This window comes from Medicago sativa, chromosome 3 (genome assembly GCF_051527215.1).
Source record: "Medicago sativa cultivar Bolivia chromosome 3, Bolivia_mono, whole genome shotgun sequence".
NCBI classification, from domain to species: domain Eukaryota; kingdom Viridiplantae; phylum Streptophyta; class Magnoliopsida; order Fabales; family Fabaceae; genus Medicago; species Medicago sativa.
Window position 1 is genome coordinate 60069005 of NC_140751.1, and position 114884 is coordinate 60183888.

The 114884-nt window shown below is 33.3% G+C and overlaps 10 protein-coding genes and 2 pseudogenes across 16 annotated transcripts; 5 read left to right on the forward strand and 7 right to left on the reverse strand.

The window, feature by feature from the left end:
* Positions 1–11077: 11077 nt before the first annotated feature.
* Positions 11078–15646, forward strand: LOC146938758 (uncharacterized). The gene is made up of 5 exons (XM_085752667.1): positions 11078–11268; positions 13377–13440; positions 14227–14429; positions 15021–15090; positions 15216–15646. The coding sequence occupies exons 2-5, from the start codon at positions 13395–13397 to the stop codon at positions 15419–15421; spliced, it is 525 nt and encodes a 174-aa protein (XP_085608793.1). The 5' UTR covers positions 11078–11268; positions 13377–13394; the 3' UTR covers positions 15422–15646.
* Positions 15647–17126: 1480 nt separating this feature from the next.
* Positions 17127–25035, reverse strand: LOC146938759 (WW domain-containing protein). Of its 4 annotated transcripts, XM_085752666.1 has the most exons (12): positions 24853–25035; positions 22683–22775; positions 22398–22537; positions 22037–22146; positions 20885–21609; positions 19708–20768; positions 19368–19583; positions 18785–18864; positions 18541–18633; positions 18390–18463; positions 18167–18302; positions 17127–17528 (listed from the first exon to the last, which is right to left on the reverse strand). In XM_085752666.1, the coding sequence occupies exons 5-12, from the start codon at positions 21532–21534 to the stop codon at positions 17445–17447; spliced, it is 2394 nt and encodes a 797-aa protein (XP_085608792.1). In that variant the 5' UTR covers positions 21535–21609; positions 22037–22146; positions 22398–22537; positions 22683–22775; positions 24853–25035; the 3' UTR covers positions 17127–17444. The 4 variants fall into 4 exon arrangements, with proteins under 4 accessions (XP_085608792.1, XP_085608789.1, XP_085608790.1 ...); XM_085752663.1 differs by lacking the exon at positions 22398–22537; XM_085752664.1 differs by having other exon boundaries at positions 22398–22775.
* Positions 25036–31497: 6462 nt separating this feature from the next.
* Positions 31498–35549, forward strand: LOC146938760 (calcineurin B-like protein 3). 2 transcript variants are annotated; one of them, XM_085752669.1, is made up of 10 exons: positions 31498–31596; positions 32373–32411; positions 32495–32813; positions 32977–33059; positions 33296–33355; positions 34108–34216; positions 34556–34608; positions 34694–34774; positions 34886–34998; positions 35313–35549. In XM_085752669.1, exons 3-10 carry the CDS (start codon positions 32789–32791, stop codon positions 35368–35370), a joined length of 582 nt encoding a protein of 193 aa, XP_085608795.1. In that variant the 5' UTR covers positions 31498–31596; positions 32373–32411; positions 32495–32788; the 3' UTR covers positions 35371–35549. The 2 variants fall into 2 exon arrangements, with proteins under 2 accessions (XP_085608795.1, XP_085608794.1); XM_085752668.1 differs by having other exon boundaries at positions 32495–32649.
* An 8013-nt stretch (positions 35550–43562) lies between these two features.
* Positions 43563–46187, reverse strand: LOC146938761 (heat shock protein 90-3 pseudogene; annotated as a pseudogene).
* A 12698-nt stretch (positions 46188–58885) lies between these two features.
* LOC146938762 (heat shock protein 90-2-like) lies at positions 58886–61131 on the reverse strand. Its single transcript, XM_085752679.1, has 3 exons — positions 60912–61131; positions 59972–60113; positions 58886–59867 (listed from the first exon to the last, which is right to left on the reverse strand). The coding sequence occupies exons 2-3, from the start codon at positions 59982–59984 to the stop codon at positions 59023–59025; spliced, it is 858 nt and encodes a 285-aa protein (XP_085608805.1). The 5' UTR covers positions 59985–60113; positions 60912–61131; the 3' UTR covers positions 58886–59022.
* A 1675-nt stretch (positions 61132–62806) lies between these two features.
* On the forward strand, positions 62807–65465 carry LOC146938763 (FKBP-like peptidyl-prolyl cis-trans isomerase family protein). 3 transcript variants are annotated; one of them, XM_085752671.1, is made up of 8 exons: positions 62807–62987; positions 63116–63286; positions 63385–63419; positions 63945–64026; positions 64171–64231; positions 64382–64427; positions 64635–64705; positions 64931–65465. In XM_085752671.1, exons 1-8 carry the CDS (start codon positions 62926–62928, stop codon positions 65033–65035), a joined length of 633 nt encoding a protein of 210 aa, XP_085608797.1. In that variant the 5' UTR covers positions 62807–62925; the 3' UTR covers positions 65036–65465. The 3 variants fall into 3 exon arrangements, with proteins under 3 accessions (XP_085608797.1, XP_085608796.1, XP_085608798.1); XM_085752670.1 differs by having other exon boundaries at positions 62817–62987; positions 63933–64026; XM_085752672.1 differs by having other exon boundaries at positions 62828–62987; positions 63137–63286; positions 63933–64026.
* On the reverse strand, positions 65414–67588 carry LOC146938764 (F-box protein At4g22280-like). Its single transcript, XM_085752673.1, has 3 exons — positions 66605–67588; positions 66327–66493; positions 65414–65866 (listed from the first exon to the last, which is right to left on the reverse strand). Exons 1-3 carry the CDS (start codon positions 67580–67582, stop codon positions 65842–65844), a joined length of 1170 nt encoding a protein of 389 aa, XP_085608799.1. The 5' UTR covers positions 67583–67588; the 3' UTR covers positions 65414–65841.
* Positions 67589–72603: 5015 nt separating this feature from the next.
* On the reverse strand, positions 72604–74003 carry LOC146938765 (G2/mitotic-specific cyclin S13-7 pseudogene; annotated as a pseudogene).
* Positions 72604–74749, reverse strand: LOC146938766 (uncharacterized). The gene is made up of 2 exons (XM_085757869.1): positions 73992–74749; positions 72604–72914 (listed from the first exon to the last, which is right to left on the reverse strand). The coding sequence occupies exon 1, from the start codon at positions 74747–74749 to the stop codon at positions 74129–74131; it is 621 nt and encodes a 206-aa protein (XP_085613995.1). The 3' UTR covers positions 72604–72914; positions 73992–74128.
* Positions 74750–78468: 3719 nt separating this feature from the next.
* Positions 78469–81217, reverse strand: LOC146938767 (protein FAR1-RELATED SEQUENCE 5-like). Its single transcript, XM_085749681.1, has 2 exons — positions 81011–81217; positions 78469–80883 (listed from the first exon to the last, which is right to left on the reverse strand). The coding sequence occupies exons 1-2, from the start codon at positions 81215–81217 to the stop codon at positions 78469–78471; spliced, it is 2622 nt and encodes an 873-aa protein (XP_085605807.1).
* A 6341-nt stretch (positions 81218–87558) lies between these two features.
* LOC146938768 (Got1/Sft2-like vescicle transport protein family) lies at positions 87559–93074 on the forward strand. Its single transcript, XM_085752680.1, has 4 exons — positions 87559–87937; positions 91914–92181; positions 92341–92445; positions 92775–93074. The coding sequence occupies exons 1-4, from the start codon at positions 87756–87758 to the stop codon at positions 92883–92885; spliced, it is 666 nt and encodes a 221-aa protein (XP_085608806.1). The 5' UTR covers positions 87559–87755; the 3' UTR covers positions 92886–93074.
* Positions 93075–104161: 11087 nt separating this feature from the next.
* LOC146938769 (glutathione S-transferase T3-like) lies at positions 104162–105378 on the forward strand. Its single transcript, XM_085757870.1, has one exon. The coding sequence runs from the start codon at positions 104178–104180 to the stop codon at positions 105189–105191; it is 1014 nt and encodes a 337-aa protein (XP_085613996.1). The 5' UTR covers positions 104162–104177; the 3' UTR covers positions 105192–105378.
* Positions 105379–114884: the final 9506 nt, after the last annotated feature.

The following is a 114884-nucleotide window of genomic DNA, read 5'->3' on the forward strand; positions in this document are numbered from 1 at the left end:
TATGATGACTAGGATACGAGACATGATAGGAAAATTATATCAACTTTACAATCACATGACAACAACTTTACAATTGCGTCAAGGCTTAGAACAAAGAACCACTAACAAAAAGAATACCACAATGCAGATCACAAGGATATCACAGCCTCATATGCATTTAATATTTCTATCTTATCTTTGGCTAAATTGCTTCCTCCGATCGAGTATGGACAAAAGGTGTTTTACTAGTTCATAGTTCATATATAATACGAACATGAAGTGATGAAAACTTGAATACATAAGATTCATATATAATATGAACATGAAGTGATGAAAACTTGAATACGTAAGAGAATGCATAAGAGAATAACTCCGAAATGATGACAAAAACTTATATGCTCCATGATCACCTTAGTGCAAGAAGAAAACAATAATTGCTGGAATTTAATAGAAAGTTACCAAATATAACCTTTTCAAAATATAGCATAAACAAAAACCATATCGGAAACCACTATCAATGAATATATATAGGAAATTAAAGATAATCCATCTGATGATCTTATGACAATTAACCAAACATGAATTGCTATTAACATTCATGAATTATTTTCTGATGATGTAAGTTGAAGATATACTAGATGTCCCTCTTTTTGACTCGGTTCAAGAGGAAAAATGAATTTGGCATGAGGACCGTGATGGGTGTTACTTATTAGCGCAGCTTAGATTTCTTCATTCACAAGCAATCACAGTTTTAGGGTTAGAGTTTCTATGGAGAAGATGAAGTTGGTTATGGTGGTTAGAGTTTGTTATGGATTGATGAGAGAGAGAGAGAGAGAGAGAGAGAGAGAGAGAGAGAGAGTACTGAAAGTTTGTTATTCACTTCTTATTGAAGAGGAGTTACAAGCAAGTATATATACACAATGACTTAGAGATCAAGTCTCTTGTAAATACCTAACAAGCTTATCCAAACAAAACAAAACTAAAGTATTAAGCACTTGCTAATTATGATTATGGATTAAAACAAATAAAACTAATATTACTCAGTTAGTGACTATAATGCGACACTGAGAACCTTGGATAATAATAACAGACTTCATAAGCCGGGCCATTGGGACAGTTTGTGGAGAGTCCTTTGATGTGGTGTGTATGAGATAGAGAGCAGCACGTCCGGTGCCCCACCCATAACTAAATTTGAAGCAAAAGTATTTGGAAAAAAGGCATTAAATTTAACTATGTGGTGATCAGGGCCAGACCTTGGGGAGTGCAAGAAGCGCTATCGAACCGAACCTCTAAAAACTATAGGCCTCAAAAAAATTATAATACCCATCCAATCACAACAATTATTTCTTTTTCGCATAAACCATTCGTTTTCCCCTTTCCTAGCTACGACGTAGGAGTGACATTCCAAACGACACCATTAGGTAAATTTCACCTCTCTTTCACTAAATTTTATTTTGTTTTGTTTCATGTTTAAAAGTTCTTCTGATTCTGATTTTTTAATGAAGCTTAGCTACACAAAAAGAATTACGTTTTGATTTTACTAGGGCCTACTTTAAAAATAGAACCGAGCCTTCTATTTCAGAGGAACGGCCCTGGTGGTGATAAGTATGAAGGAGCAGATTGTGTTCACCGGCATGCAACAAAAACCTTAACAACTGTAAACCAGATAGATAGTTTGTATTTGAATCGAGATTGATATATAGAATAGGTTCCAACTTTGAGATAACATTGTCTGTGTTGTCATCGTCATTGTGAAGATTTTCAGGTTGCGGCGATGCAATAACACTGATAAACTAGACTTCATGCTTGCGATAACAGGACGGCACGAAAAAAAAACCCTACGATATTCTTTTACACTAACAATGAAGTAATTGTATGCATAAAAAAATTAATTATTGTTATGAACACTACTCATCAACTAAAAACAATTGTCTTTTAACATTTTTTCTCTTTCAACTTAATTGTCACTTTAGAATTTCAAACAAAATTTACTATTTTTTTTTACTATTATACTCTTATTTATTGAATTTCATCGAACATAATTACTCCACTAACTTGATTTTAGTAAATGATATTAATTCTACAACTGAAATCAACACAATTAATTAGGGTGTTCAAAACCGAACCAACCCAATCAAAGAACCCAAACTGAACTAGTCTAAACTCAAACCGCAAAAAATCGTTTTTGATTTGGATGTATCAGATCATTTCCTTACTCAACTGCATGTTTTGGTTTTGTTTACAATTTTTATTTTACCAATCAAACCAAACCGCAACATATGAAAACTTCAATCAAACATATGTCACATAGATCAATACTCATAGAAACTCAATGGAAACTTATAAAAAAAAAACATATATTTTTTCTTTTGTTAAGTTTCTTCTTTACTTTTTATTTCGAAAATGTATTTATGAACGACTTGAACTTTTAAAGAATGATGAAATCTTGTCTTTTGCATTTTTTTTTACAGAATAGGGTTATTTTTTATCCGCGTTTTTAATTTGGACTATGTTGTTTTCAACATTGTTTGATGAAAATGAAAATGAAAATGTAATTTGGATGAAATTTAAAACATTGTTGAAAACATTGCTGAAAATATGTTATGTTTTACCTTTTTAACATGATTTTAATGTTGGAAACAAAAAAAAATATTGTCTTGAAAAAAAACCACACTAACCGATCCAATCCAAACCACATTGGTTTGGTTCGAATTTTATTTTCAAAGTCAACTGAACCAAACCAACTGCATGCTTTTCTATCTTGCAGTTCATATGACTTTTAGCCTCAAAATCAAACAAAACTACACCGCAAACACTCCTACAATTAATCATAATCATTTTCTTAAAAATTGTGCACAAATATTAAACTACTATTATTATTTTGAGACGGAGTGAGTGTTAATATGATATGGATGTCCACTTACCCTAGGTTTTTTATATGCCTTAACTCCTATGAATAAATGGCTTTATTCATTGTTTTTTTTTTTTTGGAAAGGGCTTTATTGATTGTTATTAGCATCTAGTCTTATGACTCTTCATGCATTCATTCTTATTGGTATCTAGTCATACAACTCTTCATGCACTTGTAACTTACAACATTTGTTTCCTATAAATAAGATATATGTTGCAATGTAAAGACACATTTGTGAAGTAATATGTACTTGCGGTGAGTACAATATATAAAACTAGGTTTAGTCTGTTTAGATCATCCTTTGAGAATGATCTCAAGGTGTGTATTATAGCCCTCTTGGACTTATGTTTTTCTAACTTGGGTCCTAAGTCAAAAAGCTCACATGCTAGATGCTTCTAGATGCTTTGGCCAAATATTTAGCTCCAAGATATATGAAAGGCGTTTTGATGCTAAAGGGCAAGGGTGCATCTTAGAAAAGGGTCAATAAGCCTTTTCTACTCCTCTTCACTCTCCCATTAATTTTAAACTAACTCGCCCACTTTATTCTTTTAGGTTATACCCCTTCTCTTTCTCCTATTGGATCGAAACTTAATTTTTATTTTAATTTGATTATCTTTACTTCTTTCTTTTCTCCTACTAAATGAGAACTTATTTTCTGCTAAATTCCACTCTTTTATTTCCTTATATGTTGGAACGAGGTCTTCTGCTCAAATTTATTCTTCTATGTGGGTCCATTTTATCTTTATTCTAATATGACGCTATTAATCCATTATTTATGTTTTTACTAAGCAGTTAGTTCAGTTTGCAGAGTAAATGGTATATGAAAGTTGATCCCAAAAAAGGAGATGTGGATCACTTGGACCACTTACTTACCAAGGCTTTCCTCGCCATAATCCTTTCCATGCGACCTTTTAATAATACGACACTCTACTTCTGCCACGGGGTACCTAGAGTAGTTAAAGGATGTTTAAATAATTTTGCAAGTGACAATATATATTTATTCTACAACCTAAATAAATATAACTACAACCGTACCGCTCTCCTCCTTCTATTAAATTGGTACTACCTCTTTAATTATCTTGCGTTCTACTCGTCTTTCTTTTTCCATTAAATTGTAACTAACTCGCCCGCTTCATGTTTTTCTACACACTCGCCCAACATATTATGTACACATGTTGTTGCTGAAATTATATAGGCTATTAAGAAATAATAGGAACTCAATTAAACAGATCAAGTTGGAACTATTTTGTATGTTGATTATCCACATATTATGTATATATGCACCAAAAAATAGTTGCAAAATAAATAATATTGATTAAATTTTAGAACCAAATTTTTTTCCACAAAATATGAAGACTTAAGTTTTTACTAAATACGTTTGAAATGCCTTAGATGTACAATAGTTCTACACATAAAGATCCGAATGGTGGAACTTGGTCGTTAATTATCTCTCTTATGAATGAAGTGTTGTGTTACATAGAATTCTGGTGTCACTTGTTGTGATATATATTGATGTCGTTAATACACTGTCTGACGTCTGTCTCAATCCTGCAATTATTTTCCAACTACCATGGAACGAGCCTTGTAGAAAGGAGGAAGGGTGACGGATTTGAGAACCAACGGGTAGCATAGGCAACAGAGAGATCAGAAACTAGTTGAAGAACCATGCGTTCGTCGGAAACAGGTGCACCATCAGATAGAGACTTAATATGTTGGCACTATGATGAGGCATCTGGGAATTGCTCGATGGTGACATGAGAAAATTCTTGCTCTAGACAGAGAGCACGGGAATTCTTGTTGTAAAAAATGATGTTGAAGAGACGTTCCCAGAAAATTTGTGTGGTAGAGTCACGCTCAATGATGGTGTGGAGAAGGTCAGTGGATATAGTTCCATAAATCCACTGCAGAACTATATGGCATCAAGACATTTCCATAGAGCTAGGTCAGTTTCTTTGAGAGAGGAAGAGGGAGGGAGGGAGGGAGGGAGCGAGAGAGAGGGGGGGGGGGGGGGGGGGGGGGGGGGGGGAAGAGCTAGGGTTGGTAGTGGGAGTGGGGATGATATGGTCAAGAACCTCATAGACGTCCAATTCATATGTTATTTAAAATCCAACCATCGTTAAATGAAACAAACAAAATAGTTTGTGAGTTACACACAAATAGTACTAAGAATAATTTTAATTAATCTAAAATTATAATGACTCATGTGAAAGGATATGAATGTTCATTTAAAATGATGTAAATGTTCATTTGAAAAAATGCAAATATTTATATTGAAGGATGTACATATTTATGAAGGGGTGCAAGTGAATGTTTAATATATATATATATATATATATATATATATATATATATATATATATATATGTGTGTGTGTGTGTGTGTAATTTGATGGAAGTTACTATAAGAGGGGTTGAATGTAATATCCACGATTCACAAGTGTCTAGAGTATAAGTTCTTATTTGTTGTTTAAGTTTTGTTTCCTCTTTCTAAAATGTGGCTGATATGTACTTAAAATCTACTCCCTCCGTCTCTAAATAATAGTCGTTTAAGGTTGATGCACGATTATTAAGGAAATGATTAATTGTGTTGATTTTGATGGTAAAATTAGTATCATTTACTAAAACACCCTTATTAATTGTAGTTAATGGAGTAGTTAAGTTGGATGAAGTTCAATAAATAAGGGTATTATAATGGAAAAAAATAATAAATGTTGCATTGGTATTCTAAAGTGACAATTATTTTGAGAAAAAGAAAAATGGGTAAAGAGACAATTATTGTGAGACGGAGGGAGTAATTCAGTTTTAAAAACTCTGGTTGTTGCACATGATGTGTGAGAAAAATATTTGACGTACGTTGTCATATGGATGTACCCACCTTGAGAGAGAAAGAGATATAGATGATGAGAGATGTGATAGAGAGAGAATAATGTGTTGAATAGGTGTTGGACAATACAAGGTGTTCAAATATCATTGTTGATTGTGTTTTTTAGAGATTGTTGATTGTGTTATGCAAGTGATTGGACTCAAGTGGTTAATGAACTATACCAAAAAACAAATTGTTAGAGAAAATCCGAATTCGATTCCAAGATGGAACAATTCTTGGACATGCTTTAGTAACCTTTCATCCAAACTTTGAATTACAAGGATCTCTTTCCTTCGGTAACCGAAAGGGCTAACACCAAAAAATTCATTCTATTTTATTTTTTTGTTTTGAAGATTTTTTTCTCACAGTTATTACCACAAAAAATTCAACGACCACAATCAAATTAATGTCCCTACAAAATGGTATATACTACTTAGTAACAAGGTTGAGAGACCATAGAATAGTTATATAAAAAGGTTCCAACAAAAATGATTGAGTGGCACTCCAATAATGGACCTTGTCTTTCTTTCATCCTCAATTGGCGTTTGAAAGAAGGTTAAAATTTGTGGTCACAAACAAATTCTTGAAATAGCAAAACAAAGTTTGTTACACACCCAGGATTGTAGCTGACTAAGCCTTAGTAGTTTTTTCCAACAAAATCTTCATTATTTCTTTCTTTGTGGGTAGGTTAAAACATCTAAACCTTCCATCTCTCTCCCCCTTTCTATCCAAAATCATCATTTGGTAATTCATTTCTGAAGAACAACTTCTTCTTCTCGCTTTCTGCATGCCTTCTCACACACCTAGGTAATGTATATAATATGCAATTCTTCTAAGAAATAATTTGATTATGGTTTATTATAATTAATTCTTATTTTTCAATAATGGATGTGTATTTGATTTCTTGTTTGACAAACAAATTATACATAGAATAGACACAATAACAATCAATGCCTTTTTTCATGTTGTGTGAGGTCATGTCTAAATATGAATCATGTTTAATGACAAACTATATAAATTCAAATCTTTATACCAATGTGGTATTGAAAGAGTTGATAACATGATTCTCTTCCTGAAAAAGAATTTGAATTCAATTCATATGGTCGCTTACTTGGAAGGTAGTCCAATCTGTATAAAAAACGGATTTCTTGCGGCGGAGTTTAGGATTAATCTCATAGCAGATTCAAAGAGTCTTAGTTATGGAGATATTGTGGGACGCATTTGGAGGTCAAAGAACCTAATATAATACAAATCCTTATTGATTATTTTCATTTGGTATAGAATTTATTTTGTTTTCTTCTAATTTTGGTTGTGTTCCTTATGATCGACCCTTGATACATGGAAAAAATCACCTAAAATATCGGAACAACCATGATAAAAAAAGTCAAAACGAGAGAGGTTAAGGAAAAAAAAAAGTATTAGCAACTCTTTGATTTATTGGTTTTTGTTACAAGGAGGTAACTCTTTCTTTCCTGACCTGCCAATCCTATTTCTTTAAGGCATATAATAATTTTATAACTTTCTCTATAGAGTATTCAACTTGAACATTCAAATTTTGTAATTTTCTTTCTTATTTACATAAAATTTTGAGGCATATGTAATTTTTGTCATTAGTAACTCTTTGAAGATAATTGTGTCTTTTTTTCATAACAATACAGGCAGGGTCTTATTAAGAGAATCTTTGAGAGGACGAGGATGGAGCCAAATGTGGAGCAAAAACCACCAAAGATGAATGTAAACATTCCAGAGTTAGATATGATGAATGCTTTCAAGAAACACTCCCACATGCTTGTGTCACCAACATCTCTAGCGTCACCAACGTCTCAAAAGTCAAACCCAAAGAAATCTTCCAGTGGAAGGTGGAATTGTCTATGCTCACCCACCACACATGCTGGCTCCTTTAGGTGCCGACACCATAGGTCCGGTGGAATGATCCGTGGTGGATCCGTTGGCTCAAACCTCGCCCAATTGGGGAATAAAGCAGGTGCCATTAGCGACTCGCTCCATGCTCAGTAGCTTGCATTGCAAGTAATGTTGTTGCACATATAAATATACTCATAATATAATATAAATACATGAGCCAATTTGTTTAAGAGTTTCTTCTTATGTCCTTTGTCTTTTCAAGAATGTGAAAATTTTACTTTTCTGTTGAACAAATTCATTAAATTCATTAATTTGTTTGTGTGTGGATCATTGGAAAAAAATAATATCATAATTGAGTTCTTCAGAATTGGGAGGCTTTCTTTGTCTAGCTTTATTCTATATATTATATGTTATGTTATAGCAACAAGTGTAAAAATTGTAAACTCGTGCATTTTACCCATTTTGTATTTAAGAATATATATCTATAGTGGAGGCCTAGAAAACTTGTGCAATAGAGGGGGTTGCATCTTTCAATTTGATTCTACGAAGGATGTGCAAAGTTTTATATTCAAGAAATATTATATAAGTTGAAAACTTGTGATCCTTCTACAAATAGATACTAGAATGTTGATCCTCTCCGTTTTCATTAGTTAGCCTTGGGAATTTTCACTGCAAGATAAGACTTAAGAGCGAATGTTTAAAAAAAAAAAAATCGTTAATATTTATTTCGTAAATGACATTTAATCTAAAATATATATCGTAAAATGCCATATAATTTAAAACAAACCTTATATCGTAAAATGACATAAAGAGTATGTAAGAGTGGCACCTTATATAGATTTGGATATTGCCAATCATGAAATGCACCCAATAATATCTCGTTTTTTTTTTAATCGGCTAATATTTTTCACGACGAGATGGACAAAAACTATACCACTCGCGGATAAAAACAGAAAGAAAGAAAATTACAAAAAGTGTCGCATATAGACGGAACACCAATGACCACCTCCCCAATGCAAAAACACCACACTAAAACCCCATAGTTGGTAATCCTGATGTTAATATATGCATCGCAGGAAAGTGGAAATCAACAACACAATACAGTCCTAAAGCACTGCCTATACCATTAATCCTTTCTATTCCATTCATGCATACCAAAGCCTCAAAACTACCCACCTAAAACAAGGCAGCTGTGATCTACACACCAAAAATTGATTTTGTCAAAATCAAATTGGGCAATAAGAACAACTTCATCTTTAACATCGGCAACCGAAACAATCTCTCCATATAACACGTCCTTGCATCACGTGATTTTCTTTACATAAGTATAGATAAACTCAATCTATATACACAAGATTTTGATTTTGTAGATTGTACGCGAAGCGTATGCATACATAAACTCAGGTTTAAGGAGTTTATGTACATACGTGTTAATTTTTAAAAACACATGCAACTTGAGTTTACGTACATTCATAGGTTTCAAAAGAAAAAAGGAAACATAGAAAATCGCTCAAAAAATTACATATGTTTTTTATTTCTCTATTACACTCATATAATATGAATATTATCAAGATCGGATGCGAAATCAAGTGGGAGATGACTAGTTAAATGATTGTTTAGTTATTTATATAAAGAAAAATATTTTTAAAGATATTGAAAATGAGAAAATCATTCAAAATTTCCATAATATAAAAAATCGCAGAGAACAATTTTATATATGGTGCCCCGCTATTGAAAAATCCTGAATCCGTCACTGGTCAAAAGGCGGTCACAATCATGGTACCTGGTGATCGTAGTGGTGATCAATGGTGATTGGTGGATGACTAGCTGCAATAGTTATCGACTTACAGTAGTAGTCAATATAGTGGTGGACCGCAGTCGAAGTGGTGGTAAAGAGTATGAATATACGAGCAAAATGTGACATTTCCACCAAATGCAAACCCTTTTGGTTTTACTCCAAATTCAAACTTAGGATTTGTTTGTTTCAAGTTATATTTGTAGATTCCTGAGAATAAAATCATAAAAATACATATGCCTATGTTTGTTACAAGTTTACTAAATTTTATTCCCGGATATAAATTGTTCCTGGGAATAGAAAAGTTTTCCAAAGGGTGGGAATAAAGTTCCCATGAAGATGAGAATTAAATTATGTGTAATTACCTATTATAATCTCTATTTTTAAGGTTCCTTGGAATCTTATAATGTTAACCAAACATTTTTTTTCCTAAATACCTTGGAATAAATTTCCCATCTTTATATTCCAAATAATGTTATTCCTATAAATAAATTTGGTAAACTTGAAACAAACACACCCTTAGTTATTTACCCAAAAAGAAATGCAAACATGGTTTATTCTATTTTATATTTTGGTAAGAGGATATAAGGTTAATGCATACCCTTTTGTTTTTACTGTAAATTCAAACTTAGTTATGTACCCAAAAAGAAATGCAAACATGGTTTATTCTATTTTATATTTTGGTACGAGGTTATAAAGTTAATTTAGCACATGTTTGGATTGATAATGGGATTGTCAGAATCACGGTAGATCATTGTAATTTAAACAAATGTTTGTTAAAGATAAATATTAGTGTGTTAATTGTTACACTATTATTTTTTCTTTTTCTATGATTTGAATTATGGGTCTTTAACTCTTTAACTCATTTATCCTTTAGTTGAACCAAAGAAGTGGTAAAGTTATTTTACACATGTATTCAACGAATGACAAAAAAAAAATTAAATAGAAATTTTACCAACTTTATCTCATTTAAATTGCATACATTCAATTATATGACAACACATCATTGAATGGATTTATTAAATAACTTTTTATACTATATATATAAAAAAAAATACATGGTTTTTGATGATTTTTACTTCTAACTATATCCTTAAACAAATTTGCATATAAGAATCTATACTATATATAAAGGAAATACATGATTTTTTTTTTTATGGCTTTTTCTCTTCCAATTATAATCCTTAAACAAACTTGTTTATAAGAATGTTATATTATTGTTGGTGTCTTTCAAAAAGATAAAAATTTATATTATACTTACTATATTGTTGGTGTCAATAAAAATTATAAGTATACTTTTATACAATATGAAATTGTAAAATATTAATGTTTATAATCTTAATCAAAATTAAAATAATTCCAATCAAAATTTCATAAAATTACTTCCCATAATTTATATGCATTAAAGATTAAAAAATTACGGTGTCATCTTAATTTTGTTAATATATCATCAATTCAATTATGGATTAATGAGTGAGGTGGAAAGTTAAGAAGTGATGTAATGACTCAAACATTATAACATTTGTCAAAAGAAAAAATCATTTGTACTTCAAAAACAAAAAATGCTAAAAATTAAAAAGTAAATAAATGATGATTATCTACAATATATAAAATAATAAAAAAAAAATAGTAATATTAAATAGGAGATATGGTGCCAATTTGCAAGGTCTCTGAAATTTTTGGGCCAAACTGCTTCTGAAGCTATCCATCATCTTCCTCTTCCAAACCATTGTTAGGGTTTCAAATTTCTCACTCGGACCTTCCAAATTCATCCATAATTCGACCCAATTTCGCAACCATATCATAGTTTTCGGCTCATACAACTCGCCGTATCGTAATCCATCAACGATTCCGCGTGGTACGCTACATATTTTATCCATTTCTTTAATATCAGTATATAAAAATTCAATATTTATGGTTTTTTTTTTTGCATACCCTTTGTTGTTGTGTTGTTCAATTTCAATCATTGAAGTTTTATGATGGATGTTATGTATGTTGAAAGTTTGGATTTTTTGTAGTTTGTAGAAATGGGTTGGTGGGTTTGCATAAGATTTTCATATGGGAAGAGATTTATGATGTGACCAAACGAATGTGATTAGAATTAGATTTTGTAATATTTTGCTAGAGAGTTTAGAAGATTGGAGTTTAATTTTTTAATGCACTTTTGGTAGAAGAAGTTTACATTTTTATTGAAGGATTTTGTTGGGCAAATCATGATGAATCAAATTTAATAAATGATTTGGTTGTCAAACTCGCGAGCAGACTCGTGCAGAATTTGTAAGTTTCTATGTTTTCTATCTTAAAAATTAAGCCATTTTCCATAACTAAACTTGGTCATACATGTGAGTTTTTAGGTTAAGTGATCTAGTCTAGTTGATAGGAAAAATCAACTACAAACTTGCTTTAAACGCCTACGTAAAAGGTTAGGGCATGACTCAAACTTGCCAAAAACAACACCTTGCCGGCTCTATTGGTATTTCTGGCTGCTGTTGAAACCAAAACTCGGCTTTTAATTAGTCTGTGCATAATTACCTTCTAGATAAGATACTTTGCTTAGCTGAATAAGATTCTGAATTCAAATTATTATTTTTTTTTTACATTTTACCATTCACATTTCTATTATATGTTATTTCATTTTTCACCCCATTCACAAATCTTTTAGTTTTCTTTCTGGGCATCAATTTATTTATGATTTTAACGTCATTTAGTAAACATGACTATTGTGGTTTGCTTAATTATGTACGTGGAATGTTGAATATTTATTGTGTTGATGGCAATTATGATATTATCATATTCTGGTTGGAATGTTGGATACCGTCTACAGTTTTTCTTAATATAATTTTAGATTAGGTTAACTCTTATATGCTTATCAGTGTTGTCAAATAGCGGCGCTATAGTATAGAGAATCTTGATGAATCCACTATGAAAACCACAACGCTATCCGAGTTTTTCTAGTAGGACAATAGCAGCCGCTATTCCAATTTCTGCTAGCAGATGTAACGGCAATAGCGGGAAAAGAATAGAATTTTAGGGTTTTTTGAAATAATAAACCTGAAGAGTTTCGTATGCTAGCAGCAATAGCGGAAAAAAGAGAATTTAGGGTTTTTTTTTTTTTTTTATAAATAATAAAACTGAAGAGTCTGCATGTGTGCCAAACATGACCTATTTTAAAATAGAAAAACTGAAGAGTCGATGAGTATTACTCCTATATTCACCGTAATATGTAATCCTTTCAATATGTTTGATATGCTCTGCCTCTATTCTCCGTGCTTTTTTTTAATATATAATTGACTTATTTCAACCGCTATGCGGCTTCTTCTATTTAGCCGCAACATTACCTGCTATTTCACATAGTGGATTTTCGGTGTTCCACCGTTTTACGCAGTCCGCTAGTGATAACACGTACGTGTTTAGTCTAATGAAGCTCCATGGGGGAAGTATTGGAGAATGTTTTCTTTAAATGAATGAAACTGAATTGTGAAAAATATATTACAATTGAATATATTTGCAATCTAATTGTCTCCTTGTTTTGTCGACTGGATTTATTGGTAAACATTTCGGTTATGATTACTGTATAAATTGGGAATCCCCTGTGCGCAAGTAATTAGTAATCTGTGTTGGTCGGTGGAGAGCTTCTTATCACCCCTAAATTTTACTTTCAATGCAAGAAACTATATATGTTTTATTCGCGTATCCAGTCTTAACTTTTAGTTTGTTGGCTTCTAGTTTTTCTTTCTTTTTACATCTTCTTTATTGGAAGTCTGTTGTAGAAATAGGTATGACAATCATCAATCGGGTTGGGGGTCGTCTTTTTCTTAGCATTCACTGTTATACATCTTTACCCACCTTTTAGAATTTGTTATCAATTGCTTCCTAGTTCCAACATACTAGATATTTTATCTTTTATCTTTTTCGGAAATACTTTTATAGTTTTATGTTTTAACTTAAATTCATTTTTAATGCCAGTTTTCCGCCTGCACACCAATGTTGGCTACTAGTGCAGTTGTATCTTTGCCCAAATTACCACCAGGTAAATGATAATTTCTGACTTCTATTATATTTCAGTGTAAATTGAGACATAATATTTAGGCATAAGAAATATGAGTTCGGAAAAATTATATTTCCCCGTCACTTTTATTTTCCATCTGCTACGAGATACGTGCACGTAGAATTCCTTGAAAAAATCGTTATAGATAAATATGTCCGCTGTATCCTGTTTTACACATAGATATCCCTTTTATGCTTTATATAGGCATGTAATGTGCGAGCATGCCAATAAAAGTGTTCAGTTATGATGATATTACCAGAAGTACAGATTGGGCAATCTTGACTGTTGATTTACCTTCCTGCCAGTGAATTTGATGTGTGTTCTATTGATTGCTATCTTATCCAAGGATTAATGCATGTGTTTGGAATCCCGCGCTTTTAATTGACACATTCACTTGTGTGTAAAACTTTGAATATAGTATGTCACTTCAAGTTGACTGGATACTATTTGAGGTGAATGAGGTGAAGGTTTAAGCTGTTCCATTGTGCACATTTGTGTTAAATTCACGCACAATTTAAGGAAACTGCTTCCATATGCATCTTTGTGTTTTTGTGTTTTTCCTAGTTGTATGGGTTATAAAAATGGATATCTCATTTCCTTGATTCCATTCCATCCCTTCCTGCTAAAGGCAGTATTGATCCAAAATCCTTGTCCTGCTATACCATCTGACACATTTGGTTTTCTATTTGTCACAGAAGTCATTGAAAGCATTATTTGCTTATTCAGTTTTTTAACTATAGTATATTGATCATATTTTTGTGTGCACAGTGAGAAGAGGTGGCCACTGTGTGGAAGAGAATGGTGTTTCTACAGTTAAATTTCCAAGAGGACTACGGACTGTTAATACAGTTAAATTTCCAAGAGGACTACGGACTGTTAATAATTCAAGATCAGTCAGTTGTACACAGTTTCCACATGGTAGAGGAACTCGTTCTACTCAGGCAGCAACTATAATATGTGCTGCAGCTTTGGTAATGTTTTTTACTCTTATTTCAATTTATCAAATTTTTGTAGTCTAGTTTCTTCCTTTACTCTAGATTGCAATTTTTTCCAATTCTTATAGTCTATGAGTTTCTGAACTTCGAATATATTCTTCATATAGATTTTGTTTCATTCCGACCTGTGAAGAATTATGTTGTCTAACCATAAAATTTTGGAAAACAGCTTCATTACTCATTAGAGGTGGTCATTTATGTCATTTTTGGAACATTGGAATGAATAACTTGAAATTTCACATATGGTTTATGGATTCTGACCTTTGGCATACTTCCAGGCTATAAATTTCATACATTAATATGAATCAATGATTCATGTTACTTGATTTGATGTCCTTGTTTTTTGGTATCTTTTGTGAAACATCCTAAGCTTAAAAGTCCTCTTCTTATGGTCCCTTATATGCTTGGGTAGAATACTAGAAAAACATTAAACATTCAGGAGTTTTGATATTGGTTACTCTTGTACATTGTCTTGAAATATTTTATTTGAACATACACTTGTTATAATATAAAGAACACGATACATTTCTCGATTCTTCTTTTACTAAGATCCTCTGATATATGCAGAATGCAAGATGTAGTGCAGAGCAAACTCAAACTGTTTTACGAGAGTCTCCAACAATTACCCATCTTCCAGGTAATTGTTGACTGAATGATATTTTTATCTGTTAAAACATGTTTGTCTCCCTTCATTTCATGTATTACTAATGAATCCATCCAAGGATGCTCTAATGGCTTGCCATGGTTGAATTCAACTTTCAGGTAAGGAGAAGTCCCCACAAATTGATGATGGTGGAAGTGGATTTCCGCCTCGTGATGATGATGATGGCGGGGGAGGAGGTGGAGGTGGAGGCAACTGGTCTGGTGGATTTTTCTTTTTTGGATTTCTTGCTTTTCTTGGCTTCTTAAAAGACAAAGAAAGTGAAGACGAAGGTTACGGTTACAGGGATAACCGGAGAAGGCGGTGATAGGCAAGAACAAATGTATGCTTTGTTAGAAGATTTTGCTGTTGTATTCTTTAATTTCCTTATCATAGTACTGTAGAATATATTGGTCTGACAGGGTATTGTTCTATAAGATGAAGTATCACTGAACTTTCTGTTACTGTTAATCTGTTACCAACTAAACTCTCAAAATTTCTCCGTGGAAGGAAAAAGCTTATATATCGTAACGAGTACCAAATATTGTCATTATTGGTAAGATTTGGTAGTGGAATTGTGGTGATATTTGTGGTGCATCAAATTTTAAGTAGTTTTGAAGTAGTGTGCCGATCTATTTTTCAGTTTGAACATAGGAATTTAATTATGTTATCCAATGAATTCAACAATTAAAACATTGTCCCATGCTCATGAACCACATCCTTCACACATTTCTGAATTTGCAGTTCTCCTATTTAACGTTTTAGCTCCTCCATTTGACAAATCAGAGATGTACTTTTAACTTTTACAGTCACCACAAAATTATATTTATCCAATGAATTCAACTTTTAACTTTTACGTTTTAGCTCCTCCATTCGACAAATTCACCATTTTAATATAGTATTTGACCGTAGACATGTTATAGGATTGTGTTTCACCACTTTGATACTCATGTCTTTTTATACATCTCATTTATTTCTTGTCCTGAGTATTCCATGACAATTTTGTATGCTGATTTTGTTGAATACTCTCCACACCTAAACACCTTCCACTTTTCCAACTGGCCAATGTCTTGCACATATCCTAACAGCGCCAAGAATTATAGCATATGTATGCTCTCATCCACTTCTTTTTACCAAATTACATCCCCAACACTTGCATTCTATCTTGTTACATTTATAAAACAGCTCCCTTGAATTGCAGTCAAATAGTCCTTGTGTTCCTGCAACATCTTCTCCAAACTTTTATCAGCTCCATAACAATGTCATTTGACAATTCATAATTCTTTCACCTCTCTTATTCCTCTCTCTCTCTCTCTCTCTCTCTCTCTCTCTCTCTCTCTCTCTCTCTCTCTCTCTCTCTCTCTCTCTCTCTCTCTCTCTCTCTCTCTCTCTCTCTCTCTCTCTCTCTCTCTTAAACTCACTCTCTTTATTAAAAAAATAAAAATATAATCAAGAAAGAGAGATTAAGACAGAAATAGAGTTAGGAGAGGAAAAGAGAAAAAAGTGTAAGAGAGGATCCAATTTGCTTTTTCAGTCATGGTTGTGTCCATGTATGTTTCATTCTTCCGCAAAAAAAAAAAAAAAAAAATTAGAGTCTTTATTGTTAAATGTCTAATTTTTTTAGAACTTCAAAATTTTAACATTTATTTTTGGTAAGACACCGGTAAAAATGACTAATCTATTCGATTTAAATTGCCACATCGTTGAACTTAGATAAAATAACTAATTTATTTAGTTCAACTGGTCACGTTGATCTTAGATAAGGCTCCGTTTGTTACTGGGTATATAAAAAAAAAAAAACATAAGTTTGATATTCAATAATCTTGGAATTTGATTTTTACTGTACTCCGTATATTATTTCCGAGCAACAAAATCTATTCTAGACATATCATATGCTGATTACAGGCATAATGAGCATGTATTTGATTCTACGTCTTCATGTTTTTATTCATTGTTTTGCAAGCGTGCCACAAGTGCCAAACCTTCAACACTTGCTAGTTGATTTCTAGGGAACTAAATACAGTTTTATTCACTTAGCATTAAAAATGACTTCATATTACCTTCATTTCTTTTGGTTTGCAGCAAAGAACTGCTCCAGAATAACAATGTTCATCCCGGTGCTTCTAAAAAAATGCACAGTAACTAACGAAAAATGCAAGAACAAATAATGCACTGTGGATATCTAATAAACCCTAACTATTTGAAACCAGATAGTATACTCCGAGTAAGAGAAGCAAATATTCTAAGCAGTAAAACCCATGTTATCCATTCCAAACATATATATTGCCTATCTCATTGGTCGGGTGCATGTCTTCTACGATGTGATAGTGTTATATATTTCAGTGCTCATCTCATCTCGTTGGCCGGGTCCATGTCGTCTCTGATGTGACAACATTACCATAATAAACCTTCTTTGAGGCTTCATCCCAATAAGCCTGAAAAGCAAGTAAAAATTGATAAGAAAAACATTCATCATCCAATATCATTATCCCCTAATGTCACAGATCACAACACGTAAAATTGAACATTAATACTCTTGAATTGCACCTAGCCACATATCTACCTTCTTGCATAAAATACAGTAACAACATCAAAAGAGAGTTTCAAGACTGGGTGGTGACAGCTATGTAGATAACAGGATGCACATATCTTAATAGTGTGTATTGGTAAAAAATTCCCACAAGGGGTATATTTATCTTTCTATCATAAAAATAGTAAAGTAGCACTCTTCCAATTCATCCGCCGGCTTGTATCCTATAACTAACCTCTATTTGTTTGATTTTACTAATATTAATTAATAAAAGGAACTCTTAATGTGCAAATGCAAAATTGTAAAATGATGGCCAGAGGAACACTCAATAAAAAAGGAGGTAAAACCAAGTTACCTCCGTTAAAACAGAAAACATAAATGAATGTGTGCGCGTGTGTGTTCATAAATCCTTTAACCCGACTTCCTCACCTTCAAAAAGCTTGCTAAAAAGTGACGACGGAACTTGAAATACTTCACAATCTAATAAAGTACAGGAGATTCCCTATTCAAATAAAGCAATACAAAAGGACCAATGAAACACACCTGCCAATTAGTTGGGAGACCCTTGGCAAGTTCAACAATATCTGGCTTCTGTTGGTTACTACTCTCACTTGCAACTTCGGCTTTGCTAACAGTTTCCTTTGCTGCTTTTGCCCTCTTGCGCCTGACCTTCTCCCGCCTGCATAAAACAAGAAATATATCATTGTTTGTCTTTAAGTTTAGTGTATCAGTGGGTGTTAAGTTAACAGTCTCTGGAGTCTCATACCAATCACCACCCAAAGGTTGAAAATTAGCATTGTCTTTGGCCTCTCCACTTGCAATTTGCTTCGCACGCCACTCCTACAATGGAATAAACGTCAGAAACAAAACTTTGGGTGTTCGCAAAATTTTACAACGGGGTAAGTCCTCATGCAAACCTCTATTTCCCTTTGGCGCTTTCTTTCTAAGGCATCATACTCGCTCTCAGGTTCTTCCTCTTCTTCAAGCAATTCCTCTTTAGCTGCCTTCCACTAGTAATAATAAACAAAAAATAATGTTCAGAAGTCAAACATTAGAAACTAAAAGAATTTTACACCAAACAAGAGCACAATCCAGGATATGAAATTTTTAAAAAAAAAACTATAAAATCTGAAGAAAAATCACTGTAAAAAGGAAGCCTACCTTGTCCACCAGACTTGAAACCTTCTTATTAGACTTCAATGAGGATCCAACTGCAACTGCCCGTTTTCTACTACGGACAACTGAGGAAAAAGGTGATGGAAGTAAGTACCCGTGCATTGTAGCATAGTTTATATAGATTTATGATGTGAAGCGAATTTAAAATTTATGGAAGAAGAAATAAATACAAGCAGATAAAAAGCATGCAGATGCTCAAGATATAACAAAGTCTAACTACAATTCACAGATACCGCAAGAAATTCGTTATCGTATGGAGTAGACTGATTCAATAATTACATACACGAATTGACAAGTAAAACCACTAATGTTGCTGGACTCATTCATCCATCACAACAATCTAGGATTAATTTTAACTTACCTTCATTATCAGTATTATTATTTATTCTTTTTTTTTTGGTGGTGGCCGAGGTTCGAACTCCGGACCTTGCATATTTTATGCATTGTCCATACCAACTGAGCTAAGCTCACAAGGACTATGTTATAAACCCCTAGATATCCAATACGACTGATAGATCGCGCTTCCAATAATCTAGCCACTAATATCAAACCAGCCCAAAATATTTACCTTTAGCTTGTGCTTTAGCAGCTAATGATGAGGTGGTCTTGTCTGCATTAACTTCAGTGGTAGCTGGTGCCAATGAAACACTTGCATCAACTGAAACAGTTGCAGGATCGTGGATGGCAGCTGAGATGGACGGAATATCACTAGAGACCCTATCAGCCCCACTAACACCACCAGAATCACTAATATTGATATCCGGTGTGGGTTTCAAACCAGCTCCTGTAAAATACAACAAGACAATGATTACAAATGCAACACGACACGATATCTATGACAATATTCAAAGTAATAAAGAAATGAAACATCATTAACTACTAATATTCTGTTATCAATACTAACGTACCATCTTGAGCCTCATAATAAGTAACGGGATCAGTCGGATTGATCATAACTTGAGGACTTTCACTATATATGTTAGGAACTGCACTATAGTAAAGCTGTGCAGGTTGCATAGCAATTTGTCCATATATGTTGCTAGTTGGGACTTCAGCAGCTGTTTGACCATAATACTCGGAGCTAGCGCCAAGATAAGATGGATTATATTGAGCATAAGAAAGTGATTGGCCTGTTTCTGTGTAAGATGGGATAACATGATAGCAAGTTGCAAGTGGATCACCGGGTGGAAGAGGGGGCATTTGATCATCGTCAGGCGGTGGTGGTGGAGGCATATGCTCATTATCTGGGGGTGGTGGAGGGATCCATTCATCATCAGGAGGAGGCGGCGCAACAAATGCATCCTCAGGCAACAAAGAATGGTATTCAATTTGTGGATTTGACTGAAATGGTTGGTCTGTTTGCACATAATCATTTGCAACTGATGCATCCAAGACAGTATTTTCTGAGGAATTCATATCTTCAACTTCCATGTCAACATCCATATCAACATCTTCCCCAATGTTACACACATTTTCATGGGTTGATTCCTCCGGATTTATGGTGGCTTCAATTTGTGTGCTGACTTCAAGACCTGTTTCCGCATGACTGCCAGTAGAAATAGACAATGGAATGTGCTGAGCATCAGAGGAAAATTTATCGCTCACATCCTTTAAAGCTTCAACTGAAGCGTCAGTCTGACATCCATTAGAAACTTCAGAAGTAAGAAAGCTCCCTTTGTTTTCATTGTGGTCTGCTTCAGACTCCTGGCCAACACCATTCGGTTGCTCCCCAAATTCTTCAGCGACAGGTACATGTTTATCCTCTACTTCATCATGTTCTGATTTGTCAGTTTGCAACAATTCAACATTGATTAAACATTCAAGTACTTTAATCTTCCTGTCAGAGTGTACCCAGAACGGAAGCAAAGATGATCCATAGGATGAAAGCGACCTAAAATCAGAAAGTCTAATCTCAAGCTCTAGCATATACTTTGACAAGGAATCCTGACCTTGCAGATTTCCCTTTGACCTGTAGATTATTCCACTAAATATTTAAATATGGAGAATCAAGTTCTTCAACAAATAAAATAGTTCAACAAAATACCACAAACAAATAATGCAGAACAACTGAAGCTACATACTTACTTTTTCAGTGATTTCAGCATCTCTAACAAACTCTCAGTCTGTTGGACAAGACGCGAAGGAAAGTCAATTTCTACTTGCTGTTCTTCAACGCCTATTGAATGATCTCCACCATAAGATAAACTCATGAGACCATCATTTCTTATCAAATCATCTCCATGGATATTAGAACCCTTATTTTCATTTGTACATTCCTCGCTACATCCATTCGTTTGGAACACATGATCATGCAAATCTTTATGAGAAATCGCCGAGGTTTCCACAGTTTCATCAACTGTGAAAGCAGCAGACGTACCCAGCATTGCAGCTGAGAGCATGTTGGAGTTATCCACACCAACTGTAACATTATCGGTTTTGTCATTGACAGAAGCAGGAGGTAAAGGATCATTAGTCAAATGATCAGCTTGAGCCAAAACCTGAGGCACTTCCCACGAAGTCTCCCCAGTTTGAACATTCCAGTAGTAATAATGTTGGCTTTCTTCATGCAACACCATCTTCCATCCTGAACTGGTATCATTTCCAACCCGTTCATCGAAATTTTCCGAAGCATCCGTTTGATCTTTGGAAACCATTTCATTTTGCAAATTACCAAGAGCAACGTCACTTTCAGTTTTTTCACTATATTCAACATCCATCGAGGTTAAATTTTGCATTGTATCCTGATGTCCATTATTCTGAGCAACAGAATCTACAGGGACACTGAATCCTTCATCAAGTGCACCGTTAGCCTGACAAAAATAAAACACCCGGTATAAATAGTACATAAAGATTAATCATTTTTAGATTAAGTACTGTACTCACCTATTACACAAACAATATTAAGCCTAATTATCACGAAGGGCGCAGGAATATAATCTAGATATTAAATATCAAATAATGCACTTAATGTAAAAATGATTGTGCAACTATACTTTTAGCTGGTGGTAGAAAATATGAATATCATGAAATTACAGTAGGGAAAAGCAATTGTAATGTAGATACGTTCCAACAAATTAAGTATCTGTCATTTGTCTGACTTAATGACAGAAATTATCAAAATCATGAACATCACAACAAAGCCCAATACAAACACAGACACGAGAATATGATACATATCTGGTATGAAAACATCAAGCTTTTGGCTTAGAAAAGATATGTAGATAGTACAATTAATACCTCTTCATGGCTATGCACCTTTGTATCATTAGGCCCTTTGCTCGATCCCTCGTCGGCTTCATCATCACTATATTGCCCAAGTAACAAAAGGGGATTTTGTGATTGTTGACCTGAAGACAAAAGCTGTTATGTCAGTATTCAAAAATGCTAGATATTAACCATATAGAGGAAAGAATATTTTAAAATAAATCCGCAACGATAATGTTATACAAGCGATCGCTACAAATAGCAAAAGAGACAAAAAAAAAAAATGAGTTGCAAATAGATTCAAAAGCTCTGTAGCTTGTATCATCTGAATCACCTGTTACAGATAGAAAATGTCAGCAAGCCACAAAGCAAATAAAGACAGAAACATACGAACCAATAAAACTTTCTACCGCCTGAACCTCGGAAATCCCTTGAAGCTGCCAAAAAGGAGGGAAAACGATTGGGAGTCATTCATATTTCAATGTGGCAGGGTCGACCTCATCTGAAATGAATGTTCCCAAGACCTCAGCAGCCCTACAGTCAGAGAACAGTTTCTTGGGGCAAACAACAGAACAAAATATGTCTCGTATATATAGTTCATCCATATTTCCACCAATTTAATGTTGAGCACTCATGTCCTCTAAATATAGTCCTTTTGAGGAAAACTGACAGAACCCACCTGAAGAAGAGGGTGAATTGGGTAACCCATCATGCTGTTGTGAATTGGTATCTCCTCCGGCATCACCGTGTATAGTGGAGCCACCCAACTCTCCTGGAAATGTATAAAATTGAGATTGTGATGAGAAAACAACCTATATAACAGATTTATGGATCTATGATCTAATACTATTCCATAAATCACATATATAATCCAAAGTATTGCATAAATTATTTCTCTGACAAGCATGTGATACAAAGACATAAACTACCCCAGTGGAATGCAGACACGTGACCCGACTCTCCTCAGATGTAAAAGCTCAAACTTTTTTTGTCGACAACTAGAAAGTAGAAAGTACAAACATGATACGGACAGTGATCTTGTATACCATGAATGGACAGAGGGATAGACAAATATTTAAACTATGAAACACCATAATACTATATATAAATTAATACGTTAAAAACACATCCACACATACTTTAAAAGTTGGCACGAGTAATTGTAGACATAATATCATCTACGTAATATGTGATCTACTCATCTGCATTTGTACAGATCATGGTAGTCAAATCAGGGCATGTATTGTGTATCTTTCGACCAATTTTTTTAATCATGTATCGTAAGATACATGAACAAAAAAATATGGCTTAAAATATGATATATAAACTTCAAGATCATCAAAACTCAAGTCATACGCAAAACGAAATAACATAAAGCATCCTTAATTCAATCAAAATCAAACATAATTCCAAATTCTAAAATACTTCAAAACTCAAGTCATAGCCTAAAAAACAAATGTTTTCAATCGGAAATAAAGACATAAGCCATAACTCATAAATCCTAACTACTTTCTAGTTCATCCTCAACTTCATGTATCTCATTCTCTACCACTTCATCTCCATCTCCAACTATCTCTTCAATTTCACTCTCATGAGTCTCACCCTCTATTAAGATAGATTTTTCCTTCTTATTTGCCTTATTCAAGTTTCTTGGTGTGGGAAGTTGTAAAGTACAAGAACATGTGTGGCTTTTCGGAATAGTTCCAATTTAATTGGAAGGTTACAAAACAAAACCCCGGAATACAAAGTGGTTCACCCAGGAATATCTGATGTGTCACACAAACCCATCCAAGTCCCAGTACCGACCCATGTAAAAAACAGAAAAAATGGATTTTTCTGGAGGGTCGCGCAACCCAACCCAGGCTCTGCAAGTGAAACGCAAATTTCACAGGTATCATACGATCCTAGATTGAATCGGGATACGTCGGTGATATATGGGATACACCGGCGATACATGACCATTTGGGATACAGACCCTGATACATATCGGCCATTGCTGTTTTCATATCGTATCGGGATACATATTGTCGGATACTTACTACACTAGTACAGATAACTAAATATAAATATTAGAAAACTAAAGAAGATAATTGTGAATTAGAAGTCTTAGTGAATGTCCAACACAACTAGGAAGCTAATGTTTGCAAGTGTTTCCTAGGTCCAGGACAAAAGCAATTAAAAGAAGATAAAAAGTAACTTCATACACCTTCGCTTTATACAACAGAAATATAAACACACAACAAAACAGAAAACATGCAATTAAACTGAAAATCATGGAAAGCATACATAAAAAAAATAAAAAAAAATAAAAAGTTTTGATAGAAGCAATTCTTTACATTAAGGGCTGGTTTGGATTGGCTTATCTACTGGCATAAGTTTTGTAAGTTTTGGAGAACTTATGAAAACAGCTTATGACATTGGTCATACCCTGTTTTCAGCTTATTTTCACATGTTCTCCAAAATAGCGTGCTTATGTGAAAAACAACTTAAATTTATTTTATCTTTTGCTAAACGAAATGCTTATCATGATAAGTGTTTGTATTCTAAGCTGTTTATCCAAACAGAGCCTGACAAGTAACAATTTTACCTACTAGTCACATGAAGTGCAACTCAACCATTCATCCATGTATTTGTTTTTCGCTTTTTTGGGGGTAAAATATCATTTTTTTTTTTTTAATTGATAAAGCGTAAAATACCATAATTAATTGTGAACATAACTAAAAAAAAAATGAAAACTTTAAAAACAAGTTGATTTCCCAGATATGAACGAAATTAGGGTTTCTGAATTCAAATCAATCCATAAAATGAAACAATTACGAAAAAAAACATATAGAGGGAGCAATATTCACCGGAGGGTTCCGCGAAAAGATCGAGTTTGACTCTGCGACCAGCGTTGGAATGAGCTGCACGACGACGCTCTTTTCGGTTCCCCATTCGACTCCGTGTACGAATTTCAGCACGATTGAAGAAGCCTGCGAATTCTGTGGACGAAACTACGAAGGAAAGGAAATTCGATTTTTAGGGTTTGCAATGTTTGATTTTTGAATCTCTGAAACGAAAATTGAAAACAATTAGGGTCGGGTCGAGTCGGTTACGGGTCTTTTGAAGCTACGTGTCGGACTCTATCTTGAACATGTTCAAAAAGCATAGAGCCACGTGGATAGATTAAAAAATATATTTAGTTTGTGGTAGGAGTCAATTTCATTTATTTTTGGAGGGAAGAGTCGATTCAGCCTTCTATCTATATATATATATCTTTGAATTTGAAACTTGAGTTATTCTTATGCAAGAGTTGTGATGATGTGGCATGTCTATTTGAGCTCCAATTACTCATTTCCTATTGATTGAAACCTTGCCACCTTTCTTAGCTACTTAACTATTACTCTACTAATTCATTTTTAATTATCCACTTAATGTTTGCCCATTCATGTTCAACCTTCCATTAGCTTAGAATTCAATACAACATAAGGTCATTTTTGTTAAAACTAATCGGTTATAGTCAATTGAATTGATACATATTCATAACCATAGGTTAGGCTATTAAAATGACTAATTCACCACCATAGCTTACCCCATAGTGTCAGCATACATGCATGCAAACATTTTTCATATTTTCTCTTCATTTTCAATTAGTAGAAAATAAAGTTATATACCAAACATTGCAAAAATGTAAAGATATTTGACAAAGTTTTAGTCTCAAATAAAAATTCAACCATGAAGGAAGTTTCCGTAAAAAAAAATATGGAGGAAGTTCATTGACATGCAATTGGTAAGTTAGAAATAACGAAAATTATTTATATTTATGGTACAGTTTTTTTTTCACATTGGTAACCTTTTAGTTCCTCTCAAAAAATTGGTATGAAGGAAGTTCCTCTATAAAAAAAACATGATGGAAGTTCAATGGCAATTAGTAAGTCACAAGTAATGTAAATTATCAATGATACAGTTTTTTTTGTCTTTCACTTGAATGCTTTTTTGAGGGGATGAAAAATGGAAAGTTCACTCATTATTTTTATCAAGACCTTTTATTTGCAACCTTTTAGTTCACATATTTACTGCACTAATTGAAAACCAAATGTTATCATTCTTAATATATTGTTTTATTTTTTTTCACCTATGTAGCCTACCTTCTTTAGTTGTTGCAGTATCTTTGTAGAAATCCAGAGATAAGCGACCATGAAGACCTTCGTATGGTTAGCTCTATGTTACAGGTAAGACAACATTTTTAGATATTTTTAATATCTAAAAAGATTTCTACCACTCTTATTCTATCCAAGTGCTCCAATGTATACACCTTCATATAGTTGAAGAGATATACAAACCATCTTTATAAAGTTTAACAAAAATTGTAGTTTTGGATTTCACTACATATTGTGTCTCAAGCAAAGATAAAATCACATGTTGGATTTTTGTTCAATGTTTTGTTTGCGGTGTTTGTCACATATTGTTCCAATAGACTTTTTTCATGCTATTACTAGAAGAACAAAAAAGTATGTAATTTTTGGAGTTTTTTATTTGAGTCTTTTCTTTTTTGTTGCCCATATGTACATCAATTGATTTTCCTTCTTAAAGCTTTCAGGTTGAATCAGAAGACAAAAAGGTGGAATTTTGTATTCCCTATCAAAGTTCATCACTTTTCCTGCAAGTTTTTGCCAAAAGAAAAAACTCTTTATTCATCCTTCTCAAATACAAGTACCAATCTAAATCACATTGTAGCTAATTTGCAAGATAATAGATTCAGTTTTTTTTTATCACATTATAATTTTCACAAAAAAATGGTGTTTGAATCCCGTTTAATTTATGTTATATAGCCAACCGATGTTTGCCAATTCCATTTTTCCCATACATATGTATTGTTTCTTTTGTTTGGATTCGAGGGATGGATTTAAGCAATTCAATAGCCAAAATAATACCTTCTACATGGGTCTAATGTCATCAGTTTCACTACAATTTTTGTTTCATTTTACTATTAGATAATTTCATTATTCTTCTATTCCTATTTAGAACCTTTTTAGAATGGAATGATAGGATAAATGTGCCTATGATAAAATATGATATATCTTCTTTTTATATAAAAAAAATTAAATTATAAAGCATATAAAATGTTTTGAGAACCACAAAAAAAAATTATTAGTTGTCATTAATTTTTATTTAACAAATATATAGTATGTATCAATACGAGTTCTCATACTTATGAAATATCCTTTTTTTAAAAAAAAAGTATAAATTGATATGATCATACTTATGAAAAATATATTGTTCACTTTCTTTGGGTAAGGAAGATTTGGAGGAGAATGGAGGAGGTAAATTTGTTTATCCCTAAAAATAACCCTCATCTATTGGATGACTAGGATATATCTCTTTTTAAGTTCCTCTTTGTTATTTTCTATATGATTAGTGTTTGTTATCTTAATTTTTTTTTATCATTTCTCTGTTCTTACAAGAACTAATTTCAAGTAACATTGAAGAATTTATTATGAAGAACATTTGAAAACTTATGATGAAGATTATGTCAAATAGCATATATTTGCATAAAAAATATAAATTTAGTTTATATATACGAATTTAGTGGTAATTTAGTGGTAATAGTTATCTTCTATATTTATTTTATTTTTGTCAAAACAAAAATCTATATTTATTTTCAATAAAAAAAGTTACATTTTCATCATCTTTTATCTATTTATTCTGTTTATATACATTTAAAAATTATAGTATACTAAAATGTTAAAGCTCATGTAATAATAATTTTTTAACAAGAGGTTGCAACTTACATATTTTAATATCATGTAGAATACCTTTAGTATTTTTGTTAGTATATTTTTCCAACTTTCTTTCTTATTTCCTTTATTCATTATTGTGGATAGGGTAGTTCATCATGTGAATGGGGATAAAAGGATAAAAGAGGATTACATTTTTCACTTTTATTTCATTCTTTTTTTTTTGAACAAACAAAAATGATATATATATATATATATATATATATATATATATATATATATATATATATATATATAAACAACTGTAGTTTACCCAGCACAAGGCGTGCAAAGGGGAAACCACCCAAGAGTATTTACAAGATCAAAACGGTGACCACAACCCGGCACCACCGAAACAACAAAACAGACTAAATATTACAAGTGGACGCCCATACAAAGGAGCGGTTGCTTCCACCAGTCATTATAGCTATAATTGAAAATTGCCTGTTTTGACTCTAACCATAAAAAAGATGTCAATTTAACCTTTTCTATAAGGTTGAAAGGTGTCGATACCGTGTTATTAAACACACGATCATTCCTTATCTTCCAAAGAATCCAAACCGTGTAAACCAAATAATCCTGAAAAAACACACGATCATTCCTTATCTTCCAAAGAATCCAAACCGTGGTAAACCAAATAATCCTGAAAAAACAGATGTGTAGATCTACGCAATCCAGGCATTTCAATAAACTGAGTGAAATGTTGATGAAGATCACGCGGTGAACCCGTAGAAATACCTAGCCAAAGCCAAACCTGATACCAAAGGGATCCAAAGACTTCACATTCCAAAAATAAATGTGTTGCTGTTTCGTAACTCCCACAACCCTAAGGTCCGTACACAATTTCTACATCAATTCAACAAATTTTCATCATCTAATCATCAAATCTCTCTCAAAACCCTAATTCTCAAATTCTTATAAACTCAACCTACAACATGTTAAATCTAATTATCAGAATTAAAAACTTAATATTACTGAAAGTTAGTCTCACCCTTACATTAGAATTATCGATTGACAACCCTTCTCTCTTCTCTTTGTCTTCTCTTCTCTTCTCTTCTCTTCTCTTCTCTTCTCTTCTCTCTAAACCTTGTTTTCTCCAAAAACTGATCGTACGTTTTATGTCTTTCTAAACCTAACTTCTCTTATTTATAACCCCTCATCTAATTTCTCTTACACCTCAAAATTACTCTTTTCCTCATAATCTTATTTATTTCTAAATTAAATATATATCTCTCCCACTTAATAATATTAATACACCAAATAACAAATATACCTCTTCACTGAATAACAAATATATTTCTACACCAGATAACATATATATTTCCACACAAAATAACAAATATATTTCTACACCAGATAACATATATATTTCTACACAAAATAACAAATATATTTCTACACCAAATAACATATATATTTCTACACAAAATAACAAATATATATTTACATCAAATAACAAATATATTTCTACACAAAATAACAAATATATCTCTACATCAAATAACAAATATATTTCTACACAAAATAACCCCACAACTTAATATTTATTTTATTTTCGAATCTTATTTTATTAAACAATAAAATAAGTCACAATGTCTCATAAATTTCTCTAAAATCATATAAATCACATAAATCTTATAAATCACACTAATCATATTAATATATTCTAAAACTCATTAAAATAATTAAATAATCGAAATGGGCGTTACATGTGCCACCCATCCAGTTTCAGATTTATCGGGTTTCGGGCGGGTGATACTTTTTTGCTTAGCCCTATTATTTTTTATGGTTGTTGGATGATTTTTGACCATTATTTAGTAGTCTGTCATTAGTCATCGAGATTCACCTTTGCCATAAGTAAAAGTCAAACTTATAGTCGTTTGGATTTGATTTCCTGGTCTTGATATGGTTTGCATGATAAAAGCTTATGTCTTTACCTGGCCTCTGCTATTGGCCGTCCCATAAAAGTGAATAACGATACTTTCAAGATAGAGTGTGGAATATTACTCACGTATGAGTGGAAGTTGACCTTAATTACTCTCGCAGTTGTTGAATTTTGGCTCAATGGTCATTGATAAAAAGGTGTAATACGAAGTTCTTCATATGATTTGATCAAGGTGTCGATGTTATGGCTATCTTCACCGTTACTGCACTAAGAAGGAAAAACAAAACGACGACGTCACTAAACCTTAATGGAAGCCACATCTAAAGACATAACTCTATTTCCAAGCCAGACTCTTCCAACCATGCTGACGATCACATGCAAACGTTCAACAAGGGATTTAGAGTTCGATACATATATCTAATAGTGGTTTGAGTTTGTTTCACATTCTTTTTGTTGATGATGTTAAATTTTTCTCTTTTGTAAGGCCACTTTGGATCAAACTAAATTGGCGATGGACATCTTAAATGAGTTTTGTATTGCTTATGGTATGAAAATGAATGTTCAAAAGTCTAAAGATATGTGTTATAAGAGAATGCACGAGACAATTAAATGAAGTATCAAATAAATCTCTATTATTTGCTTCGTGGCCAATTTAGGGTACTGCCTGAATTTTCCTCTGGCACAAGGTCGAGCTACTAAAGACATGCATGATTATATTTTAGAGGCAATACAAAGAAGGCTCCCAACTTGAAAGGTTGTTTTCCTTAACAAAACGGGGGCGGGTTTGCCTAACTAAATTAGTTAATATGACAATGCATATTTATACTATGCAGTTACATTGTTTATCTACAAGTATTTGCGATAAAATTTATAGTCACTAAGATCTTCATTTCAGGTGGCACAGATGGTAATAGGATGTGAAATAGAGTCAAGGGATCTAATGTTACTTCACTTAAGAAGTTTGAAGGCAACATTTCTCGAATCTAGAGAAATATTTTAAAGGAATTGAAAGCTTTAAGAAAAGGCTTTCAATGTCGTATCAATGACAAATCCTCCTCATCATGGTATGATAACTTGACGAGGTTAGGAGCACTTTGTCAATTGGTTGACTCTGTCAACATTTCAGACACTCAATAAAAGCTTATGAATGTTTAGTTATGCTTGACGAGGTTAGGGTTTACTTCGTCACAACGAAGTAGACTAGATATATGTCTTATCTTTTAACGAGGAAGGAGATGGATGCACAATGTTGATCATCAACAACTCTATTGCACAAATTATTTGCATGACAAATTCTTTACAAGTCTTCATATTCCTCAACATTCGGATCACTCACACATGCATGTCTGTATATGCTTCTTTGGTGAAATTGTTTAGTTAAAAGAGCACATTCCTAACATGTCTTTGCCAATATGTGTCTAGAGAGGGCAACTCATGCACGAATTTCTCGATGAAGCACATATGCTCTTTTAGGTTATGTGTGACCTTCTGACAGGCTCCTCTATTGGAGTTGCAAACAATGTTGATGTTTGATGCCCCACACCACTATGTTACGAGTGTTTTTTTTTTTTTTGTCATTTTACCAAAATATTTTTATACAACGTCTTAAAAATTGGTGTCATTTTGGTTATTAAAATATCACTCATCATTTACACTTAGGTTTTATGTAACATGCACACAACTAAAATGATTTTGTATCATACATAAATCTTTCTTACACAATTGGACCAATAATTACTATGATAAATAACTTGATGGCCATCTTATAATTGACCTTATTGAGGTGAAAGTTATGTGTGGGTTGTACTATACCTGTCATCGACCATATCACATCACATAGTCTCATTCCCCTCACTTCCTCTGCTGTGAACCTTCAAAATCCTAACCATCCAAAACTCCATTTCCACCACTTTCTACCTCTCTGTTTTCTGCTCATCTCTACTTCCATCAAGGTTTGATTTTTATCCCTACCCACTTCACCTTATTGCTCATTGATCATTGATCATACTTCTGTACATGATTTTATCATGTGGGGTTCTTAATTTTTCTCTAAATTTCGTTTCTTTTTTGTTTTTCTACATGTTGATTTTTTGCTTGTTTATATAGATCGGTGAATTGAATTCTTTATGTATGAGTTAAGGGGTATGTGAAAAGTGGATTATCTTGAATTTTGAATCATTTTGGATTGTGGATATTGAATTTTGAATTGGGTGTTGCGTTATGGATCCATGTCTATCAGCTATTATAGTGGCGTGGTTGATGATGAGAGTTGTGATTGTTGTGGTTTATAGGATTGAGTATTTATCAAGAATTTGAATTTTGATGTGACAACATAGCATTGCCCCATGTTTTCGAATTATTATGGATTTCAGATAGAAAATGGAGCAGAACGGATTGAAATGGAGTGGAATATAGCAAAATTAATTTGAAGGAGTGTTGATAGACATTTATAAATAGTTGTGGGATTCATTGAGTACAAATTTAAGCTCACAATGTTATGTTTTTCGAAGAGAAAGGAAACGAGCAATGTACAATTCATGGCTTTTGAATGCTGATACTTTTAGTATGATGTAACAATTTCATGGTTAAAATATGGAACTTGTTATGCAGTTGTGTTTTCAATTTGAGTACTTTCTGCTGATATCAGAATGTGATGGTCCGACTGGCAGATGTGTATTCCAATTTTGCAACCTGATTTTGTTCTGATTTTATTTTTTAAATTTCACAGATCGTGCTATTGGCACCTGAAATTGGAAATGGTTAAAAGGTTTGCACTCAAGTGCCCTCTTACGATGACTTAATGATAAATGAACTACATGGGAATATCTAACTGATTTATTCATGGAACAGTTATGGAGCATTCTGATTTGCAAGAGATACCATGTTGCAGTGCTTAGAGGGATTCAAGTCTTTACTCGCTTCTGTATTGCGTTGTTGTGACATTGATATAAATAACCAGTCAAGAGGCCTTGAAGATCCTGAACTTCTTGCTAGGGAGACAGTGTGTACGCCGTTAATGCTACTTTATTCTATTGATTCATTACTTGATACTATTTGCAAAACTAGATTACAAAAGAATTTTAATATGCCAACATCTATGAAGTGTCTGATGATTAAGAATACTTCCGTCTGAAATACTGTATCATGCAATATTCTATTGAATTTAAAGGTAAAGTAATCAGTGCTGATGAACTAGAACAAAAAAGAAATGGCATAGAAGATGTGATTATCTCTTTGTATTGCTGATTCCATTATTTTTCACACCACTGTTTTCGAAATAAGTATGTAATATTTATACTATAGGTGACTATTTATTTTGAATATGTATGCAGTCAGTGTTAGTGAAATAGAAGCACTGTATGAGCTCTTCAAAAAGATCAGTAGTGCTGTAATTGATGATGGGTTGATTAACAAGGTTTGCCTTCTTTTGTCATTGAACAACTTATGCATGGTTGGCATATTATATTTCATTGATTGAGCATCTTCTCTTAATGAAAGAAAACATGTCACAGTTGAAGTTGTATGTATCATCTATACTTATATGATATGACAGTTTTTCTGTTCTTATGTTATTGTTTTCCTTCTTTGGAAGAGTTTTAGTTTAAATTTTTTTATCCGATGTTATATTCAATTTTAGTGCTCATCTTGCAGGAAGAATTTCAATTGGCATTGTTCAAGACGAATAAAAAAGAAAGTTTGTTTGCTGATCGGGTACTGCTTTCCCTTCTATTCTATCTGTTTTGTGCAAATATGTTTATCTCCGGGATATTATGTTAGTTCTTATTTTGATTTATACTTGCTGAAGATATTTTTATCACAATGTTTTATTTTCTATTTTATGGGAAATCCAATATAGCGTTAAATTTACTTTGGACACTGGTATATGGTGTGGACTACATAAATTGAATAGTTCATTGAACATGAGAATCAAGAAAATTTTGTTCAACTTTGTACCTCTGGTAAATGTTTGTAGGTGTAACTAAGAAGTTAGATGACATCATATAATAGGATTTCAAGTTAGTTAGTTTACCGGCAAAATTAGTGTAGTTTCATCATGTAAATTAAGGTGCTACAATCAGTTTTGTCAATTGCAGATCGCAGAAAATAGTGGCTTGTTCAAATTCCCTATAGCACTGTTATAGCTGCTATTTGATAACATCTTGTAGTAAATCGTGTATCGCGGAATAATAGCAGTCTGTTAAAATTCCGTTTCGCTACAGCCGCTATTTGACAACACTGGCTACTGCATTGCCTTAATATACAGTGTTTACTATCCTGTTCATATGTTTTGTTTATCACATGTTCCTTTACACACATATTTTCAAGAAAAATCACTTTCCAGACCGGATTAATTATCATTTCTACTTAATTTTTTCTTCCTTTCCTTGTAATATGTTTAATGACCGATTCTTATTATTCCATGTGGTTGGTATCTCACTCGAGCTTTTCTCTAACTCTATTAGGTATTTGATTTATTTGATACAAAGCACAATGGGATACTAGGTTTTGAAGAGTTCGCTCGTGCCCTATCCGTTTTCCATCCAAATGCCCCTATTGATGATAAGATTGAATGTATGTTGTATATTTTTCTTTTATTATTTTAGGCTGAATTGTCAGTAATTCAGCTTCTAAATTTTAAGAAAGCACATTTAGAGTAAATTCTTTAATGAGAAAAGGGGATATGCGCCGTCAGTGTAAACTAGTTTTGCACTGGCGTCCAATCAGAATCCAGCACTACGCGGTTATTTTTAAATTGCAGTTACAAAATGAGTTTATGTGGCAATATCATGAGATTTCATTGGACGTCAAGAGTGACAGTGCATCACCATTAAACTCTTCTTTAATTTATTGTACACATCATCTTTCTCTTTAAATAAATGAGAACTAAACCGCTGCAATTTCATATTTCAGTTTCCTTTCAACTATATGATCTCAAGCAGCAAGGTTTTATTGAAAGGCAAGAGGTAATTCATCTTCTTAAAAATCCAATTCTATTTTTTTTGGCTCTCGTTCAAGACGAGCCTGATTTTTGTCTGTCTTTTTATACAGGTGAAACAAATGGTGGTTGCTACACTTGCGGAGTCTGGTATGAATCTATCGGACGATGTTATAGAAAGTATAATCGACAAGGTGCTACCCTGTTTTTCTGTCACTTGCACTTCTAATTGCATACAAGAGTTTCAGTCTTTTATTGAAAACTCACTTGGAATAGTTTAACATTAAATTTTGGATTACTTGCAGACGTTTGAGGAAGCAGATACAAAGCATGATGGCAAGATTGACAAGGAGGAGTGGAGAAACCTTGTTTTGCGGCATCCGTCCCTTTTGAAGAACATGACCCTTCAATATCTCAAGTAAATTTTCAATCCGTAATTTTTTAACAAGTTTTTGTGTGAAGAGTGCTAGCAATACACTCTCTAGTACAATCTTCTTAACACACTATCTCCTATTGGTTAAAATTCAAATGATAGGAGAGTGTATGTTGAGAAGATCGAATTCGAGTGTTTGGTGGACATAATTATTGTTTTGGAGTAATCTTCAAAACGGAGACAACCAAATAACTCTCCTTTAGAAATATTTGTCAAGTGAACTTCCAACATCTTTTTTTCTATTTTTTTTAGTCTTTGACTAGCCCTTTTCTTATATTGATTTTCATGTGTTTGGGCAGGGACATCACCACAACATTCCCAAGCTTTGTATTCCATTCCCAAGTAGACGATACTTGAAGGGCAAGTATTTAGTTGATAAATTCACATTTGGTTTTTTTGCCTTGTGCAGTTGTGTTGTAGAGTTACTTCTCCTTCCTTCTTTTTTTCCCTTTTTAAAAAAAGTATATATAGTTCGTTGATTTGCTTACATTGAATTGATTGTATATTTGAGTATGGTATTTTGTTTGGAGGATTCATTTGCCGCGGTTTCATTCAATCATTCCGACTTAGTTCATGTATAATCTGTCAATGGGATTCCAAGTAATAATTTGCTAAAGTGGCGATTCAGTGTCTTAAAAATGAACCAAAATACAGTTCAACCAGCTGAGCCTTGAACTTGTCTTTACTATGGTTCCTTAATTTTGAAAGTTTAATCACGATTTTGTTCTAGTTTGAGTGGTTTGAAGAGGTCGAATTATGAGCTCTTACCATTTTGATGCATGGTTCGGTTCTTAAAACATTGAGTTCACAACATCATGTCAGCATTAACTTAGAAAAGGCAAGATGAAAATGTCATATTTTGAGATGGGAAAATAGATTAGGGACGAACCGATAAAATCTAAGTCTCAAGTGTAGAGATTCTAATTATTTAGAATAGAATCCGATATACAGGAAAAATTAGTTGATGAATATATGAGAGTAAGAGCTTTAGAAAGAAGAAGATAATTTGTTGAAATCATTGATTGATTTCATGAGCCACAAATGCAAGCTTAAATGCAACCATTAGGGGTAAAGTAGTAAACTGATGTAAAATAAAAGTACTAATTAAAATAAGCTAATAAACTACTAATTAAAATAAGCTAATAAACAACCAATTTGCTATTACATATTTTCTCTAATTAAGGAAGCGTTTGGTTTCAATCAAGATATTTTGTTCGGCTTTCCTCAATTTCTCACCAACACGTTGCAAAGCAAGTTTCACATATTTTATTTTTTTAAAGAAGTTTCACATCCTTTATACACACATAAAAAGAAAGCACAACTTTCAAATTTTGTATCTAAATGCAAATAATTTTTTGGTAAAATGCAATTTTTGTTAGTTTTTTTTTTTTTTTTTTGTGTAAACCAAACATCTTCCTCGTAAGCATCACAATGGGAGGAGTTTTTTATTTTTGCTTATTCACGATTTTGATCTCTCCAAAATCAAACTAGTAAACTCGATGCAATCAAAAGAGAGATTGGATTCTGTTGTTTTCGAGTTTAAAAATATACCGAACGAAATTACTGGGTGAGTCACGACCAGGTCGCTTTCTTTAAGACGTTTCGCGGCACTACCCGAGTTGTGCAAGATAGACTAACAACCACACCGTCTCCAAGATAAAACAACCCAGATCACTGTTACGAGTATATACTGCACATCATATAGTCGCTCGAGAATTACACCTCAAAGTATGGTTCAATCGTTTGATCAAAGCCACTCGATACGGTACGTAACCGCTCTAATTGAAACCGAAAGGGACAGAAAGGAGTAGAAGCAGAAGAAACTCGTTAACACCAAGTCGGAGGGAGAAGAGAGAAACCGCATATGAAGCATAATTGTGAGATTTGGTGTGAAGAATGAGTGGGGCGATCTCTCCTTTTATAGGCAGAGTTCGTAATAAAAAAACGAGTGACTTGGGGATTAAGTCTGCTTAATCCTTAAGCAAACACGTTTTACGCGTGACTTGGGGATTAAGTCTGCTTAATCATTAAGCAAACGCGTTTTGTTTCTTAATTGGAAATATCCGGAAGTTTCTGGATACGCGTTTTGGATCGTAACACATTCAATTGTTACGCGTAACGCTTTCGTATAATGAAAAATTAATTAATTTTTCAAACGCGTTTTACACGTGACTTGGGGATTAAGTCTGCTTAATCATTAAGCAAACGCGTTTTGTTTCTTAATTGGAAATATCCGGAAGTTTCTGGATACGCGTTTTGGATCGTAACACATTCAATTGTTACGCGTAACGCTTTCGTAATATTGATAGAAAATATATAATATTGATACGCGTGTAATATTGATAGAAAATATATAATATTGATACGCGTTTTGGATCGTAACATACGCGTTTTGGATCGTAACACATTCAATTGTTATGCGTAACGCTTTCGTAATATTGATAGAAAATATATATATTATTTTTGACCCACCCACGACCCAAGTCCAAGCCCGGCCCGGTCAGACGGCGTCGTCGCGCAAGAGCCGCAAAACGGTCTGACCAGACAGGCGCAGGTAGCTTGACCGCCTTACCCGTCATTGAAACACAAGCTGGAGACGTATCGGCTTTCCTTTGGCCTTCCTCCCCCGCGGCTCTTACGGAGAATTCACCAAATTCTCAAGGAGCCTGCCGCTGGAAACAAGGTGATTAAAGTCCCTTGTTTTAATTCGACGAAGAGCTTCTTTATCTTACGCAATTTCGAGATCAGGATATTGAAGAATACCGGGAATGTAAATAGAAAACATCGTCTGGGAAAGCCTCACGGCCTGGTGGTCGGCGTAACAATAATGACATTTGTCGATATGCCACGGCCTATTTACTAAGATCATCATAGATTATTAATGCGTGCATTCCATTATCGCGGAAATATTCCCCCACGGCACACCCAGAATATGGGGCCAGAAATTGCAGAGGTGCAGGATCCGAAGCGGTGGCTGCTACAAGAATGGAATATTCTAAAGCATTCGCTTAATCATTTTAACGGCAGTTCAAAGTTTAGTCTACGAATATTGAGATGATGCATTCTTACGTTGATCGTGTGCTCTTAATCTTATTACAAGTTTAGCACCTTGGTCAGATAGGTTTTTTAAATCCTTATTTTGCATTTATAGTAATGATACATATATCAATACTGGATAAAGATAACGTAGTAAAAGTATTAATTTATTTCATTCATATACTTTCTTTAATTCGTGAAAAATGATCAAACACATCCATATATTATGATACCCAGGGAGTATCATTTTAGATTACTAATTACTTTTTTTTTACTAATGTACTCTTATATATTGATTTTCAACACATCTATCTATTCAACTATATATGTATGTGTATGCCACAAATCAAAAGGATACTTTTGACAAACCATGCAAGCCTCTAGCTTGAAGCCTTGGAATCAAAAGAAGCCACCAACCAGAATCATTGCTGGAAGGCTTAGTGAAGCCATGAATAAGGATGAAGATTTGATTGAATTGGTGCTTGCACCACTTTTTCCCTTATGTGGACTCTTCACGTTGTTGGCTCCTCCATAAACTGTCTTTGCTCTCTTTGACACCTTTGCATGTTGAACAACATGCAATCCTTGATTTGTTTTTTGAGTGTTTGGTATTGGTTTGTTTGATTCCAATACCATACCATACATGTCTGCATGACCCAACAAAAATAAATATTAATATTCAAAATAAAGGAAGATTAGAAAGAAATAAAATAAACCTTCATTACATTTAGGCTCCCTTTGTTGCTTTGAAGTACTAAAACCTTCAATTTGTTGTGTGGCTATAATCTCATGAGCTGAAAAAGTGAGGATGGAGATCAACAAAAATAACCCTAAAAGTGATGTTTTGATCATTTTTTCAAATATTTTGAGTAGCTATGAAGTTATTAGAGGTGTTAAGAGGCACTTGAATTAGTAGAAAATTTCATCATTTATATAGTGGAATTCTTACTAGAGTAAAGATGGTTCAAGTGAGTTTGAACTTTGAATTAGATTCCTTGTAGAAATGTATTTGTCGTGTGCAAATGTTCTGTTTATGTACTCTATATGTCTAATTTGTTGAATAATTGCATTTGTGATTAGCGAATATAATGCGATAGCGCAGAAAGTATACGAACTTAGAGCTTTTTTCAGAGAAAAAAAGAATAAGATGTAACCGAAAATTTAGAAAAGAACATATTCTTTGTAATAGGAAATGAGAAAAGAATATATTCTTTATCTTTCGCTAGATTTGTATTATACGTTTTGTCGGGAGGATAATTTGCCAAAAGGACGATAGATTAATAGTATGAAATTGAATTCTCTCCATCCGTTAATCGGACAGTTCGGATCTCAAACAAATTTTTAAGTTTGAGATCTAAATCCTTATGCAAGCACTTCTTAAAAAAAAAAAAAAATCCTTATGCAATCAATGATGGTAGGAAATCTCGGTCCAATAGATATAGAGCTCTTAAAATAGGTTACCCGACCTGTTTAAGGTCGACCCGAACGGACTTCGAGCTTTATCAAATTGATCAAAAAATTATGTTGAAATATGAGCTTTTCAAAAAGATTTTTGCTCTACACCTAGCACTTTTCGCTCGTGCCCTGCAATCATTCCGAAAATACCTCTGCGCTAGTTAACTAGCGCAAGTGTAAAAAAATGTAAAAAAGCGGGACTTAAATTTTACACTTGCGTGACTTAAGTCACGCTGCGTGAGTTAACTCACGCAGAAATTAATACTTACGTGAGTTAACTCACGCAGATCTTTATCTGTGCTTGTTATTTCTATTCAAAAGTTATATACTTTTTCTGCTTTGTCTACAATTTTCCTCAACTTAACACTAGCATTGCTTTAAAAAAAAAAAAAATCTTATAACCTCTTCTTTTGCTCTGGAATCCCAAAATCTGCACCATTTATCTAGTGTTACATTTGATCTTTTGTTAACACATCCTTATCCTACTTTAATAATTTCATTGCCTTTTTGCTTGACAATGATAAAAAATTATGACAGGTAAAATAAAATTATCATCAAATTACACTGCTAAAACTAAAAATCGATAGTGATAGCAGAGCAAATTTCCTTTGTTTTCTGTTAACTGTTTCGTTACTCAACTTGAAAGGCATTTTCCTTGGAGTGTACTTGGGAGATGAAAACTGTATGAGATTTTTATTTACTGTTTTTGTTTCTGGTTGGTGGTTTGGGTGGGGTAGAGGAGATGAAGACCACAAACAATTATGCTGCATGTGAAATTTGTAGTAGTTTGGTGTGGTTGCTTGCATATTGATGGCACACCAACTTTGCAGATGAAGAAAAACAAATAAAACAAAATGAAGAAGATGATGGTTACTATGAAAAACAATACCAGCGTGAATTAACTCACGTAAATATTAATTTCTGCGTGAGTTAACTCACGTAAGTATTAATTTCTGCGTGAGTTAACTCACGCAGCGTGACTTAAGTCACGCAAGTGTAAAATTTAAGTCCCGCTTTTTTTACACTTTTTTACACTTGCGCTAGTTAACTAGCGCAGGGGTATTTTTGGAATGGTTGCAGGGCGCGAGGGAAAAGTGCTGGGTGTAGAGCAAAATTCTTTCAAAAACTACTCGAGACACGGCCCTGCATGAGCCACGGGCTAAACGGACTGGCCCATAGTCAAAATTACTTTTTTTAATAAAAAATACTATAAAAAACTTCTATAAAATTTATTATAAATAATATTTTTAATATGTACTACATAAATAATGCTTAGAAAAAAAAAGGCTTAATTGCACTCTTCCCCCTATCTTTTTCTAATTGGACGATTTTGCAGCCCCTTTTTTTTATGAGCGATGTTGCACCCCATCTTTTGTCAATTGTGTTTTGTTCAAAATCATCATTAAAAGAGGGGGAAAGGTGCAAAAGATAAGGTGCAAAATCACTCAAAAAAAGAAGAGGGAGTGCAAAATCGCACAATTAGCAAAAAAAAAGCGGGAAAAAGTGCAATTGAACACAAAGATGGGATGCAAAATCAAAAAGGGGGCAAAAAGATGGGGTGCAAAATCGCTCAAAAAAAAAGAGGGGGTGCAAAATCGCACAATTAGCAAAAGATAGGGAGAAAATGCAATTAAGCCAAAAAAAATTGTAAACATTCGTGGCTTTAAAAAAGTAATATTGAAAAAAATTACTTCATCCACACATTCGTGGCTTTATACCTTATATAAAGGAAAACTGTTTTTAAAATTATATTTTACAACTCTTCTATTTTCTTATGCAAAATCTAAGATTTGAACCACACATTTTATCCTACAAAACAATAATGTTAACCGCTTGACCATTTATAATTTATTTTAGCTCTTTCACAAAAATATTTGAAGCTCTACCACCAAGAGTAGTATAACCTCTCTCTAGCGATGATCATGTGTTATGTTCTAAAATCAATTTAGTCACTCATTTGTTTTTCGGAATTCTAACTCTTATGTTAAGTTTTGGTTTTGGAACATCAAGACTCTGAATGTATAGCATAGCATCTGAAGCAAAAGAGAAGTTGTTAAGACTTGATACAAGATTTGAAGAAAGGGTCAACCAGAAAATCAACATCTTGATCATAAGAGAATTTTCGTTCAGAAGCATCTGAAGGAAAGAAGATTATGAAAGATAGATGCATCAGAAGACCATGTCAGCAGCCGAAGACTCTAACTAATTTTGTCGTCTTTTGAAGAAAGGTCACTTTCAGATTAAAAACAGTACATTTTGTCTTCTTCTGATCACGTGCAACGACAAACAAAAAAAAATAAAGGACAGAGAATGTAATAGATCATTCTATTAGAAGCAAATCAATTTTGAATGACTACTCAACGACATTATCTATTTGAGACAACATCTTAATGTCTATAATCAAACTTTTCAAGGACTGATTTGATGCGCTAACATTTTTTCAACAACGGGTCTCTCAATCTCTCCTATATAAGTACTTGAGCAATTAAAGAAAGAAAACAAGGTTTCTATCATTTTACAAGTACCCATACTTTATCAAATTATATAGCGCACAAACATTTAGCGAAATTCTTAATAAACTTTTATATCTTAGAATTTCTTAAGTATCAGAAGTCATCTAAACTTAAACTTCTTGCACCTCTAATTGTATATCAAGTGTAAAACATAATTATTTTTTATTTTATTAAACTTAGATTTTAGAAGTTGTATGGTTGAGCAAAGAAATCTCATTAACCTTTACATCTACGAAAGAAAAATTGTTTTACGCCGTGAGGATGACCTTCTTTTTATCACACTTGCATTTCATCAAATTACTCCATATGCCACATTTTAATTAGTTCTCTACAAATTCTATTAGGTCTAACTTCAACAAGCTGACACACTCAACCTAATTTTTCAAAATTCAGATGCGTAGAATTTGTAGCTTTTCCGTTGATATTTCCAAACACATGTTTGGTGTTTAGAGTTGCTTTCAAGACAGGTACCCCTGTGCAGATTCTACCATTATTTCTTCTCTGTGGTGACTTATTACCCTTCCTCCTTACCAATATACGGATTTTCTTGAGTCAGGAAAGAAGTGGCGTGATGAAATAAAATGGTTAGCTAACCCGGTTAAAAATGAATGATCCGTAAAAATCCAAGTTCAAAATATTCACTAAAATAATTTCTAACCTAACCATATTATACTTACCTCCCAGTCAAACCTTCGAGATTTTAAGAAAAGAAAAAGCTCCAATGACCTATAATGTGAAAGCAAAATCCGATAGTTAATATCCTCTTTTCAGCAAACACCTTAGACTAGATAAAATAAAAAAAGAGTAGTGATATTTGAACATCTACTTGAGACAACTCTTGTGACAACTTCTTTTCTCTCTCTTTTCATTGGTCAAAAACAATGGACAGAGAAAAAGGAAGAGAGAGAATAAGAGTATAATGTGAGTATGAAAGAGAAAGTTGTCAAAAAATGGTTGTACAAATATCATTTCTCATAAAAAAATCTTCGAGTCAATTCTCTACTTCTACCTTGTGATGTTTTTCTTCTTGTTTTTATTTTTGACTTAACCTTGTGTGATGGTTAAAGCTTATTTTTAAGTCTGGTAGATTTTTTTTTTTTTAACGACGTCATGGTTTTCAATTAAATTACATGAACATTTTCAAAACGTTGAAGAAAGGTGGCCACTAGTGGAGACACTAGTAATCCCAAGAGAGAGTGAGGACTTTACTTCACACGAATTTCAAAGGTCTTTCGGGAGTACAATTTAGGAAATTTAGCAAAAATAAAACATTGCTCACAGTTCTACAGGAAAAGGTCACAGTCTTCTATGAAACACATTCTTCACAGCCACAATGGTGTTGGGAAAATGAGTGAGAAGATAAAGAAAGTTCTTCAGATGTTCTAGCGTACCATGCACTAGAGAATAATGAATCAGATATTCTAGCGTGCAATCCATGATAGTAAAAAAAATTTAGGAAAATTTACGGAAACCAGATCATGCATGCAATAAATGGAGATTAAATCCAGAAAAAGTACACCTAACTTGCGACAAACATCCAAGGGAAAAATAACCAAAACATAGCCAAACAACAACAAAAATAATCTAAAGAGTCGTCAACAATAGCTAAATTCCCTCAGAAAATATTACTTAATAATAAATTGCAACTTAATCAACCTCTTCCATCTTGCTTCCCTCAGCATCTGCATCATCTTCCTCCAATGGTGGAATGTCAGCATCGCCTTCACAAACATCCTCATCAATGCACAAACCAAGCTTCAACATTCTGTGAATCCTGTTTCCAAAAGTGTTTGGCTCATCAAGGCTGAACCCAGAAGTGAGAAGAGCAGTCTCAAACAGCAAGAAAACAAGGTCCTTCACAGATTTATCATTTCTATCAGCATCAGCTCTCTTCCTCAGCTCCTCCATGATGGTATTCTCTGGGTTGATCTCCATTGTCTTCTTGCTTGACATGTACCCACCCATGCTGCTATCCCTTAAAGCCTGAGCTTTCATTATCCTTTCCATGTTAGCAGTCCAACCATATTCACCAGTTACAAGACAACAAGGTGAATCAACGACACGATCAGACACAACAACCTTCTCAACCTTGCCACCCAAAACCTCCTTAATCACCTTGCATAAATTGTCAAACTTCTCATTCAACTCTTCCTTTTTTTTCTTCTCGTCTTCAGTTTCCTCAAGTTTCAAACCTTCCTTGGTAGCAGACACAAACTTCTTACCCTCAAATTCCTTGAGTTGACCCATAGCATACTCATCAATAGCATCCACCATAAAAAGTACTTCATAACCCTTCTTCTTCAACTTCTCCAAGAATGGAGAATTCTCAACAACCTTCTTGCTTTCACCAGTGATGTAGTAGATATCACTCTGCCCTTCCTTCATCCTTGTAACATAGTCCTTGAGACTTGTCTGCTCATCACCACTCTTGGTGGAGTGATACCTCAGAAGTTCAACAATTTTTCCCTTGTTCTGGGAATCCTCATGGATGCCAAGCTTCAAATTCTAAGAAAAAGGGTTTAATTACACTTTTAGCCCCCTAAGTATCCAAAAGTTGCGATTTTGGCCCCCTAAAAAAAATATCTCTTTTTTGGCCCCTTAAGTTCACTTTTGGTTGCAATTTTGGCCCCCTAGCCCAATTTTGACCCAGTCAACGCTGACGTGGACGTTTTTTTGTATTTTTTATTTTGTAATTAATAAATAAATAAAAATTTTGGAAAAATGAAAAATTAATAAAAAAATTGAAAAAAAATATTAAAAAATTCTGGAAAATTGAAAAATTAATAAAAAAATATTAAAAAAATTCTGGAAAATTGAAAAATTAATAAAAAAATTGAAAAAAATATTAAAAAATTCTGGAAAATTGAAAAATTAATAAAAATGAAAAATAATTGAAAAAATACGGAAAAAATTAAAAATTCAGGAAAAATTAATAAAAATAAAAAATGATTAAAAAAATTGAAAATTCATTAGTATTAAAAAATTTTAAAAATTTCGAAAATATCTGAAAAATTTGAAAACGGAATTCTTAAAAAAACGGAATTCTGGAAAATTGAAAAAATTGAAAACTCTGGAAAATACGGAAAATATTTAAAATTTTTTGAAATTTTCATTAGTATTTTTTTCGGGAATTTTTGTGTATTTATAAACCGGAATACACATAATTTTTTGTGTATTTACAAACCAGAATACACATAATTTTTTGTAAACCGGAATACACATAATGAAAATTTCCCGGAAAAAATACTAATGAAAATTTTCCCGGAAAAAATACTAATGAAAATTTAGAAGTTTCGAAAAATACACTGAAAAAACCTAAGCTCGACATATATACTAATGAAAATTTCGAGATTTCGAAAAATACTAATGAAAATTTCAAAAATTTCATTTTTTAAAAAATGATTAATCTTTTTAATTTTTTCGAAAATTTCGAATTTTTTTTAAATATTTTCCAGAATTTTTATTTTTCATTAAAATTTTAATTAGAATTTTTCCAGAATTTAAATTATTTTAATTTCATTTTTAGAATTTTTATTTCGAAAATTTCATTTTTCCAGAATTTTAATTTTTTTCAGAAAATTTCGAAATTTTATTTTTTCAGAATTTTTTAGACTATTTTATTTTTTTAATCATTTTTTATTAATTTTTCAATTTTCCAGAATTTTTTTATTTTTTTTCAATTTTTTTATTAATTTTTCAATTTTCCAGAATTTTATAATATTTTTTTTTCAATTTTTTTATTAATTTTAAGATTTTTTTTAATTTTTTTTGTAATTAAAAAAACATTTTTATTTCTGTAATAAAAAAACATTTTTTTAATTACAAAAATATTTTTTTTATTTTTTATAAATTAAAAAAATAAAAATAAAATAAAATAAAAAAAAATTACACACGTGGCGCCCACGTGTCTGTTGACTGGGTCAAAATTGGCTTGGGGGGCCAAAATTGCAACCAAAAGTGAACTTAGGGCCAAAAAAGAGTTATTTTTTTAGGGGGCCAAAATCGCAACTTTTGGATACTTAGGGGGCCAAAAGTGTAATTAAGCCTAGAAAAAGCTTCATAGAACTTGTTATAATCTTCCTTGTTCTCAGCAATTTCTAAGAAAAGTTCCAAGCATTTCTTAACCAAATTCTTACGAATAACCTTCAAGATCTTGTTTTGCTGCAACATTTCTCTTGAAATGTTGAGTGGAAGATCCTCAGAATCAACAATACTCTTAACTAGGGCTGGCAATGAACCGAACCAACTCGACAATAGTTCGGAACTCGATTCGACAATTAACTCGTTGAACTTGGTTCATGAACCAAACAAGCTGAACTTGAGCTGAAAATTAAGTTCGTTAAATAAATGAGCTGAACTTGAGCTTTATATAGTTCGACTCGGTTGGTTCATGAGTTGGCTCGATAATATATATATATATATATAAAATTTAGTAAAAAATAATAAAATACAAGCTTTAATATTAAAATACAACACAAGTAATTTATTACAAACTTCCTATGATATTTATGTACTTGTTTTGAGAGGAATTTGTTGGAACAAAATGTGTTTAACAATGAACCTTAAAGAGTTTTGATGATAACAAGGTATTAAAAATTGTAAATTGGACTAGCTAATATTTGTTCAAGTGTACAGGACCATAATTATAAAGTTACATCATCATTGGTTCTGAATGAGCAAATAAAGAGCAAAAGAAAATGAAGCTTAGATGATTCTGAAGGCAAAGCGCTCCTGAAGAAATACTGCTCCTGAAGAATAGTGCTTCTGAAGACAAGAGGTCCAGAAGCCACATCATCAGAAGCTGAAGAAGCTGCACCATCAGAAGCTGCAGAAGCTGCTTCATCAGAAGTTGCATCATCAGAAGCTGCCTCATCAGAAGTCATTTCACCAGAAGCTGAAGATCAACTGGATTTGCAAAACATTCAAAGATTGAAGAATATACATTGCAAAAGCTGTCTATTGGTTTCGAAAACACAGCAGAAAATCAGTGGAACATTGCAACGGTCATTTCAAAGGTGTTTGAAGGCATGTGCTTGCAATTTGGACGAAAGCGTTGACATTGTACTATTGTACGAATTGTACAGCCACGTTCTCCACTACTCTGTTTTGTGTCCACGCTTCAAGACAAGAAAACAGCTCCAGAATACGGTCTCGCCTGCATATATGTTCCTTTGGATAAGGAATGTATTTCAAATTGGTTCTTCATAGGACAACAACCAAATCAGGCAAAAGATCATTGGTGAAAGATCAAGCTTCAACAACGACTCTTTGGTGTGCTGGCAATTTCACAACGTCTCTTTCACACCTCTATATAAAGGAGTGAAGACCTAAAGATTTGGTAATGCAAGAACGCTAAACGAAAGACTCATAACATTTTTACAAGTGCCAAATCTCTGCTGAAATTGTTCTGCATTCACTTAGAATTTCTGTGTCTAAAAGTCATATCTTAGAAATTCTTAAGTCCATTGAGTCTGTATCTGATTTGTATTGAGAGCACCTCTGATTGTATATCAAGTGTTCAACCTTAAACAATTTTCTGTGTAATTTTGTTTAGTTAGGAAGTCTCTTGCAGTTGTGCTTGAGCAGGAAGTCTCTTGATTGTGTTCTTGAGCAAAGGAAGTCTCTAGCTTGTGTGCTTGAGCAAAGGAAGTCTCTTGCTTCTGTGCTTGAGCATTTGTAATCAGATATTACTCATAGTGAAATCTCCTTGGAAGTGCAAGGGGGACTGGACTACTTCCGGATTGTGGAAGGAACCAGTATAATTGCTTTGTGTCGTTCTTCTTCTCTCTCTCTATTTTATTCCGCTGCATTTAGATTCTGATTATCACTTCAGAAGCTGTCTCACTTAGCTTCTGATCAGTGTGTTCAGTTTTTAGGAGAAACGAAGAATTTTTTAAAACACAATTCAACCCCCCTTCTTGTGTTTTTCTCACCTTCAATTGGTATCAGAGCCTGGTTTGTTGTGTAACACTTAACCGTGCAACAGTCAAAGATCTGAGAAAAACATGTCTACTCCTCCTCCTACTGGTCCTGGTGATACTAGCTATAAAAATGTCTCACATGATTATAGTGATAGTAAGAAAACCAGTGTTGGAAAAGTGCCAAAGTTCAATGGAGATGCTGAAGAGTTCTCTTGGTGGAAGACCAATTTTTACAGTTACATCATGAGCCTAGATGAAGAATTATGGGATATTCTGGAAGATGGTGTTGGTGATTTAGTCCTTGATGAAGAAGGAGCTGCTGTGGATAGAAAGAAACATACTCCAGAACTGAGGAAACTCTACAAGAAGCATCATATTATCAGAGGAGCTCTTGTCACTGCCATACCCAAAGCAGAGTATATGAAGATGAGTGACAAATCCACTGCTAAAGCTATGTTTGCTTCTCTCTGTTCAAATTATGAAGGGAGCAAGAAGGTCAAAGAAGCAAAGGCTCTCCTGCTCGTACATCAGTATGAGTTATTCAAGATGAAGGATGATGAAACTATTGAGGAGATGTACTCAAGGTTTCAAACCTTAGTTTCTGGGCTACAAATTCTAAAGAAGAGCTATGTTGCTTCTGATCATGTAAGCAAGATACTCAGAAGCTTACCTGCCAGATGGAGACCAAAGGTGACTGCCATTGAGGAAGCTAAAGATTTAAACACTTTAAGTGTCGAAGATCTTGTTAGTTCTCTCAAAGTTCATGAGTTAAGTCTTAATGAACATGAGTCTACTAAGAAGAGTAAATCAATAGCTCTTCCATCCAAAGGCAAGTCATCAAAAGCTCTCAAAGTAGTTGAATCTGAAGAGGAAGAACAGTCAAGTTCAGATTCTGAACCAGATGCTGCTGAAATGGCCATGCTCTCAAACAGACTTCAATATCTGGCCAAGAAGAACAGAAAGTTTCTCTCCAGAAGGGGTAACTCCAGAAGCTCAAAGAAAGAAGATCAGAAGGGATGCTTCAACTGTAAGAAGCCTGGACACTTCATTGCTGAATGTCCTGATCTTCAAAGAGAAAAGTCAAAGGACAAGTCAAAGAGGTCTACATTCAAACCAAGCAAACTCAAGAAGCAGATTAAGCAGAGTTTAATGGCAACCTGGGATGATTTGGGTAGTGAATCTGGATCTGATAAAGAGGAAGCTGATGAAGATGCAAAGGTAGCTGTTGGGTTGGTAGCAACAGCAACTTCAGAAGCTGGATCAGATTCAGACTCAGAAGATGAAAACGAGGTATATTCCAAAATTCCCAGAAATGAACTTGTTGAGTCACTTAAAGAACTTCTTACACATTTTGAAGTAAGAACCAATGAGTTGAAGGATTTAAAAGAAAAATATGCTGATTTGGTACAACAGCGAAAATCAACTCTATTGGATCTGAAAGCTTCTGAACAAGGACTTAGGGGCTTTGACTTCATGTGTAAAACATATGAAGATCAGCTCAGGTTCTTATGTCAGAAGCTACAAGAAAAGTGTAATGAAAAACCTTTAAGTAACCATGAAATTGCTCTTGAAGATTTCATTATATCTGGCATTGACAGAAGCAGAGTAGCTTCTATGATTTATAGCATTTACAAGAACAATGGCAAAGGAATTGGTTTTCCAGAAGTGAAACTTGAGAAAACCAATCTAAAATCTTGTTGTGAATGCATCAAGGAAGGTCTGAAAACATTCTTTGTACCAGAAGGGGCTGAGTTGGGAACTACTGTTCAATCAGAAACTGAAGCTTCTAGTTCTAAGGCTAAGATTACTTCAAAGCCAAAGAACTCTAAGTCAAAGGCTATGATCAAATCTAATTCCAAGACTTCAAAGGTCAGGATCCTGAAAAGATCAGAACCTATTCCTCAGAGTCTGGTGAAACCAAAATCTGGGGTTCTGAAGTCTAAGTTTCAGAAGAAGACAGTTACTGCTTCTGAAGTACCAAAACCTAAGGTGATGGTTAATCAGAAGCAACCCAACTCACAGCACAAGGTACAAGAAGTGAAGAGTAAAGCCTTAAGTACTAACCTTCCAGGACCCATAGAACAATGGGTACCTAAATCTAAAAAGGTCAATGATGTAGGTATGTCTAAGAGCAGTGCCAAAGCAAAGATCATGGTACTTAGACAGCGGTTGCTCAAGACACATGACAGGAGACAAGTCTATGTTCCTCAGCCTAACAATGAAAGAGGGAGGAAATGTGAAATTTGGAGGCAACCAGTCAGGCAAGATCATAGGTACAGGAACTATTGGTAATTCCTCTACCTCAATTAATAATGTATGGTTGGTAGATGGTCTTGAACATAACCTTTTGAGCATTAGTCAATTTTGTGATAATGGTTATGATGTGCTTTTTGAAAAACCCAACTGTACAGTAATCAACAAGGAAGACAAATCCATTGTGTTCAAGGGAAAGAGAGTTGACAATGTCTATAAAATCAATTTTTCTGAACTGGCTGATCAGAAGGTGGTTTGCCTACTATCAGTGAATGATAAGAAATGGATGTGGCACAGAAGGTTGGGACATGCTAACTGGAGGTTAATCTCTAAGCTTAGTAAGTTACAACTTGTGAAAGGGCTACCAGACATTGACTATCATTCAGATGCACTCTGTGGTGCATGTCAGAGAGGGAAAATTGTGAAATCATCTTTTAAAACCAAAGACATTGTTTCAACCTCAAGACCTTTAGAATTACTCCATATTGATTTATTTGGACCAGTGAGTACTGCATCCTTATATGGAAGTAAATATGGATTAGTCATTGTTGATGATTACAGCAGATGGACTTGGGTGAAATTCATAAAGAGTAAAGATGTTGCGTGTGATGTATTCAGTAGCTTCTGCACTCAAATTCAATCTGAAAAAGAATCAAAAATTTTGAAAGTCAGAAGTGATCATGGTGGAGAATTTGAAAATGAGCCATTTGAAGTTTTTTGTGAAAAACATGGAATTTTCCATGAATTCTCTTCTCCTAGAACACCACAACAAAATGGGGTTGTAGAGAGAAAGAATAGAACTTTACAAGAAATGGCCAGAACCATGATTCATGAAAACAATTTACCAAAACATTTTTGGGCAGAAGCAGTGAATACAGCATGCTATGTTCAAAACAGGATCTATATTAGACCTATTTTGGAGAAAACAGCATATGAACTCTTTAAAGGAAGAAAACCCAATATCTCTTACTTTCATCAATTTGGATGTACATATTACATTCTGAACAACAAGCTCTACCTAAAGAAATTTGATGCCAAGGCCCAAAGAGGAATCTTTTTAGGTTACTCTGAAAGGTCAAAGGCATACAGAGTGTATAATTCAGAAACACTCTGTGTTGAAGAATCTATGCACGTTAAATTTGATGACAAGGAGCTTGAAGATAAAACTTCAAAGCAAGGTGAAAGTTTTGCAGAGATACAGGTTCCTGAAGCTACTCCAGAACCTGATTAGATAGCTGAGTCTGAAGATAGTCCAGAAGCTGAACCCACATCAGAAGCGCAAGATGAAACTGCTTCTGATGAAGCACAAGATGGCTCACATCAAGAAGATCCTCCCAGAAACAAATTCAAACACAAGTCTTCACATCCTGAGGAGCTAATCATTGGAAACAAAGATAGTCCAAGAAGAACAAGATCACATTTCAGACAAGAAGAGTCAATGATTGGACTAATCTCAATGATTGAACCTACAACAGTTGATGAAGCACTTTCAGATGATGGATGGATCCTAGCTATGCAGAAGAGTTGAATCAATTTCAAAGAAATGATGTGTGGGATCTTGTACCCAAACCTCAGCACAAGAACATTATTGGAACAAAATGGGTATTCAGAAACAAGCTGAATGAGCAAGGTGAAGTAACAAGAAACAAAGCCAGGCTTGTTGCACAAGGGTATAGTCAACAAGAAGGCATTGATTACACTGAAACGTTTGCTCCAGTTGCAAGATTGGAAGCAATCAGGTTACTTCTTTCCTATGCAGTTAATCATGGCATAATATTATATCAAATGGATGTCAAGAGTGCATTTCTAAATGGTGTCATAGAAGAAGAAGTGTATGTCAAGCAACCTCCTGGATTTGAGGATATTAAATATCCTGACCATGTTTTTAAACTGAAGAAATCACTATATGGCTTGAAACAAGCTCCCAGAGCTTGGTATGATAGACTTAGTAATTTCTTAATCAAGAATGATTTTAAAAGAGGACAGGTTGATACTACACTCTTCAGAAGGACCCTTGGGAAAGATATTCTTGTTGTGCAAATATATGTTGATGATATAATATTTGGTTCTACTAATGCATCTCTTTGCAAGGAATTTTCTAAGTTAATGCAGGATGAATTTCAAATGAGCATGATGGGAGAGCTGAAGTTCTTCCTGGGCATTCAAATCAATCAATGCAAAGATGGAGTCTATGTTCATCAATCAAAGTACACAAAGGAGCTTCTGAAGAAGTTCAAACTTGAAGATTGTAAAGTGATGAACACTCCAATGCACCCTACGTGCACCTTAAGCAAAGATGATGAAGGAGCTAAAGTGGATCAGAAGCTGTATAGAGGTATGATTGGTTATTTGCTATACCTCACTGCATCTAGGCCAGATATTTTATTCAGTGTATGCTTGTGTGCAAGATTCCAATCAGATCCTAGAGAATCTCATATGACTGCTGTCAAGAGAATCTTCAGGTATTTGAAAGGAACAACTAATCTTGGACTCCTTTATAGGAAATCCTTAGATTATAAGCTAATTGGATTCTGTGATGCTGATTATGCTGGTGATAGGATTGAAAGAAAGTCAACCAGTGGCAATTGTCAATTTCTGGGTGATAATCTTATATCCTGGGCTAGAAAAAGACAAACAACTATTGCTATGTCTACAGCAGAAGCAGAATACATTTCAGCTGCAAGTTGTTGTACACAACTACTTTGGATGAAACATCAGTTGGAAGATTATCAGATAACTGCTAACAGTATTCCCATTTATTGTGATAATACTGCTGCTATTTGTTTGTCTAAAAATCCAATTTTGCATTCAAGAGCTAAGCACATTGAAATCAAACACCATTTTATCAGAGATTATGTTCAAAAAGGAATTCTAGATATACAATTCATTGATACTGAAAATCAATGGGCTGATATATTTACTAAGCCTTTAACTGTTGAAAGATTTGATTTTATAAAGAAAAATTTGAACATGCATTACGTGTCTGATTAGATGTTTGCTTGCTCCTGAATAGGATTTTAGGTTCTGAAGTTAGTTCAGAAGCAGTAGTCCATCAGAAGCTCTTTATTGAGGTTCTGAGGAAAACTCGCTTCTGATGACGTCAGCATCTGAAGTCCAGAAGCTGGATTTATTGCTTCTGAAAAGTTGAATTAGTGGAAACGTTGGGAGTTACTTTTTAAAAGTAACTTCTGGCCCACTAACTTGGTAGTTACTCTGTGAACTTCTTACGTGGCCTGTATGTGTTGGTGTATAACTAAAAAGGGCAATGATGATTTAATAGCTTTGAAAGTACTTTTCACGCGCCCCCAATTTTGTCATTAATGTTATGTTTGTTTGTCTCTTTTGAATTGCAATCGTTTTACTTTTAACACTTTGTCAATTCACACACTACTCACTCACAACAAACACATTTGCTCTCAAACTTCTTGTGAAGTAAGCGCATTCTCTCAACCTTAGAACCCTAAAATCTTCATCTTCTTCAAATCTTCGTCAATCATCAAAATGGCATCATCAAGTTCGCAACGAGAAGATTCAGTATCTACTTCACGAATGATCCCTGAATATGACTACAGAGGAAGAAGCATGAAATTGGAAGAATGAGATTTACAAGTCCAGATAGAGAATCCAGTGGATTTTGATTCTCTGGGTTTTCATAAGTGTTGGATCAGAAGCTACTTTGAAGAGCAAGGACTCATGCATTACTTCAAAATGTTGAATGGACCAACATACGAAGCTCTGGTTAGACACTTCTGGGTAAGAGCAAAATTTTACAACAGAGCGGCATCCCTTGCTGAGGAAAGTCAAATGGTGTTAATGTATCCTGAATTAGAAGGGAAAACAAGAGAAGAAATGGGTCTTGCACCGTTTGTTGAGGATGAAATCAGATCAAGTATCTGCGGTATTCCAGTAAGAATTACTCAATGCTGCTGAACAACGCATTTGGAAGGAAAGAGCTAACTTGGTTATATTCAATTCTGAAAAGGAGAAGAAATATGCTGAATTAAACATGGAAACCAAGATGCTTCTGAAGATTCAGAATGAGGATTTGCTTGCATGTGGTGATAATGAGAAACCAAATTTGGCTCAGAAGGTCTTTCTCCAGCACCTCATCAAGAAGGAAAAGGTGAATGTGCCCAAATACATGTTCAAGTACTTGGTAGAGTGTCTGAAACAGAGTCAGCTGCAAGATAAACCAAGGCCCTGGGTTCCTTATGGAAGACTCTTATCAGAAATATTCTATCAAGGAGGTGTCTTGGACAGTTTAAGCAGAGCTCAAGGCTACACAGATCAGATGCTGGATACAAAAACTGGAGCATTCATAAATGCTCAAACTCTCAAAAACATGAAGCTGATCAGCAAGGTCACCAAACTTAGAACTGATCTAAGTGAATCTCATGTTGTGTCTGATCTTATGAGGGATTTTCCACCCATCTGCAAGCAGGATCCTATTGAAGTACAGATGAGGTACATCAAGGAACACTATGTGGCAACCAAAGAGGTCATCAGGTTGGATGAGGTACCTGAGGAAATGTATGGTGGTACTGTGCCTCTGGCAAAAAGCAGAAGTGTTAAGAGGAAAATGACCAAAGAAGAGTATCTGAAGGTTGAAGAATCTGCTAAGAAGGCAAGACCTGCTTCTGTCAAGCTTAAGATTGGTGGTTCTGCAATGCCATCAATTGAAGAGGTAGCTGAAGACAACAACTCTTGTGTAGTCCTAAGATCTGGTATTGCTCCTGTACAACCAGCTATACCAAAGAGGAAGAGGAAGCCGGCCTTGAGGAGGACCAAGGATTTTCCTCATATCACCTTGACAACTCAAGATGCTTCTGATTTGGGGTTAAAGGACTTACAAGGGAAGAAGGCAGCAGCTGAAAAAGTCTTGAAAATTGCTGCTGAGCTACAAGAGTCTGTAGTTTCAGAAGCCAAGCAACTGATGCTGATGACCAGTGAGTCTGCTAAAGAGGATTCTGATCCTGAACCAGAGAAGGTAATTAATATATCATCAGATTCCGCATCCTCATCATTATCAGATTCTGATGATTCTGATGATGATATACCCTTAGCTCAACTTTTTCAAAAACCAGTAAAAAGCCAGTCAACATCAGCCAAAACCAACAAAAAGCCCTCTCAGTCAACTACTTATGAACCAGTTGGTCACATAATTAATGAGAAGTTGGCTGAAATGGCTGAGCAGAGAGAAAGAGTCATTGATACTATCTTTCGCCTTAACCCTCAACCCCTTAACATTCAACCTCTCAACATGATTCCTCCAGAAAATGTTGAATCTACCTCAGAAAAAGCCTCTGAAACAACTCCAGAAGCAGCTGCTTCTGAAAATGTTGTTTCAGAAAACCCCCATCAACAAACACCTGAACCACATAAACCCACAACACCCCCACAATCACCAACAACTACCATTGACCCCCAACTCAACACTCAAACATCAACTTCACCACAACAACCACCAACTGAAATTGAACACTCCCCAGAACCAACTCCCATGGATGTTGACAACTCTCAAGTCAATGTTCAAGCCTCAACCTCTACCGCACACATTGCTTCTGACCAGCCCTCATCTTCAAACACACAAACAGACTTTACCATTCCAGTTCCTAACCCTGTTCAAGACCTGGAAATCAGTGATTCTGATCTTGAAACCCTTGAACAACCACCCACAAACATCCTGGAATCTGGATATATTAATGCTGAGCTTCGCACAATCCTTAGTCAAATGCATAATCTGGTGGATCAAAGAAGGTCAATTGATCTCACCAACGCATATGAAGACTCCTGGGCATCTCTTCAGAACCGGGCAAATGAGCTCATTGAAAATGTAAAGGCTAAGTGCATCAGAAGCAAGGAAGCTTCTGTCAGGAATTTAATGGAGCATCTGAAGCAGAATCTCAGAGTAAGAAGTTCTACACTGCTCCTGGCAAACCAGCCTTTCTTCTCAGAAAAGGACTACTTGACCAGAGAAGCAAGGTTGTGTAAGCTTCTAAAGAAACAGATGGCACAGCAGCAGCAAGAGGCTAAGGAAAGGGAACAGGCTCTTCTCCAGAGGCAACAATACCTTGAAGAATTGTTGAAGACAAAAACTGAAGAAATGGAGAAGATGAAGAAACAACAACAAACCAATCATTAGTTGCACACCTTAGTGTTATCTTTTGTTTGTTGTGTGTTTTAAATTTTTAGTCATTGCTTCTGAAACCATCTTGTTTTATTTTTCAATGCTTCTGAATGCTTAAATGATTCTGACTGCTTAGCTGCTTTTGATATTTGGATATTCATGTTCATATACTTTGGTCTGATTTATTTAGTTAATTTCTTAGTATACTCTCTCATGTTTGAGTTTTTCTCAAAATCTTTTTGTCTTTTATGCTTATTTTTATCTCATTTTTTTTGATAATGACAAAAGGGGGAGTATATGTGACAAGTATTTAAAGGCTCTGAGCCCCATTAACATTAATGGCATTTGAAATTTTTGAAAAACTTCTATCATTTTTTTTACCTTATTGGTATGAGCTATGAACGAACGAAGAAGTATCAAAATTCAAGTAAAATTAATTGAACCATTCTTCTTATCTATAAGTTAATTCTTTCAATGATTCAATTTTTTAAAGCTCTGATATTTTTATTGTGCGAAAAATGAATTTAATTAACCTGGATAGAACTTAGGGGGAGCTTACAAACCTCACCTTAAAGACTATCAGACTCAGGGGGAGTTTGAGCTTACAAACCTCAGACTCTGAGCTTACAAACCTCAGAACCCCAAAGTCAACTTGTTAATTAGATTAACAACAATTGATCAATTTTAAATACTTTTGTTTGTCATCATCAAAAAGGGGGAGATTGTTGGAACAAAATGTGTTTAACAATGAACCTTAAAGAGTTTTGATGATAACAAGGTATTAAAAATTGTAAATTGGACTAGCTAATATTTGTTCAAGTGTACAGGACCATAATTATAAAGTTACATCATCATTGGTTCTGAATGAGCAAATAAAGAGCAAAAGAAAATGAAGCTTAGATGATTCTGAAGGCAAAGCGATCCTGAAGAAATACTGCTCCTGAAGAATAGTGCTTCTGAAGACAAGAGGTCCAGAAGCCACATCATCAGAAGCTGAAGAAGCTGCACCATCAGAAGCTGCAGAAGCTGCTTCATCAGAAGCTGCATCATCAGAAGCTGCCTCATCAGAAGTCATTTCACCAGAAGCTGAAGATCAACTGGATTTGCAAAACATTCAAAGATTGAAGAATATACATTGCAAAAGCTGTCTATTGGTTTCGAAAACACAGCAGAAAATCAGTGGAACATTGCAACGGTCATTTCAAAGGTGTTTGAAGGCATGTGCTTGCAATTTGGACGAAAGCGTTGACATTGTACTATTGTACGAATTGTACAGCCACGTTCTCCACTACTCTGTTTTGTGTCCACGCTTCAAGACAAGAAAACAGCTCCAGAATACGGTCTCGCCTGCATATATGTTCCTTTGGATAAGGAATGGATTTCAAATTGGTTCTTCATAGGACAACAACCAAATCAGGCAAAAGATCATTGGTGAAAGATCAAGCTTCAACAACGACTCTTTGGTGTGCTGGCAATTTCACAACGTCTCTTTCACACCTCTATATAAAGGAGTGAAGACCTAAAGATTTGGTAATGCAAGAACGCTAAACGAAAGACTCATAACATTTTTACAAGTGCCAAATCTCTGCTGAAATTGTTCTGCATTCACTTAGAATTTCTGTGTCTAAAAGTCATATCTTAGAAATTCTTAAGTCCATTGAGTCTGTATCTGATTTGTATTGAGAGCACCTCTGATTGTATATCAAGTGTTCAACCTTAAACAATTTTCTGTGTAATTTTGTTTAGTTAGGAAGTCTCTTGCAGTTGTGCTTGAGCAGGAAGTCTCTTGATTGTGTTCTTGAGCAAAGGAAGTCTCTAGCTTGTGTGCTTGAGCAAAGGAAGTCTCTTGCTTGTGTGCTTGAGCATTTGTAATCAGATATTACTCATAGTGAAATCTCCTTGGAAGTGCAAGGGGGACTGGACTACTTCCGGATTGTGGAAGGAACCAGTATAATTGCTTTGTGTCGTTCTTCTTCTCTCTCTCTGTTTTATTCCGCTGCATTTAGATTCTGATTATCACTTCAGAAGCTGTCTCACTTAGCTTCTGATCAGTGTGTTCAGTTTTTAGGAGAAACGAAGAATTTTTCAAAACACAATTCAACCCCCCTTCTTGTGTTTTTCTCACCTTCAGAATTATTTCTTTCTTCTTTTTTTTTATCAAAGAGAGGAGGAGGAGTTATTTCTAATTTAATTAACAATTTAATAAAAGAGAGAAAGAATATCACCAAAAAAAAAGAGTGAAAGAAACAACAAGAAGCAAATAACACATTTGTGTAAGATTTTAACTAGACATATGTGCTAAACTTTGTCCCACATCGGGGAGTTTAATAACAGCATAGTGGAAGAGTAGTTATAAAAGAGAAGTGCATTTGTTCATCTAAATAGCTTGCGCTACAGTTGTTTTGATTTTAAAGTACTACTACTTTTTCCCTAGTAGTAGTCTTAAGACAAACATGGTCTATAGTTTTTTTTTAGTTCAATCTTTGTATACTTTTTTAAATAAATTAAAAGGTCAAAATATAAATTTTTGACAAAAACAAAAAAAACTTTTGAATTATATTACTCGAGCAACGAGTTGAACCTAACGAGCCGAACCGAACTGTTCGTGAACTTTAAACGAGTCGAACTCGAGCTGAAAAAAGAGTTCGTGTCGAACTCGAGTCGAGTTTCGAGCCGAGCAAATTCTTATCGAGTCGAGTCGAGCTCAGACAGGTTCGGTTCGACTCGACTCATTTCCAGCCCTACTCTTAACAAAGCCAAGGTATTTAGGAATCAACTCCTCACAGTTGTCCATGATAAAGACTCTACGGACATAGAGCTTGATGTTGTTGGGCTTCTTCTTTGTATCAAAGAGGTCAAAAGGTGCCCTCTTGGGTACAAAGAGAATGGCCTTAAACTCAAGTTGACCCTCGACAGAGAAGTGCTTAACAACCAAATGTTCTTCCCAATCATTTGTCAGACTTTTGTAGAAAGCAGAGTATTCTTCGTTTGAAATCTCTTCTGGCTTCCTAATCCAGATAGGTTTCTGCTTGTTCACCAAATCCCATTCATGAGACACCTCCTTAATAGTCTTCTTTTTCTCCTCTTTTTCCTTCTCTTCATAAATTTCCTCTACTTTTCCCTCCTCATCCTTCTTATCCTCCTCATCCTCATCATCAGAAATCTCCTTCTCAACAGTCTTTTCAATCCAAAAAGAAATCGGGTAACTGATGAACTCAGAATGCTTCTTAACCAAATCCTTCAAACGACGCTCCTCAAGATATTCAAGCTGATCATCCTTAAGATAAAGGGTGATCTTAGTACCCCTTCCAAGAACCTCGCCGGATGTATCTCTAGTAACAGTGAATGACCCACCAGCTTGTGACTCCCACACGTAATGTTCATCATCATTGTGCTTGGTGGTAACAATCACTTTCTCAGCAACAAGGTAAGAAGAGTAGAAACCAACACCAAACTGTCCAATCATGCTAACATTAGCACCAGCAGCAATGGCTTCCATGAATTCCTTGGTACCAAACCTTGCAATAGTACCCAAGTTGTTCACCAAATCTATGAACATTAACAAAATAAGCATTAGAAACAATTAAATTAACACTCATACGTTATAACAAAACCAAATAACAATTGAATACAGTAAAATAATCACAACTTACCAGCTTTGGTCATGCCAATACCACTGTCAACAATGGTGAGAGTGTTGTTTGCCTTGTCAGGAATGATATGGATGAACAACTCTGGTTGCCCATCAAGCTTGCTCTTGTCTGTCAAACTCTCAAATCAGATCTTGTCCAATGCCTACAATGTTTACATAATCAGATTCAAATCCAAAATCTTTAATGAACAAATATTCGTACACACACAAACACACATTATTTGCACTCCCAATAGAAATACATAAGATCCAACAATAATTCACATTCAATTGCATACAATCATAACCATTCCGCTCCAAGAAGGAAAGAAAAGTGTCATCACTACGATTAATCAAAGGCATGTAACATAACGATATAAAATTCTAATGAATCAAACCACAAAACCCTATCATATAATCACAAATTGTTAACTCCAACAATAATCAAATTCAAATGCATATAACATAACGATATATAATAAATCTAATGAATTAAACCTAAACCACAAAACTCTATTAAATCAACCAACTACTCTGTTTCAAATATAATTAATCAACTTATACAAAAAAGCAAAATATATGATAAAAAACTTCCAACATATCACAACTGCGTGACACAAAATTGCACAAAATCGTATAAAATCAACGACCTAAATTTCAAAACAGGGATCAATCATTAAAGTTCAAGCCAATTCTAATCTAAAACCCAAACCTAAAAAAAACATTGAAAAGTATAACTAAATAATTTCAATGACCTAAATCTCAAAACAAGAATCGATAGTTAAAATTGAAGCCGTTTCTAACATAAACCCTAACCCTAAAAACAAATAAACGTGCAAACATATAATTAAACAATTTCAACTAAATTCCAATCATATGTAACATGTACAAATCAGATCACGAGCAAAAATCAAATCAACAACATACAAATTATTTGAAAAAAAATCGAATCGAAAACTTACATCGGAAGCGTTACTGATGAGTTCACGAAGAAAGATCTCCTTGTTGGAGTAAAAAGTGTTGATGATGAGGCTGAGAAGCTGGTTGATCTCAGCCTGAAAAGCGAACGTCTCAGTTTCTGACATGGGGGTAGTGATCTGGTTGAAGAGAGAGGGAGAGTTTTTTTTTATTAGGGTTTTGGTTTTGAGAGAGAGGCAGAATTGTGAGTGGAGAAAGAGGTGTGAGTGGAGTTTGTTTATATAGGGAAGTGTTAAGTAGGGTACTAGATCCTTCGGTGATGATTGCGCAGTGCTATTGGGTTAAGATTTGACTTCTAGATCCTTCTTCTATGCGTGTGCACGTCTGTGTGATGGACTCCCAATTTTGGTTAGGAAAAGTAAAAATGCTTGGTCCGAAATTGTAATGGGAAATTGGGAATGAAGTTGCATAGTTCACATTATTTCTTCATCTCTATTTCATATGTCTTTCATAATTTATTTATTTTTTGCATATCAAAATTTATTAATAACCAAATTATTGCACAAGACAAATTAATTCATACACAAAAATCAAATCAATAATAAAAACAAACCTGAAATCAAATCAACACCAAAACTAAGCTAAACCCCCACGAACTAGCTGAAACCAAAATTTGAGTCAAAACCTCCCAAAAACAAAATCCAAACACCCCTCGATCGCCTGCTACTTACACCAAAGTCCCTTAAAAAAACACCACACTTGCCGAAACCATTAACAACAACACTTCACCTTCTCATCACCACAACTGAGCCTAATTCCAACACTCATTCAGATACCACCACCAATCAACTCTCGCTTTCTCGGAGAAGACACCAAAACAAGCCCAAAAACTTGAGTCAAGAAACTGACTCTTGATCTCAAATCAAAAGCAAATGGCCCGCCATCTATCGGAGAAGACACCAAAACAAGCCAAAAAATTGAGTCAAGAAACTGATTCCCGATCGAATCAAAAGTGATCGGCCCACCAGACTCTATAAACAAATCATTAAGGCACCCCTTAACTCCCAGGCCTTATGAGAAGACACCTTAATCATCCCAAAAACTTGAAATCTATACACTAACTTCCGATCTTGAAACAAAAACGATCGGTCAAGAAGTGGAACATGGCGCAAACAGAACCAACTTGAAAACAACCCAAAAACGAACCACATAAATTAAGCCACGAACCAACATGGAAACAACCCAAAACCAAACACGAGTAAGCATCGACATAGATGGATCCAAATATAAAGTCACCACATAATTCATTTGATAACTAAAATAAAGCGAGATTCTAGTCAGAAACGAGATGACCCATAATAAGATGAAAAAAACTAACTAAATACACATTTGCGGATCAAAATGATTAACAACAGACACATTTAAGTATGTTTTTGTGAATTTGATACATTCAAGGACTAATATGAGAGAATTTCACGCTTTGCAGCCCTAATACTTATGATGGCATGTGTGTCTAGTGTCTGAAACATCTCAGTAACACCACAAACAAATTCATAAATTTTGATAAGTAGGGTCAAAGCCATATCATAAAGTTTATAAATGTATAAGCATAAAAATTCATATAAGTTATGTTTATAATTGTTTTCAAATGTTGATATTTTTTATTAAAAAAAATGTTCGATATGTTTTTGAAATATTTTTCCATTTTTAAAATATTAAAAAATATACCACTAATTAATTATTTATCCAACAATGAACATCAATTACATGTCCTTGTTCAACAAATATAAGTAGTAATTTTAGCATGTTTCTAACGAATGTTATGAGAGCATTGGTTAATGTTTTCATGAAAAGAAATTTACCTTGAAAATACAATCTATTATTTAACTACAACACCTATTTTCTCTAAAAAAACAGTTACAACAACTACCTGGGACCAAGAAGTGGTCCCAAATCAAATTAGAAGCTTACGTGATTATTACTTATGGATGAATATTAGATAGAGATAATGTTCTGCTTGGTTTGAGCCTGTGTTGTGAACTTCCTTCCAAATTGAGAATGGGAGTTTTATCATTTATCTCACTTCCACCATGTACTGCTTCTGTCTCTGCTTCTCCAAGGTATAAATTGTTTCCCCTATAATTATTCATTTCAATCCATTTATCTCACTTCCTTCCTAAAAATAATATCATGCTTTTTTGAGAAGCATTTCTCTTGACAATTTTGCTTAAAACTCTCATGAATCCAGGTGCATTGAGGATGCAAACAGCTCGAACAACAAAATATCTACATTAACAACGAAAAAATATTGTTCAAGAAGGTTGATTGTTCAGTTTATGGGTTTTAACCACATATTATCTTATGCTTCTCCTGCTTTGGCTGCACCAATCATGGACATGAATGAACCAGAAGTCATAAGGTTTGTCTGTCTTTCTTCTTTTTCATTCTATATATCTATATCTACATTTATTCTTATTTTGTGATATGTGATTTATTATTTTTATGTGAAGCATCTAGGACTTTGAAGCTAGCTAGTGGAGTGAGAATTCAAGGTAATAAAAAAAAATCTTAAACTTACATATTAGATTTCTTGATGTATAAAATGTTGTGCATATATATGATAAATTGATGCAAGAACCTTGAGATCAGATTTATTGGATGAGAGTCAGTCATTTTTGATGCAAAGGCGTGAATTCTTCTTTTCCTTATTGTGTGTTTAAATTGTGGTTACGGTTTTGCTGTGAACCTTGATATGTGATACCCTAGCAAAATGCAGTATATGCGGTCAATTTGGTTGCAATTGTGGTTACAATGTTGTTGCAGTTTGCAGTTTCAGACCGATCATATTGTATGACAGTATTACTGTCACAGTATGATGAGTTTGCAGCATCTGACTATTACACACCTCTTTCAAATAGAAGTGCAAATTCTTGGCTTTTGATCAAGAAAAATTTAAAGTTTAAACCTTATGCATTTTACTTACCCTTTTGATTAAAAGAAATTAAGCTGTGAATAAATACATGTGTTAGCACATAAATAGCTACTCATATTAGTTTTCAAATTAGTTGTTACTGAAGGGGAAGGACCAGAAGCACACGGTGGAGATTTGGTTGAATTCAATTGTGTATGCAGGCGTGCAAATGGATACTTTGTTTTCAGGTGATTTCATAATATGAATTAATAATGGGATTTGCAGACTTGCTATTTCAATAATTTCTTGATTAATATTTTTCCCTTGTATTGTGCTTAAGTCAATAACTACTGTCCTAATGTTGCTTGGTTTCATACTCTAATTCATCACAGTACAGTAGACCAATTCAATGGAGAAAGTAATCCTGTTATACTTCCTCTGGATGAGGACCAGGTTAGTTTATTTCTTTCAACTTGTGGGATCCAGAGAACTCTGAAATGTGTTTACTATTTCTTTCTGATGATGTTTCTTATTTATGACTATTAGCATGCCGTAATCTTCGGTCCCCCTTTATATTATCTATTTGTTTGTTTTTTAAATCAGATGATATTGGGGTTAAAGCAAGTTTTGACTGGCATGAGAGTTGGTGGTATGTTCTAAGCTATTGTCATTATTTTCCTCACATACCAGTCTTTCCTCTCATGATTTTCATATATATATATATATATTTAAAATGATTCATGTCATTTTGGTCCAAACCTTTGGCATACATGTATAATTTAGTCAAGCCTTTTTTTTTGTGTGTCGAAATTGTATCTTTTGATGTCATTGTGGTCACTCTTGGCTTCACTTGTAGGAAAGAGAAGGGCATTGATTCCACCTTCGGTAGGATATGTAGACGAGAACTTGAAGCCGATACCTGAAGAGGTTAGTCTAGCACTTGATACAAAGGTTATGCGTCAAATTCTTTTTAACGTAAATGCTAATTATTAAAATGTTATGTTAGTAGTTGGAGTTTGAATCGTGAACTTTACTCTCAAACTTGTTTGAATGTTTAAATTAACCACTTCAGCTATGTAACAAGGACTTTTTTTTGACAGATTATCAATTCGACTATAGTTGATATTGTAAACATTTTTGTGTTTATTGCAGTTTGGCCCTCGACGCAGCCTTCTTTCTCATGCTCAAGAACCTTTGGTATTTGAAGTTCAACTCTTGAAAATTCTGAGTGTTCCACAACAATCTGAATTTAATTAATTTAGATTTTATTTTCTTCTGTCAATTGGATTTCATTGTTTTATATATGATGAAGTACATAGTCTTGATCTTCTAAGACCATAGAAGGAAACAATGATTTTTTTTTTTCCATAAAGAAATAGAAGGGTGATCAGGACAGAGCTGTGTTAGATAGAATGGAAATTGGAAAATGTTTGAGGAAGGTGGATTTATATATGTAAAAACAGCATACATCCTCAGATTTTGGCTGCAATTAGAAAAATAACGTGGTGCACATTTGGTATCATGGTGAACCGTTATAATCCTGCAAAAACTACATTGTACCGTTTACGAAATCTTGGTGCCTTGCCAATTACAATGTTTCGGACAAATCAACTATGATGTCAGACATGCACATAAACTTCTATTGCAAATGACACAATAATGTTATTAATAGTAAAAACAGTTGAATAGCACACATGAAACTTCTATCTGCATCATGTGGTTGAACTTGCTCCTATTTATTAGGTATTGGCTTCTTCACACAGTCATTCTCAAATGCATCACAAGACACTATAGTCATACTCTCATGTGAATCCCCCGAAATAAACAAAATAATAGGAAGCAAGAAAATAAATAAGTCTAGCAAGTACAATCCCTCTAAGTGGGGTCGGTTAAATGGATCAAATGACATCTTAAATAAATCTAGCAAGTATAAATAAGCAAAAGTGTTCTTGTTATAATGCAATGCATGATACTTTTTGCGCAATATCATGATTCCAATATTCTTTGAAAAACTTTTGTATCCTTCACCATGTTTTTTCTGCAACCCAACAACCTGTGTTCACCTATGCAGTAGGTCTTCGAATAGAACTGGTTTCAATTGAAAACACACACTGTTAAGTTAATCAAAGTCCAAGAACTTGTATGGGTCTTGCATTGCATGAACTCAAACAAGCTGTTATAAAATTCTATCTATCAAAATAGTAAGAGACATAGAGTGTAAAACAAAAAACAGAACATAAGTCGTCATTTTCCGGCCCAAGAGACCTTCCAACACAAGTCAAAATGAACCAAACAAAGCTTTTTGATTCTGTGAGCATAGAAGTTAATTCTCAAATTTAGAGTTGGTGTGATTCAAAAGATGCACACATCAACATGCATACAACTGTGCACACATGTTTGTTTCGCTGAATAAGGGTTTTGTAATTTATCCACTGAAAGTAAGTTTATTATATGGGAAATAGAAACAGAGAAGGGCTGCAAAAATGAAAAGTATGAAAACAAAAGAATCTATATCTAACATTAAAAAGTAGTTGGATGCATCTTTTACCTCTTGATGAAGACAACCTTTGCCGAGGGTGAGTTTTGAAGCAAACAGTCCACCTCTTCGGTAGGTACCGCAAAACGGTTGTACACCACTAATTTCAACAACTTCAAGTTATGCAAGTAAGGGAACTTATCCTTAAATGAATTATAATGAAAGCGGCAGAGAAGAACCTAAGCAATCAGGAAGTATTAGGATCAGTTGCAAGACATACATATTCTTGGTAAAATTTTAAAATTACAACATAAAAAGCAGCATTGATGTTATGAATATAAAGTACGTACACTAAGAGCAGCTAAAGTGAGGGTGAACGATTCGATATTAGAGAGCCAAGCCAGCCAGTTGAATAGAGTTGATTGGTTCTCCACCAAAATCATAGAAGCTGCAATATGAATATTTAGATGTTTGATAGAAGAGAGAAGAGTCTTGCTTCCAAAATGTTTTGGAATATAATCACAACCAGTCAAAACAAGGGAATGAAGTGTTGGAGCATTTAACTCGATTCCGAAAAAGATTTGGAAATGGGTTTTGGTGGTAAGAGCATCATCTGTACAAGGCATGGAATAATACATATGAATAGTTAACCTGACAAGATTGGTACATGAAATGCGAAGTTTTTTTGCATTATCACCCACGAGTACACATTGGTCGATGATCAAAGTATTCAACTTGTTAAATGCGGAAAAGGGGTCGACACAACCATCATCATTGCAACGAAAGGCAAGGTGCTTCAGAGACAGGGTGGTTAATGCTGGGAAATTGAAAGAACGAGAATCTGTAAATATTTGTTTCCAGCAAGGAAGAATCATAAAATTGACACCAGCAAGACTGAGAGAAGTCAAAGTGTGAGATGAGAAGAAGCATGATGGAAGGTGTTGAATAGTAGCGTAATTGATTCGAAAGTGTTGGATATTGTGTGAAAAGGCGTATTCTATAATCTTTAAGTATAGGTTATGACTGATATAATGACTCTGGTGCAAAACGAGAGAATGGATATCGGTTGAGTGATCGCGAAGAGACAACAACATAGATAGGAACTGTTCAAAACTTTTGTCTTTGTCGGTACTAAAATGCTTAACACTTAATGTAAGAGTGGAAAGAGTCTTCCAGAGATTGATCCATCTTTTGGATAAAATGCAAGTTTGAACAGCCTCTTTGGCGTTCAAAAAGGAGAGTATGTGAATGAGAAGACAGTCGGTCAATTCATGAATTTGTCTGTCGTCCTTACGTTGCCTCTTACGTTGGATTCGTGTCTCCACCATTGTTGTCTGACAAAGATGAATTGTACAAGAAAATGAATGAAAACCATAAGATAAATTTAGCTACACATGATAAAAGGAATAAACAACATAGTAAAAAATTAAACCGATAGAGTTCGTCGTATCGGCGTTGCTCCTCAATTCTTCTCAATAGGTGCTGATGTTGTTTTCCAATTCCATGTCGCTACTCTCCAAACCGTTATGCTCCCTTCTGCCAAAACCGTGATACTTTTGCTTTTATAATCTTGCAAACCTAATTGTTGTCCTTCCTCCCAGCCAATCACATGTCTTCTTTACTCTTCTTATGCCACGCTAATTCTCCAAATGGGCATCCATGAGCCTTTTCTTTCATATGAATAATAATAATAATAATAATAATAATAATAATAATAATAATAATAATAATACACATGACTCAATAATTCAAAATAGATAATGTCCTCGTGAGCTTAGCTCAGTTGGTATGGACAATGCATAAAATATGCAAGGTCTGCGGTTCGAACCCCGGCCACCACAAAAATAATTCAAAATAGATAATGTCCTCGTGAACTTAGCTCAGTTGGTATGGACAATGCATAAAATATGCAAGGTCTGCGGTTCGAACCTCGGCCACCACAAAACAAAAAAAATAAATCAAAGGTATGGACAATGCATAAAATATGCAAGGTCTGCGGTTCGAACCTCGGCCACCACAAAACAAAAAAAATAAATCAAAATAGATAATTATAGACTATAAATTAAATTTTATAGACTATAAATTAAATATTAAACTAATAAAAATAGATTAAAAACCTATTAAACTAATAAATAATTATAGACTATAAATTAAATTTTATAGACTACAAATTAAATATTAAACTAATAAAAATAGATTAAAAACCTATTAAACTAATAAAATAGATTAAAAACCTATTAAAATGACTCTAAAAATGTAATACGATGGACTGTCTTCATTCCACAACTTGGTAACAGGGACGGATGCATGTTGGAGCTATGTGGGACTATAGCTCCACATGCTTTTCCCTATTTTTTTTATTTTTAGTAAATAAAACACATATAGCACACACGCACGGTAGTAACTGCAAGTGTTGAACATATTTTTATAGACTATAAATTAAATATTAAACTAATAAAAATAGATTAAAAACCTATTAAACTTATAAAATAGATTAAAAACCTATTAAAATGACTCTAAAAATGTAATACTGTCTTCATTCCACAACTTGGTAACAGGGACGGATGCATGTTGGAGCTATGTGGGACTATAGCTCCACATATGCTTTTCCCTATTTTTTTTATTTTTAGTAAATAAAACACATATAGCACACACGCACGGTAGTAACTGCAAGTGTTGAACATATTTTTTCAGCTATGAAAGTTGTGAAGAGTAACCTATGTAATAAAATGAGTAATTAGTGGTTAAGAGATGCTCTATTAACAATTAGCAATGATGTCATTTTATCTCATTTTCAACAAATGGATATGAGATGATTTTCATTGTAATGTATTGTATCAAACAATGAGGTAATAATATTTGTCGATTAAAAAACATTGTTTGTATTATTATTTATTTGAAATTTTAGCTCCACATGTACCTAAAGTCTGGATCCGCCCCTGCTTGGTAAGCTTCTGAACCGATCCCTTCGATGTATATGACTTGTCCCCTTTGTTCAACAATAAACAGCCATGAAGGTTTTTCTCTTGCAAGCTGCGAGACCATCACGGTGGTAATCTGCGCTTTTAATAATTTTGGCATCCTTTGTTTGATAGTGGCAGCAAGAGATTATTTGGTTGGAAGAGTAAAACCTTGTCTGTGGGCGATCTCCTTATTTTGATCAAATATGTCTTGTCTTTGCGTTCGGTTTATTTTCTTTCCTTCTGCATGGCTCCCACAAGTATTATTTCTTTAATTAAATCCCAGGTAGTCTCGAGGTTTCAATGCTAAAAAAAATGAGAATTTTAACTTAGTGTTGTTAGAGAAATGGTTTTGGAGGTTACACGTTGTTCAGAGTGTGTTGTGGTTCAACGTGTTGGCCGCTAAATACAAGTTAAAGGGGCCATGTAAGGGGAGGAGGTAATAATGTGTCTATTGTAAGGACTGTGTGGGGATACGGAGGGAGTGGGTGAGTGTGGCAGTGGTTTGAGTGAGTCTTATTTGTACTGGTGAAAGTAATTCCTTTTTGGAAAGATCCCTGGTTGAAAGGGGAACTTTTGTGTGCTAGATTTAGGCGTCTTTTTGACCTTCATGCTAATGGTAATGTTTCAGTGGTGAAGACGTGGATGTGAGGATAGGGGGTTGAGGATCAATGACATTGTTATCATCAATCTTATTTCAGTGGTGATTTTGTTTTGTCTCATAGTCATACTCATTTTCATTGATTCCTTGTTTCGACTAGGAAGGGATTATGTTTCATTCCCGGATTACAACATTATGGAAAAAATTTCATTGGGCTGACTTATTAAATTCTTGAGCATATTTGATGAATAAAGAAATCGAAAAGGATGTGGAAATCTACTTGACATCATTTTATTTCGCTTATATTTATTCAAGGGGTGCATATGATAGGAACCCAAGAATTAAATTCCAAAGAAATAGGATAGAATAGGAGAGATTCTCTTCTCAAGGGATATATTTTTTGTTTATTTTATGTGAAGCATCTAGGACTTTGAAGCTACCCTAAGGAGTAAGAACTCAAGGAGATAAAAAGTTCCTAAACTTTCATGTTACATTTCTCGATAAATAAAATGTTGTGCACGTAGGATGAATTGATGAAAGAAACACTTTAGATTTCATGTGATGGGTGAGAGTCATTCCTATTTGATGCAAATGCTTCAATTCTTCTTTTCCTTCTTGTGCGTGTTTAAGTGTAAATAATTATTTTTATTCTTAAACGTGCGACTGTTTAAGTTTAAATAGTCATTTTGGTTCTTAAACGTGTGTGACAATGTTATTATAGTCCAAATTGATTAGCAATTCATAGGCCAAACTGATTAATAAAAACCATATTCAAGGATCAAATTAAGTAATAAAAAATACATTCAATGATTAAACTAACTAACGAGAGACACCTTTGGAAACGTTGTTGTAATTTTTGTTAGTTCAACGACTATAGTGATAGCATCAGACACAATCAATGACCAAAATGATTGTTGACTTGTGTGTTTAAATTGCGGTTGTTGTTATGGTGCAAACTTAGACATTGCATCAAAACACGAGAAAATGTGGCCAATTCGGCTGGAATTAATGTGGTACAATATCGTTGCAACCTTTATACTTGCGACTCAATTTAGAACTTTGTTCTCCACGTCACAATGTATGTTAGTAGATAAGTTAGAAGTATTTGATCATTACATGCGCCTTTCAAATAGAAGTGTAGATACTTGGTTTGTTATTTCTTAAAAAATAATTAAACCTTGTGAATTTTACACTGAATCAAGCTTTGAAGAAATACATGTATTAGCACATAAATAGACACTCATTAGTTTTCAAATCAGATGTTACTAAAGGGGAAGGACCGGAATCACGTGATGGAGATTTGGTTGAATTCAATTATGTATGCAGGCATGCAGATGGATACTATGTTTTCAGGTAATTTCATACTTTGAATTTTCCCCCTTTATTGTGTTTATGCCAATATATATGACCTTAAAACTGTCCTAATGTTGCTTGGTTTTATACTCTAATTCAATACAGTACAGTAATAAGTGGAAATGGAGCAATCAGCTTGCTTCACTGTATTGAAATATATATCACCTTGGTAAAAATGATCTTTAAGTTCTTTACAGATCTCTGATGCAGTATCCATCAACAAGATACGTTGAGAAATCTCTGGTTTCACTGAATTGCTCAACCATGACATTATTATCGATCAAGAGGTCTAGATAAAGCTCTAATGAAGAAATGCAATTTGTTCTGTGTGCTTTGATGAAATACAATGTTGTTGCAGAGACCTTTGAAACCTTTATATTGCGGTTGCATTCGCACTTTGCAGTTTCAGACCGCAATTTAGAACTATGTTCTCCGCATCTGACTATTACATGCCTCAATCAAATAGAAGTGCAAATTCTTGGATTTTTATACTAATCCTTTTGACTAAAATAAATTAAGCTGTAAATAAATACATGATTAGCACATAAATAGATACCGAACGGGAAGGACCAGAAGAACCTGAAGATTTGGTTGAATTCAATTGTGTATATATATTGTGCTTAAGCCAATAGATGTGACATTAACTTTCCTGATGTTGCTATACTCTAATTCATTCATCACAGTACAGTAACCCAATTCAGTGGAGAAACTAATCCTGATATACTTCCTATGGATGAGAATCAGGTCATAACAACGTAATCCAACAAAAACATAACAACATTAATATTAGCGAATCCAACAAAATTTAGACAGAAGAATTAAAGCAATTTAATAAAGATGCTGACATAACTGCATTAACATTAATCTCTTCTAAACGAAGAAGCACATCTTGAACTTTCTTGACTATATTTGGAGAATGCACAAGATCTGTGGGAACTGGGAGTTTAGGCCTCTACTTTCTCTGAAATGTTTCAAGTCATCTGAAACAATCAACAAAAAAAATATAAGGAAATCTACAAGGTGAAAACAATAAACAACACACACACAAATGAAAATCTTAAGAATCCCGTCGCAAGAAAATATTGTGAGAACAAACATTTATAAGAAGATTCAACAAATGAAAATGACGCAAATGAAGTAAATGTCAGAACAAACATTTATACTGATAACTCTATATTTCGCGTAAATTATGAATAAAAAACAATGAAATATGTAAACCATAAACAGACAATTTAGTTGAATTGGGAGGCATCACTGTAATATTTATTCATCACTGTAATATATATTCATGCTAGTTATTAGTTTTTGATGTTTATAAAAAAAATCAAAACTTGAAATTCACATCATAATACAACAAAAACATAACAGCATTAAGAAATGCACACAATTTAGACAGAAGATTAAAGCAATTTAATAAAGAAGTATGCAGAGTTGGTACTTAACTTTTTATATTATTAAATGATGAAACAAACATCAACAAGATGTGAACATAGTTTTCGACAGACAATGAAATGTCACATATTGATACGAATTTCTTAGACTTCGAGAAATTCTTGAGCAATACATGAAACCCTAGATTGATGATATAAACTTGAAAATTTCTTAAAAACTTCCATGTATCCATCTCCACAAATTTGAATGCACGATTCCATCATAACACTGGCACACGACAATAACTTTTCCTCGGAGTACCCTGTACACATCTTCAAATCATTGCTCCAAAAGGGATACCTTTCAACAACAAACCTTGCACAATACACGGAACAAGCAGCAATCAGTGAAGGCTTATAGTCGCATACAACAGAATAATTTGTCAAGCTGAGTTCAGAAAAGAAAAACACCATGTCCTCCATGATCTTGTCTTCATCAGATAAAAGGCATGCCCTTATGTTTCTAATAAGAAAAATATAAGGTGTTGGAACCGTTAAAATCCAACCAAGTTCTTTTAGGATTAGCTTCTCCATTTTACATATTTCTTATGGCGTATAAATGTAATCAGCCATGTATTCGATGTCATAAACACCAACCGCACTTCTTTGTTCATACTTGGAAGCCAACAACAATGAGGAGAGACCCATGAGTTTTAGTTTATCCATTGTCGTGACTTCAAACTCGATTTTGGAAAGAAATCGATCAAGTATGTTGACACAAAGATAGAGGGTTTCTGACATGAGTTTTTGTTTATAGTGTGTTTGTATCAACCAATCTACGACAATTTTTCTCATTAGAAAATCTACCTTAAACCCTTTTGAGTTTGCCCTAATTTGAGACTCTTCAATATGATAAAACCTGTAGAGATCATCATCATAATCGCTAAACTTTTGTTTATTGGAGATGAGTTTTTCAGAATCATGTAAAGTTAAAACTTTTGGATTGGAGTGAAAGCAAAACATGTTCATCATTGGGAGAAACGGGAGAGTTGTAATAGAAAGCACAAACGAGAATGGGAGGAAGAGAAGAATATGTATACGTAGGTTTTTGTCTTTTCTTTCATATCCTAAGCTATTTATTTATAAATATCTATAATATATGACCTAATTGATAATTAAGTTGGTTGCATGAGTTTATGAGAAGGATCTACCTTACTTATTAGTCCGATTTTATTCTATATTTTCGGAACACGGAAGATCTATCTTTTCTTTTTTTGACGGATCGAAAGGATATCATTTATCTTACTCCAATTTTTTTTTGAGGGATCTTACTCCAAATATTTGAAATCTAATATTTCATCCCTTCCGTAAAAAACATGGCATAGACTTTGGTTTAAAAATTTGATCATATTGAGTTTTTTTTAGAATGACAAAAGAAAAAGGACAGAAAAACCTTTAAAACAGGACTCAGCCTGTGGCATCAAGCTTCAACATTGACTTCAACTCTGATGGGGGAGCATGCCAAAAAGTCACACCTAGTCTTGAAGAGCGTCCAAGTTTAGCCAAGAAATTTCCACAATGGTTGCCCTCTCAAAGCACATGTTGGAAAGAAATGTTAGAAATATGCTCCTTTAACCCAAAAATCTTCACCAATAAAGAAACGCATACATGCATATGAGAGTGATATGGATCTTGAAGAAGACGGATGACTTCTAAAGAATGTGTTTCGCAAATAACTCGTTGAACAGAGTTGTTGATTGCCAACATCAAACCATGGTAAACCTCAAATAGCTCAGTAAAAAGCGCATCCCCATCCTTGTTGCTTGCAGCACCATCATTTTCATCTGCCACTCCCTCATCCTGATCTAGTTCACCATCTTGAGCTGACAAGGCCAGAATCATCTTGCCCACACTTATTTTCCTCTTAGTGCTTGCCCTGATAGTTTCCTCCAATGTCTTGGACATTTCCTTCAGTTCAGCTAGAATTTTATCCTTAGATGTTGATCTACCAACTTCATTACTGGATGTCATGACAATATCTGGAACATGTGTCCCCTTGAAAAGTTTGTAGTGCAAAGAAAGTGGAGATTCCCTCTTATTCACAACATCATTTCTTACCAAAATTCCAGGATGCTGACTAAGAATGATACCACAGATAACAGAGGGAAATGCAATAGGCATTTTCACATCAAAAGATTGGGCATGCTTCATTGTTTGGTCATAGATATAAGAACCAAAATCATAATCAATCTTTGTACGAATAATAAAGATGAATTTACCTAACCTAGTACCAAACCAGACAACTATGTAATTATGTTATGCCTTTTTACAAGTTTAACGGTGTTGATTACTGGGACATAGTCATTAGGGATGTGTTGGTGGCAATACATGGAGCATAAAGTGAAGAAAGAAGCAAGACCAGCCTCGTCGTAACTCGCGACATGTGCTATGAGTTGTGTGTCACGAGTTCAGAAAGAAATCAAAGGTTTAGCCTCGCATTGGCTTAGGCTACGGGCAACATAGCTGCGTCGTGAGCATCTGAATAAATTGCCATGATTAGTCTCGCACGAGATCTCGTTGTGGATCATCAAAACCGTGTCACGATTATCGAAAGGAAAAGGCAACGTAATTGTTATCCTCAAGGCTCGCCTCACGAGATATATGCTCGCGTCACGGGATGACTTTCCCTAAAACATTGGAAAACGCACGCCTATATATACCTTACCCCAAGGTTAGTGAGAGGACACCTTTCGACGAGTAAAACACAGCGAAAGTGTGATTTTAAGAGTTGTAGAACGATTAGAGCACTTTTGAATCGGAGGAATCATCATCAATGATTATTTTCTTATGTTTGTTTATTCATATGTATTAATGTGTGTTTATACATCATGAGTAGCTAAATGTCTATAGGCTAGGTCATTAAAGATAAGCTTTCCATAATTGTGTCAATCATGTAACTTTAAATAATTATTTGGATTTTAGTTGATTGGTTTTGTTATTTTATTCAATTATAGTCGTGTTTAATTCCTTATCTTGTAGCAGAATTTTGTCATCACTATCTTGTAGGATACTTGAAATTGCGACCAAAACATGTACCTTGTATGCTTTTTGCTAGTTGTCTCTGTTTTGAATTTAAACTTTTTTCTGGAGGGAAGACTTTATAAGAGGATAACTTTTAGGTGGAGTTTCACATGGGACACCATAAAACTTTCCCACCATGGGACAGTTGGTTTTTATGGATAGATTAAACGGCCCAGTTTAGAATGCACAAATTCATCTTTTTGTGCACAAAACACAACTTGTGCATATAAGCCTGACAGCCATTGTGTGCCATTGATATATTAATATTATATTCTAACGGTTCAGATCTGGAGAGAGAGAAAGGCATGGGTGACCTGCTGAAGCTCCTGCGTGAACAGTACACGCGGGTCCCAGCTGAAGAATAAAGCTGAATATTTTTTGGTCACTTTTGTTTTGGGCTTGGGCCCTTGTTTTAGAAGTAAATGACTATGGGCTGCATATTGGCAAACGAAAATTGCTATAAATATCACTACAAAAAACGAAAATTGCTATTATTATATAACTAAACATTGTTGTAATCCCACTTACAATTGGTTAATGTCACTTAATATCACTAAACATTGTTGTAATCCCATAGGAAACAAAAATATAATTTCTGAAATTGGATATTTTTTACTTAAATGGAAAAATCAAAAATGATGAAAAATTGAGTAGAAGTAATTTCAACGTTTATTGAGTATAATTAGTATGGAGATCTTTAATGATGAAAAAACTATTGGAGATCTTTTACCCTAAAATAAATTGAGAGCAAACTATTGCATATGAGTATATTATAAAGATTTTTTTTGGTTGAAGGAAGTGTATTATAAAGATAAAAATCCACTACGAGTAGATATATATATATATATATAGAGATTTTTTGTCCTTATACATATATAGAGATTTCTTCATCATTAAAGAATAAAGTGAGAGCAAACTATTGCATATGAGTCATTATTATAAATAGTGTGTGGGGTATATTATTGAGTAACATAATACTACATAGATAATTTGTTAAGTTAATCTAAAATTTCAAGTTTTGCTTATTTTGGTGACCGAAGTGTGTACATTATTGTTGAATTGGTCAAGGTAAATGAACATTAAAATACGCAAAACATTTATTCGTTAGCCAGTTTGAGTTTTTGTATTTTAAAGATTTATTTTTGTTAATTTATTCTTGAGTTTATTTAATTATGTAGTATTATGTTATTTTCAGTGGAATGTGTTTAAAAAATAATTGTAATTTGTTATCTATATTGAATTTATAAATTAGATTTGTGATTTGAATAAAATTTTATTGAAGTATATTTATAGTGTAATAAAAATTAATTATAATAATAACGATAAAATTGATGAAATACACACCACGTAGTGAATATCTTGATTAATCAATTAACATTTATCGAAGTAATTGTCGTATAAGTGGTTTAGATACAAGAATCTTGTCATTAGGGTGAGAGATGTAAGCCTGGTTAGTCGGTGACAAATTTGTTTAGTCATTGAACGTTCATCCAAGTACTTTGACTCCAAGATTCTTCCAGTAAGGGTAAGAGTTTTGAGTTTGATCGGTCGTTCTGACATCTTTGAAGTAGTTTAGTTCCAATAATCTTGCCATTAGGGTGAGAGATGTAAGCCTGATTAGTCGGTGAAAAAATTGATTAGTCATTGAACATTCATCCAAGTACTTTGACTACAACATTCTTTCATCTAGGGTAAGAGTTGTGATTTTGATCAGTCGTTCTGACATGTTGGAAGTAGTTTATGTCCAAGAATATTGTCATTAGGGTTATAGTTTTCATTAGGGTTGGAGTTATGAACTTGGTTAGTCGATAGATAGTGTGATTAGTCATTGAACTTTCATCTAAGTACTCTGACTCCAAGATTCTTTCAGTTAAGGTAAGAGTTGTGAGTTTGATCAGTCGTTTCGAAATCTTTGAATTAGTTTAGCTCAAAGATTCTTGTCATTATGGTTATAGTTGTCATCGGGGTTAGAGATGTAAGTGAAGGGATTTTAAGAGGGGTTTTTCAAAATATTAATCCTCTTTGCGGAAGAAATCCCATTGAAAACGGATCTTGATTAAACCATTCATCACAAATCAACAAGAACACATACTTAAACACTTTAAGGATTAGTCGTGGAACATTCATTACGGTTGTAGTTTTAAACTTGATTAGTCAATAAAGATTTTGATTAGTCGTGGAACATTCATCCAAGTACTCTAGATCTAATATTCTTTCAGTTAGGGTAAGAGTTGTATTATTTTAGGTTGAAGAATGTTGTCATTAGGTTTATAGTCGTCATTGGGGTTGTGGTTGTAAGCTTGTTTAGTCGATAAAAGAGTTTGATTAGTCAGTGAACGTCCATTCAAGTACTTTGACCCCAAGATTCTTTCAGTTAGGGCAAGAGTTGTGAATTTGATCAGTCGTGATGAGATATTTGTATTATTTTAGGTCAAAGAATGTTGTCATTAGGTTTATAGTCGTCATTAGGGTTGTTGTTTTAAGCTTGTTTAGTCGATAAAAGGGTTTGATTAGTCAGTGAACGTCCATTCAAGTACTTTGACTCCAAGATTCTTTCAGTTAGAGCAAGAGTTGTGAGTTTGATCAGTCGTGATGAGATATTTGTATTATTTTAGGTCGAAGAATGTTGTCATTAGGTTTATAGTCGTCATTAGGGTTGTTGTTTTAAGCTTGTTTAGTCGATAAAAGGGTTTGATTACTCAGGGAACGTCCATTCAAGTGTTTTGACCGCAAGATTCTTTCAGTTGGGGCAAGAGTTGTGAGTTTGATCAGTCGTGATGAGATTTTTGTATTAGTTTAGTTCAAAGAATGTTGTCATTAGGTTTATAGTCGTCATTAGGGTTGTAGTTTTAAGGTTGTTTAGTCGATAAAAGGGTTTGATTACTCAGGGAACGTCCATTCAAGTGCTTTGACCCCAAGATTCTTTCAGTTAGGGCAAGAGTTGTGAAGTTGATGAGTCGTGATGAAACCGACATGACACGCGGTTGTGACCCCAAGATTCTGTCATTAGGTTTATAATCAGTTTCTGAGTCTATAGTTGCTCCGTGACGGAACCGACATGACACGCGGTTGTGGCCCTTTCCTCCACATACTCCACATTTAGGCGTGTTTCGTTTTTTGTTCGCATTTGCATTTCGAGTTGAAGAATCGGCTGCTGCTCCGCCTCTTTTCCTACGCCGCTGCGGATTACCTAAACTTCTCCCCGTCGCTGGACCCACACCAAACACCTCATCAACTTGACCCATGTTGAATGATTCCAATGTCTTAGTGTGTTTTTCAACCATTTCAATGGTTTTGTGTATATAATCTGGATTGCCACACTTTAACACGGCGTTTGCCATCCTCTTGCAATGCTCCACAAACATAACATACGTAGTTACAAAAGCAGTATCCCGGTGACTTGAACTATTAGCATTTTGTGCATTGATTGCATCTTTAGCACTTTTGGTCCATCGTTCCATCACAACAGTTTCCGGCAATTTTCTTATGTTCATATGCACTAAAACACCTACGACATGTTCACAAGGAATACCAAATGTCTCCAATCTCTTGCACGAGCATTCAAATTTTAATTGTTCTTGGCAATATGAAACTGTCCAATGAATGTCATGTCTCGGGTATTTGAAAACATTATAATTATAAATCGAACCATTGCACACAGTTTCTTCGATTTTACAACGACAAGCTCTCTCCAATACAGGCCTAAAAATCTTGAAAACTGACCTTGTGTAGATTTTTGCAGCTGACTTCTCTAAACATTTAAGTTGAGTTTGCAAAACGATTTCACCAAAGGAAGATGCATAATCCGCCTCTATTTCTCTGTATCTCACATAATTAAGCCACCGGATAAAATGATTTAAAAAATCCACCAGATTTGACAACACACTAACATATTTTCCAAATTCAGAATGAAGACCTTCACATCTTGAGGTTGTTCTAAAACCAGCATAGAATGTACCCCGAATGTGGGCAGTTGACCATTGATTCCGCTTCTCATACAGCTCATGAATCCACTTGTTATTTTCTAACCCAAATTCACCGACCAAATTCTCCCACCTACTTTCAAACTCTTCGATATCAATATCACTGAACATACATCGTTTGAACTTCGGGACAAATTGTGGATTTTTGATATTGCTTGCAGCATTTCTTGCCAAGTGCCAGGCACACAAACGATGATGAGCATTTGGAAATACTGTTCTAATAGCATTTCTCATGGACAAATCTCCGTCAGTTATAACCGACACAGGTGCCTTTCCGTCCATTGCCTCAAGAAATTGATGCAAGAGCCACACGTAAGTTTCCTCGGTTTCATCGCTAACAATTGGACTACCAAATATTACACTTTGATTGTGATGATTTACTCCAGAAAAAATAACCAACGGTGTGTTATATTTAATTTTTTTATAAGTAGCATCAAAAGCCAAAACATCTCCAAACACCGTGTAGTCCATTCGGCTAACACCATCGCACCAAAATAAATGTTGAAGTGATCCATCTTCCTTAACAGTGTGCTTCCAGTACATCATATCGTCCGTACTAGACAACCCCTTCAGAAATTCAATTGCTTCCTCTGCATCAGAACTCTTCGTCTCCCTATCCTTGAATTGCTCATTGTACATGGTCCTTCTTGAATATCCTAGATGTCTAAATCCACCAGCTTGTAAAGCAATAAAACCATAGATACGTGACGTAGGAATGCCAGCTTTCCTCATTGCTTTCATTTGGTATTTGTCATAATCACTCATCTTTCTATGTGCAGGTAGCATCCCCTCATACTTATTATCCAAAAATGAGTGATTATGAACATCGTCAAACATTTTTATGTACCACCGTTCACTACCGTAGTCAACGTGAACTTGAATTCTTGCCATACACCCACACCTACTAGCTGGCTTCTGCTCTCTTTTTCTAGACGGATTATTGTCATTCCTTGCATCCCAGAAACCTTCTCTATGACAAACAAAGGTTTGTTGAATAGCATCGCCATGCTTGTTCTTAACAACACGGGATCTTCTACCGGCAAATCCGTGCACACAACCGTACCTATTGTAAAACTTGAATGCAACTAGACGATCCGAAAAATGGTACATCATAAAGTCATCATAACTTAATTCCTTGAAATTAATTTTCTCAAGGTCAGTCATGCAATCAACCGCAAATTCATCATCAAAACTGCATCCATACGTCGAATTGTACGTGTCTTCCATATCATCATCCGAGGAACGCACGACACTTTCCGAAGAAGAGCCACTGTCCAAGTCCTGTAGAATATAACATGCTAAATAGCTCAGTAATTGCAAAACCTACAAGCGTAATTGTCGTACGCTTTTCGCTAATATATGCAACTTCTATAATATTTTAGACAACAATGTAATCAATTGAACATACCTCTGAACCTTCCACACCTACGTTGCCTTCCCCCGTTATGTTGCTCACATTTGAAACTTGAAAAATTTCAAGAATTTCACTCATATCCATTTTGATGTTCCTAATGCATACATAAATTGAATTAGACACAATCACTTTTATAGCCAATGGCAGGAAAACTAGGTTGGGTATAGTAGTAGAAGAAAAAAAAAACTTATTCAATGACATTAACTCACACACGACCGTGCCACAAATCTACACGGTCGTGTGTTTGCTTCAGTACAGATCCTACTATTTCCAGTGAGTTTACACACGACCGTGTGTTCAATCCGCACGACCGTGCATTACTGCATAAAAGTAAATCTACAATTCGAAAATGAAGAACACGCAAGAACAACAACTTCAATGGTGACCATCTTGTTCAAAATGCATTTCTGGTATAAAAACTAGTACTAGTATTCAACAAACATACTTCATCATATCTACCAAGCTTATACATACCTTCAAGTTTAAAGATTTCAGAATTCTACCAACACCTTCAATGAATCCAGATCTACAAACCAAACTAATTTCCAATCTCCAAACTTCAATGGAAAAATGAACTGATATTGAACAATATTGTTGATGGGTAGGTTGGTTGATGGTGAGTGAAAATTTTACGTTAATGGGGTAGGTTGAAGAAATGATGGATACTATGAAGAAATGAAGAAATGATGAAGGAGAAGAGAATCAAGAAGGAAACCGTAAAAAAAACAAATAACAAATGTGAGAAACTAATTTGCTGATGTGTTGGTGTGAAATTACTACTCTCAATGTTCAAGTTTTGGGGGTGTGTACAGAAAAAACAATAAAACTAATATTTCCTAATATAATATGTGTTTTTTTATTAATTATTTATTTTTAGCAGGTCACCTGACCCCACCAAAACCTGCTGCTGCAGGTAAATGCACAACCTGTGTTGTGTGCACAAGTATTGCATTTGTCCATTCTAAATGGGACCAGATTAAACAGGCACACACTGATCTTATTGTAGTATGCTCACATCATATATCTGTACACTTTGTCTTCCTCCAGCGCATCCCTTTTTTTAATTTTTTTTTATCACTTCATCTTCTTCCTCCAGACTGGTCGCTACGACCCTGTTGAAAACCCATGCAACCCGGAACCAAAAAAACCATAACTTTAAGCTATTTTATCAGCGACAATTCAATTTGAGCATGTAATCATGAACTACAACAACAAACCATAATTGCAATGAAGATGATGAATAATAATCATGAAATTCAATGTTTTTTTTAATTATGTTATTTCATTTTTTTAAAAATTTTCTGGATTTTTTTTTATCATGAAGATGATGAATAATATAATGAAGAAGATGAATATTTGATGAAGATGATTGAGTTTTTTTTCTTCATAAACTAAATGAATATTCAACTGTAGATAATTAAATCTGGTGATTGAAGTTGTAGTCGATTTGGTTTTGATGGGGATGGTGGGGAAATCGATTTGGTTTTGATGAGCTGTAGTCGACTAAGGAGGGGAAGAACAGATAAAAAAACACTGATCTAAAGAAAAGCAGAAAGGAAAAAAACTCAGATTTGAAACAATCTCAAATGGAACATGGGTGGAGAAGAACGAGATTGAAGAAGGAGAATAGTTTGGGTTTAGAGGGTGATTAGTTTTGGTTGTTAATTTTGAAAGTTGGACAAAGTAACATTAAAAGGTAGAGATTCAATATCTGTGAGAAAGGAAAGAGATGATTTTGGCTGTTAATTTGAGTAAACTCACCATGGTCCACGTTGAGAAGAGTATATGAATAGTTTCAATTTTTCTGGACTGTACCGTACTTTCAATCACATGAAGATTATTTTTGGATTGTTCTTTGATTTTAATTTTCTGGGTTTTCTTAAGAACAACTAAATGAAGAAGAAGATGGATATGGGTTGAAGATGATGAGGGAAAAATGTAGTGTGGGCAAACCATCACAATATCTATACTCTTCTTTAATCTAGTGGACAAAAAAAGCTTTCCCACGGTGGGAAAGGATTAACCTTTCCCATGTGAAACTCCACCTAACTTTTAATCATCATAGGGTGAACTATTAAAGGATACAATGACTTTTTGGTTTTTATTTTGGCTTAATAGCACTTTTGGCCCCCTATGTTTGAAAAAGTTGCGATTTTGGCCCTCTATGTTTAAAAACTACAAAACCGCCCCTTATGTTCTGGTTTCGTTGCACTTTTGGCCCCAGGTTCAATTTTGACCTGGTCCACGCTGACATGGCACCCACATCACTTATTTGAGGGGCCAAAATCGCAACTTTTGCAAACATAGGGGGCCAAAAGTGCTATTAAGCCTATTTTTTATTTTTTTTAATTCATTTTCTTTTTTTTCCATTTTTTTTGTTTTAAAAAATTAAAAAAAGAGGGAAAATTAATAAAAATTGAAAATAATGAAAAAAAATACTGAAAAAATTTTAAAAAATTGGAAAAATTAATGAGAATGAAAACAAAAATCTGGAAAAAAAATTTCGCATGACATGTGTGTATATACATACCACATCATTAAATCATTTTAATAATAAAAAAACATCAAAAACTGAAAATCTTTTAAAAATAACAAAAAATCAGATTATTTTTTTAAAAAAATAAAAGATTTATTTTTTTAAATTTTAAAAATAACAAAAAATCAGATTATTTTTTTCAAAAAATAAAAGAAAAAAGCAGAAAAGACATTTAGATTTTTTTTCGAAATTTAAAAAATTAGAAAAAAGTTCGGTTTTTTTTCGAAATTTAGAAGATATTTAAAAATACTGGAATTTAATTTTCAAAATAAAAAAAGTTTAGATTTTTTTGCGAAATAAAAAAACTGGAAAATATTTAAAATTTTAAAAATCTAGATATATATTTTTTTAAAATCCAATTACAATAGAAAAATTAAATTTTAAAAATCATATAATCTGAAGAAAAAAAATTGATTTTAGTTTAATTAAAAATTTAGGAGAAAAATCTGAGAAGCTTGAATTACATAGGAATATTTTTGTAAAAAGAATTATTAATGCGTGTAAAATTTTAAAAAGTGTCTTATTTAAGAGACATTAAAATTTAAAAAGTGAGTACCTCAAGTTGCTCTTCCAATCTCTTTTGAACTAAAATTGATTTTTTTTCTTCAGATTATATGATTTTCAAAATTCAATTTTCATATTGTAATTGGATTTTAAAAAAATATATATCCAGATTTTTAAAATTTTAAATATTTTCCAGTTTTTTTATTTCGCAAAAAAATTTAAACTTTTTTTATTTTGAAAATTAAATTCCAGTATTTTTAAAAATCTTATAAATTTCGAAAAAAAAATCCGAACTTTTTTCGAATTTTTTAAATTTCGAAAAAAAATCTAAATGTCTTTTCTGATTTTTTCTTTTATTTTTCGAAAAAAATAATCTGATTTTTTGTTATTTTTAAAATTTTAAAAAAATCAATCTTTTATTTTTTAAAAAAAATAATCTGATTTTTTGTTATTTTTAAAAGATTTTCAGTTTTTAATGTTTTTTTATTATTAAAATATACACACATGTCATGCGAAATTTTTTTTTCCAAATTTTTGTTTTCATTCTTATTAATTTTTCCAATTTTTCAGTATTTTTTTCATTATTTTCAATTTTTATTAATTTTCCCTTTTTTTTAAATTTTTTCAAAACAAAAAATGGAAAAAAAAGAAAATGAATTAAAAAAATAAAAAATAGGCTTAATAGCACTTTTGGCCCCCTATGTTTGCAAAAATTGCGATTTTGGCCCCTCACATAAGTGATGTGGGTGCCATGTCAGCGTGGACCAGGTCAAAATTGACCCTGGGGGCCAAAAGTGCAACGAAACCGAAACATAAGGGACGGTTTTGTAGTTTTTAAACATAGGGGGCCAAAATCGCAACTTTTTCAAACATAGGGGGCCAAAAGTGCTATTAAGCCTTTTATTTTTTAATGATCTTACATCAAAGGCTGATGAATAGTTGACTATGTATAACTTTGACTAATGGCAGAGCTCAAACGATTTTTTATAGGCAGCATAACCAAACACTTGTTTGATTAAATGCTTCACTACTCTTTGAAATATCATCGACAAATGCTCAAATATCATCTCTTATAACCAACATGGTCATATCAAATGCTTCGCCCGCTCTCTTTAATCATGACTTCACGCATTTATCAAAATATTTTAATCATGACTTCACGCATTTATCAAAATATACAAATACTTAAATTGATTTAAATTAATTTTTTCTCATGAACAAATATTATAGGATATAATTGTTCTCTTATTATCATCAAAACCAATTTAGAGTTCATTGTTCTACAAACCACTTTGATACAACATAATAATCTATTTGATTCCTTTTCTCTTAGCTACCTCATGCTCCTCCTTCAAAACCCTATCATATTTCAAAATTGTTTCTTATGAGATGAGATAACTGCAAGTATACAACAAGTGTTAACGAAATATTTAAGAGATATTCTTGCATAAACTCTTACCTAAGAGATTATTCTTACACCCAACCAATAAAAATATGACACATGTTGTTAACTTTAAAAAAATGTGATTTTAATTAAGGAAATGGAAACAATAAATGGTGATGGGTGGTTTTTGGTGGTTAAAGAAGGTGGAAAAAGGAGAGAGAAATATTAAAAATAATGAGAAAAAATTATGATATTATTATTTTAATGAGATGTTTGATTTTAATTGGTTGGGTGTAAGAATGATCTCTTAGGTAAGAGGTCATCTAAGAATTTCTCAATATTTAATGCGACACATGAACATCTCTACACACAAAAAATTATATCCATCGAAAACAAAAATGAAAATGATAAGGAATTTAGATAGATGTAAAGGTCAAAATTCAATTTTTTTTTTAATATTTTACTAAAAAAATCATTATAATGTCTTGAATTTATTTACTTTTATATAAAAGGCTTAATACATGCTTTGGTCCCTTAACTTATTTTTGAATTTCATTTTGGTCCCTTAACTTTAAACTGTGTCAATTTGGTCCCATAAGTATTCCACCGTTTACCAAAGTGGTCCCTTCCGTTAGTTTTTTTAAAAAAACGTTAACTTTGGGCCAGGTGTCCTTTAAGATTTGTGATCAACGGCTGGATTTAAAAATTAGGGGGCATACCGTGGGCTGACAACATATGATAATTTCTATTTTTCTTAATTTTCCTAAAAATAAAAATTAAAAATCACTATCAATCTTCATCTTCTTTCCTGTTCATCTCCTAACTTCATACAACAAAAACCCAGCAACACAAAAATTCATACAATTCCAGCAACACCTATCAATCTTCATCTTCTTTCCTCTTCATCTCCTAACTTCATCTCCTCTTCTTTTCTCAAAACAATTCCAACAAGATATTCAAGATTTAAGTAAATCCTCTCTTTTCAACAAACAACAACTTCTTCAACATCATCAACAACAACCTTTTCAACAACAACATCAGCAACAACCTCAACAATTTTTACTCTCTCAACCAAATCAAATAACTAAGAGCTTGCTAATATTACAGAATGAATAAATCGGTTACAAAAAATTGATTTATCCATCAACAACATAACCAAATCCAGTATATTACAAAATGAAAAATTATCAAAGATCTTTACATATAATATTCAATATTCATCTTCACCTATATGTATATGAATCCAATTGTCAATACATCAAGAAATTAACAAAAAAACAAATAGAGAAATTAAATGTTTTCAGCATTAGGCTTCACCACAGTACCAAAATTCAACGGATCTGAGATCAGAAACCGGCGGAAGGAACAACGGCAAAACCGGTAGTAGGAGCACAGAGGATGAGGGAGAATGGATTGGTGAGGAGAGAGACAACGAGGATTCCGGCGACGACGGAGTAGTAGTTCACACGGAAGTAGGAGTAGTTTTTGCAGACGCGGAGGGTGGCGTCGGAGAAGGATTCAGGTTTGTTGATAGCGGAGCGGTCGACGAGTTCTGTCCATGTACGACATTGTGCGAGGCCGTTGCGGAGTGATTCAGAGAGGTTGTTGATGAGGACGCGGACGACGGCGGAGTGGTTTTGTGATTTTGTGAGGAAGTGGTTTTAGAGAGAGAGATAGAATAGTGGTGGTGATTGATTTTTGGTTTGAGAGAGAGAGATGAATTTGAGTTTTAATTTTTTGATTTTCTGGGATTGTTATATGAAGATAATGGTCAAAGATGAAGAAGATGATGATGAAGAAGAATAGTAGCGAAGATGATGAAGAGAAAAAATTATGTGTTAATCATTCACTGTAGGCTACAATAGACCTACATGATCCAACGGTTTTCATTTTGAAAAAAAGATCAAACAGTTAAAATTAAAAAATTTATTATGTTTATGGTAGACCACCTGCAATGCTGTTACACATTAGACATTTATAGTTAAAATGTAACGGATAGGACCAAAATAGGTAACGGCAAAAGACATAAGGGACCAAATTGACACAGTTTAAAGTTAAGGGACCAAAATGAAATCCAAAAATAAGTTAAGGGACCAAAACATGTATTAAGCCTATATAAAAAAAAAAGTTATGAATTTATAACCAAAAAAGTTAAGTAAATGACTTAAGATCATTTGCAACACCTAACTATTCGTAAAATCTCGCAACTCTTCCAAACTCTCCGATTCAATCTTTCAATTTCTCGCGAAGAGTCGAACAAAGACGAAATTCGCATTTTCTTCTTCGAATTTCTTGAATCAGCGACTGAATTGAAAATGCAAAGTTGGTTTTCGGGAAGCAGTGAAGACGATCTGAAACCTTCATCGTCTTTGCTCGCTGATTGGAACTCATACGCTTCTGCTCAATCCTCTCAGGATGATGATCCTTCCAATTTCCCTTTTGATATTGAATCTGCTGTTAGGTCTGCTAACGACACCGTTTCGGGTACTTTCAGTGTGTAAGTCACACTCCTCATCGCTTTTTTGTTTGGAAATGGTTGAATTTTGTGTAATACATGAATTTAATGTGTATTTAGTTGCTTTTGTTATTAGGGATTATGAAAAATTGAATTTTTTGTTGTTGTTTTTCTCACATTTTGATTTTTGATATTATGCATTGATTCCTTTTTTTGTTGTGTTTTTAATGATTGATTAGAATTAGAATTTACAAAGAATGAGTAACTTAATTAAACAGTTAGGATTTGAGTAATTCGTCAATTGAAATTGTAGGGGTGGAGCATTTACGCCTTTGAAATTTGCGAATAGGCAAAAAAGATCTTGATTTTGAATGAAGTTGGGAAATTTGGTCCTTTGGGATTAATTTTACGTTATGTAATATAATTTAGGGACTAATTTGCTAGTGAATGATATAACCTAGGGACTAATTTGCTATTAAGTGATATACTTCAGGGACTGATTTGACAACAAATTAGATACAAGTTAATAGAAGGGCCAATTTGCTTGACGTAATTCAAAATGAGGGACTTTTTTTGCTTACTCACAAGTTTATGGGTGGTGGGGGTAAAGACCCGTCCGCTACAATTTTAGGGGCCGATTGGTGATTTACTCGTTAGAATTTATTTGTTGTGGAAGGGGCCATGTAATTGAAGAGATCCTTTTAAAACCCTGTATTCTCTAAGTCTAACCATGGCTCAACCAATCAAATCTAAAATAAAACTTTCCATTTTTGTCACAATAAAACACACGAGAAAACCGAAAAGAGCAAATAGTAACTTTTGAATACCAGTTTTGTTTTCTCTCTTATAAAAATTGAAAGTTGGAAGATGTAAACTTTCTCTACCATCTAGAGTAAGCTTAGCTTAGTCTATCATATATAGGGAAAGGCCTAATGGCATGATAGTGTTATCTCTGTTTAAAAATCCATATGTAGGGAAAGTCCTAATGGCATGATATGTTATCTCTATATTTTTAAAAATCCAGACACGCTTACTAGTATTATTGCTACTTTCTGCAGCACGGCTGGGGCTTGGGCCCCTGTAGGGATACACCTAGCTTCACCTCTGGCTTTATAGTTAGTTACTCACTAAATGTTACCGACTCCCATCCCAACCTTTTATTCCTTCTAATCTAATGTTTACATTCTATATTAGGGGTTTAACAAAGTGTGTTTGTGCGAGTTTTAGGAGGTCAAATTGAGGGTTGGATGGACTTTAGATCTGATTAATCATTTATCCAATATATCCATGACATGTTTAGTGGATACATGTCCAACCCAGTCAGTAACACATTTTCATGGATGGATTTCCAACCTGCCATTCAAATTAATTATATTTTTTGCATTTAAAATTGATTATTGATCCCCTCGTTCTCTAATGATGCTTTCCTCCCTTGCGCACCCCATCAACTTTAGAAGTTCTATCCAGTTCACATAAGTACAACTTGTTGTGATTCAGATGAGTGGGTGGCTTGGTGAGGGGAAAGGCTTCAAGTTACCCATTTTCCGCTTTCAATTTGTAGAAATTACCACCGATTTCTCAAAATAAAGTATAGCACGTATATATGCCTTTGTCATATGGGGCAACCAAAATTTGTGACTGAGGTGACTGCAAAGCTAATATTGGGATATTTAGCTTTTTACAAGAGCTTCACAACAGGGCCGCTACATCCACTATTTGGCCATTACAGCGACTATGTGAAAATGCAACAACAGGGTTTCATGTAGCACCTAAGGGAAGCTACGCAATGACGCTATTGACTAAAGAAAATACGCAGTTGAGTTGGATTGGATATTGTTATGTCTTGGTGAGCTGGATAGATAATGATATTGATTGATCATTTTGCCACCTCTAGCGTATGTGTGTATACCTTTTTCCATTTGGTAATTCTCTAACCTTCTCTTAAGATTTACCTTCGTTTCTTATAAATTTATACGCTATGATGCAAAGTGGTGTGAGAAAGAACAAAAGGGGACTGTGTGAATGTGTTAGGAAAAGATGAAGGTAGCTATGTGAACTTGGTTGGCATTAATCTAAAAGATTAGATCTTGCCAGTAAACCATATATCATAAGAAGGAAGCAAACATGCTAAGAAACATGTTCAGTGGGCTACATAGTTATGGTTTCCATGTGTATTGGTTCATTTAGGAGTTGAGTAAGGTTGACTTATAGTCAGCACCAACCTTTGTGGAAAGCGACGAAGCAAGCATGTCTGTTGCACATCAATATTTTTTCTAAGGTTGCTAATTGTTTTTCAGTTGCAGGTAGTTGGTAGTTACTTCTACGTTGTAGTAACATAACACTAGTTCTTTGTATTTGGTTTGGCATCGTGAAAAGTAGAGGTTAAGCATCATTATCTGAAATAATTCAAAAATAACAACCCAGATTATGGTAGCTTCTCTACACATTTTCTCCAGTTTCTTGCCCTTTTCATACTTTTTCACCTATTATAATTCTAATATGGCTTCATCAGCAAGGCAGTCAACCTTAAGATTTTATTCAAAAGTGAAGTAAAATTGTAAATTGCCGAATCGTAGCACAAATTGTAAGATTCTATAAAAAATTTAAAGCATACATAAATTCACCTGTATGCATATATGATAGGGATGTCAGAATGCTTGAATGAGTAACACACTACAGGAACAACTATTTATATACATGTTAAGTACAGTTTACAAGAGAAATTAAAACTAGCATTAATGTTTTTAAGGTGTTGTGAATCTAAGAATGCAATAAACCCTATGATATAACGAATTCTCATGATAGTTGGAAAGGAAAACATTAATTATATTATATTTTCGGAAAGTTTAATTTAGATAATCTATTTGAGGACCAGGTGTTTACGTCTTGGTATTTTGTACTAGACAATAAGTGGGGTGTTCGGGGTTCGATCCCTGGCCCCTGCATATATAATGCATGCAATGTCTCTACCAATTTAGCTAAGCTCACGGGGACATATGACTTTTTTTTCATTGACTTCCTTATGCTTATGTATTTTAATTTAGTTAATTATTTGAAGTGTGATTTAAAGGTTTTTTTTCTCTTATTTATGAAATTTTACATGTATTCAAAGGTGCTTAATGAGTTTTATAAACTTTGCAGAATCTTATGATTCATGTTACGATTTCATTTTCCCTTCCTGATTCTGAGTAAAATATTGAGTTTAACTACCTTGATATGGACTAAAGCTCATTGTTGACTTCATGAGCAAAGAATATACATGATTCACAAAAAGGTGCACATAAGTTTGCTGTCTTGTCTCTGCCTGTTGGTAGTAGGCCCTTGCTCTTTCTGAGAAACATATAAGTTGAGGGGATTGTTTCCCAAATGAAACTTCCCGTACCTTCTCTTGGCCTTGACACTTTAGTTGTTGTAGCTCCTGTTTACCTTGTTTACCTTCTTTCAATGTAACAGGCTCCTAGATCATGGTTTCAGAGGTTGGGGTCTGCCTTTATTCTAGCTTCATATCTAGCAAACAATCTTTTGTTGTCCGCTCTCTATGGTCTCAATATTGTATATTTGATGTTATATATGTGAATGGCGTTATTGTGTCAACTGACAAGCAGTCTATGGATCTAATTTAGCTGCTTATTTCAAAGATAATATCAAATTCTAATTCCAATCAATTACTTGAGTGACGGAGGGAGTCAGTATATAATAAGAAAAAAGCAATAACCTTATAGAGCTCAACCCGCTATTATATTTTCCATATTTATTTGTATAGTATGGAGTTGACTCAGGCAGCTCGACCCCATCACTGTGACAAGCCATAGTTTTCTTTTTTCCTCTTCATTTGCGTTAATTGATTGTATAATATTGTAGCAAGATGGAACAGATGGTGGGTATTTGCAATGTCCCCTGTATTAATTTTATCATAAATGGTTTTCCTACATCTTGGTGAAAGAACATGCTAGCCAGTGCAGAATATTTTTGCCTAAGCTTGCCCTCAAGTACTTATGCAATCTGTCTTATTGTTCAGGGTTTCCAAAGGTGTGAGAGATCTACCTGGCAGCTTCCAGTCTGCCACTAGTAGCGTTCCTTCTGGCAAAGCACTAGTGTATTTTGGTTTGTTTCTGGCAAGTGGGGTCTTCTTTGTTTTCATAGCATTTACACTGTTCCTGCCTGTCATGGTGGTTATGCCCCAAAAGTTTGCTATATGCTTTACTCTTGGATGTGGATTTATTATTGGATCATTCTTTGCTCTCAAGGGTCCAAAGAATCAGCTTGCTCACATGTTGTCAAAGGAGGTAACGAGAATTTAGTTTCCCATTGCTTGCATTGAAAGGGAAAAAACTTGATCAGTTGCTTCAGTTTGAGTTTGGACTTTCAAAAAATATAGTCTATTTTGATTTGATCGCTCATGTTTTGTCACACTTTCTGATTGTCTCTTTGTGATTATTTTTCAGAGGCTCCCTTTTACATTGGTCTTTCTAGGAAGTATGATAGGTACCATATATGTTTCAATGGTGCTTCACAGCTACTTTCTTTCTGTGATATTCTCTGTAGTGCAGGTAACAATTCCTTGTATTCTTAAAATAGTTATTTGTAGTTTTCTCTTCGGCATGTATTTTCTGCATATGTTGGTTTAAGTATATCCAAGGTTTTTGACTTTTGAGCATAATATCTATTACAGTGAATAGCAACAATATTCATCATAGCAAAACCAATATAATTCTAAGAGCTACTATTCCCACCTTTGTGGTTGTGCTGTGTTTTTAACATGCTTCCAGCAAATGGGATGTGGGAATTTGTCTTCCTTACATATTTTTGTATATAATATTTAGTTTTTTCTTACGAAAACTATATTCTTGTATTAAAATGAATTTGTTTTTACTTGTAGGTTCTCTCACTTGGGTACTATGCTATATCATACTTTCCTGGTGGATCTGCTGGAATGACATTTCTGACTTCTGCTCTTACCTCCTCGGTAATGAGATGTTTTGGGAGGTGACCAGTTTTTTTATTAATAGCAGTTAAGGTCAGATGTTTCCTTATATAGTAGTTGGCTTGTACATTTTGTCTCCAAATTGACCTATGAATATTGCTAAGTTGAAGCATCATCTAACATTTTCTTAGAGTTCAATGTGTGTTGCAACTTGCCAAATCGGAGTGAAAAAATTGAATATCCTCTTAAACTCAAGTTTCTAAATGCATATTGTCTGATTAGTGAAGTTAACTGTTGCGTTTTTCCTGTTCTCTTCTGCAAAATGAAATTTAAAAATAATTTTTCCTAAATCAGAGTATAAGTATGGTGTTATATCATGGAATACATGTGGATATATCAAGCAAGAGCTTGCGATTTGAAAGAGAAAGCTTTGAATTCATCACACCTGAGTTTGAACTGATGCCAATTGTGCTAAAAGATCCTTTGTATATATATTTTTTGTATTATTTATGTTCAGTTGTTTACTGGTTGTGCACCTTTTGAGTGACAATGTGCTATCTCTCAATTATTAATGGAAAAACCTGATGATAAAAACAAAATAAGGGCTAGAGGAGTAGATGTATGGCACCCTGTTAGATCTATGGCTGGTTAACTAAAACATCGCCAAGGCAAATGGAAGTAAACAAACTTGGTGGATGTTGTTCTTTATTTCGAAGCCTTTGCCAAATTCCAATTGATAAGGCACATTTTATCTTTTGACTTCAATTCAGCTTGTGGAGGGGAACAAGAACAAATACTTTGTGATGATGGACAAAATAAAGGTGAGAAGCTAGTTTTTATTTGTTTCTTAATTGTTCAAGTCCCAAAGGTATTACGTTTGTGCAGCTTTGGTTCCCCAAGTATTCATCTTGTTACAATCAGATTCGTTCATCACTGGGTTGTCTAATTTTTAACGTCAGTATTTTTTACATGGCGTGTGGGTCTTATTTGCGATTTACTTAGGCAAGCTCAACAATGTTGTCAAGTAACAAGATTAGTCCTCATGAGCATCACAGACCATTCTACCATGGACAACTAATATTGATGGTCCACGATGAGACATGATTTACAATCACCAGGTTAATTGATTTAATCTATCATTTGTAGCCTTTTGGTGTACCCTTGTACCAAACAGTTGCCCCGCTTTCTCTCGTGTTCAGGCTCGCCTCTTCTACTAGAGTCGCTGACCACCAGTTTTGTCTATGGTGAAATCTATGGCGGCAAAGTCATGGATTCCCTAAAAGTATGCATAAACGTTGGAGGCTTTACAATAGTATTGGTGAGTGTTTGGATATGTGGTGGGAGGTTTTGAAGTCATGGCAAAACATCACGTTGAAGCTACAAGTAGTAGTTTCTGATTTCACGGCGAGAAGGCATCCAATGCTCGATGGCGGTGAGAAAACACGAATTCTAAATTTGATTAGTAAACTTGTTTCATTCAATGACTCTGAATCAGATCCACCACAAATCACCTATAGTAATAGTTCGCTAGAATCTGCTTAATAGCTTTTAGCAAATCAGATATAAAAGTAAAAGACTAAATGCAAGACTATTACACCCGCTCTTTATAGAGAAATAATTTTTGTATAACTAAAATTTGACAATTTTTGTGACAAATTTTTAAATGGTTAATTATATTTACTAGATGGTTAACAAATATATCATATGTCAAAACACATTAACCACCAACATAACTTCATTAACCATGAATTCAGACCTAGTTAACCATAACCTTTTTTTTATTCTTCGATGAATTCATTAACCGTGAATTCAGACCTAGTTAACCATACCATTTAGGTGTTCAATTACATGTAAATTTGAACGCTTGAAGATTGTGGTGATCACGTCTAAATTCATGTGTTAATGAAGTTACATTAATCAATGAGTTTTGATATATTCATTAACTATCTATTTAACTTAATAAATCATTTATTTGAACTGTGTTTTTTTTTTTTTGGTACAATTTATTTGAACTGTGTTAATCTAGTAGATTGTTATCACAAAAGTTGTGAAATTTTGGTTGTTTAAGTATGACTCTTGCTCTTCATATGTTGATGCTAATAAAATTGTGGCATAACGTAGTCATCATGCTCATATTAAAGTTAGACATCCACTATACCCAGAAGGAAACAAGAAAACACTCACTCCCAGTCACAGGCATGATGAACTTGACCCTTATTGGCTAATGATGCTTATCAGTTGGCTCAGGGTGGTACCATCATTGCTTAAAGTGGAATGAATCATTGCAAGACCATTTTTTCCTGTCAAAACAATCTGCAGAAATCTGCTTGAAACTGCTAAATTCTGGCCCCCTCCTTCCTACTTTTTTGTCCCCACTCTTCGAGACACTGTTGAATTGAATGCTGTAAAGAAACATAACCTTTTCCGGGTTTAATGGACCAAGTATGTCCCATGAAACTTTTGACCTGGCTAGCAGATTTTAGAAAGATTTGGTTTTGCTTCAGGGAATTTTTAACAGTTATGAAATGATTTTAAAGTGTAATTTACAAAATTACAGATTTCAGTAATTATTTAAGAACATTTTTGAGGAGCTATTTGCACTTGATTCTCTTAGATTTTGGATTAAACCTACCCTACAAAAGACTTGTAAGACACTAAGGGATGGATATATTGAGTGGGCGCATGAGCCTGATAGAGAAGTAGTCCAATGAATCTTGGATACACTCCGACAACATTTTGAAAAACTAAACCCTACATAATTGGCTTTTACGATGATGACAACTTCCACTTATAAACACAATTTCATGTCATACTTCATCCAATGTGAAGCAATTAATAATGGTTGTGAAATGATTTTGAACAACATGCTTTGTGTATTAACATTAATGAAATTGTGTTTTTCTTAATCCTCCTTTACCAAGGAGAAAGTGTTATAATAATTTGGATTGGATTAGAACTTGGCCGATATGTAGGTAAAATTTGACAAAAACTTATTTCAGTCAAGATTCGAACCGAAGTTCTCTCAAATGACTCTTTCTTAACCATGACTCATTAAATACTTGAGTTGAATCACTTGGTTAGAAATTTTAATTTTGTTTTAGGTTAAAAAAGAACTCAACATCTTTAGGGTGCGTTTGATGGTCAGGATAAAGAGTCAGGATAGGAAAGATATATCATATCCTGTTTTAATCCTTTGTTTGATGCACCAATAGGATATGATAAATTATTCCTTTAATTTATCCTATCCTATCACTCCTTTGTATTTTATATCCTGAGTTTGAGCTGGGTTAAAATTAACCTATCAGGTTTGATAAATGAAATCCCAAATTTACCCTCATCTTCTTCTTCTTTCTTCCTGTTGCTCATGTCATCATTTTCGATTTCAATTCATCTATCACTATTATTATCTTCTTCATGCTCATGCCATCATTTTCGATTTCAATTCATCCATCATTATTATTGATATCAATTTATTTTTATATGGATTCATATCATTTTTCCTTCAATTCCTCCTCGTCCGTTTCTTTGTATAGATTCCTTCTATCTTCTTTTTATTGGTTCATTTTTTTCTTTTTCGATTTCAATTCCTCTTCGTGTCTTTTTATTTTGATGCATTCCTCTTCTTGTTTTGTGATTTCAATTTTTTTCCTCTTCGTTTTACAAATTTCTATTTTTTTTGTTTTGTTTTTTTATTTTATAGATTCATCTCTTTCTTTTTGTATCGTTTTCAATTTTTCATTTTGTTTGATGTTTTTGTAATATATACAATATGAAAATATGTTAAAATATGTTAAAAATGTAACTGATTATAAGGATAATTTTGTCATTTAATAGGATAAAATAGTGTTATACGGGTTGTTATCATGTGCGCATCAAACACATGATATGATTAATGTTTATCCTGTCTATATCATATCTTATCTTTATCCTGTTTCATATCCTATCATGTTTTTATCCTATCCTGGCCATCAAACGGCCCCTTAAAGTGTCAAAGCCGGCAAAGTTGTTATCATCATTTTAATTTCCAAAAGTAAAATGAAGCAAAAAGACATGGCATACCAATAATATTGACTCGTGGGGTTGATTGGACAGGTTCAACGTAGTGTGGTTTGGTATGTGGAAGAATTTTTAAACTATCATCACTTTGTATCCATTACCTTTCATGGTGATAATTTATAGTCTTTGGAAAGTTATTAGGGAGCAGGAACCCTGAATTTAAGGATGCATTTGGACAAAAATTATAAAAACGAGATAGTGATTTAACCATTTAATATGAAGATTATGTATTACCAAGAGACTTTCTATACGTTATGACCTTAAAATATAATGGAAATTAAATTGAAAGGCATAGGTCACCTTCATCGAGAGAAAACAAAGCTGAACTCAGTGGAGCACCGCACCTTGGACGGTTAAAGAAACGAAAGTGAGTAAATGAGAAAACCAAATTGATGAGTCAAACTAATGAGTGAATCCATGGTGCAACTTCAAAGCATTCAAAGGGGGTGGAAATCTCAAGGTCTCCATTAGAGATGAATGGCAAAGATTGAACGCTTGCTTTTCATATTCACTATCCTATAACTAAGAGGAAATTTTACCATGCACCCTTACAATCATACCTTCACCCCTACATTTTTTGTAAACTGTCCATTTTACCCTCATATTAGGAAAACATTTGCAATTGCGGGGGCTTCACTATCACTTCTCTTTCTGGACTTCACCCCACATCTGCACTCCTTCTTCTTCCCATACACCGTTTATATGATTCTGCATAAATTGATTCTATTATTCCAATAAAATACTCATGTTTTGTGGCTAATTCATTTCAAAAGGGTGGCTACCAATTCATGCCAACACTATCAAATTACTGTTCATGTCAATTTAATCAATTTCATATTCCCATTCATCCCACTCAATCAAATTTCAATACATGCCACACCAAACAACAGGAAATAAACCTTAATCATACAACCTCAATCATAGCTGCAAATCTCCAACAACAGGAAATAAACCTTAATTATTCTTTAATTTTTGAATTTCATGCATTATCACCGTTCAATTTTAGTCATACTTGAGATTCATCTCAATCCCTTATTTTGAATTCCGTTTAATCTAATTCATACTCATATCTTTTCCTAACTTTAATTTTGGATTATTTTTTTAGTTTTAAGTTTTTGGAGGTTGTGATTCGTTTTTGTGTGCAATTGGGAAGGATTGGAATCAATCGATATTGGATGCCATAATCGTGAAATGATTAGTTATTGATAACCATAGAGTTTAAGGCATATGTATATTCTGATGGGGTGAATGGGTGTAATTTTTTAAAGGGCTAGAATTGGCATTTTTTATGGTTTGTAGGGTGTGAGTAAAATTGTCGGGGTATAGGGTATAATTTCCTAACTAAGATCACTATGGAAAAGGGTCATAATAACCGGCCCGATTCTTAGATTTTTGGTGCCCTGGGCGTAACAATAAAATTGTATCATTTTAATTATTTCAATAGTTTTCTTCTTGCATTTTTGGTTGCAAAAGATTTATTTATAATCAAAGTTTTCTAAAAATATATTTTCAATATAACTAATCAAACCGAATTAAAAAAAGATATATCTATGTAGTATTAACTACTAAGTAAAAATAACTTTGGTGCTCATAAAATAATGGTGCCTTGGACTGCCGCCCCTCCCACCCACCCTCAGCGCCACCCATAGTAATAACATAGAATTAGGTTGAGAGGTAAGTGAAGTCGGACAAATGACAATTTTCAGTCAGGAATTTGAACTCGGGTGAATCCAAACAAATTTTAAAACCAATCTTCAATAATGAAATTATGTGATTTTGTATTTCTTCAATTTGGTTTTAATTAAATTTAAGTACTAAGGTCCACAAGTTAGCTCAACTAGTTAAAATGTTGAAATTACTAGACCGGACGTCGTCGAGATCAAAGTTTGAACCCCAACTTTTTTAAATCTTATAATAACAAAACGAAAATAAAAAATCTATTTTTTTTGACAAGATAAAAAATCTATTTATTAATTTAAAATTTGACATTCATTTAAAAAATTCAATAGAAATATCAAATTTCTATTTACTTATCCAATTTCTATCGATACATTCTTTTTTATATACATTATACATTATATTATATACATTATACATAGTTCATCTTAATGCATACGAATTTTGTAATATAAACTACTGTTTACTGTAATCTAATTAGTCATTATTTAAAATTCTAAAAAATGAGACTATTTAAAATATAAATTTTAATCTTAAGATAGTATTCTATCTTGTGTGTGAATTTTCGGTAATTACTAGTTGAGATACCCGTGCTACAGCACGGGTAGCGCGGCTTCGCCGCGTGTCGCGTCTCGGATGCACTTGGCATAGTGATTTTTTTTGTCTATAGTGAAAAAATGTAAAGCATTTAAAGCATAATAATGTATATATTGATCGTTAGTAATAAAAAAATTATAAAATAATTAAATTTTAATATGAACAATTATATATATTAGATTTTAGTATTGATGATATTAAAAAACCTAATAAATAAAAATAATCATAGTTTTTATTTACTAATATGTTTTGGTGTGAAAAATACTAATAAGCATCCCGTGAAAAATCATAATTAATTGATTATATAATATTGTTATCTTAAAATATATTTCATAAATAAACATATGCTAACATATTCCCGTAAAAAAATACAGTGAGATATATTTTTGTTAATATATAGTCCATACACTCATATATATTTTATCAATATATATAGTTCTCATTAGATTTCAGAAATAAGAATATACTAATATATTCCCGTAAAACAAACATATACTCATATATATTTTTTATTAATATATAGTCCATACACCCACATATACTTTATTAATATTAATAAAACTTAGGCAGTCGCGGTATTTAAATAGAGATATTAAAAAATACTAATTTTTTTGAAAGATTAAAAAATACTAATTAAAACTGATCACTCGTTATAGTTACTAAAATGGGTCCCATGTTACAATTGTACACTCCAACGGGTTTTTTATTGATACATTTTTTAAAAAAACAATGGAAAAAATTGAAGTGTGATTAATCATAGTATATTATAATTTTTTTGTTTGTTTTAGTATTGACGATATTAAAAAAAATGAAAATACATTTCACAAATAAACATATACTAACATATTCCCGTATAAAAACATATAGTGAGATATATTTTTATTAATATATAGTCCATACACTCATATATATTTATCAATATATAGTTCCCATTAGATTTCAGAAATAAGAACATACTAATATATTCCCGTAAAACAAATATATACTCACATATATATTTTTATTAATAAATAGTTCATACACCCACATATATTTTTTCAATATAATAATAAAACTTAGGCAGTCGCGGTGTTTAAATAGAGATATTAAAAAAATACTAACTAAAATTGATCACTCGTTGTAGTTACTAAAATGGGTCCCGTGTTACAATTGTACACTCCAATGATTTTTTTAGTGATACATTTTCAAAAAAAAGGGAAAAAATTGAAGTATGATTAATCATAATATATTATAATATTGTTCTTGTTTTAGTATTGACAATATTAAAAAAGCTAATAAATGAAAATACATTTCATAAATAAATATATACTAACATATTCCCGTAAAAAAATATAGTGAGATATAAAAAAATATAGTGAGATATATTTTTGTTAATATATAGTTCATATACTCATTTGTATTTTATCAATATATAGTTCCCATTAAATTTCAGAAATAAGAATATATTAATATATTCCCATAAAACAAACATTACTCATATATTTTTATTAATATATAGTTCATACACCCACATATATTTTATTAATATATTAATAAAACCTAGGCAATCGTGGTGTTAAATTAGTGATATTAAAAAAATACTAATTAAAACTGATCACTCGTTGTAGTTATTAAAATGGGTCTCGTGTTACAATTGTACACTCCAACGGGTTTTTTAGGGATACATTTTAAAAAAACAACAGAAAAAATTGAAGTATGATTAATCATAGTATATTATAATATTGTTCATGTTTTAGTATTGACGATATGAAAAAAGCTAATAAATAAAAATAATCATAGATTTTATTTACTAATATGTTTGAGTGTGAAAAATATTAATATGCGTCCCGTGAAAAAACATAATTAACGTATTTTATAATAGTGTTATCGTAAAATACAAAATCATACTCCCTCCGGTCACTATTATAAGCAAAAATCAACTTTTTAGGTTCATTCATTAAATGATGTATTTGATCAATAATATAGACCAAATACATCATTTAATGAATGAACCTAAAAAGTTGATTTTTGCTTATAATAATGACCGGAGGGAGTATTCTGTTATAACAACAACACTTGTTAGGTTCCTCTAAAAAAAACTTGTTAGTAAAACTGAATTGAAAATTAGTAGAGAAAATGGAGTTGAAAATGAAGAGAGAAAATGAAAAATGAAGAAAGATGGTAAGAAAAATATAAGAGAGGAGAGTGAGATTGAGAGAGAAAAGTTTATTAAAATAAAGGTGAGAGAAAAGTTTATTATTAAATAAATATAGATGAAAGAGAAAAGTTTATTATTATAAATAAAAAAAGATGAAAGAAAAAAGTTTATTATTAAATAAAGAAATGTGAGAAAGTGGGATGAGAGAGAAAATTTTATTATTAAATAAAGATAGGTGAGAAAGTGAGTTTTAGTAAAGTGAGTTTTGATAGTGGATTTGACAAAAATAACCTTAAAGTTGTAAAGGAAAAAATTTGGAAGAAAATTAGGTATGAGTAGTTAAGTAACTTTGGTAGTATTTTGTTTTCATATATTGTTAGTAGATTTTCATTTTATCTATCTATAAAAAAAAAAAAAATGTTACTTTAGTAACATTCAGTCAATATCACGTTGAAAAATGATTACATGTCCCTGTAATTTTTTTTAACAATGTCATTGTATAATTATCAAATTTGCTTTCTATATCACAATATAACATCATCAATTCACCTAAAATTAATTTAACATCAATTTCTTGATTTAAAACACTAATGTGATTATCAAATATGCAAATTAACCTCTATTCACCACATAGCTAAATCTTTTCAAATAACTATGAACCCCTTTAAGTCCATCAAAATCTCCTTACAAATCTACTTTCTATGAAATAAAACTGTTTTTAACAAACAAAACAATTTCCCGTGATGGATATTTGTGTTATAAAAAAGTTGTCTACTCAGCTAGTCTTATCTCTATAATAATTTTAAGACATTAGTGCATATTAGAGGCTTGTCCAAATAATTGGAAAGAAACAAAGACTTATCATATATTGTATCTAATAGACAAAGATTTGTCATTTTGATAATTGGTCAGGATTAAGCATTTTAAGCCCCTACATACGCGTGTGTAAATTTGATTTTGGAAGGACATGGACCCTATAATAGCATTATAATGGGATTTCATTATGTTAATGACACATATTGTTTTGGATTTTTCATTCTATATTATTGTTGGGGATGTAAAAGTCCATTTGATGTAAATCCATTGCACGTGTGAATGTTGACATGCATCAAGGACAAAAAGTTCTCATATGATTGTACAATAGTAGACCATAGCCAAAGGGTCCACCCTCACCACAAATCATAAAATCTTACTTCTACTAAATTATGTGAACTTTCTTTGTATCCATGAAGCTCTCACAACAAAAATGAAATCTTTCCTTTACTAGATGGAATTGATTGACTATATACTTCAGTGGACACCATAAAATCTTATCATATACCACGTTCAAAAAATCTTTAGCTAAAAAGTAATTTTGATGAAATATGATTTTAGTCCCTTAATTTTTAAATATGGAATTTTACTGTCCTCTTTCTCAACTTAATGAATATGACAATTCATAAAAAATAAGCTGAATATGACAATTCATAAAAAATAAGCCTTAAACCAAATTGTGGAAAGAAAAAAAAACATTGAAACTCAGTGAAACAAAATAACTAGTCATAGTCACGTTACATTTGTAAATATACATTGGACTCGATGATGATTAACCTTCATTGAGCAACCTGAGCAATTTAGCTTTAATGAGATCTTTCAATCAATTTTTTATGCACAAGGCTCGATTACAAGATTTTATATATGTGTGTATGCGTGTGTGTAGATACACACATGGAAGCACACTCGGTGAGAGAGATCAACCTCTTAATTAGATTCCAATTAGCTTGTGGAGTAAGTCATTATAGTATCACCCAGAGAGGATATATATGTTTTAAAAAAAAAACTTGATGTTGGTTTAATGTGTGTATGTATATTAGAAAGTTTCTCATTAAATTCTTATTGCTATCATTTATAACAATAAATCATTATATAGAAAAATATTAGTGGTTAGTTTGTTAGAATTGGAAGAAAGGAATTTTTTTAGTGCATAGGTCAAACCCTAAACCTCTTTCTCAATCCTCCTTCATGTCCTAACTAGAATTGGACTGCACCTCCTCAATTTAATGGACCTTCGCTAAAACTCATTTAACTCTCCTCAACTTACTGGTTGAGGTACATATTTGAGAATTTCCATTCATATATAAATTAAGGAGAATGCTAACAGTGTTCTCAGGTATTGGTTAAACAATCAAAATAAGTAATTATTTATAAAAAGTGGTGTAATTATTACTTATTTAACAATCAAAATTTATATTTTTAAAACAAATTTTTATTTACAGTTTCCTTAACCATTGCCGTGTAGGCACTGGTTAGCAAGATCCATAAATTAATCGATCATTATAAATGTGCACAATCTCTTCCATTAGTTGCAGGTTGTGTTCAAAAAGCCTTTAATTAACATAGAGTGGTCCATCTTCTAAGAGCATCCACAATGGTGAGGTCTTCACCATTTAAGACCTAGTACCTAATAGGTACCCCCATTGTGGAAAAAAAAATTGAGGGTCTTAAAAGGTGCAAGGTCTAAATTAAGACCTCATGCTTAAATGGACCCACATATCACCTTTTTATTAAAATAATAATTTTTATGGTTTGTTTTTATTAAAAGATGACCGTTGCAATTTGTACCGTTGCACCATTGCTCTGCACTGTAGACATATATATATTCATTCCTCTCCGTACAATACACATACTTGTCTTGTTTAATTCCTGCAAAATATATTCCTCCGTATTGTACAATTTCTACAATGAATCCAAACCAAAATAATTTCTACAATTTCATGTCTAATTTTCAATCTCCTCCTAATCCAAATTTTCAAAATACTCCAAATTTTCAAAATCCACCCTTTAATTCAAATTCTCAAAACAACCTAAATATTGGCAACTTTCCATTTTGTACACCTCCATATCAAATTCCTATGTTTCAATCCTCACCTTCTATCCCCACATTTGATCAAGGAACTTCAATGAGTATTGCTACAGAACAAGAAACAACATCTCAAGCGTCTCAACAAATTCAAAATCCATCATTTTCCTCTCAAGTTGGGTTAGATAATATTGAGGTTAATGATGAAGAAGAACCAACAGCTCAGATTTCTTCAAAAGAAACAAAAACAAAGGAGAAAATATATAGAGAAAGGTTTACCACGGAGGAAGATACACTTCTTATCCAATCATGGTTAAATATTTCTAAGGATCCAATTGTGGGGGCAAACCAAAGAGCAAGTTCTTTTTGGAAGAGAATTACAGATAATTATAATCAATACCGTGGTCATTTGAAAGAGAGAGAGTTGAATCAAATTAAATGTCGATGGTCAAAGGTGAATTTGATGGTTCATAAATTTGCAACTTGCTACAAACAAGCCTATTCAAGAAAGAAAAGTGGTAGCTCTGAAGACGACATTATGCAAGATGCATTGGCAATTTATGCTCATGATAAGCGTTCACGTTTTATGTTAGTGCCAGCATGGAAATTGCTAAAAGATGAACCTAAATGGTCATGCCAATTTACTGAAGAATCCAACAAGAGAACAAAGAATTCTGCTTCAGGAGCCTACACATCCTCTTCTAATCCGGACACGCCTACAAGTGGTGACCCCGGACAATACAACTCAAGTGAAAGTAGAGTGGTTCGTCCGATTGGGACAAAAGCAGCTAAAAGAAAGGGAAAAACAAAAGCAAATGAAACACCTACTGTTCATGTGGATCTAACTAGGATGGAAGATGCACAACAATCAAAAGCTCTAGCTTTAGAAGATATTGCACGTGGTGTGCATGAAGGTAACAAGTTGAAGGAAAAAGAATTGCAAATTAAGGAAAGAAATGATGAGCTTCACTATCTCTTGATGGATACATCTAGGATGACAGAGGAACAAGTGCAAGCTCACAAAGTGTTGTGTAAAATTATTAGAGAAAAATATGAACTTGTGTAAAATTATTAGAGGAACAAGTCCAACTAAGTCCAACTAGCCGTTTCATCATAAAAAGAAGTCCAACTAGCCGTTAGAGGAATGGTGTAGAATTCTTATTAATTAATGATGTTTATTTAATTCCAACTAGCCGTTATGCCACACTAGCCGTTATGTAATTTCAATTTAATCAATGATGTTTATCTTTTAATCGTTGTGGTCTATCTCTATATATATTCTTCACATGCTGATTCATTTCCTCACCTCTCAATTATCCCAATTTTTCCACAAAGTTTCATTACTTTTATGACAGAACATAGACTTTTATTACTACCTCTTAAAAATTATCCTTCATCCCAAATTCTTCACAAACTTTTGTTACTGTTTCGATAGAACAGAAACCTTTACTACCTCTTGAAAGTTATCCTTCAAATGGACAATCTTGATTGGGAGCAATTTCAAGATTTGATAAATGACGAGGAAGAAGACCAGTATATGAAGATTGTCATGGAGCAGCTACAACAACAACGAGTCTCCGTGCGTTCACGAACTTACATTGAAAGGAATCGTGAAGAAGGACATGCTCGATTATTCAATGACTACTTCTCTGACAATCCGGTATACACAGAGGAGCAATTTCGTCGAAGATTTCGAATGAGGAAGGATGTTTTCCTTCGCATTGTAGAAGCTCTTGGCAATCATGATGCATATTTCCTAATGAGATCTGATGCAACCGGAAGAATGGGACTTTCCCCGCTGCAAAAATGCACTGCTGCTATACGTATCTTGGCATATGGATCACCGGCTGATAGCGTGGATGACTATGTACGAATTGGTGAAAGTACGGCAATGGAATGCTTAGATAAGTTTGTAAGGGGTGTCCATCAAATATATGGAGCTGAATACTTAAGAAAACCCAACAACAATGACATTCAACGTCTACTACAAATAGGGGAGGCACGTGGTTTTCCAGGTATGTTAGGTAGCATTGATTGTATGCACTGGGAATGGAAAAATTGTCCAGTGGCGTGGAAAGGTCAATTTTGTCGCGGTGATCATGGAAAACCTACAATAATGCTTGAAGCAGTGGCTTCACAAGATTTATGGATTTGGCATGCTTTTTTTGGGGTTGCGGGGTCTAACAATGATATCAATGTGTTAAACCAATCTGATGTATTTGCAAGTGTTTTAGAGGGACAATCCCCTAATGTGCAATATACGGTAAATACAACCCAATATAATATGGGGTATTATTTAGCTGATGGTATTTATCCGGAATGGGCTACACTTGTCAAGACCATTCCTTTGCCACAAGGAGATAAAAGAAAATTGTTTGCACAACATCAAGAAGCGGCAAGAAAGGATGTCGAGCGTGCATTTAGAGTGCTTCAATCTCGATTTGCGATTATACGTGGCCCTGCGCGTAATTGGCACATGGATACAATTAAACATATATTATATGCATGTATCATATTGCATAACATGATTGTGGAAGACGAACGACACACATATGCCGGTCATTTTAATTATTCTTATGATCAACATCCCAACAATGATTATTCTACAAGTGACATATATAACGGTCCTCATCCAAGTCTTGCACCATACCTACAAAGGAGATCACAAATTCAAGATAGGCAAACTCATCTTCAACTTCAACATGATCATGTGGAGCATATTTGGCAACGTTTTGGACATGATAATCAACCAAATTAGTTTGAGAGCAAATTAGTTATTATTTTAATTATGTAATTTTAGATTTTAGAAAATTAGTTATTGTTTGTTTTAATTACGTAATTTTAGATTTTAGAAAACTTGTTATTGTTTTAATTATGTAATTTTATCATCATTTTAAATAATTTGTAATTTTTAATATTTGGCAATATTATTATTAATTATTTTTCAAACTTTTAATAGACTACGGTTCATATAAACTTTGTAACTTAACATTTTAATCAATTTAATATGATAAAATAGATAATAGTGTATTAAATAAATAATTATTGATGGGACCCATTTAAGACATTTTGTTAGAGGGTCTCCATTGGAGTGGTTGAGTACCTATTAGGTACTATTATTAAAAAACAATAAAAAAGTGATGTGTCAACGTGGGACCCGTTTAAGACCTCACAATTGAGTGTCTCCATTGTGGATGCTCTAACATTCTATAGGTTTACCGACACAAGCTAGGTTCATTATTGTTACCAAACGGAGGGGATAGTTTAATATGTTAGTACTGTTTATGTGCAAGATAAATGCCATGCACTGCTTATGTTTGGCCACTTCTACTTGACATATGCATTATTTTATCATGTTGGGACATCTGAAATTTCTTAACATCTTTTTACTTTTTATGGTACATTTCTTTTAACTAATTGCCTCTCGTGAATGGCAAACACTTGCAGAACTTTTTTTTGAAAGTCACCTTCCAACTCTCTTTTTAAACTTGGATCATCTCTAAGTGAGAGAAATTTAAGTTTTTTCTCGATGAACACTATGAGACCTTATAAGCACGTTGATTACTTAAGAATACATAAAATAAAAATAGAAAGTAATATTATATATTAACATATATCATCAATATTCTTATATGTAAATATTATTTATATGAAATAAATTTTTACATAAATATTCTTATGAGTAAATTTTATAATTTTTAAACATCAAATTATTTTATTTTTTGTAACAAAATAAAACTTTTATTAGTAACAAGAATGTGGTAAACTTAACAAAAAAAAATTCAACAACTATAATATTATATTTTTTTTAAGGAAAATTGTTTTGTTTTATAGTACCGGTATGTTTTTATTATTAAATAGTATAGTATTTGGCAGTTTCTGGTTTAATTATTTCTGCTCCTCATGTTTCAATTAATATTCAATTTAAGTGGTTGTATTGAACGTGACATAGATCCAATCATACAGATCAGAATTCTCTTCACAATGTGATTAATAATTTCTAATATGAAATCCAAGTTCTTGTGAGTATGAAAAGCATTAGGAAAAAAGAGGCTATGATACTTGGATCCAATCTTACAAATTAAAATTCAAATATATGTTTGTCATGAACCTTCGTCGTATCACGTGATTCATAATTTATTTATAAAATATGGAAGTGCATATACTCAAGGGTAAGGAAAGCATAATGGAAAAAAAAAAAAAATACGTGATTCATAATTTATTTATAAAATATGGAAGTGCATATACTCAAGGGTAAGGAAAGCATAATGGCAAAAAAAAAAAAATGAAAGTAAAAGAAGAAACGCAAAGTAACATTTTTTTAATTGAAAAACACATCATAGTTCTTTGAATTGTAAAAGTAAAAAATGACTTTGTAAAATGTGTTATTCAAGACCGAAAGGAAACAAAATAATTTTGTTTTTGTAGATCGATGAAGTGCTTATTGCCTAATACTTCCTCCGGTCCTATTTGTAAGAAAAAATTGACTTTTTAGATTCATTGATTAATTGATGTATCTTGTCTAGAATATAGACCAAATACATTATTAATACAATGAATCAAAAAAGTCAAATATTTCTTATAAATAGGACCGGAGGGAGTACTATCATTTTGAATTGTTTGATTAATTATTGCTTAAAAGCTAATGATTCTATATGTTTACTTAAGATATGTTTGGTTATAGATGAAGAAAATTATACTCCCTCCGTTTCAAAATGAGTGTCGCTTTAGGTGTTTACACACATATTAAGTAATGCAATGATTAAAAGAAAGATAATGGTTATTTTACCAAATTATCCTTATTAACTATTGGTTAGTTTTAAAAGTAATACTTTGAAAATAGTGTACAGAGTATTAATTGGAGGGTACAATTGAAAAGAAAAAGTTATTATTGCATTGGAAACTGAAAGTGACATTCATTTTGAAACAATTTTTTTTTGTTAAAGCGACACTCATTTTGAAACGGAGGGAGTAGTGGATATGAAAGTAGTGGATATGAATCACCGCTATACCTTTTCTTCTTGGCTAATGTTAACTTGTGCCCTCAAGGCACGTGTTAAGATACTCATTATAGAAATACACATATCAAAAGGCGTGCATTCAACTTCTTAAAAGTTGTTATATCGTGTTTTCCAATGCAAAATTGCTCTATTTAGGTTGCTTAACATGTGCCCTAAGGGCACAAGTTAACATGACCCTTTCTTCTTTGTTACAATTAATTTGACAATTTGTTGTATAATCTTCACCTTTTTTTACATTTTTGTTTCTTTTCTTAGAATTATGGAAATCATTTTGCCTTGGAATTACCAAGTGATGATGGAAAAGGGTCTTCTTGTTTCTTGATTGCCACTCACTAAGTGAAGAATGATATCATGCCATTCGTGTGTTGGAACTTGGTAGATATTGATGTTAGTAATAGCATGGCCCAAAGGAAAGGCTTTTATGAGCTAACTTTTTATAAAGAATTTAGGGTAAAGTTAACTTGTGCTCTTAGGGTACATGTTAAGAAACCTAAAAGAAGAAATTTTCTCTAAAATTTTGTGCATTTAAATGATAAAAAAGTTAAATATTAAATGCAATACACACATTCCAATAAATTTTTTTATATTTGAATCATTAACTTGTGCCCTGACATTTCCCAAGAATTTAACTCAACGATAAAATGGTGGGGTTATAGTTAGTAGGGACCATAATAAACTATACAATATTTCCCACCCACATATAACTAGTGCCTTTTGTCCCTTTGTTAATTTTCTTTTATTGTTTTATATCTACTTAAAGAAAAAAAAACTCTCTCTCAACGTCATTGATGTTTCGTCCATTCATTTTCTTCTTTACCTTAAAACGTTTTCCACTTGTGTATGTTTGGATAAATGATTGGATAAATTCATGATTGATGAAATTTTAAACCGTAGTTTTTACTGAAATCACAATGACTGTCGTGATTTTGAGAACGTTACCTCAATCAAAACATGCACTTACCATTTCTTCTTTTTTATATATATGCAACCATGTTCAAATTAATCTTGCACATTTGGTTTTGTTTATGGATTAGTAAAAATTCATCTTATAATAATATAAAATTGAAGTTGATTAGAAACCAAATGTTGATTCGAAAGAGAATATTGCTAAGCCTGATGTTTTTAAACTTGCTAATTATGAAGCATGATATGAAAAAACGTCGTTTCAAAAATGTGAAATATAAAGTTAGATATGATTCAATTAATTGGGTTTGTCATCAAGCATCAAAGGATGAATTTACCTTAATTATAGACATATCCATCATGGTGTTGAACAAAGAGCGTCAAAGTTAGTGTTGGGGTGGTGAAAGAGGTGTGTAGCAAGGAACCAAGAAGAAACTAAAACAAAAAGACACGTGGTCAAGGAAATGTGAATGTTCATTTAGGTTGTGTGGTTATTTATTAAAATCAAATGAATGGTCACTAAGTATTGTTGGTAGAGTGCATAACCATATGATGAAGTCAAAGCTAGGTCATATTATTGTTGGTAGTTTAAATGAGGATGAGAATGAGTTTGTTGCTGAATTACAAAGAATATCGTGCAACTAAGGAATATCTTGATGACTTTGAAAGATTAAAGAAAAGACAATGTAACGTTAATCAATCAAGTTTACAAAGCACGTCAAAGATACAAAAAGTCCATGAGAGCTAAAAGGTTAGGAATGAAAATGTTTGTTGAAATGCTTAGATGAACACAGCTATGTTTACAAGTTTAGAAATATGAGTGAGTCTATAAATTTTTAGCATATTTTTGAAGAATATGGTGGAATCTACTTATGAAGAATCATATATTGAAGTTGTTGTACAATTCTGAGTGGTGTGTAGATACTTTCGAAAGTTCCTCAATTATGTCGAAAGTACCATTTTGAATCTCTTGAAGGAAAAAATTGTGAGAGCACGGACATACCATGTGATGCATCTTGACAACACAACCACTAACAAAGTTGAATCTACTCATGGTGAAGAAATATTTGGCGAATTATAGTAAGGGATGTTTGGTTAGAGAATGGCATGTAATGAACAATACGTTGAAATTTTAGTTTAATGGAAAGCCTCTTTTGATAAGAGTTGTATTGTTTTAAAACATAGATACCGAGACAATTTTTTATCCTCAATTTTAGTGTATAAAGTTTCTCTAGTTGGCTTGAACTTTAATTATCATGAAACATCTTGGTTAAAAGAATTGCGATATGGATTATAAAAGATATGGTTGTATGATCAGAACATCTCATTGGTTGCTTTGTACATGTATTATTGCTAGGAAGATTTGAACCAAGTAGTCTTATATCTTAAATCATATTCATACTACTCTCTCAGGTCTTAAATATAAACAAATTTTCTTTTTAGATTAATTGAATAACTGATGTATACAGTCTATATTATAAATCGAATACATCAATTATTCAATAAATCTGTAGAAAAAAAAAGTATTTGTATTTACAACCATAGAGGAGCATTATTTTATAGGGAAAAAAAGAATGATATACACTATTTTCTTTCAAATGACAAAAGTATCTAATCGCTTTCAATATTCCTTTCGTTAGTTTTCATATTAAAATGTTTACCAATTTGTTTTTTTCTTCTTTAAATAAGTAGGAAATTTAAAGTTCAAACCTCAACCCTACTTATATAGTACGATGTCTGTAACAACTATTGAACTATCATCAAGTGACAAAATGTTCACAAATTTAATTATATAATCCAAATTCGAAGGTGACTACTAAGAGCATCCACAATGGTAGTTCCCTAACAAGGACTCCTTAAATGGACCTCACGTGACACATCACTTATTTATAATTTTTTAATAAAAGTACCTATTAAGGACTCAATGACTCCAATGACAATACACTAGTAAGGACTCCAATGAAAAGTATTTAAATATGTCCCACTATCTTAACATATTAAACAAAAATAATTTATCTATTACTCATTTTTACAAGTGGGACCAAGTAGTACACATTTTATTACTCCTTTATGCAAGTGTGACCAAATAGTACACATTTTATTATTTTTTTAAACGTAGGACCCGTTAGTTACCCAGGAGAGAGAGGGTCCTTATATAGTTGTCTGTTCCTTAACGGGAACTCATTTTTTCTTCCTCCAATGGAGGGTCCTTAACGGGGAGTGGTCCTTGTTAAGTAAGGACCCCCCATTGCAGATGCTCTAAGAACTCTACAACGTGCTTCTTTTCAGAAAGCAGAAAACAGCTTTTACCCTTCCCAGGTGCTTTTGGAATTTAACTGAACCATAAATGATAAATCATAAACCTAACCCTTTTTACTTTGGAAGAAGACATTTTTTTCCTAACCTGGAAAGGTATGATCAGATTGGTTATGATTCAAAACCAAGCGTAAACCACACATATTCTCCAGTTAAAATAAACATTTTTTTTTTTTTATATAAAGCAGATATTCTAGCATTTAATTAGAGACTAACCCAAGTACCCTCACTCTATCTTCCTCTATAGACATTAATTCCCAATGAAAAAAATTATCAATTTAGTTTTAAAATATTTGAACTGTTGGTCAAGATAGTCTCTAATGAAACTAAAAGAGTTTTAGTTATTATTCCAAGACGGATTAATTCTTATTTTTGTTTTTTGAGGGAAAGGATTAATTCTTATTGTTAAAGCTAATGTATTTCTATGACTGAATTCAAATTTAAGACTACTAAATGAACCAAAAGAAATATACATGCATCATTTCATTAACTCTAGCTAGGTAGATTTTTTTTTACTAATAGTAGAATTGCATTAACTATCAAAACTAGTGAAAGTACACCAGAGAAATCATTATAAACGAGAATTCTTATGGTGAATCATATTGATAGAAAATTTGGTTTGACCGGTCTTTTTTAAAGGATAAAATTGTAAAAACAATAGTGATTACAAACAACTTTAATACAAATATCGACTTTTTTAATTCTCGTAATTTTGTCAAAAAAGTCTTATATTTAAAAACGGAGGTAGTATTTTTTAACAGCCAGTTTAGTGTAGATCAAAAGATGTGAGTTAACTTTTTTAACAAAGAATGTAATTCATTTATAATTTTTACTCGTGATTTCATAATGATCACTATGGTACAAAGAGGATGACAAAGTAAAGAATATTAAAACATGTAATTAATCTTTTGTTGATTTATGAATTTATGTATTTAATACAAGAAGGTGCAATGTTGTCCCTTCCACTCAAGGCCAGCATACCTTACATTATTTTTCAATTAATTCTTTTATAGCAAAGACCACCCGACATTGTGACCAGATCTTGCATAATATTAAATCTTATTCTTTTAACATATTCCTCATCATCTCCATGTGCACTTCACTTCTCCATCAGATTCCTCTGCCACTTCTTCCATCTATATATAAACAAACCATTTAAAGTGAATCCCAAGTAATTCCTTTTTGATACTCCCTCCGTCCCGGAATAACTGACCCATTTTCTAAAAAAAAGTGTCCCAAAATAACTGATTCATTTCAATTTTCAATACAACTTTCATCATTCCCAATACAATATAACACTAAATAATACTACTTTTATCATTCCCAATACAATATATTCCACTTTCCCCTTTATTTATACACTTTTCTTAATCTGTGTGAAAAACCAAAGTAGGTCAATTAAACCGGGACGGAGGTAGTATTTTAGAATGTCCTTTATTATGGTAGTGGTAATAAAAAAATTTAGTATATTTATCTAACAGTAAATGTGGACGAAAATATATTCCTAACGGTCATAAATTATCCATTCAATGATCTTGAGTCTCGACCATCGATCAAAATCAGACGATTAAGATTCTCAATTTTTTATATTTTTAAAGTCGTTATGTGAGTCATCTGATTATATTCAACAATGTTGATGGATTATCTGCAATGAAAGTAGAAAATTCCAACCAAAATTTGGATCCAACATGGTTGGAAATTGATTTAGGACGGTAAATTCTAGATCTCGACCATTGATCAAAAACAAACAAAGAAGATTGAGTTTATGATTTGTTAAAGTCACACTATGAGTCGTCTGATTTGTAACCAACGACCTATATGAATTGTCTGCAATGATAATAGGAAAATTGGGAGTGAATGGACAATTATGGCCCTAAAATTGTAAGCGGTAGTCAAATTATTTAGGACTTTAACAAATTGGCAATTTTGTAATTACTCTAACACATCAATCAAAATGGTCTCAAACTTTAAGTTTAATCGTTAGACAATATGACATGGCACGTTAAATGAAGATGTTACATTCCATGTGGACTCTACATCACTACCACATCTACGAGGACGGAATTGTTTCTTATAATTTTGTTGGGTAAATTTGCAGGCGTTACTTTGGCTTTCAGTTTTGGAAAAGAAAAAGTAACTTTTAGACCTTTACTGAACGAAATTATACGTTAATTTCATCCCTAGAAATGTAGCAATGATCTGAAGTGTGTGTGGATTGTTACATCTTCATAATCCATATGTTGTTTTACAACTAAACTTAAAGTAATGGCCATTTTTACTATCATTTTACAATATTTGCGACGAAATTGCTAATTCTTAAAAGTTAAGGTCAAATTTACCGATAGTTACAATTTCAAGAACGAAAATGACTATTCACTCAAAATTTTTTGTCTCCAATAGAATACTCATGAATTTTTACATTTTGACTGTGGAAATCACACTCAACATCTCTTTGCATGTTCCATTTATAGTTTGGAAAGGCACAAGGTAGCAACTATATGAATGGTTATGGCTCAACA

What these genes read in the sequence shown, in the direction of transcription:
- LOC146938758 (XM_085752667.1), top strand. Translation starts at nt 13,395, where the DNA reads ATGTTGGCTACTAGTGCAGTTGTATCTTTGCCCAAATTACCACCAG. An exon ending in TTTGCCCAAATTACCACCAG is followed by an intron (nt 13,441 to 14,226) that starts GTAAATGATAAT and finishes TTGTGTGCACAG; the next exon opens with TGAGAAGAGGTGGCCACTGT. An exon ending in AACAATTACCCATCTTCCAG is followed by an intron (nt 15,091 to 15,215) that starts GTAATTGTTGAC and finishes TTCAACTTTCAG; the next exon opens with GTAAGGAGAAGTCCCCACAA.
- LOC146938759 (XM_085752663.1), bottom strand. Translation starts at nt 24,937, where the DNA reads ATGGGGAACCGAAAAGAGCGTCGTCGTGCAGCTCATTCCAACGCTGGT. An exon ending in TCTTTTCGCGGAACCCTCCG is followed by an intron (nt 22,776 to 24,852) that starts GTGAATATTGCT and finishes ATACATTTCCAG; the next exon opens with GAGAGTTGGGTGGCTCCACT. An exon ending in CAATTCACCCTCTTCTTCAG is followed by an intron (nt 22,147 to 22,682) that starts GTGGGTTCTGTC and finishes TTTTGTCTTCAG; the next exon opens with GTCAACAATCACAAAATCCC.
- LOC146938760 (XM_085752668.1), top strand. Translation starts at nt 32,526, where the DNA reads ATGTTGCAGTGCTTAGAGGGATTCAAGTCTTTACTCGCTTCTGTATTG. An exon ending in GTTTTATTGAAAGGCAAGAG is followed by an intron (nt 34,609 to 34,693) that starts GTAATTCATCTT and finishes CTTTTTATACAG; the next exon opens with GTGAAACAAATGGTGGTTGC. An exon ending in TAGAAAGTATAATCGACAAG is followed by an intron (nt 34,775 to 34,885) that starts GTGCTACCCTGT and finishes GATTACTTGCAG; the next exon opens with ACGTTTGAGGAAGCAGATAC.
- LOC146938763 (XM_085752670.1), top strand. Translation starts at nt 62,926, where the DNA reads ATGGGAGTTTTATCATTTATCTCACTTCCACCATGTACTGCTTCTGTC. An exon ending in TCTGTCTCTGCTTCTCCAAG is followed by an intron (nt 62,988 to 63,115) that starts GTATAAATTGTT and finishes TCATGAATCCAG; the next exon opens with GTGCATTGAGGATGCAAACA. An exon ending in AATGAACCAGAAGTCATAAG is followed by an intron (nt 63,287 to 63,384) that starts GTTTGTCTGTCT and finishes TGAAGCATCTAG; the next exon opens with GACTTTGAAGCTAGCTAGTG.
- LOC146938764 (XM_085752673.1), bottom strand. Translation starts at nt 67,582, where the DNA reads ATGGTGGAGACACGAATCCAACGTAAGAGGCAACGTAAGGACGACAGA. An exon ending in TCACTTTAGCTGCTCTTAGT is followed by an intron (nt 66,494 to 66,604) that starts GTACGTACTTTA and finishes CTGATTGCTTAG; the next exon opens with GTTCTTCTCTGCCGCTTTCA. An exon ending in AAGGTTGTCTTCATCAAGAG is followed by an intron (nt 65,867 to 66,326) that starts GTAAAAGATGCA and finishes AATTGAAACCAG; the next exon opens with TTCTATTCGAAGACCTACTG.
- LOC146938766 (XM_085757869.1), bottom strand. Translation starts at nt 74,749, where the DNA reads ATGAAGCATGCCCAATCTTTTGATGTGAAAATGCCTATTGCATTTCCC.
- LOC146938767 (XM_085749681.1), bottom strand. Translation starts at nt 81,217, where the DNA reads ATGTCATTGAATAAGTTTTTTTTTTCTTCTACTACTATACCCAACCTA. An exon ending in TAGGTGTGGAAGGTTCAGAG is followed by an intron (nt 80,884 to 81,010) that starts GTATGTTCAATT and finishes TATATTCTACAG; the next exon opens with GACTTGGACAGTGGCTCTTC.
- LOC146938768 (XM_085752680.1), top strand. Translation starts at nt 87,756, where the DNA reads ATGCAAAGTTGGTTTTCGGGAAGCAGTGAAGACGATCTGAAACCTTCA. An exon ending in CTCACATGTTGTCAAAGGAG is followed by an intron (nt 92,182 to 92,340) that starts GTAACGAGAATT and finishes ATTATTTTTCAG; the next exon opens with AGGCTCCCTTTTACATTGGT. An exon ending in TGATATTCTCTGTAGTGCAG is followed by an intron (nt 92,446 to 92,774) that starts GTAACAATTCCT and finishes TTTTACTTGTAG; the next exon opens with GTTCTCTCACTTGGGTACTA.
- LOC146938769 (XM_085757870.1), top strand. Translation starts at nt 104,178, where the DNA reads ATGTTTCAATCCTCACCTTCTATCCCCACATTTGATCAAGGAACTTCA.